Source organism: Crassostrea angulata, chromosome 2 (assembly GCF_025612915.1).
Source record: "Crassostrea angulata isolate pt1a10 chromosome 2, ASM2561291v2, whole genome shotgun sequence".
NCBI classification, from domain to species: domain Eukaryota; kingdom Metazoa; phylum Mollusca; class Bivalvia; order Ostreida; family Ostreidae; genus Magallana; species Magallana angulata.
This window is the reverse complement of record NC_069112.1, coordinates 6,123,705-6,267,883: the sequence shown is the minus strand read 5'-3', so window position 1 is coordinate 6,267,883 and position 144,179 is coordinate 6,123,705. Positions and strand designations below refer to the sequence as shown.

Below are 144,179 nucleotides of genomic sequence, written 5' to 3'. Positions count from 1 at the left end.
GAAGTGAACCTTTGACCAAATCACGTTGTCAAAGTTATTTCTACCGACACCGGCTACATCTCATTATTATAATAATACAAATTACTGGAAATTCTTGAGTTTAAAAACAGATGTTTAAAACTAAAGGGAAAAATGAGTGGTCATTTTGCTGGTATACAGAGATATAAAATATATGTTAGCAGTTGGCCACCTATCCTGTACAATACCTTATACAGAAACCCTCAGATTGAAGAAACCCGTTATAATACAATACAAGCCAGTCAGCTTTACATTTTTAAGACATTCAATGTTAAGTTTGTGATAAAATCGCTGACTGAGATTAGGAAACTGAAGAATGAGAAACTAAAGTCTGTTCCTGAGTTTTATCAATCTTTCACAGTGACAGGTGTTGATTGTTGTTATCGCATTTCATTTGTGTGACATCAGACCGGGTCTGGGTGAATGATGATGCAGACAATTTAAAAGTATGGAACAGAACAAATGAAACTCCATATCATCTGAAATAAAGGTTATAGAATAAAAAAATCAGTCGAATACAAACATAATGACGAACAGTAAAGATTGTAACTGTATGGTGAACCTATTTTTGTCAAACAAACAAGACAACGTAACGCAGTTGGCGGCTGTATAGACATCCTGTATATATCATAGACAGCCAATGGGGTGTTGTTGTGCCTTACTGTGAAAGTTAGTCTCAGAATATGTCTGGTGCTATAGTAGTGACAGAACGTGGAGGAAAACACCATTTCTTCCAGGGAGCTCATACAGTAGACCTAAAACCTAAAACAGATAGGCATAGTACCGATCAGATCAAACCTAGCAAAAAGTAAACCCCAACTAAACCCTGAGTTTACTTTCTTGGTTTACTCTAAGTTTACTAGAGTGGGCCCAGAGTAAACCCAAAGTGGAACCATAGAGTAAACCTAGTTAGAAGCATACCCCTTAAAACAGACGCTAACTGTGTATTAGGAATATACAAGTGGTACAGTACCGATCAGACCTAACCTAACAGAAAGTAAACCCTAACTAAAACCTAGGTTTGCTTTCTGGGTTAACTACTCTAAGAGTGGACCCAGAGTAAACACAGAGTAAACACCAAGTAATCCCATAGTGGACACAGAGAGCAAAACCCCGATCATAAGTATACCCTGAAATCAGCAGATGCTACATGTGTATTAGGAATATACAAGGGGCTAGAATCACAGACAGTAGGATGATAAGATAAAATACAGGTCTGCTTTCACACTTCAGTGCGTATAGTTGACTCAAAAAGCAATTCTCGAGTAAACCCAAAGTAAACCCCGAGTAGACCCAAATTTTCAAAATGTAAACCCAAAGTAAACCTAGAAAGTAAACCCCGGGTTTAGTTGGAGTTTATTCTGGTGTTAGGTTGGGTGTAATCGTTACTGTAGAAATTATAGGCAGTAGGATGGTAAGATAAAAGACAGGTCTCCTTTACACTTCAATGCGTATAGTTGACTCAAAAAGCAATATCCAAGTTAACCCAAAGTAAACCCCGAGTAAACCAAAAGCAAACCCTGAGTGACCCAAATTTTCAAAAAGTAAACCCAAAAAATAAACCAGGGGTTAAGTTAGGGTTTACTCTGGTGTTAGGTTGAGTCTGATCGATACTGTATCTATACTGACACTCTGTCAAACATTTCAGTGTGTGATGTTTTAACAGCACAGTACATAATCATATGAGACAAAGACGAACAGCTTCTGTCACTTTCTTTAAGGATTTGTTCACCAATCAGCCGTAGGTATGATATTAACACCTATCGTCACTTGGTGAGAGCAAAGTACAAAAACAAAGTGTGCATCTACAAATATCTTTCTTGACGTCTGCTTTGGCCGATACACTGATAAAAATCCATTATAATTTATGTCCCCATTTTGGTAAGTAGTATTATTTATTAAGCTTTTTTTATTGCAGGTGTTATATATCTATGCAACAGCAACCATTGTAGACAAGAAGTTATTAAAAAGAAATCATGGTAATATAATGTGCCTAATTTTAAACAATTCTGTTGTAAATAGTCCACTTATCACTATCACACCATATTTATTAGTCCCCTACCGGTTTCACCGGAGAGGACTATAGCTTTCCTCTGCGTCCGTTAGTCCGTCTGTCCGTCCGTCTGTCTGTCCGTCCGTCCGTCCGTCCGTCCGTCCGTCTGTCTGTCCCATTTCCACGCTTTTTTTCTTTATGCATTTGAGGAATAACATGAAATTTGCTGAACAGCTTCAAAATGTCAAACTACAGATCAAGTTTACATTTTTGTAGCGTCTGGTTGACATATTTTCGAGAAAATTAATTTTTTATATTCCAATTTTTTAATGTTCGGGTTCGGTATCGGGTTCGGTGTGTATTGAATAAACGAGTAAAGTATGTAGTCAGTAATAATATTGTGCATTACTTGGACCATTCCTTTTATTGTTTCTAACAAACAAATAAGTTCTAATTAATAGTTTCAAGCATTGTGTTGTTAATTTAATCGACAGGGTATTTTGTATAATCACAATCAGGTTCGTTATCTGGTTGGTCTGTTGGTCTGTTGATTCGGGGTACAGAAGACGGTAAGAATGATATTCTGCATAACAGTGCATTGTTTTCACAAATTTCTACAAACCGGTAGGGGACGTGTATTGCTTATGCAATACTCTCAGAATGCTTGTTATATTTAAACGGCTATTTATTGTACATTGCATATGTAAAAAAAAAAAAGAATATTGTATTTGGTTGAAAACGGAGACAAAAGTATAGGCAGTTTCTTTAAACAATATGACTCCATATGATATGACTCCAAACACTTGATGTTTGATATGTGAAGATATCTTACAATCCATGACTGATGTAATTGAGCCATTTTGTGAATTACCAAATTTAGAGGCAGAAACGACAGCAGGAAGAATGTGCGTGTCTGTTTAAACTGAACCCATCTCCAAAGTTACTTTCTGGTAGTGAAGGTTGTTTTGTCTCTGTGAACACATTTTCTATGGCAAAACACATTCATAATATAACGTAGAGGAGATAGATTAGACATTAAATGATTATATTATCATAAATCACAACGTCGGTTTTTTATTCGATTAGAGTAATAATCTTGTAAATCTATCCGTACCACTATGTGTAAACTGACAAGTTCATATCTGTAATATGATGGGTGGACAGAAATTTGTCAAGCGTTATCTGTTGTAGCTAGAAATTTGTCTGGCGTTATCTGCTGTTCTCTATCATTTGTTAAGAATGACACTCATTGCAATGACAGGCCGGGGTCGAACTTACACAGTTTAGGTCACGTTGTATTTATTTATCTATTTTGTGATTGATTGACTATGTATTCTGTGGAATCTACATTCGTATAGGCTTAGTTTAAATTAAGGAAAGAGTTCAAAATTTAAAGGGGCATGGTCACGATTTTGGTCAAATTATATTTTTTTGTTGTTATTATTTACAGTGCTTTAGAAATATATTTCTAGTGATCAAATGAAATTTAAGAGTTAGTAGTTATGTTAGAAGCAAGATATAGAGCTCACAATTCTTTTTCTTGTAATTAAGGCTCGTGCCCTGTTTTTGTTTACATAGGTTCAATATACCTGCAAAAAATCTTTCTTGAGCGGACTTGTCGATCTTCCTATTCATTTTATTAAGCATATATAAACAGTTCCTAACGTTTAAGTAATTAATTTAAGGTCTAACATTTGAATATTAACTTTAATATATTCAAAATGTAAACACAAGTTTTGTTTACATAGCGAAGAATTGTAACCCGCTTATAACTCAACGAATGACTCTCAAATTTTGGTTACCTATAAAAATGACTTACTGAAGCATTGTAAATATTAAAATTGGAAAAGAAACTGTTGACCAAAATCGTGACCATGCCCATTTAAGTACAGACAATTCATTATAAGTTAATAAATTTTAAGATGTTGAACCCCATGATTTAGGAAATCTACAACGTTTCAATGACTTACGCGTCGTCACTGATATCAGCCAGCTCAACACAAATATATGCCTATATAATTACATCGATCGAGCATTTGCTCAATTCAATCAAGTGGTCTTAAATTTTGAATTTGAGTTAAGTATAATTATGACTACATCATGCTGTTTGTAATTAGACAGGGTCACGTGACCCCGTCTATTGGTTTACTGTCAGCCAAAGTCTCAAACCGGAAGGCACACGTACAACACATGAAATGAGTCTACGCGTCAGAAAATAGTGCAGAAACTTTTCATGCATTTTAGTAAATATATATTATAAAAACACGCATTTATCGTTTTAAGTCCTCCATATCTATACCAAATTGTATGAAGAAAATAAACAAATATAGCTTTATTGATCAAAATATTCTTGCTCGGGTTCAATAGTTGTAGTGATTTGTGGAATGAGTTACGTAACTGAATTCACGACGCCGTCGATTATTCAGTTGGTGGACGAGCTCATTAATTAATAGAAAAGGTTGAATTAAAAGTAAAGTTCCCAAACGAAATTTGCAATTTTTGAAAAGTTGTGAATTTTATTTTAACAATCTATCACCTGAAAATACTGAACTCCATGCGCAATCCGAGGTTAAAATCTGGACGGGTTATACACAGATGTCCTTCATAGTTAATAGGTGTTTCATTGGCTTTGAGTCTACTTGCGGTATGACTGCTGTTCATCTCTTAAGGAATTTTGTACATAGAAAATAAAAACAAGTCTGAATTTGCCTTCTCGTTCATTGACTCTTTAGTTTATTAAACTGAATTTAAATTTTGAACAATGCATTGTAAGCAAAATCTATAGAGATTATACATTTTGGGTGACCAATAGATCAAATAATGTGTACAATATTATCGACTGAAGAACAAAATTAAATGTTCATGTTCATGTTGTTCAGCTTAGAGTTTTGATTTTCCCGGTTAGTTGTAGTTTTTAAAAATTATTTGGGGTCTTATTTCACATAAAATACCGTTGTGTCAATTTTCTACAATTATGAAGAACAGTCCCGGCCGGGATTTAGTAAAATTATAGAAAGTATCAAGCAATTGCAAAAAGCCAAATTTAAAAATACTAGATTGAAACAACAAATTCAAACTCAAAATTTTTGGAACATATTCAAGGAAAACGTGGACAATTACAAATTCAAACGTTTAAGATCCCGTTTTTCAGTACTCTCAGTACTTTTCTTAGGTTCTTACCAACTGTTAAGCTGTTAAGAAATAAATCGTTTAGATTTTAACCATCCAACTTTATATCACTTATGTTAAATGCCTGTGCAGTCAATAAACCTTAATTTAATTTTCTCCTTGGCGCAGGAAACAGCTAGCTCTGAGAAGGAAATAAAACACAGCGAGCTTTTCCCTGCATTAAAGGAGAATATTCTGTTCGATTGACTGCTTAGATATTAAATGAATGATTTATACTAAATTTGATTTTGTGTATTTTATGATCACAATTTTATATAGTTAAATGATCTATTCCTTTTTTAAGCTTAAATTATTTTTGGCATAGAATGATATTAACATGATAATTGTATAACGCTATTATTTTTTTGTCTATTGCATAGGTTGTAGGTTGTAATTTTGAGACCAAGTCATTCCACATCATGAATGCAAAAAACACCATATACAGAGTGCATATGTGTTCTAAGTGTCCAGGGGAAACAGAATACTATTGTGTATCGTGTCCATGTGATCTGTGTTCCCAGTGTAAAGATGACCATGTAAAGGATCTCAAAACAATAGACCATGATGTTGTGTCACACCGTGATAAAATCAACTACATCCCAACACAAGAGATCTGTGTGAGACATCCTAGCAAATTTTATGAAAAGTACTGTGAACCTTGTCAAGTTCCTCTTTGTTATCATTGCAGAAAACATAGAATGCATAAAACATTGGATATTAGAAAAGCATATCAAAACAAGCAACAACAACTCAGAGGTACTACTGTGGAATCATTGGATTTCGTGGTGGCTCAATTTTCGTGGAATTCGTGGGTACCTCTCATCCACGAATGAACATCCTCCATGAATTAATAAATTATGGTAATAAAGTCATATTTCTTTTGTAGGTTTAAGAGAATACACGAAATTACGTCCCCACGAACCTGTTAAATTTAAGCAATCCACGAAAATTGGCCTCCACGAAATTTAATGATTCAACAGTATTCACACCATCAGAAGTGAAGCTCTCTTTTACAGACCTGTTCTCCTGACAGTAACGAAAGCTGATGTCAAAACATGTCGCACAAATTTCTCCCTTTATCAATCAGATATGCTATCAAAGGCACATAGACTAGGATATCTAATTAATTATGTTATTGACGATCTTGTGATTAATGCATTTTGTGATTTTGAATTTAAACACAGATGTTCGAAACAGAAAATAGAAATGAGCCGACATATTGTCAGCCTACAGAGATATATAAATAGATATGAACAGTCAACAATCCGTCCAGTAAAATTTCTCTCAGCTATAAAGACTGCCCTCCGTTGGATACATTTTACACTCCACACCAGCTAACTCTACATGACTGAGTCACTCAACAAGGGAGATGTGATGGAGTCACTGAGTGCAATCCAAATCACAGAGAGAGAGGAAATCGACGCGTAGGAAACGAACATCTGCTGACATAGATGTCAGTTCCAGAGTTCCTGCTACCCCTCACATTGCCAGGTGTTGATTGTTGTAGTCACATAACCATTGTTAAGCCAAACCAGTTCTGGGTCACTGATGGTAAAAAAAAATCTGATTTTGTCAAATACAACAGGTGACATTCTTTATCATCTTCATGATTTAAGCGATGTATCAACGATGAATGGGTTACATACAGTGAACAGTCATGGTGAATTAATTTATATGAACTCGAAATTAAAAATTAATAAACTGTCAAACGATATGAAAACAATCACCTTGTTGATAGATACATCAGATTCTACATGGAAACCGCGGTGTATTTACTGGTCAAATTTTACTGGAGATCTACTGGTTGGAATGTATAAAAAGATCAAGTATACCGGAACAGGCAAGGTATCTAGGTACAACCAGATCGGACAAATGAAACAAACCATACAACATGACAAGACAGGAAAAATATTGTATGGTTGACCTAGATATATAACCGAGAACAACAATGGGGATGTAGTTGACTCTGTATTTTACAGTGTAAATGATAATCCTGACCTTTTCTTTGTGAATGATTATGGTGCTGTAGTGGTAACAGAACGAGGAGGAGGACATCGTTTCTCCTACGATGGACCCCCATCAGGAGCAGGACTAGAGCCACGTGGAATCTGTACTGACGCGCTGTCACACATCCTGGTGTGTGATGAAAAAACAAACACGGTACAGATGTTAGATAAAGACGGCCATTACTTGTCACATCTACTGATAAGACCAGAAGTAATGTTCAAACCATACAACCTGAGTTATGATGCCGACACTCATTGTCTCTGGGTCGGATCACAATATGACAATAAAAAGGTCTGCGTCTACCGATATATTAATAGACAGGGCACCATAAACAGTAAGTTCAATTTAACTTTTTCCAGGAATTTGTTGATGGTTTACTACTATTTTGACAAGCTTTCATGCAAATAATTAAGGTACCTTACCAGGCATTTCTGCAATATATTAGAGTATGCAATATCCTATATAATCTTCTAAAAAAAAACACTTGAATTGCTGATATAAAAATAAGTACTTATACAGCACAGCAAAATTCAATATATTGGAACCCCATCGCCGGGGCGGGGCTTTGAACTCACGACCATTAGAACCTATACGCTTCTGGCAGTGAGCCGCTACGGTTCTTTTTTTTTTATCTTTAAAGCCGCTACGGTTCTAACCACTTGGCCATCTAGACACATAACCACATCCAATTGAATTTTACTCATTTTTAAAATTATTATAAAATTAATATTTTTTATCGGAAATCTTTATTACGAGGAGATACAAAAAAGATTCTCGAGGAACTTGTCGTCTGACCTTTAATAAAAGAAACAGCCAAATATTTTAAGAACGCGCAAATGTACGCTTCTCAATTTGTATGTAAACATAGCTGCAGATGTGACAGTATGTTTTTCAAAAACAAGGATTCAGTGCTTAAATAACTCTTTCTGACTGATATATTTGGCGTTTTTAGATTTGAAACCAATCGCTTCTGAGGGGATGGAGCCACCAATTAGAATTCCAACCCCAAAGACAAGAAACCAACAGCAAGGAAACGAGTGCCGACTGAAAGTGATATCTCTCCCAGAGTTGATTAACTCTATTACACTCCCGGACGTATATGGGGGTGGTTGGTGTCTTCACATTTCCTGTGTGACACCAGACCGGGTTTGGGTCAGTGATAATGAGAACAACTTAATCTTAATGGACATAGAAGGACCATCTATGTATCTGTTTGATGACTTGTGTGACTGTAATGCTCTTACGGGTAATGGATCACACACAGTAAACGGTGAAAGTGAATTGATTTTTATTGATACGAAATATAACATTATTAAACTATCCAAAGATAAAACAACCACCACATTTCTAGAGAGAAAAGACTTTACGCGGACTCCACGGTGTGTGTACTGTTCCCCGTTCTCTGGGGATCTTCTGGTTGGAATGTATAACTATGATACACAGACAGGTATGGTAGCTCGATACAACCAGAATGGGCAACTGAAACAAACAGTACAACATGATGTCAAGGGATTTAGACAATATAATATGCCTAACTATATAACGGAGAATAATAATGGTGATGTTGTAGTGTCCGAGCTTAATTTTGATTTTGTGTCTGGTGTAGTAGTGGTGACAGATCGTGAAGGAAGACACCGTTTGTCCTACACAGGATCTTCATCAGGATCAGGACTACAGCCTCTAGGACTCTGTACTGACGCGCTGTCACACATCTTGGTGTGTGACGGTAAAACCGATACTGTACAGATGGTAGACAGAGACGGTCATTTCCTGTCACATCTACTGACTGGTTCAACATGTAAAGTATATAGCCTAAGTTATGATTTCAACAGACACCGACTATGGGTTGGAAAGGACTTAGACGTGTGTGTCTACAAGTACTTAGACCATGAGGACCCGCAAAAAGCACCTTACAGTGAAATCGCAAATAATTCGTAAATCTGTGATAATGACAAATCGTTAATGATAAGTTACGATCCGAGTCGGTTAATATAGATAAGATTTTTTTCAATGATGCTCACTTACAATAACTTTATTTGATATAGTGTACCGTAGCTTAAATTTTTAAATTACTCAATGCACAATCATGATTTAAACTGACTTTTTTTAAGAAATGAAGGAAATAAGTTGGGGAGTTTCGTACATATTTGATAATTAAATTAATCTAGAATGCCCTTGGTCTTCTTCAAAACGGCATTAAAAAGCTTTAACCTCTTTTTTAAAATAATACCAACTGTTTCTACATGTCGAGATACTTTTTTGATTGCTTGATACGTTCCCCAGGATTGAAATGTCGGGAAGCTGTTTCTTTTTAAACATAAAAATATTCAAACGGTAAAGTACGAATTATATATTTTTAAAAAAAATCAATTTTGACATAGTAATGGATCTAGCACAACACACACTTTGTAACTATTTACAAGACATAAACTGTAATTTATCGCATACTTTATTAAGCACCATTTCTATTGCAAGTCTGTTTCTTTACTCATTACTTACATATTAACAGCAGCAAAAGAGAAACCTTACGATTACTGTGCAACACAATGTTCAAAAAACAGTGTAAATCAGATGTGGATATTTAAAAATTCGAAGGAACTTGTTGATGATTGGAAATTACTAAATTTAACAAATATCAATAGCATATACGCTTACGACTGAACAAGATGAAACAGAAACGAACTTTATACAACCATTCCTCGCATGTTTTTTTCTGTACATAGCTGTAAGCGCCGATGTGACGTTGTCAACCTCGATACGTCATCAGACGAGGTTTGCATTTCATAGTTTCGCAAGATATAAAGACAAACTGGTGTTTATATTTCAGTACACCCTTCTTGGCACTGTCAAACCACATATCCAATCATATTAATTTGGTAGATGTTGGTACAATATCTCATTAACATCTCATGAATAAGGGCGAAGCTTATACTACAATGTAAGTGTGCCAAATCACAGGATCTAAAATTGTATTACCTTCATTAATGACAAATTTAATAAATACTTGTACCCTTCTTAACTTGATTGTTTTCATTACATTTCAATTTTTTTATTCAGTTGTATGAAGTTTACTTTTTCTTGAAAAGCTATTCAAAACGAATTATTTCAAAACAAATTAAATACAAATGGTATCTATTGTGTATTATGTCTTTATTTTCAGAGAGTGGTGATATGAATTTAAAAACTTAGAGCGTGGTATATCGTACAAGCGGATGGTACTCTTTGAAATTAACAGTATCAAGGGAGAAAAAGTTATGGGCAATATAATCAATCTTAACACGATATTATCTAATAAGAATGGCATCGCTTTAAAATTTATCCATTGTATTTGTAAGAATAAACACAAACTTTATTAATCAAAATTCATTTAGCAATAACATTTGAAATGTAATTTTTAATCTGAAAGACGCTGCCAATGACATTAACCCTGTGGAAAGATACGGAGAGACAATTTATATATTTATTGATTAGGTATACTTTGTCAGTCTTGATAAGGTAAAATCGACGCTTGAATTGAATCTTGTCAGTGGACTAACTAAATGAACACAAAGAAACCATCCTCGAGCTAGCCGTAATCACAACAAAAAATGACAAGTCATGGCACCAGTACAAACTGTAAACTAACATTTTTTTGAAATATAAATTAATACAGTACCAAAACGAAAGTTTAGGCAGGACAGTAATAAGTATAATAACTGTATGTAAACATTAAAAAAATAGTCAAATAAGTAACGATTGTACATGCATACTAACGTGCCTGCGTAGTGTCAGGTAAAATACGATAAAGCAACTAAATGTTTTTTAACCTATGAATATTGAAGAAAATGTGTGAAATTATTGATCAGCAAATGTAAAAAATAAAACATTATCCAATAGCAATTCATTAACAATACAACTTCAAAAACTACAAGGAGAAACGCGCAAAACATCATCACTACAAAAGTTATTGATTTACACAAAAGGAAGTCAAATTTTGATATAGGGGAATTTAAAAACGTTTGCATGCAACAACGTCTAACCTCAAAACTAATTTCGTGGGAACAATTTTTATGAATTACAAAATTTCTAATATGTCTTCGTCCGTCTGTACATTTCTCTCATTTTTAAAGGTGACATGTTGTTCTGTAAATATGAATAAACACTGGACTAAATAATATAACGTATCCTTTACTATCTTATTTTAAAAATTAATATTCTATATAGAAAATGATATATTTGTTATTTTGATGAATAATAAACAGAAAACAGTCTCATTGAAATTGCAACACATGAACATATTGTATGTGTTTCACTGAGCAAGCACGGTAAAAGACCTCGGTTGAATTGACATTTGGATGGTAAAAAGTTCCGTTTTTTAAGCAGTCTAGATTTCCAATAATCGATATGCGCCGCGTATATTACATGCAAGGTATGTAACTCTTGTTTGTTTACCTGACGACAAGTTGTTTACGTTCCGGATGTTTAATGGCGGGTTGTAATTATGATATATCAAATGATGTGTTTTAATGATACTGATTATCTTTATCTTGATTCCACAAGGTAAGTAGTTTTTTCATTAGTGCATGAAATATAGTCACAATATGTCCGAATATTTGGCGTTTAAACTATAAATTAAATTCAATAGAGGCCAAGTGAAAACATACATTTATCTCCTCCTCCCCTACAAAATATGAGTTGATTTTTTTAGATCTTATCTTCTTTAAATAAACTTTTTCGAAAAATCTAAGACCTATCCAAACAATATCTCGTTATCAAATCAAATTTTGACCGACATTGGGCATAAAGTTGACACACACAAGCACATACATTTTTGGGTATTAGAAACACCGTTTTATAAGCTATGTAGATTGTTCCCAGGGGCATTTAAGTTCATCACAGTCTGAAAATTGCAACGTCACGCAATATTCAGGTATGTTTGAACTATGAGCAAAATATTAAATCATCACATGTTCTCGTGCCCCTTTTCAACATAAATAGACATAAACTTCATATCCAATTTATGTATCTAAGTTTAGTTGAAGTCAATGTCTTGTTTACACGCCCAACTTTATGTTTTCTTCCAAATTTCTTATTATAAAGAAAGGCATCTAAAAATTGAACAAAGTATTAAAAGGAAAATCAACTGATTGCACTTCCTGTGTATTCTGGGTATTTTCCCCTCCTACCTTTTAGATATTAAAAACGTGTCATAATCAAAATACACATTAGACATTTACACACAGTATAGTTGAAAACTTGTTTTTTGCAAAATGAATACCACATGCACTGAATATCTTTTAAAATAAAATTTTAAATTCAATTTGTGTGAACCTGATTATACTCTATAACACTTATTTTTACAGGTTGTGACTTTGTGATCATAACCTTCTAGATCATGGCCACACCAAGCGCCATATATAGAGTACATCAGTGTTCTGATTGTCAAGGTGACACAGCGTACTATTGTGTATCGTGCCAATTTGATCTATGTCCCAGGTGTAAAGAGAAACATGAAAAAGATCTCCAAACAATAGACCATAATGTCATGACGTACGGTAAAGATATCAAGTACATCCCAACACAGGAAATCTGTGATAGACATTCCACCATGTTATATGAAATGTATTGCGAACATTGTTGGCTTCCAGTCTGTTATCATTGCATACAGCATAGAACGCACAGATGGATGGATATTCAAAGAGCGTATGAAACTAAACGTCAGCAATACCAAAGAAAAATTGATACTATCAGATACGATGCTCTCTTTTATAGACCTGTTCTCCTAACAGAAATCAAAGCTGATAAAATCACACACCGTTCCCGTTCCCATCTTCTAATAAAGATGTTTGTTAAGGCTCAAAGATTATATAATCTTACTGACAGGAGCTCACGTCATTTTGATTTCCGGCACAGATGTTTAGGACAGAAAATTAAAATACACAGCCATATTGATACCCTACAGACTTTTATACACGTGTATGAACAATCAATAAATAATCCGATACAATTCCTTTCACAGAAAAATTGCCTCTCCAAAGAGCAGGACTGTCTTGGTCTTAAAATCCACACAAGACAGTTTTTCATGACTAATTCACGCATGAAGGAGGATGTGATAGATTTACTTGGTAAAGTCCAAATCACAGAGAGAGGAAACCGACGCGTAAAAATCGAGTGTCTGCTAAAACTGATGGCTCTTCCTGTGTTACACCAATCTTTCACAGTAACAGGGGCCACTCATTGTGGCCACATTAGTTTCGTGACATCAGAGCAATTCTGGGTAAGTGATGTTGATAATGGTCTCATTTTGTCAAATACAGGAGGTGACACTCTTTATTATCTTGATGATTTAAATTGTGATGAAAACGGATCACACACAGTGAACAATGAGTTAGAATTAATATATATAAACAAGAAATATCAAATAAACAAACTGTCAAAGGATATGAAAAGAACTACCACATTCGTAGATATAACAGACTCCACATGGAGACCACGGTGTGTATACTGGTCCAAGTTAACTGGTGATATTTTGATTGGGATGGATAGCTTCTGGACATGTAAGGTAACTCGGTACAATAATTGTGGACAATTGACACAGACGATACCAGACTGCATAGGACTGAAACTGTATATATCCCCTAACTTTATAACAGAGAATAACAATGGGGATATCGTTGTGTCTGACTTTGCCTCTTTTTTTGAGTATGGAGCTTTAGTAGTGACAAATCGTGAAGGAAAATATCGTTTTTCTTACCCAGCAAATGGATCAGAACTAAGGCTAAAGCCGAATGGAATTTGTACTGACGCACTGTCACACATCTTGGTGTGTGATAAGATGACCAACACAGTACATATGTTAAATAAAGACGGTCGGTTCCTGTCACATCTACTAATTATACCCTCGGGAATAAACTATCCATATAACCTGAGTTATGACGTCAACACCCACCATCTGTGGGTTGGTTCACAGTACGGAGACAACAGGATATGCGTCTTTAGATATATCACCAAACAGGACACTCTAAAAGGTATTTTTGTCAATTCTTAATAATGATAATCAGAATTTTGTTATTTTTCTTTGTTGAGAAAGAAAACAAGGATATAAAATGCTCGTTATGTCACAAATGAGGCAATATCATTATTACGCCCCGAAACCTGCTCATTTACACAAGAAACATTTATATTACTTTCTAGAAAACAATTATATTTTTACGTAAAATGGTTAAATTGTCCTCCTTATACTGTAATATCATGCGCACGTGCAATTATTCTGCAAAATAATTACGCCAGGTTCAAAATTCAACAAGCCAGTTCCACGAAAATCATAATGTCAGGAATTTTAACAATTCGTCTCAAATTCAATGTCATTTAATTCTTTAACTTTGAACAATACAATCAGATATAATAATATTCAGATATATAAATCAGATAAAGCGTGAACGTGCTGAAAACAATAAACATTGTATTGATCTTTAATCGCCGAGGAAAAGAAAACAACATTCAAAAACTCAATGAAGCCAATCCCATTAATGCCTTTCAACAAGTGCAGCGCTAATGCACATTATCTTTTTTAATTCATTGAAACTAACGAGCACCGGTCGACCTTTTACAAAACAGTTTAAAATAAGAAATCATTATTTGAGTATTTGTATATTATGAGGTGATTTTATTTTATTTTTGGGGTCTGGACGTGATCGAATCCAATAATCCTGTATTTATTAGCAATTTTATGATTAGATATTTGAATGTTAATATGCAAACCGCGCTTGTGTCTTAATTATACGTCGTTTGATTTATTGAAATTCTTAGTATAAATCAATTTCTAGTGTTTTCATTGTTTTAAATATTGGAAAATACGGTCGTTAACCGCTGTTATTTGTTGAAAAATGCATTAGATATGTATAAAAATATATCATATAACACATGTCTTCTCGGGATTTCCTGTCACCTCGGAGTTAATATTATACATGTATTGTACATGATGGTGATGGAAATATGAAGATTTATTCCCATAAGTAAAATCATATTTCCCGATGGCTTATCTGGGGGAATAAATTTTCATAGTTCCCAAACATTCATGCAATAAAAGTACTAGTTTTATTTTACCGAACAGCTTATGATTATACAAAATACGTCGATCTCTAATTTTCTAATAATTTTGCGACTTGTCGAAGCAGGAACGTAGTGTTTGTTTGAGTTTATTGTCATTGTCTCTCTTTTCTTTCATAGCTTTGAATCATATATAGTAAAACTGGATTTTTGTGACACAAAGAGAATTCTAATGATTGCATATTTATGATTTGATCATATTTGTCAACTTCGTATGCTCAAATGGTTTTTTATACATTTGGAATGAAAAATCCCGAGACTTCCAAAGAGGTGAAACACGATTTTTATTCCCCGGGAGACACGACGTTTTGTTCCCCGGTCTCTTGACTCTCTAGACTAATCAGGTGACGCGCTATATAGAATATTCATATTGAGGTATAATAAACTTTGTTGTTGCGCCGACCATAAAGTACGAGAAATATTAACTATTATTATTTAAGCCTGTATCATTTTTTACTCAATCATTATCATTTTGGAATAAAAATTAAGGAAATTTTTATTTTATTTAAAAGTCATGCTGCTTTGAATTAATCAATAGTATGAATTTTTGAATACGTTAGATATTTAATAAAGGTCTTATAATATTAAACCGAAGCTATTTCTTTTATATTTGCTTTAATAAAAGATGAACTCATTAAAAAGTACCACAATTATCAAGTCATATTACGTGACTGACAATTCAGAGAACCACATAAAGTGTCAAACAAAATTGCATGTTGTTTTATTTGATATCAAATTTATATCATTTTAAAAAACATAACATATTTTTTTTGTAATATTAAATGCATCGTATTATGAGAGTTTTATTCCGTTGATATTTTCTTAGTTACTTTAACAGTGCTGCGATTAAACATAATTATTCAATATAAGACAAGTAAGTAAACATGCGTTGTGGAATGCTATCAAGTAATGTACAAGGTTTAATCTATTAAACTAATTCTGTCAAAAGATGAATCAATTTGAAATTATTTGTATGTAAAAATAACACGTCCCGACTTGCACTTTATGTTTGATTTTTGTAGATATCAAGCCGGCCATTACTGGTTTTACTAAATCATCACCTAGTGATATCAAAGCCACAGGGACTCAAAACCCACAGCAAGGAAATGGGTGTGTGCCGAAACTCATGTGTCTTCCCAAGTTCATATGCGCCTTTGAGATGACAAAAAACAATAAAGGTTTTCACATTAATTATGTAACAACAGAAGTGATCTGGATCAGTGATCGAAACACTGTCTACTCATACGACTTAGATGGTCGAGCTCTTAAATATCTGCCTGATTTATATGAGGGTGATACACTAACTGGTAGTGGGTCACACACGGTAAACAAAAAGGCTGAATTGATTTATATAGATACCAAATATAACATAAAGATACTGCCCATAACTATGGAAACACCAATAACATTTATAGAGTTTAAAGATTGTACACAAAAACCACGCTGTGTGTACGGTTCCTTTTACAGCGGGGATCTACTGGTTGGAATGTTTAACTATGACACACAGAGAGGAAGTGTCTTCCGGTACAACCAAAACGGACAACTAACACAGACAATACAACAGGACAGCACAGGAAGGGAACTTTATAATCAACCTAATTATTTAATAGAAAACAAAAGTGGGGATGTCGTGGTGTCTGACTGTAAGTTTGATATGTTTGGTGCTGTAGTGGTGACAGATCGTGAAGGAAGACATCGTTTCTCCTACACAGGGATTCCACCCGAATCACGATTAGAGCCACGTGGAATCTGTACTGACGCGCTCTCGCACATCCTTGTGTGTGATAATTGGACCAGAAAAATACTAATGTTAGATAAAGACGGTCAGTTTTTGTCACATTTATTGACAAATTCAAAAGAGATGTATTTTCCACACAGCCTAAGTTATGACGTATACAATCACAAGCTCTTGGTCGGATCATGGGTCGAAAGCACGGTGTATGTCTACAACTATCTAACGATATAGACGAACTTGGTGCTTTGACAAGTATGTTTAATGAATTCATCGATATAATGTCACAACAGTAACTCTCAGGTTCGATTGAAAATTATTGTTGGACGGATAGGAAAATAAAGAAATATAAAAGATACAGGCAGTGAATGTGCAAAGATGTCCAAAGTAATCAATAGTATGCGTGCATCTGTGTAGGCTTAGAGCTATATGGAATATGGAACAACATTTTTAAATCTTGAACACATATATCACTATAGCTATACTGTCAACCATTATTATAGGTGCAGTTGTATCAAATATGTATTTACATATTTGTATGACATGCCTAATTCACATTAATGAACTTAACATAGTAAAACCATCGATTAAGCATAGGTTTATCAATTGTAAACTGTAGTTTACACAGTAAATCAAATTAATGCGTTAATCTATATGTTGCATCTTTAAACCTTTGTCAACACAGTTGTCGTTTTAAAAGTGTTACTTTCAATAAAATTAACACTGAAACAACCATTTGCATTTGCAAAATATATTTTATCTAATAAATATAGTTTTATGATTTGTGAAGCTTTGATTTGTTACTCTATATTTCACATCTGTAAGCAATATCAACCACAAACATTATTTAAAAGAGAACAATTATACTTAACACTAACTAGAATAGTTAATTTTGTGATTGAAGAAGAGAGTTTATGATATGTGAAACTATAATTTTAATCAGCGTGTAGACAGAATCACGTAGATTAGATTTCGTAAGCTATAGCTTACAACGATTTTAACAGATAAAAATTACAGTTAATCAACCTTGTTGTAAAAAGTGAAAAAAAATGGTTTGCATTTTTATTAATAGTTCTATTTATACCCTTCTGCTATTAAATAGCAGAAAAGTATTAATATATAAGATGTTTATAAGTGCTCAAAAACCAAACAGTTTATAAAGTACATTTTTAGAGAAACATGCGCATATGATATGTTTATCTAAATACTCAGTTGACTTAAGATGTTGAAATATGTAAGCCTTGAATTTAGAAAATTGTAAGAATTAGCTTTTTTAAATGCATACATATCGCTAGACAGATGTATAATAATTTTATTGAATTGTTTGCAATTGTAATAATAAGTCGGAAAAAATATTTGTTGCAAATCACGGTCTTTTTATAATTATTGATCAGAAAAAAGTTTGTTGTCCTTATTTATAATCCAGTTTTTGTTCAATAACATCAGAAAATTGACTTGTTGTGCATGATGATACACATTGTCCCAATGGGGCTGCATTCCCTGCCAAGTCCAGTCAGGAACATGGGATATAAATTTTCCGGTAATTTCAACATGTGTAGCTAAGTTCACTTGTGTAAAATTCACACTAAATGCGGTATAGACTCCTGTTTTTTCACACTCTGTTGCAATTTTATGTGATCACATAAAGGTATACCTGCTTGCTATATTTGAAATGAAATTAAATAACAGGAAATTAAATAATAAAAAGAGTAATGTTAATATTTCAGGCATCATAAAGTTCTTGCATGTTTATAATGTTTATAAATATTTATTGCAAATTTGGTTTTGTTAGACAAACCGTTATTAGTAAAATAATTTAAGTAATTAATATCCATCGGGTTTTTTTTTCATTTGAAGAGCATCCATTATTGGAATTATGAATGATTAATGTTAAAAGTGGGTAAAGTAAACCCTACCCACATTAACTGATATTCACGCTTTTAAAACCATTCCCCCTACAATGAGTACAATAACTGCTAAATACCGGCAACTCTAAATACAGAATGGCCAAGGCTTTCATTATAATGATACAAAAACTAGATAATCAAATGACCGTTAAATATATCAGATGTAAACATACATTGATAATCTGCCATGCTATACATTCCATGTTTATGTTTAAGTTTGAATTACACGATTTCAACTATGTCTCAGTTTACATATAGTAAAGTAAAATCATGCACCGTAGCTAAAGTCTGGCCATTGGTTACGAAATGAACCCAACTAAAAATACTAACACCGCTGGGTTTGTTTGTTTGTTTGTTTGTATGGTTTTATTTTTAAAAAGTTTGTAAAACCGATTGGCATAAACATGATAATATAGGGTATATGCAACAAAAAATGTATCATATCTCAATACGAGGATGATACCTCAATTAAAATAAATTGAATTATTAAATAAATTATATTGATGCCATCCTCAGGGTTTTATACTCCTTTGCACGGCTTTTAGACATGAAACATTTTCACAAAAAAACATTAAAATCAAGAAAATGACCAACTATTGAACAAATTACAATCATTAAGACATCTATAAGACCAGCGTTAATTCTTTAACACTTACAATACTAAACACAGGCATTGAATATTGTAACAATACTTTTGAAAGTGAAAGTGATATTACTTTCAATCTCTACCATTATTTCAATAAAAGTTATCACAGTACCTAAAGCTACCTGGAGAAAAAGATGTCTTAGGGCTGATACAAAATAGATAAAGCTTCAAGAATCAATTTTGAAAATTTAATATTCCAGAAATATTGAGGAATTCCACAGATTTGTCATAAGGATTATGTAAACCTTTCGGGAATTCTGGGGAAAAAAGTGTTTTTCAGCTGGTTAAAAAAAAATGAGCTAAATGTGTTACGAAAACCCCTGATAATAAATGTACAATTGTGGTACAATCTCAAAATCACGGTTGATAATAATTTACTAGTTTTTTTTTAAAGTTTGCTAATAAAAAACGATTTGTTTTTATTGGTGATATATTCAATTTTGATAGAATTATAAACTTTAACGTTAAAACGGTTAATATTTTACAAGTAAACAATGCCTCTATATATCTTTCTCTCCCCATTTTCTCTCTCTCTCTCTCTCTCTCAAATTTCTCTCTCTCTCAAATTTACTACATAAGAATAGTACATTATAAAATATTCGACTAGTCAACACTTTTCTAATTTTATTATTATATTATTTAATTCATAAGAAAAGCAATGTATGAACATTTGTTTTAAAAAAGGAAAACTAAAAGAAAGTGTAATATAGGTATCAAACATTTTATTGCAATCACAGCAAATAGTCATTCAGCAACGCTTTAAAGTTTCCATGTATAACAGGACACCCCTATACTATTTCTTTCCTATAAAGCTGAAATACATTAATGTTATTCTAACAAGTTGTTGTCCTTTAAAAAAGGACTACAATACGTGGACCATTTGTATGTGTTTCCAACGACAACGTGAAAGCCTTAAGATTATCAGAGATTCCACCGACTCTAGCCCTCTGCTTTTAACCACTTAATTTGTACGTTGTATTACGTATACATGTATGTAAAGCCCTGACTTTTTATCTCAGAATTTAAAGGGTTCATACTTCTCAAATAATTATGATCTATCTATGAATGAAATTTGCATGAAAAGTATCAGGCATTCGGTGAATTCTACTATTTGTGCACACATTTAGATTCGCTCTACTTTGTTTGCTTTGTGTAAATTAAAAATTTCATATTTTGATGCATTTTTCTTGAGATTTAAACTTTTATACAGTGACATAATTATTCAATCATACTTAAATGCTGAAAAAAATTCAATCGGGAAGTTCTCTAGCCTCGCCTACTATTAAAGTAACGTTAAGCTACATGTGTATTCGGTTAAGAAGAAAACATTGCAAATTATGCTATATGATGCATGTTGTAGTTTCGGCATAACATTAACTTATTTCATAATACTGATAATTCATATCACAAGCCGATCATTTTTTTTAAACGAATACTTTGTTTCTGTATTGTTTACCGAAAACTTTACAATTAAAGCGCCTTTGAACTTATGTGTGCATATGGCACGGAATCCCGATCCCGATTCACATAAACGTGTGCTAACCTGGTTCCTTGAGCTACCCATTACGCACAGGAACCAGGCTAGCTCATGCGCAGGCTGAATTTTCCCCATAGCATCCGGTTTAACCTCGCTTATATATTTTCTGCGTGGACCTCTGGGTCCACGCAATGATAATCTATTTTATAAAGCATATCTATATTGTTTATGTCTTGAATTGTTAAGACCCGCATTGCCTTGATACTAAAAAAAGGAGATGGCAATTAAAACAAGAGGCCCATGGGCCACATCGCTCACCTGAGGAAAAATAGGCATGATAAAATCAGCTTAATGGAGTCATAATACAAACTGTCTGGACAATGTACCATAATACATGTAGATCCTGTATAAATAAAATCCACCCCCCCCCCCTGGATATTCTTATGTTTGTAGTCATTAGTCCTTTTACTAACAGGATGATTTTATAGTCATATCACATGTTGAGTATTACAGTTCTCAAAAAGATCCTTAACACTTGTTCATACATGGGATATAAACCTACATCAAACTCTGAACCTTCTTGTGAGGCCGAAGAATTGTCCTGGGGCCAAAGTCTTAACAATTATAAGAATCATCTGGCTGATTAGTTTCTGAGAAGAAGATTTTTAAAGATATACTCTACATATTCCTATGTAAAACTTTGGAACCCCCCCCCCCCCCCATTAATTGTGGCCTCAACCTACTCCCGGGATATCATTATTTTCACAACTTTGAATCTAAACCACCTGAAGATGCTTTCACACAAGTTTCAGCTTTCCTTGCTGATTAGTTTCTGAGAAGAATATTTTTAAAGATTTACACTACATTATTCGATGTAAATCTTCGACCCCCATTGTGGCCCCAACCCACCCTTGGGATCAAGATTTTCACAACTATGAATCTACACTACCTGAGGATGCTTCCACACAAGTTTCAGCTTTCCTGGCTCAATAGTTTCTGAGAAGATTTTTAAATTGTGGCCCCATCCTACCTTTGGGGATCATGATTTTCACAACTTTGAATTCACACTACCTGAGGATGCTTCCACACAAGTTTCAGCTTTCCTGGCTGATTAGTTTCTGAGAGGAAAATCAGTTTTTCTTTGTACACCCAGAGAACGTGTTGCAACAGATGTAAATAACATAATTAAAGGATCTAACTTGTCGATGATTGTTGATAATTTTTAAGTTCGTCAGAACTTGAATTATTAAATGAATATTTCTTGGAAATGTTGGATATCTGCAATTGAAAGTAATAACTGTTAGCAAACGTGTGAGCATAGGTGTATGTTTTGAAGCTAAAATAGGCAAAAAAATAAACAGTAAAAAACACCTTTGACTGTTTACAACAGCACTAGTTATTCCAGGTGTCAGTACATTGTACTTGTAAGAAGTTGTGTCAAATCTGGCATTTCAGACGTGTAACTTTTATATAAAAGCGATTAAACGCTGACAGAGGGAATGGCAGATCCCGTGGGATTGTTTAGAGTACAGCTGACCTTTAATACCTTATCCTTCTGCCAATGATATTGCGTAGATTGTATCTCCGAGTCTAATGATCACAAGAAGCTGTAGATAATTGAATTAAGTTCAGATAGATAATTGAATTAAGTTCAGATTAGACACAATAAGTCCTAAGATGCCTAGATAGTCATGTCTTATGATCACTAGTACATGTCCATAATGTGATTGAGTTGAGAGTAGATATAGTATTGACTGTTTATGATGTGTATTATATGTATCTTGTTATTACCTGCATGTTGTACAATAAAGTTGTGTATATCATTGTTACTCCAATTCTCTGGTTTGTTTTTTATCATGGGGTAGATAGATTGATATAGCTGTTTGGGCTAAGACATTACCATGCTAAAGATGATTGTCCATTAATCAGTTTACTAAATTGTTGATTTTGAGTTGAGATCTGTCTGATTCATCCAAAATATACTCTCTATTTTGGGCCCTCACACCATTAAATATGATCTTGTATTAATTGATATGCAATTACTGATAAAGTCGACAAATTATTTCTTGTTGAAATATCTTTGAATGTATTTGAACTCAGATATTGAATTTTAATTTTGAGAGTAATTTATGTTAATATAAATTACATTTTGATATATGAAGTAATCTCTTTAGGACTCAAATGTGTTTTATCTTTGTAAAAGATGATTTGCCTTACAGTTATAGGTAAAATTATGAATAAAAACTAACTAAAGATTTTACTAGAGGTATCGGACATTTATTGAACAATCCCTTATCATAGTAAGGCTGCCTTCCTGTGATAGACTTCTTTCTGAAAAAAAAACAATAAGCACATAATTAAAACTTGAACTCCAAGTAATCATTGATAAAGCATTAATGCAAACATTGATACAGCATTGATGCAAACATTGATATAGTATAGAATGTAAACATTGATAGAGTATAGATGTAAACATTGATATAGTATAGAATGTAAACATTGATACAGTATAGGTGTAAACATTGATACAGTATAGATATAAACATTTGATACCGTATAGATGTAAACATTGGTACAGTATAGATGTTAACATTGATACAGTATGGAATGTAAACATTGATACAATATAGATGTTAACATTGATATAGTATAGAATGTAAACATTGATAAAGTATAGGTGTTAACATTGATACAGTATAGATATAAACATTGATACAGTATAGATGTAAACATTGATATAGTATAGAATGTAAACATTGATACAGTATAGGTGTTAACATTGATACATTATAGATATAAACATTGATACAGTATAGATGTAAACATTGATACAGTATAGATGTAATCATTGATACAGTATGCAATGTAAAAAATGATACAATATAGATAAAAACATTGATACAGTATAGATGTAAACAGTGATACAATATAGATGTAAACATTGATACAGTATAGATGTAAACATTGATAGAGTATAGATGTAAACATTGATACAATATAGATGTAAACATTGATACAGTATAGATGTAAACATTGATACAGTATAGAATGTAAACATTGATACAGTATAGATATAAACATTAATACAGTATAGAATGTAAACATTGATACAGTATAGATGTAAACATTGATACAGTACAGATGTAAACATTGATACAGTATAGATGTAAACAATGATACAATATAGATGTAAACATTGATACAGTATAGATGTAAACATTGATACAGAATAGATGTAAAATTGATACCGTATAGTTGGAAAAATTGATTCATTAAAGATGTAAACATTGATACAGTATAGATGTTAACATTGATACAGTATAGATGTAAATATAAGTACAGTATAGATTTACCTGTCAACACAGACATCGTCTACAGTGACGGTCGTCATACTTCATACAAGAAGGGTGACTGTCATGTCTCATCGGGGGCTGTACTATAGAGAAAGGATATAGTGGACAAAAAAGCAGTGTAGGCTATGAAAATAATATAAGTAGTAGTGGACAAAAGAACAGTATTTAAAAAAAAGGTCGGTAAACTGTAGCACATGTAGAGAAAAAAAGACAGAGGTTAGATCATCAAAGTGACACAGAAATGAAGTCATTTGTAATAAAAGTCATGTTATTTGCAAACCTACAGAAATGACTCTACTCAATGGCAAGACTCACCACTCCCTGTGTCAGTAAGAACGAACCCGTTGCTGTAGACTGCCGATCCACCACTGATACCAAAGGGAGTTCCCCCGCCCCCGTGTGTCAAAGAGGTACCAGATCCGCTCCCGACAGTAGACCCAATGTTATAATAGGATCCGCCACCGCCCGTTAATCCTATAGAGTAACTTGATCCGCCCGTCAATACACCCAGGATTACACCACCGGAACCTTATGAATCGTAAAACGATGATATATTTTCCACCACAGATAAACGTCTTTTTGAAATTGTATGAGATAAATTATTGATAGACCCTTACTTATCAGTGCATCAAATGTTAAGAATCCCTTTTCTATTACGTCATTACCTGTGACGTATTGACTTGAGCCGCACGTGTTGCTGTAGTGACACTTGGTGTTGGTCTGAGTCTGAGTGACGACCACCGTTTGTTTCTGCGGAGGCGGTCTGTCCACGAAGAAAGGGATCCCCGTGTGTTCTGTATCCGGGACCTTGGAGCCGCAAGTGTTACTGTTGTGACAGCCCGAAATTTGTGTGACCAATACGGTTTGTGGGCGTGGCCGGTCTACATATGCCGGGATTCCGGTGTGTTCAGTCTCCGGTTTTTGTACATATACTGTCTGTGTGGAGGGTTTCTGTACGTAGTAGGTGTGAGGTTTTTCGCAGCCATTGCAGTCTGTGGACCCTGGCAAATATTGATTATAAAATAAAAATGTATATTAGTATTACAATAACTATCGTGTTCTTTACTGTAAGAAAAAAGAAAAAAATAGAAAATGAACAGTTATTTACAATACCAAATATGTCAGTAATTTAATTTAATAATGATAGCTAACAATACATATTTTTTGGATTTACCTTATAAGGTAATTTGATGGGACGTCAAGAGCATGACGAAAATAACCGATGTTGCACAGCTTTGGTTCATCGTGTTTTAACACGCATACAAAAATACAAAAAAGTAAACGTATTGAAAATACATAGGATGACTAGTTTTTATTAAGTCTTAATTAAGAATTAAAGCAAAAGTCAGATCTACCTGTGACGCATCCAGCCTCGGTCTGGGGCCGGGGTCTGACATAAGACACCAACTGGGGTTCCCCAGGGGGGCTCACAATTGTAACAGTCGTTCGGGTTTTTAACGTAAACAGTTTGAGTTTGTGGTCTAGGCTTGACATATGACACTATCTGAGGTATGACGTCACAACCATGGCACTTGCTCCCTCCCGTGACGTTAACAGTTTCTGTTTGTTTTGGTACTGTTTGTACGTACGTCACTGGTTCAGGTGTCTACTGTGAGGAAGTCAATGTACTCGCAATCAATGCATTCAGCAAGAACAACAATTAAGTATCATTTATTATTAATTGTTTTTAAACGTATTTAACCTGACGCTTTTTCTTCAATAAATTGCAATAAACGTTTACACACTTGCCCATGTGACTTACACGTGGTCTGGGGCTGTACGTATCCAACTAGACATTCACAGGTGGGACATCCGTCCACACCGCACTTGTACCCGACCTCACAGGAAGTAGGACAGCTGAATGACGTCACACAGTCAACCTTGTGTTGAATGACAACCTCGTGTGTGGAGTACCCTGTCCAATCAAAAATATAGATGCATAAAGATAAATACAAGATTAGATAGTGAACGAAATAATTGTAAAATGCTATAATCCTTCAATCTAAAAATAAATGAAAACTGTATCATTTTCTCATTTTCTATATATGTGTAGACTCATTTCAGAATTTATAACAAGACACGACTGATGTTAATGAAAACGGCGACCTTATAATATATTCTAGTAGATGGTGATTGTTTGGGAGGGTAACTGTTGAAATTGACACCCCTCGAAAACCATTGTCAACCGACAGGTCAGACAGCAGTCAGAGTGTAATCAAATGCCAGCACGGTTAACTTTTGCCAAGCTTTATTTAAGAGAGTTGTCATTTACCTGAGGGTATGGCACAGTCACACGTGGGACATCCGTCTGTCCCACACTTGTAGCCAACACTACACCCATAGCTACACACCAAACTAGGGCAGGTCAAGGCCACTATCTGCTGAACTACAAAGGTCAAATGCTAAGGTCAGACAGATCTCGTTATGATATAATTTTCGAACTACTAGAAACAATGATTTAAAGTCACCTGCTAGTAGTCATGACTGTGTAAGACTGATTTAAAGCACAACTAATTTGCAACAGATGCCCTTTTATGAAAGTCGTGAATAATTAGATATAATTGACTCTTGTTGCAGATCTGTAGCTACATTGAGAGGATTGGAGTCGACAGACCGTCTATTGATCTATATCTAATTTGACACCACGTGACTTACTGTATGTGACTACCGGTTTGACACAGATACACGTGTCACACCCGTCACGCCCCGCCTCCCCTATCTGGTAGTGAGTTCCGCACGTCTCCCGACACGTCTGTTCTAATCAGCAGTCCGTGGGCAAGGACACAAGGTATGTGTTGTGGGAAGATGTTGCCGTGGTAACTTGTGTTGACTGCCGGCCACCCGATACAGTTCCACCTCCCCCTGGCATGGTGCCATCCCCGACTCCGCCCCCTGAGATGTTGGAGCTGCCACCAGAGGCGGTGAACGGGATGAATCCGCCATTGACGGAGTTTGATCCATCCATATATCCACCTCCTCCACCGCCAATTGAAGATCCGCCCACTAAATTATCATTCACAAATCAATATCGTTTATAATGTATTTAAAATTCAGAAAGAAAAATCAGCATTATAAACCTAGCTAGACATGGAACAAAAAGGAAGAGATGCTGGTGATTAACAACTGCTCTAAAAGTCTTGACGTATTTGGTTGTATATATATTTGAAACAATGTTTGAGCTTATAAGAAATTACAAGGATTTATTTACAGCAAAGATGACGTTTGATTTGTTGACAACATGCCGAACAGAATCCCTACAACAAACCAGTAAGGACCATGTACTGGTTTACCTGATACCGGGCTGCAGTCACAGAACGGACATCCGTCTGATCCTAAAGGACCAATCCTGTACCTACCTTCACAGGTTGATTTGCATAGCTTCACCCCTAGACAGTCTGTCTTAGTTCCTGGTCCTTGATTGACGTGAGAGAAAGCGGCCCCGCCCATGGAAGGCATGCCGGATATGAACGAGCCGCCTTACATCGCCACCATTCCGCCGCCTAATTAAGACATTAATTGCACCGCCATAAATCCCCCCAAATCATAAATTTCTAGTAGGTATCAGGCATATATTGATCATACTCATCATACTCTTCATTCAATAATTGTGACAAAAACGATCTAAAATGATTCTTAAAGGTATTGATATAATTTACCTGGACCACACGGACAAGATTGACAGCCAAACTCATCAACCATTAGACACCATTGGGGACACCGTACACGTCTCAGACAGCGGGAGGGGTTAAAAACGGAGGAAGGGGCGTGTCCTCCCATCGCCCCGCCCATCGCCCCGCCCCCTGGGCGCGGACCTCGCATCCCGCCCCCTGGACCCATTGATGGGGCTGACATCGGCCCGTGGGACAAGACTCCTCCCATTGGGTTGCTGTTTGGCCCCCCTCCGTGGAAGGGACCACCCCTCCCATCATAGAGGGAGACCCCCGGGGTAAGTTGAATCGTTTGTGTTCGATGTTATGATGGCTGCTACTGAGGAGTTCTTTATCGGGTTCACCGAGTGTGGAGTGTAGGACTACAATGTAACTATAGTGTTTAATAAACTTGTCCTAACGATGGTGTTATTTCATGCATTTCTTAAACATATAAAATCAGAGATATAAAGTTCGCAAATACAATGTTAAATTCAAAATGTAATGTCTTAAATAAAAATAATTAGGGCCCCGCAAGGATTTGCGGGTGCCCTATAGTAATCACTCTGTCCGTCCTTCTGTCTGTCCGTCTGTCACTCTTCCGTCCACCAATTTTGTTTTTTTTCTAATAACTTTTTTTATGGTTGCCTAATCAAGTTCAAATTTGGTATGGTAGTTCAGTAGGCAGAAATACATACTTTGATGCTAAGTTTGGTTCTCTAGGTCTTCTGGTTTGGAGCTGGGGTGGTGGGGTAGATACCTTAACTATTCATAAGAATGAATGGGCAAAGAGAGATAACTGCTGAGAATGTTACCATTGTATACTTGGAAGGCTGTGCAATATTTGTCCTTTGGGATTAATTAACCTTCCACAGGAAGAAAATCCTAAGCTTTATCTTTATCTGTCACATTGAGATTAATTACTGCACTGCCTGTGTCTGCAAATGATGGAGTACAGGGCGATCGTAAACCCGGCGGGGGTGGTCAGGTTAGCGCGGTCCTCGGGAAGGGAACCTACAGGAATCTGAAGAATTCACACAACTAGAACAAGCACAGCAATTACTGTTACCTACAGAGATCTGATAAACTTAACTATCTACAGCACATACAGCATAAACTATAAACGTTAAGAACAGAAATCTAAAGAAAATAATTATCTAAAACAGACAGAGCTTTTATGTTTGCCCTTAGCTGCAAACTTTTTTATATTCCAGATTTTAGGCTCTTATTAATCAGAATAAATAATGTAATAATTGAATATAGGAAATGTAATATAATTAACCTTGTTGTTAGTAAAATGTCGGTACTTTTTACTCTTGGTTCCGTACTGAAGGAAGTCTTTGCAAACTGAAATGATATTAGTTCAATAAGATAAGTTTATTATATCATAAAATAAGATATGTTTCTCTGATCAGAATGACACGATTGCTATTTTATTGAACTGAACAGTTCTTTATACGTAACTCTATATTAGGCGTCATTGATTTCATAAAGAAAACACTGACAATTTTTACAATAACAGATAAATCTTAATGCATGTTAGTCTCTCACATACATTTTTCACTTTCATCATCCCCGTTGATAATGACATCCAGATCTTTGAAAAGTTCATATAAACAAAGGGGAAAACATCAAACGGAATTCCTTAATCGCATAAAGTTTTTTTTTCTTTTTGTATTTTTCTCTTAACATTGTTTTTTTCTTGGTTAAACACTTTCTGACATTAAGATTAACCAGTTATCAGATAAGTTTAACCAGTTACCAATTAGCCAGTTATTTGCAAAAAAAAAGTCATTTACAAAAAGTTAAGTAAATTCATATATAAGAGATGGTAAACTTATCATTTATCACAACTAATCATCTTGTCATTTATATCGCATGATAACCAATTAGCGTTGTTTACCCTATGTATGCAATTGATTGGTGGATTTAATCAACCAAGCATTTACAAGGAATCATTAACCAATCATTTACAAAAAAATCATTAACCAATCATTTACAAGGAATCATTAACAAGGAATCATTAACCAATCATTTACATGTATAAGGAATCATTAACCAATCATTTACAAGGAATCATTAACCAATCATTTACAAGGAATCATTTACCAATCATTTACAAGGAATCATTAACCAACCATTTACAAGGAATCATTAAGCATTCATTCACAAGGAATCTTTAACCAATCATTTACAAGATCCTTTTACCAATCATTCACAAGGAATCATTAACCAAAACATTTAGAAGGAATCATTAACCAACCATTTACAAGGAATCATTAACCAATCATTTACAAGGAATCATTATCAAATCATTAACATGTACAAGGAATCTTTAACCAATCATTTACAAGGAATCATTAACCAATTATTTACAAGGAATCATTAAGCATTCATTCACAAGGAATCTTTAACCAATCATTTACAAGGAATCATTTACCAATCATTTACAAGGAATCATTTACCAATCATTTACAAGGAATCTTTAACCAATCATTTACAAGGAATCATTTACCAATCATTTACAAGATATGTTAACCAATCATTTACAAGGAATCATTAACCAATCATTTACAAGGAATCATTAACCAATCATTTACAAGGAATCGTTAACCAATCATTTACAAGGAATCATTAACCAATCATTTACAAGGAATCATTAACCAATCATTTACAAGGAATCATTAACCAATCATTTACAAGGAATCATTAACCAATCAATGTTACGTACCAGACGCTGGTCAGTCATTGTGAGAAGGTCATTTTCTGTCAAACAAAAAAAAGTAAAAGTAGAAAGATACCGGTTTACTCTATCCATAAAGAACAATACACATTGAAAACATATTCACACAATTGATATTAAAGCACATCTACTTAATTCAATATTCATTGTCAAAGCTTAATTAACAGTAATCGGGCTCATTTATGTTGAAAATGTAAACATCACAAAATTAATTGAAGATTGCTTTATATATGCATATATTTGTTAACAACAACAACACAAGGAAGAGTTTACATTGTACATAAACTCGTATTATTTATTAATATCACAAGACATTTCTCTTTGTTAAAAGCATTGTGCACCGTTTTTATAACTTGTATCAAATTTAAACCTCAGATGGTTTGCTGTCTATTTTTGTTTTCATCAGATGATCAACTGTGATGTCCTGTAGTAGATTATTCACATCAAATTTATCGTGATTAAAACTCATGCTGTAGTTTCCTATCTATTTCTGTATTGATTTTTAGATGTTGTATACATTGTAAAAAAAACCCTATTTTTTCGATCTGTTTACGTATTGTACGCGTCCTTTGTGTCCTTTCTGATATCAAACATATATTAACAGTTCATTTAATGATGAATGCGCTGAATGTCCTTATTCTATAAGAGAAATAAATACCTATAACATAAAATGAGAGCTTTCTCTATTTTCTACATAAAAATATATACCAATAATATAGAACGTGAGCGCCCTCTCTATTCTGTCTATAGATAGTAACATACCCATGATATACGACGTAAGCGCCCTCTCAATTATGTCTATTTATAGTAACATGCCTATGATATATAACTCTATTCTGTCTATATATAGTAACATACCTATGATATATGACGTGAACACCCTCTCTATTCTATCCATATAAAGTATCATAGCTATGATATATGACGTGAGCACCCTCTCTATTCTGTCTATATATAGTAACACACCTATGATATACGACGTGAGCGCCCTCTCTATTCTATTGATATGTAGTATTACTATTATGATATACGACGTGAGCGCAGTCTCTATTTTGTCTATATATAGCAACATACCTATGATATATGACGTGAGCGCCCTCTCTTTCTCGGCACTGCCCAGCACTACCATGCCGCCACCCAGCCGTTCACAGATGGCGACACTGTCGTTCCTGGTGGCGAGGTCCGTGTGGATAGAGAAACACCACTGACCGATCCTTGTGAAACTGGGCTTACAGGGGTCACTCAAACCATGGACTATAAACAGTTATAGACTGGGTTAATACAAGGTCATGTAAGAGGTACCACATATCTATCCTAAAGAACCCGGGCTTACAGGGTTCGCTCAAACCAGGGACTGGGCTGGTACTGTGTCATTAGAGAAGCATCACAGACCTATCATAAGTACTTACAATCGATTTAACAGAAGTACCACTTATATATCCGTGTGTACAGAAATACCAGCAATCTATTCAGAAATTCAAACAATCTATCCGTGTATTCACAGAAATGTCAACATTTCATCAATTACCAACAATCTATCCGTGTGTACAGAATTATTTACAATCTATCCGTTGATACAGTATGGATGTAAACTATGATACATATGAACAATAATACAGTATATCTGTAAACATTGATACAGTATGGATGTTAACATAGATACAGTATGGATGTTAACATTGATACAGTATAGATATAAACATTGATACAGTATGGATGTAAACATAGATACTGTATGGATAAAAACATTGATACAGTATACATGTAAACATTGATACAGTATAGATACAAACATTGATACAGTATGGATGTAAACATTGATACAGTATGGATGTAAACATTGATACAGTATGGATGTAAACATAGATACAGTATGGATGTAAACATTGATACAGTATTGATGTAAACATTGATACAGTATGGATATTAACATTGGTAAAGTGTAAAGAACAAGGGACGTTGTTGGCTGAAATTTGCCGTGTTTCAAATATGCACAGCACCAAACATTTTAAAAAGCCTTGAATTTATCAAATCTAATGGCATATAACTTATATATGTGACTTAAACATGTATGTAATGAAATTTATGTTTAAAACTGTTCATTTTTAGCAAGACGTTGAAACTCTAAACGCGACGTCATGCATATTTACGGGAGAAGTAAGTCTATCTGTGTTGTAAAACATAACGGTATCTGTGCATGAGTTTCGGGCTTGTGACCCGCAAATAACAAGTTTAAATTTGCATGCGTTTCATTTCAATTTCATTGTACTTTTGAAATTATAAGTGTTTAAATAAAAAATTGTATATATTTTAACCTATATGACTCACATGTACATATACTTCTGATGCATTATGCCACATTGCATCTTTTCTAATCAAGAAAATTTCTGTTGATTTGAGACACTATTTCAAGGTGTAGTGAGTCAGTCATATGTAAATACAGGTACCGTACGGCTTCCATTGGTTATTCACTTAAGTACAGGAAGCAAATTAAAAGCTTTCATAATATTTCTGATAACAAGTCTTATTTTTAATGCATGAACAATGAACTCGAAGATGGTAGGGGAAAAGGGGAAGGGGGGGGGGGGGGGTCTTCGACTCTCTGAAAGTTTGATAAGCAATCTCAATTAAAAAATATCATTTGATGAAAAAGAAATGGAAATGGGAACGATTGGACTGCTTTGTTGGATTCTATTACAATGTGCATTACTTTAAACGATTACATATAAGTGAATTACAAATGAAATCTCTCTCTCTCTCTCTCTCTCTCTCTCTCTCTCTCTCTCTCTCTCTCTCTCTCTCTCTCTCTCTCAGTTTCTTCAAATGAATGATGTCTGAACAAAATATTTAAAGTGTCCGATAGAGATGAAGTCAAAAATTTTAAGACAAGATCACGGAAGAAACTTTATTTAAATGTTTAAATTGTCTGATAAAGATGAAGTCGAATATTTTAAGACAAGATCATGGAAGGAACTTTATCTACGTGTTTAAAATGTCTGATAAAGATTAAGTCAAAACCTTTAAGACAAGATCACGGAAGGAACTTTATATACCGATCCACTGATTCCTTCTATAAAAACGAATATACCACATGCACAGTGTAGGAACGGAAGTGTACAGTTATGGGCAGCGCTGTTTGTCGAGGCAAATAACAAATAGAAGAGGTAGATCTGCGAACAGTCGAAGATTTTAATCAAACGAATTGATAAATGGTTGTAAAAAAAACAACAACAAAACTTCCTTAACAATTCGATACGTTATGGTAATAAACTGGCACAAGTATAAACAGTTGTATTACTTTTGCAACATGATTTTCAATGAACTTTTTGACAATCAATATCCAAACATTCCAAAATTGAAATGATTATTTTGTACGAAATACAATCATTAATATATTACGACTGAATAGGGGACATGTGGAGGTAGATATATACTTTAAAAAAGAGAATAATCTGATAATTTGATATCATTGCAAATAAAAGGAGAAAAATAATCCTCAGAATATCATGAGTTATCATTATTTGATACTGTACGCGTAACGCAATTTTAAGCATATATTAAGAATTTTACTGTACGCGTAGTTCTATAATTAAGCGGCGCGTCTTTTAACCACAATGAACCGCAATGAACCACAATGAACCGCAATGAAACCACAATGAACCACAATGATACTACAATGAACTTTATTAAGGTGATAAATGTTTTTTAAAAGGTATAAAATTTCATTAAAGTTAATTTAAGGTCAGATGCGACTTATTATCAATTATTTTCAACTTTTTCCTATCTCCGCAATGTGAAGATTCCCATTTCTGTTATTCCAAATTCACATTTGATGTTATTTGATAATTTTCTGTATGAATATATAGTTTCTGTTGAAAATGTATACTTAGTACATTATCAACAAGCATTCAATTGCACTTTGCATGCTATTAAAAGACAAAATCAAAAAATCTTACTCTAAAAATGGCCTGTTATAATGCACTCTGAATTTTTAGCATTAACAGCTGGTTTAAATGCGAATAAGGAAGAAATGTTATATCAAGGAAAATTATCTTAAAATGAGGAACGTCGCGTGTTTCAATAATATACCTCAAAAATTTCTGACGGCATGTTATGTTACAGAATTAATGCATTCAGTCAATGATTTATATATATGTTCAGGTACACACGTCTTATTTCATTCATTCAGAATTCAATTATTTTAGTGCATGTAACGCTTAGATGGTGGTTTATTATAAATGTGTAAAGCATGAATAAAAAAAAATATTTATATGCATGTACATGTATAAGGTAAATTTTGATATAATTACAAATATAAAATGTTATTATTTAATTAAAGCTTAATATAATTAGCTAAGTTGTCGTATTGGTTTTTTTTTAATCAATTACATGACATTTGAAAACGTCTGATTAACTGTTTACATAAGATATTTTTTTGATTTGAACATATTTTTATTGTACAAAATACAATAGGGATTGGGCACAAGTTCTATAACTTAGACCGCCCTCTCCCAATACAAAGATATAATACAAAATACGTGTACACAACATAAATAAAGGTCAGTGGATAGAATGGACGTATACATAAATGCAATTGACATGTATATAGTAAACAACGGTGTACTAGTAGTTATAAGATCAGTTAAATCTTTCAGTATTTTTGATAAAATTGTAAACTAATGTAAATAAATGCTTGTTTTCATTGTCACTTATTGAACTGTCACCCCAAAGTAAAGCATGAGTATTGACAATGTTAAGATTTACAATTTGAAAAACGTCATTAAATAGAACATTTCTAGCATCTTTATATTTATTACATGTGAAAAAATAATGGTAAGTATCTTCGAGCTTACCACACGAACAGAGTGGACTGTTGATAATATTACATTTTTTTTTTTAAATTGCCAATATTGTCATCTTTGGATTAAATTTGCGTGCTTAATGTGCAGTGCAATGATACTAATAAACGCATTCTAATTTATCGAGAAAAAAACCCAAACGAACAGAAGGGATCAACTCTCAATATTACCAATATCCATAGAATCTAGATCAGAAAAGGGAATAAAAGTACGAAATTCCCAAAAAATTGTCATCTAGATTTGTTTGATAACTAAAGATTGTGCCATCCATTTTTTTATAGTTGTAAACTATAGGGACTTTCAAATAACGCTATCATAGCGAGGGTTCTACTGGAATTTGTAAACTTTTTTTTCTTCATATAAAACAATCCACTCCAGATTTTATAGTATATGGTTAACTTCAGGTACGTAGCATGGGGTGGGGTGGGGGGATTGGGTGCCTCCCCCCTCCTACTTATACTCGCATCAAACATTTTTTTTAATATTCATATAAAAAAAATTAATTGTCATGGCGTTGGCCTACCCCCCCCCCCCCTCCCCTTCACTTTTGAGGGGAACTTGTAAGAAATTGAGGAAATGAAAAAGGAACACTACGCTATCCCCCCTTTTTACGGTTTTAAGATATATAGGAAAACTGCCTTTTTTTTTCTTTTTATTTACTTGTTAAGATTTTTTGGATGAATCTGCCGCCCCCCCCCCCCCTTCCCCAGTTTTAAAACGATCATACGTGCCTGAACTTTGAATTTATTCTTTAATTAACGATTCAAATCCAAACACGTATACTAACATACTCGTCCAATTTATAGGTGGAGAGGAATAGAAAATTCCAAACTAATGTACAGACTAGATAATATTGTTATACAATTTGAAAATTGAACTTGCAATAAATGTAATAGGCGAAGAATAGATTAGATGCCTTAAAATTTTTACAAATGTTTTTATTCATAATTACGCCTAAATTTGTGAATGTTTTCCAATTATTGATCAAAGGTATGGTAAGAATCCCTTCACAATAATTATGACATCCCCTGTGTGTATTGTTGTTAGTATACACACGCCAACAGTAGCTCTCGTGTATACACGGCCAGTTAAATGACAGCAGGTGTAATAAAACCTCCCAATATGTATTAGAGGGGTATCCCAAATTAGAGAAGGGACGGGATATACGATACACCTTGTTGTTAATTGGGGATCTCTCTCTCTCTCTCTCTCTCTCTCTCTCTCTCTCTCTCTCTCTTAAATTACAGTTTATATTCACACATATAGACACAGATTGCTGACATTTGAAACTTGAGAAATACAGCAGATATTTTTTTTATTTCGGTTTTTAGATGGATAGTATGTATAGTCATATCTGTGAGGTATTCCTATAGCTTGAATGTGTTGTCCTTATATTAAAGAAACTCTTTAAAAATACTCGTCATCTCTATATAAGGAAACACTCAATAGTTTGTTAGTCAGATATCTACTGAATTTTGTCATCCACTGCGTTCTTTAATGTAACCATCCGACCCACCTCCTTCCTCCCAACAATAAACATCGCATCATATATGGCTTGGGAGAGGGTTAACTGCTTTTCGGTGAACATGATGGGCAAATACAGATGGAACTTCAGAAAACTTGCCCCTTTGCCAACTATAGCCCCCATCCAATATACTTATATCCCTCCCCATCCCAAACAACATCGCCTCCTCTAAATTTTTAAATACATGCATCAAGTAACGGAAACTAATGTCAATTGGTCACAATCAAAATGTACCTATTTATATTTGCGGATTAGTTAAAATATTTGCGAAACAGCACCACATTTTTTTCAAAAACGTTTAAATTTTATGTTGATATACGTGGTGCGCTTGTTAAGGTAGAAATGCTAAAACGTTTTAATTCAAGAACGTCTGCTTTTCCTGAGCGGAATGCACGAGCGTTTATCTATAAATACGAATTCTCTACATTTAGCTATAATTTCTGTAACTCACAATAAGAAAATCAGTTCAATAATCAGACGATCATAAAAAACGACAATTGCACATGTTAGATTGAAGATAACCAAATCTATATATAGAGTTTTTATATACATACAAGATCTCTCATGATATTTGTGACAGAATACAAATTTTATCTAATGACCTCTAATCCCATCTTTAATTTTATCTTAATGGATTAAAAAAAGACATATTAGCTCGTATGTCAGTCGTACTTTTAAAGAAGAACAAAAAATGACTTTAGATTACTAAAATTCGTTAAGTCAAGTCACTTTCGACTCTGGTTTGAAATCATTGTATACCACATGGTCTCGTGACATTTAAAAAAATCAGTTATTTTATTCAAAATAACAAGCACAATCGTCATTAAATCATGTTTACTAGCAAATTAAATTATGAATTAAATAAATGAATTATGAATAATGCAATTTATATTTATCTATGATTGTAAAATGGCAGCTTTGAATTTGCAAACACTGTGAATCAAATGCATGTAAAACACATTAATTTCACACAAAAAATTCCCCTAGAGCCCCACCCCACCCCCTCCCCCCACCCCCGGCTAGTATGTGATGAAATAGTCTGTCTTTGAATTAAGGGACTGTTACATGGGTAAACCTTATGACACCACAACTTTATAGTATATGGCGATCCTCTTCCGGGTATATCGAAGCAGTAACTTTTTTAAAAAGTGGCAAAACAGGCACTGCGAAAAAAATGATCTTATTAACTGATTAGTTCATATTATCCCCCTCTAGTCTTCAGAAACTAAAAGTAAATCATTATTTGAATCCATAATATATATTCACCCTATGCAATGCGTGCGTACGCTCTCTGTAGAAACATGGAGGGAAACATTTATAAACCAGTAATAATCAACACAAACAAATTGCGAATTTAATATCTAGGTAGCGTTGTAATACCATTGCATTGCATAACCAAAAAACAATTTAACAAAAAAAATATTAAACGCATTTTTATACAGAAGCAGTCATAGTATTCACACGTGATTCTAAATTCCCCATTCTGAAGGGGGGGGGGGGTTACAAAATGCAGCCATATTGTCCACATTTTTATAAATGCTGTAAAATTTACCCTTTTTTCATCAGGTGATCAAATAATCTAGAGTTTATGGGAAACAACTGATTACTTTAAAATTAAACAGATAATCCATTACGAGAGCCGTTTTAATCATATATAAGCTCGAAATTACAATAAGGACATGATTATATTAAATATCAAAATTTACCTTGTATTTATTCATTTTTTTCTTTTAAACATCTATCTACATGTGTATAAAAGTTGTTTTGTACAATTGAATGAGATAAATAAAATATTGAGGTATAAGGTTTGTGCATGTGCCAAATAAAGAATACAATTTTTTACAGCATTTTAAAATTCTTTTACATATAATCTGCCGTCAAATAGGTAGAATCAAAATTGAAAGGAATCATTTACATTTCAAAGACCAATTCTCACCCCAGTTAAGTTAATTTAGGTTCATTTTTGTTTCATTGTGGTTCATTGTGGTTTCATTGTGGTTTCATTGTGGTTCATTGTGGTTCATTGCGGTTCATTGTGGTTCATTGTAGTTAAAAGACGCGCCCCTGATTTTGAACCTCAAATACCAGTGAACTGGTCTTGAGTAAATAAAGAATTGAACATTGAAATGACCCCCTCGCGCAGACATCCGTTCCAACGAAAGATACTATTATAAGTTGTATAACTTGTTATCAATCGTTTTAAAATAAAAAAAAAAAGGTTCAATTAGTTTAAGGAAAACATGCTTATGTAAAAATCGTGTGTATTTAAAAACTGACTTTCCTATCCGATCTAGCAAAAGTATGATGTTTAGTGGGTTGCCCAATATTTATGTTGGTCGTTCAAAACCCGGGATTTAAATTATGAATATTCATATATTCTGGAGTATCCATCACACGTTAAGATTTCGCAGTGTCAGTTCACCAACAGAGAAAGGTGAATTGCGTAACATTCGATATACAGTATGTGTATACAGAATTTGGGTGGTTGCCGTCGGGGTGGGTGACCTGCAGCAATTAGTGTGACTTGGGGTCCGCTAAATAGAAGTATATAGTTTGTTCTTATAAACAGCCAAACTAATTTAATTTCAAAGAAATGAAAATTTGTTTTTCAAATTAAATTCAAAGAAATTATTATGCGTAATCATACCACAATGTTTACAGAATACATCCATAAAATTACCTTTTAATGATATACTTTACACTCCGTCTCGATTGAAATACAATTAACAAACTGACTATAGCCAGGGTTAATCAGGAATGGAGATAGTAATTGAGAACACGGCTAAAGTAAATGATTTAATATACACATCTAGTATTTGTACTTTTAAAATGGTAAGATCTTATTGTTTAAATGAATGTAAATTTTATAAAATCATTATAGGAATCATATGAACATAAGATGTGTGTTTGTGTGATTAAGTGGAAAAAAACTTCTTCACGCGATATGTGGTATACTATTAATTCCTTTAATAATAATAAAGAAAGTTTTATTTTTCAAATTAATTTTATTTATTTTGATTTTGAAGAGAGAGAGAGAGGGGGGTGTCTCAACGTTCGATAAGATTTCTCACGGCACGTGGTCAGAGCACGGGTGCTGTCACAGACAGGAAGTGTTATGTTATAGTTATACACACCTGTAAACACAGGGGTAGCTTTTGTACTTGTGATTTTCTATATACCTGTCTGAATCATGCATTATTTTATCTTAATGCAGTATAGACAGAAAGCACGTATGATTATGGACTTTTATATTTACGTCCCTGGTATGATATATATATCTGAAAACGCCCGTTACAAAAACCAAAAACATTTGCTCTTATGTGCATTTCAATCAGAATGCCGTTATTGCAACATGTTCTACTATAACAGTTGATAATTTGGAGAGAGAGAGAGAGAGAGAGAGAGAGAGAGAGAGAGAGAGAAAGAGAGTCAACATTTGATAAGATTTCTCACGGCACGTGGTCGGAGTACGGGTGCTGTCACAGACATGTAATGAACAATCAAACCAGATCATGAATAAAAACAGTGAAATCCAAGACACAGTCCGAACACTCAACGGGGAGCTAAAGGAACTAAAAGAGCGCCACATAGACCTCCAAACAAGATCGATGTGGGATAATCTCATTTTCGACGGAATTCAGGAGGAAACAGAGGAACACACGGAGGAAGTTCTGAAAACCTTCATTCAAAAGGAGATGAATATAAGTGATGATTTACCATTCCACAGGGTCCACCGTATGGGGAAAAGGATTCCAGGGAAGCATAGACCTATAGTTGCCAAGTTTGTTCTCTTCAAGGATCGAAAAAAAGTACGACGAGCGGCACCATCGACTTTAAGAAACAAACCTTACGGAGTGAATGAGCAGTTTCCGAGAGAGATCCACGAAAGAAGAAAGCAACTGTATCCGCACTTTAAAACGGCCAAACAGCAGGGGAAAAGGGCATCAATGGTGGCGGATTAATTATTCGTCGATGGGAGACAAGTTCATGTACAATTTACGGAACCTTAAGGCACCTGAAACAAGAAGACACGATCCGAACGCCGCGCAGCCCCGCGCCAGAGAGCAAAAATCTAGAAATGCGACAGCACAACGCTAGGATTACCTAGGAGGGCCTGCACCGGAAGTTCATGTGGTAAATGTAAACAACCAACGTAACTCTCTCCATGTGTCCGATATTAAAATCGTAAGTTTAAATGTTTGCGGCTTATGTTCTAAATTACGAACTCCAGATTTTCTAGAATTTATCAACGAACATGACATTGTGTGTTAAACGGAAACCAAAACCGATTGTGCTGATGTTATCAGTCTGGGCGGACTCCGAAAACGGAGTAAACGGAAGTGATTTCTCAAAAGAAAAAATACTCCGAAAAAGGAGTTCGGCGTATGCGCAGTTAATCAAAATATCCCATTTTTACGTGAAAACAGGGCACTTAGGCAAATTAATAGTGCAAAGCGGATTATTCATATGCAGGTCTGAAAATACGTTTAAATGCTTTATAAGACATGTTTTAACAGAATGTATTTGGCAAAAATATACGTTCGTTGGGCAAATCAAATTTTATTTGTTGTCAAAGTTGGTCAATTCTGTTTCCGATGACGAAGCCAATAAAGTGAATTAATTAATGTTTTTTTCCATGATTTCACTATTATTAAAGATAATTTATGTGCTTGGGTGTGAAATACACTATTACTGTAGTTTTTTTAAACCGTTTGTAGTCATTACACCGTTCTTTTGATCACGGGCTGACTCGCCAAGTCGGCACTTCTTAAAACCTTGTATACATCGTAATTTTGTCGTACTTTAAAAAAAACATCATCTATATTAAAGGCTTGAATACTTACATTAGTGCAACATTTAATTTTCAATTTCCATACTTCCAAGTCTTTATTTGAAGTCTGATTTTCTTATCTTATAACTCCTGGTCGACCACGTATGAGTTTTAATATTTCTATGTATTTTTCCTGTTGTTTACCGAAACATTTCCACAGTTTTTTCTGGTATAATTTTAAGATTAATCATTTCTGAGTCGTTTCCATATTTTGTTCACGCTTCTGAAGGATTTTAATCTATTTTTCAATCACGTTTTTACGGGAAAGGGAGGCAACTCTCCATTATTTACATTAGCTACAAAACGGAAGTTGAGAAAATCGCAATGCATGACGGTGCCAAATACTCCGTTTTCGGAGTTTACTCCTTTTTCGGAGTCCGCCCAGACTGGTTATAGACGTGGAAAATTACACCGTCATCAGTAAACACAGGTCAAACCTATCATCTCATAAATCGGGTGGAATTGTTGTTTATGTACGTAACACTTTAAGTAAGTTTGTCTCTTTAATTACCAATGAATGTGACCATGTTTTATGGATTAGAGTTAAAAAAGATGTAGTTCATTTATATGAAGACTTGATTATAGGAACTATTTATATACCACCTGTAAACTCTCGTTATTCATCTCTAGAAATTTTTGACGAACTTGAAAGAGAAATTGTAACATTTTCAACTGTTACTGAATGTATATGTCTAATTGGTGATTTTAACAGTAGAGTAGCGTGTGAGAAAGACTATTTCGATCTCGTAGATTTTGAAAATCCGGTATTAGATGACAACATTTTACGAAATGCATGTAGTTCTAATGATTTTATGGAACTACAAAAATATGGATTTTTTGTAGACAGAGAATCAAATGATAAAACCATTAATCAATATGGAAAGAAGCTTATCAACATATGTAAAAACTGTAATATTTTTATTCTGAATGGTCGATCCAAACATGATAAAAATGGTGCATACACCTGTAAATCTTCCAGTGTAGTAGACTATTGTATTGCAAGTGTAAGTTTTATCAAGCATGTATCAGAAATGAGGGTACTTCCTTTTTCACAGCTATTGTCAGATGTGCACAATCCAATTCAAGTTATAATGTCTTCCATTAAAAGTATAAACACAGGTTTATGCACTTCAACAAACGATTATCATGATTATGAATTGTCAAACAAATGTATGAATATAGATGTTGCAAAAAGATGGGTTATTGATGACAAAGTTACCTACCACAATGTTGTAGATAGTAAAATATCTCTTATCAATAGTCTGGAGGATAGTCTTATATGTTGCACAACTGAACATGTATCTTTAGATTATATTAATAGTATTGTAGAAGAAACTGATAATATACTTGTACAAAGTGCAAAAGAAGTTTTTGGTACACAAAAACCATATTCATGCGATAAAAAACCCAAGGCTTTTAAGAAACCATGGTTTACAAGAGAATGCAAATCTGCAAGACAAAATTTTAGAAAAGCAAAAAGATTATATAAAAAATATGGTGGGGAAATATTTAGAAATAATTTGTATGTAAAAGAAAGATTATACAAGAAGAAACTAAAACATGCAGTCGGTCACCATAGAACAATTATGAAAGATAGATTAAAGTTTTTGCGAACAACAGACCCGAAGGAATATTGGAAAATTCTCAATACCAATTGTGGTAATAAGTCAACATGTAATGCTGATTTGAAGGATTTTTTTGATTTTTATAACAAATGCTGTAATACTGAAAATGATGGACCTTGTGAACATGTATTATCTGAAGATGAATTAAAATTGTTATCTGATGGGGAATTTAATAATTTTATTTATCAGCCAATTACAAGTAATGAAATTATAAAATGTATTAAAACACTGAAAAATAATAAGTCATGTGGAACTGACAGGATTTTTAATGAATATATTAAAAATACATGTGACATTATGTTAAATCTTTATGTGAAGTTATTTAACAAGATTTTTGAAACTGGAATTATACCTTCACAGTGGATACATGGAAACATTATCCCAATTTATAAAAATAAAGGTAACAATACTGATCCATCAAACTATAGACCAATCACACTTATAAGCTGTCTTGGGAAATTATTTACTTCTATCATCAATGAAAGATTGACTGAGTATGCAAATAGAGTAGAACTTATTTTAGAAAATCAAGCTGGGTTTCGTAAAGATTACTCGACTATTGATCACATTTTTTCGTTATATTCTCTGATAGAATTATCAAAGACATTTCAAATAAAATTATTTTGTGCTTTTATAGATTTTGAAAAGGCTTTTGATTCTGTTTGGCGAGTTGGTCTATGGAACAAAATTTTGTTGAACAATATTGATGGCAAGTGTTTTAATGTTATTACAAATATGTATAAGGGAATTAAATCTTGTGTAACTGTCAAGGGTTTAACCTCTGATATGTTTCCATGTACAGTGGGTGTTAGACAAGGTGAAAATTTGTCACCTTTTTTATTTGCACTCTATCTTAACGATTTAGAAGAATTTTTATCAACATATGATGTAGAGGGTTTGACATCACTATCATACCAATTAGAAAACAAATGTAATTTATATCTTAGACTTTTTGTATTATTATATGCAGATGATACAATACTATTATCTGAATCTCCTGATGATCTTCAACATCAACTTGATGTTTTTCAAAGATATTGTAAAAACTGGCATCTCAAAGTTAATAGTGATAAAACAAAAATTGTCATTTTTTATAAAGGCAGATCACGTATAGATTATTCATTTAAGTATGGAGACATTAGTTTAGAAATTGTAGATAATTTTAAATACCTTGGAGTACATTTTTGTAAAAATGGATCATTTAATCTCAATGTGAAAGAACTTTGTGAAAAAGCTACTAGAGCTATGTATAGTGTAATAGCCAAATGTAGAAAACACAATATGTCAATCGATTGTAAATTAGATATGTTTGACAAAATTGTGAAACCTATTTTACTATATGGATGTGAAGTTTGGGGATTTGGTAATATAGCACTTGTTGAAAAGTTACATCTGAAATTTTGTAAACATATCTTAAACCTAAAGTCTTCAACACCAAATTATATGGTTTATGGGGAACTTGGACGATACCCACTAATAATTAATGTTAAAGTCCGCATGATAGCATTTTGGAGTAAACTTGTCTTTTTACAAAATAATAAAGTTGCGTCAAAACTACAATATGCAATGGGTAAAATGAACAGACCCTGGTTTAAATTTATTGTTAAAATATTGAATGATTGTGGTCTATCTATTATTTTGTATCAACAAAATGTAAATATCCAGTGGCTTAAGAAAACAGTTTTTCATATACTTCTAGACCAATTCAAGCAGTCATGGAATAGTGAAATGTATAATTCATCAAAAGTTATTAACTATAGAATTTTTAAAACTACATTATCTTTGGAAAAATACTTATTAGATCTGCTATACAAATATCAGAAATCTTTTTGTATGTTTAGAACAAGTAATGCTAAATTGCCTATAGAACGAGGTAGATGGTATGATATACCTCGTGAAAACCGTATATGTACCATATGTAACTGTATTGAGATAGGTACGAAAGCCGAGAAGGATCATTCGAGATTCGAGATTCGAAATACGAGATTCGAAATACGAGATTCGAGATTCGAAATTCGAGATTCAATATCTAAATTAACCAATCAAATCAGGGATCTGAAACCTGTATCCTAGCAACATCAAACTGTTCTAAATAAAGATCATTCGTACATGCTCTTTCCTACAAATAAATGTCTTAATAGCTCTTATATAGTGGTTATAAAATGGTTAAAGTAACATTGGTGAATTAACCCCACACAGTATAAACAATTAAATTAGAAATAACACTGGGTGCGTTCAGAGTATTTCCAGTGGTACCAATACCAGTTTGCCAATGGTAAAAATTTGTGCCATTGGTGCAATTGGACCCATATATACTCTGAACGAGTTTTAGGGTACAGATAGTAGGAAATTTACCAATGTTAACAATGGTACCTTTGGTGTACCATTGGTAACACTGGCTGATTATTTAGCGGAAAATGTCAAACCAAGATGCAATATTTTTGCCTTGTTGATCATTTTGCACCAAAAGGATACATTCAAAATTATAATTTGTGTACAATAAAGAATTTTTTCTTACAGTTTTTCTTCTCCCATAAAACGTGTATATCTTTGGAAAAACATGGCTAGAGCGAGTCATAACTATGCGATTACTTTCTTCTATACCATAATATAGACACCGATGATTTTGATACCCTTTGTCCAGGGACACATTTGAAAGTCAATGCTATGGTTAATACCAACAACAATCTAATTGGCCCCACCCCTAATATTGAAAAGGAATTATTGGTGTTTTGTGGAAACAACGTTTGAGAACTTTCGATGCATGGCTGAACGGTTTTAGAACATTTAGATAGCCTTCATCACAATTAAGCAAATAATTGGAGAAAACTTTCAATTTCAAAATGTTTTGGTGCTTTGGATGGCAGTCATATTCCAACCAATGTCCCCCAAACACCTGCAACATGCCTACATATACGGAAAGAATTTTTTTCAGTTGTATTTTTGGAATGTTACAATGCTTAAAGGAATTGTTCAGCTACAACAAGGTTTAAGGTGGAAAAGCTGTGAAATTAACTGTTGCCTTCAGTGCATACAAAATATCCGCCATTTTTGTGACGTCATAAAAAACTTTTAAAAAGTTACCATCACTAACAGAGCTCTAGATCGTCTGCAGAAATGTCTACCTATGGTAAATTTTATCGGCAAACATTGGTACCGTTGGTATACCAATGGTAAAAGAAATTGCCAATGGTAACTTTTGTATGCCAACGGCAGTACTCTGAACGCACCCACTGTTGGCTTTGCGAATCTAAGTGGTTTTGTTTGCCCTGTATGTATTTCCCCCCGAACAATTTTAACCCGAAGTGTATTCGCCCCAACTGTGTAAAAATCGGCTCGCGAAGAAAGATCTGTTTAATCTAAATGTTTTAGCTATGTACCGAAACTCAAAAAAATAATCGACATGTCAAAATATAGGTTATGATAAAGTTTTAAACCATAGAAGATATAATGATTTACAACCTCAGATAATTGCGAAACAGTGAGTATAGGGTGCATGTCTTTAAAAATCTTCTTCTCAAGAACCAGTGCACCAGAAATGCCAATATTTACACAAAAGCTTGTATATATAGTGAAGATTCTAAATTGTAAAAATCGTGACCCTCGGACCAAAACTGGGGCCCCAGGCGGGGTTCAAAGTTTAACATAGAAATACATAGGAAAAATGTTTAAAAAATCTTCTTCTCAAGAACCACTGCACCAGAAATGCCAATATTTACACAAAAGCTTGTATATATAGTGAAGATTCTAAATTGTAAAAATCGTGACCCTCGGACCAAAACTGTGGCCCCAGGCGGGGTTCAAAGTTTAACATAGAAATACATAGGAAAATGTTTAAAAAATCTTCTTCTCAAGAACCACTGCACCAGAAATGCCAATATTTACACAAAAGCTTGTATATATAGTGAAGATTCTAAATTGTAAAAATCGTGACACTCGGACCAAAACTGGGGCCCCAGGCGGGGTTCAAAGTTTAACATAGAAATACATAGGAAAATGTTTAAAAAATCTTCTTCTCAAGAACCACTGCACCAGAAATGCCAATATTTACACAAAAGCTTGTACATATAGTGAAGATTCTAAATTGTAAAAATCGTGACCCTCGGACCAAAACTGGGGCCCCAGGCGGGGTTCAAAGTTTAACATAGAAATACATAGGAAAAATGTTTAAAAAATCTTCTTCTCAAGAACCACTGCACCAGAAATGCCAATATTTACACAAAAGCTTGTATATATAGTGAAGATTCTAAATTGTAAAAATCGTGACCCTCGGACCAAAACTGTGGCCTCAGGCGGGGTTCAAAGTTTAACATAGAAATACATAGGAAAATGTTTAAAAAATCTTCTTCTCAAGAACCACTGCACCAGAAATGCCAATATTTACACAAAAGCTTGTATATATAGTGAAGATTCTAAATTGTAAAAATTGTGACACTCGGACCAAAACTGTGGCCCCAGGCGGGGTTCAAAGTTTAACATAGAAATACATAGGAAAATGTTTAAAAAATCTTCTTCTCAAGAACCACTGCACCAGAAATGCCAATATTTACACAAAAGCTTGTATATATAGTGAAGATTCTAAATTGTAAAAATCGTGACCCTCGGACCAAAACTGGGGCCCCAGGCGGGGTTCAAAGTTTAACATATATAGAAATACATAGGAAAATGTTTAAAAAATCTTCTTCTCAAGAACCACTGCACCAGAAATGCCAATATTTACACAAAAGCTTGTATACATAGTGAAGATTCTAAATTGTAAAAATCGTGACCTTCGGACCAAAACTGGGGCCCCAGGCGGGGTTCAAAGTTTAACATAGAAATACATAGGAACATGTTTAAAAAATTTTCTTTTAAGAACCACTGCACCAGGAATGCCAATATTTACACAAAAGCTTGCATACAAAGTGAAGATTCTAAATTGTAAAAATCGTGACACTCGGACCAAAACTGGGGCCCCAGGCGGGGTTCAAAGTTTAACATATATAGAAATACATAGGAAAATGTTTAAAAGATCTTCTTCTCAAGAACCACTGCACCAGAAATGCCAATATTTACACAAAAGCTTGTATACATAGTGAAGATTCTAAATTGTAAAAATCGTGACCCTCGGACCAAAACTGGGGCCCCAGGCGGGGTTCAAAGTTTAACATAGAAATACATAGGAAAATGTTTAAAAAATCTTCTTCTCAAGAACCACTGCACCAGAAATGCCAATATTTACACAAAAGCTTGTATATATAGTGAAGATTCTAAATTGTAAAAATTGTGACACTCGGACCAAAACTGTGGCCCCAGGCGGGGTTCAAAGTTTAACATAGAAATACATAGGAAAATGTTTAAAAAATCTTCTTCTCAAGAACCACTGCACCAGAAATGCCAATATTTACACAAAAGCTTGTATATATAGTGAAGATTCTAAATTGTAAAAATCGTGACCCTCGGACCAAAACTGGGGCCCCAGGCGGGGTTCAAAGTTTAACATATATAGAAATACATAGGAAAATGTTTAAAAAATCTTCTTCTCAAGACCCACTGCACCAGAAATGCCAATATTTACACAAAAGCTTGTATACATAGTGAAGATTCTAAATTGTAAAAATCGTGACCTTCGGACCAAAACTGGGGCCCCAGGCGGGGTTCAAAGTTTAACATAGAAATACATAGGAACATGTTTAAAAATTTTCTTTTAAGAACCACTGCACCAGGAATGCCAATATTTACACAAAAGCTTGCATACAAAGTGAAGATTCTAAATTGTAAAAATCGTGACACTCGGACCTAAACTGGGGCCCCAGGCGGGGTTCAAAGTTTAACATATATAGAAATACATAGGAAAATGTTTAAAAGATCTTCTTCTCAAGAACCACTGCACCAGAAATGCCAATATTTACACAAAAGCTTGTATACATAGTGAAGATTCTAAATTGTAAAAATCGTGACCCATGGACCAAAACTGGGGCCCCAGGCGGGGTTCAAAGTTTAACATAGAAATACATAGGAAAATGTTTAAAAATCTTCTTCTCAAGAACCACTGCACCAGAAATGCCAATATTTACACAAAAGCTTGTATATATAGTGAAGATTCTAAATTGTAAAAATTGTGACCCTCGGACCAAAACTGGGGCCCCAGGCGGGGTTCAAAGTTTAACATAGAAATACATAGGAAAAATGTTTAAAAATTTTCTTCTCAAGAACCACTTCACCAAAAATGCCAATACATACACAAAAGGTTGTATATATAGTGAAGATTGTAAAAATCGTGACCCCCGAACAAAACTGTGGCCCCAGGAGGGGTTTAGATTTTAACATATATAGGAAAGTGTTTTAAAATCTTCTCAAGAACCATCGTGCAACTGTTTGGTATATTACTATGCATACATGTACATCCTTAAATAATGTAGATTCAAAAAATTGTAACTCCCGGACAATTGATGGGCACCAAGAGGGGTTCAAAATTTAAACATTTTAAAAAACAAAGGAAAAGTTTAAAAATTTTCTTCTCAAGAACTACAATGTTTTAGTTAGTGGAATATCTATGCATGCATCCTTCGCTTATGTAGATTCCTAATTCGTAAAATCGTGACCCCCGGACCAATAATGGGGCCCCAAGATGGGGTCAAAGTTTATTATAGAAATATAAAGGTAACAGGTTAAAAAATCTTCTTCTCGAGAACTACAATGCTTCAATTTGTGAGATTTCTATCATGCATACAACCTTGGATAATGAAGGTTCGACAGTTTTAAAATAGTGACCCCTGGACTAATACTAGGGACCCAAGATGGGTTTAAAGTTAAATGTAGAAGTACCGGTATATATGGAAAATGTTTAAAAATCTTCTTTTCGAGAACTACAATGCATCAATTTGTCAGATAACTACGTAAGCACCCTCGAATAGTGTAGATTCGAAATTATAAAAGCCGTGACCTCAATCTAATACTGGGGCCCCAAGAGGTGTTCAAAGGTTAGCATAGAAATATAGAGGGAAAATGTTGAAAAGTCTTTTTCTAGGGAACTATAATGCTTCAGCTTGTGAGATAACTATGCAAGCATCCTTAAATAATGTAGATTCCAAATAATTAAAACTTTAGCACTGGACTAATACTGTGGCCCCAAAAGGGGTTCAAAGTTTAACATAGAAAGATATATTGAAAATGTTTTTAAAAAGTTCTTCTCGAGAACTATAATGCTACAGTTTGTGAGATTACTATGCAAGGATCCTCAAATTGTGTAAACTCTAATGTAGTGGAACCAAGAGTTATCTTTCTTAATGTTCTGTACAGTCTGAGAGTTATTCCTCTTGAAGTGGAACTCTTCTACGTTCAGTTTTTCAGGTTGTGTACGTGCGGTCCCACCGCAGTGCTACACATTTTCATTCCTATGTTACTATTTATGTTGTTCAAGCCAACCATAAACCTCGGACCATTACTGGGTCCCCAGAAAGGGGTTCAATGTTTAAAATAGAAAAAGCATATGCTACGAAATGTAATGTTACAAGGAACTGCTGTTCAGGTGAGCGATGTGGCCCATGGGCCTCTTGTTTTTATTTGGCTCGGCAAATTAATATAAAACTTTCTGTGTAGCTCCATAACGATGCACTGTAGATAAATTATGAGAAGTTTTACTTTTGATAAACAGGTACATATCCGTACTTGATTTTTAATTTGACTCTTATAATCGGTATTAATATTCCAATAATTATAGGGTAGGAAAGAGTAGACGGGACTCATTTGCGCATATCCTACTGTACCATTCATTCAACACAGGTATTAGCACTCATCGAGTTCGACTTGCTTTCCTTTTCTTTCATCCACTGGATTTAAAGCTATTAATTTTTGAAAATATTTTGAATTTATGGCCTGATTATATATAAATTAGAGCTGTGCTGGTGCATATATTTACCCAAATGGACCAAAATATAACCAAATGAATCTAAAAGTTTTGACAAAATTAGTTTTAAACGTACGACTCTTTTTTCAATTCTAATCGGGTATGTCCTTTAGAAAAATCTTGAACCACACACATTTTAGCAAATAAAACGACAATTGTTTAATTTTTTTATGGGGAGGGAGGTGGTGCCGGTAAAGGACATGTATTGCTTGTGGCAGTTGTGCTATACTCTCATTTGTTATAATAGGTACATGTAATACTACATATTGATATAAAATGAAAGTTTCCAATTACACTGTACATAGCTTCTATCACGCATTTTGACCCGTGCGATAGTTTAAAACAATTTTCAAAGCATTTAATGTAATTCAACCGATCATTTTTGAAATTTAATTTTCTGGATCCCCGCCTGATACGTCCGCCTTCTTGTATATTAGAATTACATGTACGTTGACCATATGTACACATTAACTTAATCGGCTATGTTATGGGACGATAACATTTTTTATCAATGTTTTTGCAGGATATGTAACAAATAACAGCCTATTTGTGGGTTTTTGCACTGATTATTTGAGATAATAAATTTGCCGCCATCTTTTATGCATTCCACACACCACTCACAGTTTCTTTATTTGGTGTTCTGTGTGTATGGCGACAAATTGGTAAATTTGCACCACTCACCCCTTGTAGCTTCATCCTGATTACCTTTTATCTGGCTAAGTGTAATGTAGTAGTATATTAAATACACACATCTTTGTTTCCAGTGCTTATTTACATCTTTAGAGATTAACTTACAAAAAAAGTAAACATTTGTATGACTTATATGTAATTATTGTCAATTTTGGTGCGGTGGGGGGTAGGGGGGTAGGAAACTACAGAGAAACTTAACTTGGCTGTGAAACATATGCTTTTATTCTTTCTTGTTGATATATCAATGAATGAATTATAACAAAATATATGTACAACAATTAATTTTGAAATATTCATGCACAATCATATAAAGGGTTTTACTGTTCCCTGCACAAGAAATCGGCAATGTGAACAAATTGGCACCCTATCATCCTTACCTTTAATTGTAGAGAGTAGGTATCCTTCTATATTGAAAACAATTCCAAAAGTAAGACTCATAATAAGTTGTTTACTGAGGAAAAGGAAAAATAAATTGTATTTATCAATAATTCCGTATGATGTGATAATATCTCAATGATTTGTTTATAACCATAGTACTAGTGTATCACTGTATGCATACATAAAAACGATAAGTAATGCTTATATTTATTAGTGAAACAGGACAGATTATTTATATTTAGATTATTTAGATACATGTACTAATCTTCATGCGGGGATCTAGAAAGGAGGGGGTCAGGGGATCTGGACCCCCTCCTCGGGAAAATTGGAGCTTATTAAATTTACATAGTAAAATTTTTTAAAATTGGCCTAGGACCCCCTACAGAAAAAATTAGCTACGCTTATGAAGTTCTCTACCATAACGGCATTTTTACACAAAAGGGGTGAATAAACCCGGGTTTTAAACTATTACTGGTGGTGAAATACCTTAGGGTTCAAACGCATCAGGTGGAAATGCACCAGGGCAAACAAAATCACTTAGATCGGCGAAGCACACTGCATTATTACAAGTCTACTTAGATATTCTGTGTAAAAGTAAATACAAATAATTATTTAGTTAGGTAGGGAGAAGTGAACATAGCATTTATTTGTATATAAGAGCATGTACGTATGATTTTTATTTAGAACAGTTTGATGTCGCTAGGATACATATTTTCAGATCCTTGATTTGATTGGTTAATTTAGATATTGAATCTCGAATTTCGAATCTCGAATCTCGTATTTCGAATCTCGTATTTCGAATCTCGAATCTCGAATGATCCTTCTCGGCTTTCGTAGATAGGAGATGAATTTCATTATTTATTTCATTGTACAGATGTAACAATTAAAGATAAGAGATTTTTATACATACCTTCATACTTCTACACACAACCAAATGTTTACAAATTTCAACAACTCTTTAATACTAGTAATAAAAAATTGATGATTAATCTGTGTAAATTCATTAAAGTTATAATTGAGAGAGTTAGCTCTCTAGGTTAATTGTTTATCATACTTTTTTCCCTTTTTCATTTTTTTTATTACTTTTGTATTGTCACTTCAATGCATGCAATGTATGTATTATAATTTTTATATTATTGTTCAAATTTTTTTGTGATTTTTCTCAACACTGTAATTTATGCAGTTCAGAGAATAAAGAAATTGTCATTGTCATGGAAGTGTTATGTAATAGTTACACACCCGTAAACACAGGGATGACTGGATTTCAATATACCTGTTTGAATTATGCATTTTCTGTGTTCGAATATAGGCGGTCTACCTAAAGCGCGTATGATATCTATTGTCGCCTTCATATACATTGTATATAATAATGCGTTATTAATTGCATGCCATATACCAAAATCCTTAATCAATAATATTTTACTTTTTTCCGAGAACGGCTACATGAATAAATATGTTACAAGTAACCCTTGATGACTCGAACTTCGATCGTTCGAAGTGAGTATCTGGTCTAAAATTTCCCCCAATATTACTAAGGAAATCTACTCTCTTGATCTCTCAAAACACTTGATCCCTCAAAGTCAAACTGCAGTCCCGTTATTCATTATCTATTGTTTTTTTTTTATTTTACTCTCGATACCCCGAAGTGGCCGGTATATGCAAGTGTTACCTAATTTTAACACCTACATGTACTTGGTCATTTAAATGGCCCAAGGCGTTAGACGCGGGAACTGTGTAACGGGATGTTTCTCCAGGTGACACTTGTCCAGTAAGGTGATAATTGTTCCATGATTGACCATACCGTTGTCTAAACTATAATTAACACCGATCGTTTTAAGATAATTTACATAAATGTACATGAAATCTTATTTATTCAAACAAAGAGAGAGAGAGAGAGAGAGAATTGAGGTAAAAACATACAAGTTGAGTTGATGCCTACGGTAGCGACCTTATACATGTAATAGTATATCGCGGAATATTTGTATTCTCTAAATCTGTGGCATATTTTCAACTCATCACATGCAAAAAATAATACTTTTCAATATTACTAATTTTAAGTACACGTTTATGCATGATTTGTGTAATGCATTGCTATGTTTTGGACTCTTATACAATATTAACAAAATACATGCAGCAATAGATTTCTAGAACTTTAATTTGTGTTAAAAACAATTCAAAGAAAATGGTAGAGGGCTTTAAAAACTCTAATAAGGTTGTCTGAGCATCCATATGCTGAAAGCATTTTCCATAGGCTCTCACAATACACACTATCAAACGCTTTTTCAAAGTCGATAAAGTTCAGGTTCAATTTGATGTGCCATTCGATGCATTGCCTCATGATGTTGCGCAGAGTAAAGATATGGTCTATGCACCCTATACTTGGTCTGAAGCGTGCCTTGCTGTTTCCTTAGTTTGCTATCGATATCTCCACTTAGCCGCATGCAGATTATTTTGCAAAAGACTTTACTAGGAATCGATGGGAGTGTTATACCACGCCAGTTTGAAAAGTCCATTCTATCACCCTTTTTTGGCAACTTAACAATAAATCCCTTACACCAATCTTTTGAAGCACCTCTAGCTCCCATATTTTAGTGAACAAGACATGTAGTTGGGATCTGCTATAACCAGTTCACTCTCTAAACTGTGTATGCCTTGAACTTTGTTGTTTCTAAGTTTCTTGATTATTCTTTCTTAATTTCCTCCTGCGTGTGTAGGTCAGGTTCTATAACTAATTGTTCATCAACTTTCTCATCAACAGTAGCAGTTTCTGTTGGTTCGAGGCGATTGGGTACTTGATTGAAATGTTATGCCCAACGTTCAAGTTTAAGGTTTTCTGATGTTATTTTATTTCCGTTTTTATCTTGATTTTGGTCAACGGTTCGTTATTTATATATTTGAATAGGTACTTAATATCTAAGACGAGTGATTTCACGAAATCACATGTAACATAGATTCCAAATGCTTCCTTAACCCCCCCCCCCCCCCCACACACACACACACACACATACAAATGTCGTTTTGTATTCATAATAATCTAATGCCCAACAATAAATTGAAATGTGATTTCCCTCTAAGTATTCTGAGTTCGTTGAAACATTTTATAATGGCTGCGTGGATCAGATCCGAGCAATGTCATAAAAACTGTTTTTCTATTGTTTGAGGTTTTTCCATAAGCATGTGATAAAATCGGTGTGTTCCCGTTTTGCACACATTTGATATTTGGGTATAGAACAATAGGTGTGAATTGTGTTGTGATAGCAATTATAGTCAGACTCTGCTTTCAGTCAAAGATTTTACCTGGATTTTTACTTGTGTTTTATCATTCATTCATCAGCGCCATGAAACAAGAAGAATATAGATATTTTGTTGTGTTTTAGACTAATAACTATCACAATTTTTTTTTCATTTGATAAAATAAAGATCAACTTAAAAATTTTAGTCTTAAATTTCCGCTCACTGATAAGAAAAATAAGGATTAGATGATTTGACTTTTACATTTTTGCACATTTACTTTAAATATAAACTCGATGAATTGAGGAAAAATTGCTGGTCCCGGGCCAATTGGAAGCTGATTCAGTGGATAATTATATGATAAAGGGGAAAACTACACGGACAGTCATATGGGGTAGTCCGTGTCTCTTTTTACAACTTATATTGTAGATGCAAAATATGTAAATCGCATGTTTATAATTGGTTGTTTGGTATCAACAGAAAGATTATTATGAAAAGAAACAGACCTTTATCACAAAATATTTCAATCTTCGAAGTAGCAGCCTTGACAGTACGTAGATCTTATGATCGACATCACCGCTTTTGTATATTACGGGTCACTTTTCTGGATTTTCAAATCAGCAGCTCAATAAATTCCGACAAAAATAATAATTTAAATATTGATTCGATATACCTCAAACTGAAGAAGGTTGAAAATGTATGAATTAGGTCTACATTTGATAGGTTTTGTGAAAAAATATTTTCAGTTTTTGAAGCATATAAAACTGCCTACTTATCATCATATCGTCATACATTAATTTGTCTAATAGTATTCTCTTCGATTATTCAAGCCACAGCATAAATGAGAAATAATTAGCAGCGTATTCACTAGATACATTTCCTCCATTTATGTAAGCAAAAGCAATAAATAAATACTAATATATGATATTTTCTCTTCAAACTTGTAGCGTGTAAATGTACTTCCTAAAGGCAGGAAGTTAAACAAAAGCACTACATACACAACATTTTTGCAATAATCTTTTTTGTTTAAAGAAATTAATGAAATTGTTGTTGACCAAATCGATGTTTAAAATTAAATTCCAGAACATGGATGTCAATTATTATGTAAATGTGCTTCTATGCAAGTTTTATTGTAACATAAAATAAATGTAAATATCAATTGCGAGTAGATATGTTTTATTTATTTCATTGTCAATTGCCCTTGCAGGAACTGTGATATAGACTATAGCAATTAAGCAATTATGACACCTGGTCAAATTCCCGTTTCGCACACATTTTTTCGATACCTAATTTTCAAATGTGTGCAAAACGGGAACAAACCGATAAAATCAATTGTTGTCACATGATTGTGTTATAAATTCTGTCATTATCATCGCTATACAAAAAAAACAGATACTAACATCGATATCCCCTTTTCCGCAGCCAGGCACTTATCACATATACCATTACACCGCCATCACATATCTTTTCCCTACAGCCACGCATTTATATGCATATGCATTAATCTAACAGTCACGGCATTTGGCACATATACCATTGAATCTAATCAGGTTATTTTAACGTTTATACCAGAAACCCACAAAAACGCTCCTCAAGTCATATACCGTTACCCCTACAATCCTGCATTTTGACTCTTACATTTTAACCTCACTGTCACGCACTTTAAAACATTTACAGTTACCATACATTCATCCATTTTAACGCATATGATGTTATTTTTGAAGCAGATACCGTGTATCTTACAATCAACCTCTTTGATGGTTTAACCTTAACCCCGCAATTTCGCACTTTACACATACCGTTCATCCAAAATCACGCATCTTTATAGTTATACCATTACTTTACAGTCACGGAATATTAACACACATATCTTTACTCGACATTCTACTACAATTATTGCCGAGATCAAAGAGATGCCGCAGACATTATCCTCCAATATACTACGAACGTCATCAATAATAATCAGATCAGAAATACCTATTTGTGTCGCAATGATCATGAAAGTACAAGTTCAAACCGTAAAAAGTTTTAAAACCGTGTCAATTTCACGTGTTGGTTCCAGTCAAAAGATGTGTAATGCCTCAAATTGTTAATTTTAAGAGATCAATGCAGCTGTTCCTAGGACCTCCTAGCACATTTTCACAGCGCGTTTTACATAAAATATATAACGTATAGTAGTAATAATCGTTTTAAATTGCCCTTAAAATATTAGGAATATAAACTTAAAGATATTTTTATTAATAAGTAAAGAGTATTAAAAATACAAAGAAAAAATTATGTCGTCTGCATGTGATTCCTTTGATCAATACACATGTAAACATTACTAACAAAGCCGTTGGGGTTACACTGAACAGCCGTCAAAATGACCTCAATCATTTCTCTATAGGAGAAACAATCTGTAGAAATACTGGGCTGTTAGTAGCAGGCACGTAGCATCAGGGGGGGGGGGGGGGGCATATTTTTTTTATATAAATATAAAAAATATAAAAAAATGAATTATAACGGAGTTGGCACCCCCCCCCCCCCCCCCCAACTTTTTTGGAAGTAAATAAAAAATTGATATGAAAATAAGGAAATGAGGAGTCAAATTGAAGTTTCTTCCCCCCTCCCCCCCCCCTCCCCCCACGGATTAGGAATTTCATGATTTGGAGGGAGAAAATTTTTGGTAGGGAAGAAGTTTTTTTTTTTTTTGAACCCCCCCCCCCGGATTAGGATTTTGAAGATTTTTGGGAACTTTAAATTTCCTTTTTTTTTTTTTTTTTTTTTTTGCTTGTCAAGATTTTTTGGATGGGTCTGCCCCCCCCCCCCCCCCACTTTCAAAAACGATGCTACGTGCCTGAGTAGGATAGAAAAAAGTTCTTGTTTTCGTGAATGTTGCTGGATAACCTCCTCGGTCTCGAAATGTTGTTTGAAATATAAAAGTCTCGGCTACACCTCGGCTTTTATATTTCGAAACAACATTTCTCAATCTCGGAGGTTATTCTGCAACATTCACGATAACTCGTACTTTATACTTTACAGGTACGTTAACCTTCAATCATGCATTTTAACACCTTTACCGTTACCCTGCATTCTTGCAATTTTATACATGTTCCGTTATCCCGCATTCTCGCACTTTGCACATACCGTTATCCCACAATCGTGCATTTTTAAAATTCAAACCTTTATTCTGCAATCTTGCATTTTTTTATATTCCGTAAACCCATATTAACGCATTTTAACACTTCAACAGTTACATGTACTTTGCAATGTACCCGACGTTAACCATGTTTGATTCTAATTTTGTTTGCGACATTAAACGCTGGGTTTTTTTTATTAAGGATAAGTCTGGAGATCTATTTTTTGTCTGATTGAATTGATCTGTGTGTGTCTGTGTGTGAGATAATTGTTGTCATACCTCATATCAGCATCAATTTATCAATGCCCATGGTACGTGCATTGTTGAGCTACCTTTAAATCACCAGTCATTATATACTCTTTTAGACTGTTTAAATCCCTATAAAACAATGACGGTTCGCTCTGAATAAAATGGCTCGCAAGATATGTAAAAGGCATATTGAAGAAAATCACATTATGTTCTCGGCTTTATTTGGTAACAACACGTTTTATACCATACTTTTAAAACAGTTTTATAATTCAATACTGGATATCAAGAGATGAAATGGTTTTAGGAATACTATAAAAAAGGTAAGACATGTACAATTTCTTATTCTTACATACATTTGCTTATAAGACCATAGGAAATAGTTTAAACAATAACTGAGAGTGTTTATTTTTTACTCAGTTAAAACTCTCTACAACAATTCAGTACGTGTAGAGTCACGTTATGTCCGCCGTCACGATATGTCGGACACTTTTTTGAAAAACTCGTCACGTTATGTCCGCCGTCACGATATGTCGGACACTTTTTTGAAAAAATCGTCACGTTATGTCCGCCATCACGAAATGTCCGCCACTTTTTTTAAAAAATCGTCACGTTATGTCCGCCATTACGAAATGTCCGCCACCTTTTTTGAAAAAATCGTCACGTTATGTCCGCCATCACGAAATGTGCGCCACTTTTTTTCGAACAAATCATCACGTTATGTCCGCCTTTACAAAAATTCCGTATATTCCCCCAAAAGTCATTACCATATGTCCGCCGCCTTCAAATTTCAGAGAAATTGTATTAAATGCATGCACGTCGCTAAAAATGTCAGCATTGTTTTTGGAAAATGTATGGGCTAATGTCCGCCACCAGCTTTGAACACACTACTCTCTCTATTATTTCTAAATATAATATTTGCTATCCCATTGTGTAATATTATGTTTGCCATTTATTGAAATTGTTTTCAGAATGAGAATTATATGCATGTATACACTTTCTTTTGTAATTTACATTGATCGTATTAAACAATATACATAAATGTATACACTATCTCCAAACGTTGAAACGTATGTCCGTCAAAAATTCTGAAAGATCGTATCATGTCCGACGCGAAAATTTATTGCATAATGTCTGCACATATGAATGCACGTTCAAATCGTAAGTCGGAACATTATGTACGCCGCATTATATAGACTATTAGTTCGTTTAACGCACACGATGCACACGCTAAAATTTGTAAAAAATCTGGACAAAATGTCCGCAAACAGGAATGCATGTTTAAATCTTAAGTCCGATATCATTTAGTGCACTCCAATTTTCTAAATGTCGTTTTATAATGTCCGCCGCTTTAACTTTTGGAGAAAACGTATTCTGTCCACGCTAAAATCTGTGAACAATTATGCATAATGTCTGCAAACAGGAAATGTGTCGCTTCATTATGTCTGTCATTAAAAAAATGATCACTTATTTCTTTAAAAAGTCGTAAATTTTTGTTTGTTGCCTATAAATTGAAAAAAAATCGTTTGTATGCCCACGTTATAAATTGTGGTATAATGTCCGCCATCATGAATGCATGTTTAAACCGTAAGTCGTTATTTCCGACATAAAAAAGTGTTATCCTTTTTTAAAGTTACACCGCATTAACTTTTGAAGAAATCATATCAGTATTTGAAAGGTGAGATTGAAAATTTTGAAGAGTTTAAATGAGTTAAATTGGACGAGATGTTAGGCATATTGTACATGGCTGTGCCATGATCATCGCTATTTGTGAATAAATATGTCTCTTAATAGTCCTCGGGAAAACAAAACACTTATTAGGTTAGTTACTGACTCACCAAGGATATATATTGGGTTGATCAATCTCATAGACGGCGAGGCGAATATGAGATTGATCAACCCAATATTTTTCCGTAGTGAGTCAGTATCTAACCTAATAAGTAATAATAGTCTGATTCACTATTGATGCTATTACTAGGTCAGGTGCGGATCGAAAATTAATCCTCAGGGGGGATCTCTACAAGCATGTTAATTGTTGCAACAGCAGACAAAAACTATTTTTTGTATTGTCGCATTTATTTTTAGAACACATTTTATCCACCAATTAATAAAGATAAATTTTTACAGGAATCGGAAATAATGGGGAGGGAAATTTTGTTACTTAAAGAAAAGCATCAAACTATGCATGACTGCATGTACAACTCTTTTTTACATTCTAGTACGATGATCCGCAGGTCTCTTGTATATCTTTTTTTACACTGTAAACATGAGTACTATTAAGATTGGTTGTCTGAATTGTCGGGGTTTGGCGTCAGATCATATAAAACGACGAGATATTTTTGAAAAATGTCGAAATAAATATGATATTACTTTTCTTGTCGATACTCACAGTTCACCAGAAGTCGAACAATCTTGGGGCAATGAGTGGGGCTATAAAGCATTTTTTAACTCCTACTCGAGCAGTAGCAGGGGTGTTGCTATTATGTTAAAAAATTCTTTTCAATTTGAGGTTCTAGATGTTTTGAAAGATGAATCGGGTAATTTTTTAATTCTTAATATAAAATATTTCAATATCAAGCACTCATTAGTTGTGCTATATGGTCCAAATGAAGACACACCTGGATTTTTTGAGATTATTTCCAAACACATTGAAACGCTCGGGAATGAGTCTGTAGTTATTGGGGGAGATTTTAATGTACCGCTCGACTACTCCCGTGATACAAAACTATATAGGAGAAAGAATAATCAAAAAGCAAGAGAGAGGGTACTACAGATGATTTCTGAGCACGATCTTGTAGATGTGTGGAGAGAGCGTAATCCTTCCGTTTCGCGCTTCACCTGGCATGGCCCTCAGAGTAAACAGGCCCGACTTGACTACTTCCTTGTCTCCTCGTCCCTTCAGCTTTTTACTGTTAATGCAGATATTGGGTATGCGTACCGATCTGATCACTCCCCTGTAGAAGTTTCTTTTAAGTATGTAGATCAACCACGCGGAAAAGGTAGTTGGAAATTTAACAGCAGTTTATTGTATGATAGAGAGTATGTGCAACTTATAAAGCAATGTATAAATGACACTCTATCTATCTATGAAATTTTCTCAAACAGTGAAACGATACAATACTCTGTTAACGACCAACTACTCTGGGAAACATTAAAACTTGCTATAAGGGGCCAAACTATATCGTATGCATCCTATCGAAAAAGGGAAAGTGAAAAACAGGAAAAAGTTTTGGAAACTCAATTAATTGCATTGTATAGGGATGTAGACAAAGTTGAAAATGAACTGAAAAATATACGAAATAAAAAAATACAGGGAATGATTATAAGGGCAAAAGCCAGGTGGAATGTGGAAGGGGAGCGATCAACGAACTTCTTTTGTAATTTAGAAAAAAGAAACTATATAGAAAAAATGATAACTAAATTAATAGATCATGGTCAAGAATTCACGAACATTGAAAACATAATGAATATCCAAAAATCGTTTTACGAAAATCTCTACACATCACGAGACTGCGACATACTCGATCAACACGTGTGCAATTTTTTCGACAAACAAAACCCGTATATAAATACACTAGACAAAGACGAGGCAGACTCTCTCGAGGGAATAATCACGAAAGATGAATGCTTATCAGCGCTTCGAAATCTCAAAAACGGAAAATCGCCAGGACTTGATGGGTACACCGCGGAGTTTTATAAATTTTTTTGGTCAGACTTGCACCCGTTTTTACTTAACTCTCTAAATTTTGCATATCAGTCTGGATCTTTCTCGATTACCCAGAGACAAGGTGTAATAACATGCTTACCGAAAGAGGGAAAACAAAAAGAGTTTATAAAAAATTGGCGTCCGATTTCACTTTTAAATGTCGATTATAAAATTGCATCTGCGTGTTTAGCAAATAGAATGAAACACATTCTAGATAAACTTATAAGCGATACGCAAACCGGTTTTTTAAAAGGCCGTTCTATAGGAGAAAACACCAGATTTATTTACGATTTAATTGAACGAGCGAACGCCGATAATATACCCGGATTACTTATTCTCTTAGACTTTGAGAAAGCGTTCGATTCTTTAGAGTGGAATTTCATCGTAAATACATTAGAATTTTTTGGATTTGGTCCATCATTTATTCATTGGTTCACTATATTATACACGGATATATCATCCACAGTCTTAAATAATGGCTTTTTTACTGATTTTTTTAAGATTAGCAGAGGAGTTCGCCAAGGGGACCCACTTTCGCCCTATATTTTTATTTTAACGGTGGAACTCCTCAGCGCTTCAATTAAAAACAACACTAACATAAAAGGGATAAATATAAATAACACCGAATATTTAATAAGCCAATACGCAGATGACTCAGCATTAACGTTGGCTGATGATCCAGATAGTTTAAATGCCGCTCTTGACTGTATAGATTCTTTTGCGCAATGTTCAGGTCTTAGAGCAAATTTTAATAAAACACAAGCATTATGGATTGGGGTAAAAAGGGGCTGTGGAGAGGAATACCAAACTAACCATCAGCTATATTGGAATCACGAAGGAAAATTTAAGCTGCTAGGTATCATATATGATTTACGAAAAGTTGATTTTACTGAAGATAATCTTACAGAAAAAATCAGCTCTATGAAAAAGCTGCTGCATGACTGGGCTTTTAGAAACCTAACAATTTTTGGTAAGATTACTGTTGTCAAAACACTTGCATTACCGATATTAGTACAGTGTTTATCTGTCCTACCGGACCCAAAATCAAAACAATTTGAAGAAATCCAAAAAATTATTTTTAATTTTATCTGGGACGGTAAAATTGATAAAATCCGCCGAAATATTATGATTAGTGACAAACATAAGGGGGGGTTGAAAGTTCCACATATTCTTTCTTTCGCAAAAAGTCTTAAACTTACGTGGGTCAAAAAATGCTTGGATCCACAATGTAAATCCTCGTGGAAAATTTTAATAGCGGATAAACTTGAGAAGTGGGGATACTCAAATATATGGCAACTTCGGAGAGAAGGCTTGTCGACTGCTATGCAAGTTTTTAATAATTTTTGGCAAAGCGTAATGCAAGCCTGGAGCGAAATTATGCAGCATCCTACCACAGCCCCATCAGAAATACTACGCCAGCCACTATGGCACAATAATGAAATATTAATTAATAAACAACGTGTTTGTAAATCTCACTGGATCAAAAAGGGGATATTCTTTATCAATGATCTTATCAATGACAACGGCAGTTTTCTTTCTCTCGAAAACTTTCAAGACAAATTCAATGTTCATACTAATTTTTTAACTTATAATGGGTTAATATCAGCCATCCCAAAACATTGGAAAGAATTGATAAAGAATGTCCCGAGAGAAGAAATATCTGATTGCAATATAGAAAAATTAAGAAAGGCGCAAAAGGTATCAAAACTTTTTTACCCTATATTTTTATCATCTGTCGCCGAAACCCCTGTAAATGTAAAACACAAATGGGAAGAAAGAATGTCTATAGATATTGTAGAAAACGAATGGGAGCAATATTTTATGATTCCTCATAATGTCACAATGAACACAAAATTGATAAGTTTCCAATTCCAAATTTTACATAGAATTCTGTGCACTAACTCTCGTTTATTTATATTCAAAATATTAGATACCGAAATGTGTTCATTTTGCCATGAAACTAAGGAGTCAATAAGTCATCTTTTTTATGGTTGTCTGCATGCACGAAACATTTGGATTACAATACAGGAAAAACTAAAGAACCTGTGCAATATCGATGTGTGTTTTAATGAACAAACAGTAATTTTTGGATGTAAACATGCCATACCTGTATTGTATAGAGCACTTAATCTATTGATATTGTTAGCAAAAAGGTTTATTTATATTAACAGATGTAAATATATTTTACCCTCTACAAAATCACTGTTCGAATATATTAAATGTTTTAGATATGTTGACATCTACTCTTCCCATTCATTGAACATACGAAAAGAAAATGAGGTCAAGGATAGTTGGCGGATCATCTCAAAAATATTAGTTACTTGAGTTTCAAATTTCATTCATCTTTTTGTTACGATTGTACATGCATAGTTTGTGAATAAATTATAAAAAACAAAAAAAAAGATAAATTTTTAAAATCAATAAAATTCTAGATTTTATATTTGACTACAAGTACCTAGATTCTATGAAAAAGACTATAAACACGAGATATGATTTTTACTGCGAAACTGAAAGGGTCAAAACAACAATTATGTTAATAATTGTATTTATGTGATGAAAGCTATAATTTTATATGCTTATTTATTGTATTTTTCATGTTTATGTTTGTCAACGATAAGATATGTTGCATTTTCCCCCAGGCCTTGTAGAGGTCGTTGGCCATATTATGTAATTTCCCTTCAGTGGTTACTGTCCATGTCTATTTTTAGCCCAAATCCCTAGTCTAAAAACCCCCCAGTGACCTATTATTTAATTGTAAAAAATTCCATGGTGTAATTCTCCCCAAATTAAATTTAATAGCCAATCAAATTAAACGATATGGTCACGTGGTTTGATGCGGTCAGTATCTGACCAGTGAGAGTAGGGTCATTCTGTGACAGTGACAATACAGAGTTTCAAATTAACATTATATAAATAGTGCCTGTTTTGGAGAATAACAGTTGAAATTGACACCCTGAGTGAGAAAATCATTGTTAACCGACCCGAAGCGGAGGTTGACAATGGTTTTCGAGTGGTGTCAATTTCAACTGTTACCGTCCTGAACAGGCACTATTTATTTTATTATAGGGCCTACTGAATGTCTTAATGCTAGAGAAAATGTTACTCTAAAGTCTTTTATATAGAAATGACGTGAATTCTACGACGAACTGTACGCGCATATTTCATGTGCATGTTACAATTCGTTGTGTTACCCGTTGCCAAGTGTGTTGCTAACGCTGAGGGTATTAGAACGGATTATGAACTGCGTTTAAACCAATCAGATTTCAGTATTAAACGTTTAAGACTAACCAAAAGTCGTTACATAATGTCCACCGCCGTATGAAGAAACTTTATTATGACCGTGCTTTACGTACTGTAAAGAAGTTATTCCCTATGTGTAATGTACTGTCCCCTATTGGCAGGTAGTGTACAGCCTCTATTGGCCGGTAGTGTACAGCATCTATTGACTGGTAGTGTACAGTCCCTATTGGCCGATAATGTACAGTCCGTATTGACCGGTAATGTACAGCCTCTATTGACCGGTAATGTACAGTCCCTATTGGCCGGTAGTGTACAGCCTCTATTGGCCGGTAATGTACAGCCTTTATTGACCGGTAATGTACAGTCCCTATTGGCCGGTAACGTACAGTCCTTAGTGGCAGGTAATGTACATCCCCTATTGACCGGTAATACACAGTCCCTATTGACCGGTAATGTACAGTCCCTACTGGCCGGTAATGTACAGTCCCTACTGGCCGGTAATGTACAGTCCCTACTGGCCGGTAATATACAGTCCCTATTCGCCGGTAATACACAGTCCCTATTTACCGGTAATGTACAGTCCCTACTGGCCGGTAATGTACAGCCTCTATTGGAGTCCTTCTTAACCAGTAATGGTAAAAGAAATAGTTAATACGCGCTGCACTCTTTTAAGCAAAGAACACATTACAATGCATTGGAGTTATTATTTTTAAATTAATGTTATTAACTACAACTAAAGCACATTGGATAATTTAAATTGTTGCGACAACTAATACAATAAAGTCAATGAGGTGTGTCACTTAAACATAGCAATATCTAAATTGTAATATTATCCTTTATTACCAAGCTCGTCGTCACAAAATCGCAAAATCATTTTAAAAAACCAGCTTATTACAAAGACAGCTCTTGTTCCTATCACACAATCGTTCGTGTCGGCCAGCCATTGTTAATTGTCATTGTCAGAGAGATCGTAGACTTAGGTGTGTTTGATTCTACTCATTGCACCCATTGATGTTAAAAGTCCTCTGTATTGTGATTAAATGTACCACACTGGTTAAAAATTGTGACCAACATTGACAAGTGACGATTCTTATGATAGAGTGTGTATTAAAAAGACGAACATTGGCGGCCTTGGACTTCTGCCATTGTTCTCTGTCTACGGTTGGTTACATGTATGTAGGAGCTATCAATTACATTCCTAATAAATACAGCACATTAAAACATTGTTGTGTCGTCATTTTTAGACGGAATCACGTGACCCGTCTATTTATTTACTGTCAGCCGAATACTATTTTATAGTACCGCGGCGCGTGCGCGGCTTTCTTAGAGATGTCGCGAGAGATTACGATATTTTGTTTACTGGGTGCAAGATGTCCGGCAACCTATAAGGTCATTATCAGTATGGGTGCAAATGGCCATTGTTGTGTGGTTCACTGCAGTAACAGGAGATCGACTTTGCCAAAAGGGTACGCTTTTCATCAGGTACTGGCAGCACCGATTTCGCGTCGCAATGCGTGGATCAGAGCGACAGGCAGGAAGCTTGGGAAGAAACGAGGATAATTGACGATTACACAGAATACGAAGGTGTGTGGTTTACATTTCGTGTCGGAAAGAAAAAGCAACGATCCCACTAATTGATTATATTCCCACTCAACACTTACCTCTTCAACATAGCACACCTACTTTAAAACGGCGAACAATAAATAGTGAACGTGCTGAAAATTACTCCATGGCACTATCGAAAGCGACTTCTAACAAAAGAAAAACGATACAAAGATCAGGAAACCTTCTATTTCCACTCGACTTAAATGATATCCAATATGAAATTGTAGTATCTGATGATAGTGAAAGTGAAAGTACAGGTAATTCAGACATGCCTCTGTATTCTGGTTCTACACCTGATCATACCTACCGTGAATTATGGGTGACACCAACCGATCTCATTGTAGACAACGCAAGCTCTTGTACCGATAATTCATCGCAAACAGTGTGTGATACCAAAAGCACCTCAGTACAAACAGATACTACAAGTGTGTATAGTTCAATTTCTACTGGTGTTCATGTGGACACTTTTGAGGGACATACCACAAATCTTGCCAATATTCAGCTTAAACAGCATCAAAAGCTTATTAGTGAACTAAACTCAAAAGTTAAAGTACATATGATTTCTTTCGTTTGAGGGACGAATTAGACAGAAATCAATTTCTACTTGGTATAATAATGAATTAATTATCCGGATATATAAGGTTGTCATTCGAATACCTGTTTGTGTCACCTGGTTCTTAAGAACCGGTTTATTAGCAAGGCTATATAAAAAATTGCTCAGGTGTTAAATACCATGCAGTTTAGGACGACTCGTAAAGCGGAAAGTTTAAATTTTCAGAATTGTTTTATTAAAATAAATAAATCATGTGATCCAACTTTATGCCATAATTATGTGTGTGTACATTTAATATGCCAAATATTAAATAGCTGCAGCGTGTCGTTGTTAATTCCACACAATGTGTTGTTATTTACTAGTATCATAGTATTCAGCTTTCATTTGGAAAGTAATGAATGGATTTAAAGGAGAATTGCTAAGGAAATTGCATGTTTGAATCGAAGGCCTTATGACTGCCCGTACGAAAATGTTGGCCGTTTTCCGGCTGGACTCAGGGTGAACTTAGACGTATCTATACTACTATATTAAAATAATAGACTCGAATTTTTAGTCTTTAATACCGAGAAATCGGAAGAATACTGTCTTTTGTTTTATATATTTTAAACATCTTTGGTACTTGAAGTTAAGATTACCAATTTGTTTTTATTTTTTCTCAGTTAAGCTTCGCTAATTAATAATCAACGAAAATTCCTCAAAAAATCCCGGAAATCACCTGGATTTTTTGGATTTTACAATCTTGCACTTGCGCAATACATTCACACTAACGGGATCTTTAGTTTATATTTGTTTCCACAATATCACATCTGCCTGAATAAACTCAGAAATGATAATACAAATACGGGTAAATTTTCATTGGACTTTTGCTATATATTTTGTTCATATAAATTAATGATTTCTTATGAGAGAAAGTATAAAATAACAAATATACATTTCAACTAAGCACTTACTTTCATCTTCGTGATGACAAAAAATATTTGATTACATGCAAAAATGTTACATTATATTTGTTAGGAGAGTGAAGATAGAATATGTTTTATCGTAAAAATGAATAATGTCCTACAGACCCAGTTTTACAAAGAATATACGATTACGTGTACGTTGGTGAAAAGGTGTTGAGTTCTTCCATTCTATGGATTAAAATTTTTAGTTGAAAGGTATTTGCAGTCTCAAAAAGGTTTGTTGTGATGTATTTGACTGTTATTTTCAAGGCAACATCATTCATTAACTTTCTCCAAAATCGTTCCAGAGCGATTCTGCAATTTTCTTCTACTTTACGGGTATAAGTAAGGGAGGGGCTTTTCCCGAGACACAGTTAGGTTATTCAAACTAAGGAAAGTGTAGTGAAATTAATAGCATTATTGTAGGCTTATAGCTTTGTTATGTAAATGTCAATAATAAGGTGTATCGATGTACCTATTTCTAAATGTTCGATATGCAATGTCAACCCGTGCACGCACGGGTCAAAGTCTAGTTCCGGTTAAAATGTAGCCGTCCTTAGGAGTATCAAAGGCGTACCTGGAAAACGCTTTGAATGTTAGACGGATTCCATCTTATTCATAACCGGACCTAGCCTCAAACATTAGCCGTATTTTCAGCATCTAGCTATAGCCGTTTTCTGTCGAAGTTAACCGTAGTATTTCTCACTGCCCGTTTCCCCCCTTACCATCATTAAATATTCCGCCTTAACCTAGCTAATTGGCAATTCTTTGCAAGTTATAATATAAAATTTACGGCTAAAACTTGGCCAAATCGTGTTAAAGGCGCACAACAGTTCATTTTCTGTTCTATAAATAGCTCATTCTTATATACTGTCTGTTGCTTTCACTCAATAAACTTTAATTCTTTCTTCAAATTGTTTAATTTTGTAACCTTAGATTCAAATTGATAATCTGATGACACTATCAAACAGGTTATATATGTATGTTCTACACACAGGCTGGTTAATTTTATCTTGACCTCAATACACAGGCTGCCATTTGTTAACAGGCAAGAGCCGCAGCCTCTCCCTGTATTGCAGAGGGGCGTCAACAGGGAAAATCTTTTTTTTCTATCATAATTTTAAACATGTACATACTATTTTAGCCGCAATGTTTAATTAATATAAAAACAGGAATGAGGTATGAACACGCTAGCATATTTATTGTACTTTTAAACTGCTTCTAAAAATTGTTTTACTATGGCCATCAAGCACTTGTAAACATAAAATCAGCGTTACCCCTTATCATATATCTGGCCTCAGAGGCTCGCGCTTTGTGAGTTTTGAATTTGGCAACAACGGCCATGCCTAACATTCCGGATCATCATTGTGTTACAAAATTTAGACATGTGTAAACTGTTATGAGGATTATTTTGGGGGGAAAATACAGTGAAACTTATTTACAGCTAATTGATGTAAACCAAGTCTTATGGAGTAAAGCAAAGTACGTGTGCGCGTTATGTGGACTAAGGGCATGAACACAGAAACCTTAATTTTAATATCGGAAGTAAGTCAATATAAATTTTAATTATGATCATGACTTTATCAATAATAGTTCTAAAGTACAGTTAAAATTGTGCTAATTGTATGTGAAGAAACAATAGGTTTAAACTATTTTTCATTTAAAAGATATTAGACAGTGCGTAAATGTCACACAATGTATAAACTATAGAAATCCCTTCAATTCCTTTAGATTTGAAAGCTGTTGAAAACAACTGACATTATGCTAAAAAATTAAAAAACAAGGAAAGCAACAATATCAACAAGTCATTGGGAGGGTAACAAGCTGCCTTCTTATATGTTAGCTGTCCTAGTATGAGCATTGAGAAACAGCCTAATAAAAATAAAAACTAGCTCAAAAGCAGAATGCCAATGGACATGGGAGACTAAAAAGTAGAATGTCAGGATTTAGTCACCGGATTCAAAAGCATAAATCAAAAGAAGTTTTTCTGTCCGTTGTAAAAGGTGTTCATCTTTACCCTAAGGCGGATTCGGACGCAACCTTTTATTAAGGCGGATTCCACCTTATACTAAGGCGGATTCCACTTTATATTTAGGTGGATTCCACTTTATTTTAGGGCGGAATCTTGCGTATTCCACCTTATATTAAGGCGGATTCCAATTTATCATAAGGTGGATTCCACCTAAGATTAAGGCGGATTTCTTTTTTGTTTTAAGGCGGATTTTTATTACCCGGAATACGCTTAATCTCATTTAAATATTTCGAGCCATATACCGCCTGGAATCCACCCAGACTCCACCCTGAATCTGTGATATTAGTTATACATTCAGAGGAATGAAAGACGGAATCTGCCTTTCAAATTTCGCCTACATTTCGCCTTAAGTCAGGGTGGAATTTTTCGTACGGTTGTGACGAAAATGCTCAGTTTTACACAGGTTTACCAAATATAGCAACATTTAAAGCCCCGTTTTCCTATTTTGAACCAAAAGCATCAGAAATGACATATTGGCAGAGAAATGAAACTACTGTTAGAATTCACAATACAAAGGCCCTTCTAGGAAACTGAGTCTTGAAAATGAATTCTTTGCAGTGTTAGTTCGCTTAAAACTGGGGCTTTTGGTTGAAGACATTGCCAACCGCTTTGACATCTCTGTATCACTATTTTCAAAAATATTTAACACATGGATTCGTTTTCTGTGTCTTGAGTTAGAGTTGCTTTTTCAATTTCCTTGTAGAGAAAAGGTGCAAAGTTTAATGCCAGATTCTTTTAGCAAATTTCCAAACACTCGAATAATATTGGACTGTACTGAAATTCCTATCCATAAACCTTCAGCTCTAAAAGCTCAACGAGAAACATGGAGTTCTTATAAACATCGGAACACCTACAAAGCACTGGTTGGAATTACTCCTGATGGCACTGTGTCCTACGTATCATATATTTTGGACAAAACTATGCCACTAAGTTTGCATATTGTTGCAGATTATATTTTCAAAACTTGTGCACTGTTAATCAGCTTTCAAACACCTATAATAAAAATGAAATGTGTAGTTCTTGAGGTGATGTTACCGGTAAGTTAAGATCCTGAGTAGTACATCCTTGACTGCAGTTTGGAGAGAGTCTGAATTTAGTACATGTACATGTATCTACTTTATTCAGAGTGTGCTTTCTCTAAAGGCAAAACAAAATTAAGTGTTTCCAGTACCGGGTAACCTGACTGGCTCTTCTTTTTTTCTGATTAATTAATATTGCAAATGAAACTTTTAGGTTTGTTGTTTACCAATATCAAAATTGTCGAAATGCAGAACAATACATTTTTGGAGTTGCATGATCTAAAAGAAAAAAAAAACTTTCATAAAACTACACAATTTAGGTTATAGAAAGTAATTTGTCATTGTAATCTGTTTTGAAAAAGCTAATCTAAAATTTAAAAAAAAATGGCTATAATATTTGGCATGGCATGATACAGAAAACATGTAATTTTGTGTGGCCATACAATAAACAATTTTATCTGGAATTCCTTTTTGATGATGCATATTTGGAATGAAGACCTGCAATATACAAGTACTACACATAACTTTGTTTGATGTACCCAATCAATGTCATCATCACCTGAAATCAATTTTGGGGGATTTTTTTTCTTTACCTTGAATGAGAATCACTGAGAATGAAAGATAATTTGGGGGGTTGGGGATGCTTATATCCATCTTAAAATTTTCGGGCTTAGCTGGAGTACATCAATCAACTGTTTTTTTTTAAGACGAGACAATCATTGGACTCTATCCTCAGTTCATAGTATCAACAGTTAAAAATGGCCACTTGTATATTATTAAGAGGGAATGCCACGAACCATCAAGCTTCATCCCTAAAATTAATTGAAACTACATTTTTTGCAAAACCAATTTTTACTCCAGTTGTGGGTCAAGTAAAACAATGCTTATATATCAGACCATTTTTTTTTTGGCAATATTGCGCTCCATTCCCATGAAAACCAATAGGGAAAAAAGGGGGTTGAAATTTGGTGAAATGTGAAAATTTCTCAAATTTAAGATGTTGCATAATGAAAAGTATGAAAAAATCAATAGATATACAACTGTTTGCCTCAATTCATTAATTTTCACCATTTTTACCATATTTTTTTTTATTGACTATCAGTTTCAAACGCTATGATAACGAATTTTTTTATCTCAATTTTCCCCAATTTCAATGCTATTTTTGTTAAATCTGCAACAACATAATTGATCAAACAGAATATATCCAGAAAGTGCCACACCTAAACAATATAAATCAAAAGAAATATTGAGAAGCCTTTGGACAGAGGCCACGGTGACAGTGATTCTCTGCATGAACTTTCTCAATTTTTCTTCAAAATTGTGCCATAGAATTATCTCCCTTGAATGAGCTCTTTAATAGTAAGTGCACAAAAGATAGTACATGTCAACTTCCAGTAGCAGAAGACACTTGTCAACAAATCAATGATATGCAGTATCTTCTTTGATGTTGTTTTAGTGTTTTCATGATGTTATAGATGGAGTGCTCTTTTCCCCAGTATTCAAGGATTACTTGTAAGTTGTCTCATTGGCACTAACACCACATCTTCCTAATCTAAGAACCAAATGAACCTGTGACAAGCCTACATCTATTGGTAACACATTGCATGTACATAATCAAACCACAATTGGTCCAAATGGCCCCAAAATATTTTGTAAAAATGTAGTTTAATTTGTATGAAATATATAGAGAAAATCTCAAGTGACAAATACGTATAATGCAATGGCATGACAATATATGTATGTCAGTATGCATCTATAAATGATATGAAAACACTGAAAATACAACACATAGGGGGTTCAAAAAGGGGGGCTGGGGTTCTGGGTCCCCCCTTTGAAGGGAAGAAATTTGGTTGATTATATGGGGAATCACTGAAGCATGACTGGAGCAGCCCCCCTTATGAAAAGTTCTGGATCCCCCACTGGTAAAGAACTATTTTCATGGAAACAGTCCCTAATCAGCTCAAGTGGCAGTATATTAGGTTCAAGTTTGGAATTTGAAATTTTCCAAGTCTTCGTTTGGAATTGGCCTTTTCAGAATCTAAAGGACTCATTGTTCGTACACCAAAATAAAAATAATGTCATGAATGTTACGTCATTGGTTGCATTTATTATTGTTTATCACGTTTCAAACCAATCACAGCGTTTGGGGTACACTTTTCGAAATATTACCTAGAATGAATTAGATTCTGAAACCATGAAGTAAAAAAAATCAACATGCATGCATGTCAAGTTAATATTTGGTCAGTTTGGCGTCCATAGTTAAAGTCAAATCGAAATATACACGTATATATATACATGTATATATATATATCTATGACTATAAATAATGAAATATACATGTACAGTAACAACTCGATTGAAAATATTTAAAAAAAAAAAAAACGGAACAAACGAAGACCCTTATTGCATTTTTTACCTTCGAAACATAATGATAATTATGGTGCTAAATGACTGATGAGTGCTGTCCCCTGTCTTAATACCCACGCTCTACATGTACATTGACCAGATTTGAGACATATTTATCAGTCTACCAAAATAAGTATCCCTGGGGCGGGCTTTAAACCAGGTCGACCAAGTGCCGAATTGACTATTCCTTTTTAATATAGTTGTTAAGGAACTAATTTGGTTGCTAAGGCATACAACTGTATAGATAGTTGCGAGGGAGAAATTATTTTTTAATTAAATCATTTATCATGTTTGTTTTTGTTGTAAATTTTTTTTGCATTTTTATTGAAAAGGGGGGGGGGTTGCTATGGTGTAAAACTGGTTGCTAAGGACTTTTTCAGCTATAATGTCTTTTTTTATGCAAGTTATTTTCTTTCTAGTATGACTCATCCTCTAAAAAGATCATTCTGCAAATGAATTTAGCTCTTTCATTCAAAATTTGAAAAAAATGAATATTAAGCAAAAATGTGATTTTTTAACACAATTTTCCCGATATTTTTATAAAAAGGCTTCTCTATTTTATTTATGATTTTGATAAAGATGCTCTTGGTCATTTGTATGCAACATACATTTTTTGCCTATTTTGTTGCAGAGTTGAAATATTCAATTTTATGTTAGAGGGCTATTTTAGAATTTGGTTATTTTCAAAAATGTCTCAAATATTGGTTACCATAGCAACCCAATAACCATAACTATTTTCTCTAAAGTATGTTAGTTTAGAAACTTTGTTTATGTAACATTAATCTACTTATAAATTGAAAAGTGTTTAACAGTAGAAAATGCCAATAAAATATACATGAAAATCATAGAAAATGAGTTTATTTTGGTATTATAAGCCGTTTCCATGGAAACTTCTGAAATCATTAATAAAGGTGACTTTAAATTATTCATATCCAAAAAAACGATTAGTACAATTAAGATGGTCAATTAAGAAAAGTAAAACGGGGGAATTTTTTTTTCAAGTTTCATAGCCAAGCTTGATGATTTGTGACATTCCCTCTTAATAAGTAAAAGTCAAGTTTAAACCACTGACTTGCTGGTGCCCGTTTGCGATTGTGATAATTGATAACCTATTTGTGGTACATGAACATGTATTGGTACATGTACATATGAGTGCATGTGCTTAAAATAGAACATTGTTTTCCTTTGAACATCATTCATATTTAAAATGCCGATATAGACATTTTATATGTGTTTTCCAAGTCTGCAGAAAGAATTGTTTTCAAAGATGCATGAACTATTTCATAATTTAACTGAACATGATTAAATTTTCCATTTTCTCAAAATACTTCAGTGTTGGCTACTAAATATTTTCTGTGAAAGATTAGTTAGTGATGGACAAAGATTGGTGGATTGTATTGAATTAAAACTTAGTGCATTATACTCTGTCCCGAGTTTTTGCTTCCACCTTTTTTTGCCTGATATTTCAATAATAGTAAATACCTTTGTGCTCAAACTACGTTCACCCACTAATATGAAAAATGTCCAGATTATCTGTTTTGAATCGCCCCCTCTACCGCTTCAGGTTTCAATACACATCCAAAAATTGAAAGTCTACAGAGATTTTGCATTGCATCAGCCATTCATAAGCCCGGATGATAATGTTAAAAAATTGCGCGATGTATTCCGAGTGTATTCCGAATTGAGAAAAGATGTAAACATTTCCCATTACAAATCTCCGTAAGAAAATTCTTTTCGTTCCTGGGAAATTTTATGAGTGAAAAGGGATAATTGTTCAATGAAGATATCTTGGATATATTCCCTTTCATCGATTTCAATTGTATTTCATTCACAGGTATGTGTATTTTTTTTAAAAATCATCAAAAATTGATGGAAGCAATAACTTGGGACGGACTATAGTTTATATAATTTCCAGAGCCCACATAATAAAATAGAATTGGATTAAGATAAAGGTACATGTAAGATCATGCTCATCCGGTAGAATCTGTTCAACTTCAAAGGTAAAAAATAAGCCAGAATTTTTTTTTCCTAAATGGAATTATAAATTTTATCTACACTACAGTTTACGAAAATAATCATGGTTATTTCAAAAGAATTAAAAATAAATCAGGTTAGCTCGAATTTTCAGGTCCATTCAAATTTTCAGTTCTTTCATATTTTTGCGTAAATAATTGATATGGATGTCATTTCATGATAATGTTCTACCACAAAGTACATGGCAATATAATAAATTCACACACAAAATCATTTTTTACGCAACAGATAGAAATTCAAATACATCAAAAACACTAAAATACATTATATAAAATTTACTGTCATTCAGGTCTTTAGTATTTCAGGTCTTTATATTATAGTCTCCATAAAACGCGTCTAACACGACAGTCTATGACAAAATTTTCATTTACGAGTAAAACACAAAAATATGTAATCTATACTACTATATGAAAATAATAGACTCGAATGTTTTAGCTTTAATACCGATAAATCAGAAGAGTACTGTCTTTTGTTTTATATATTTTGAATATTTTCGGTACTTGAAGATTACCAATTTGTTTTTATTTTTTCTCAATCAAGCTTCGTGAAATTAATTATCAATGAAAATTCCTCCTAAAATTCCGGAAAATATCTGAATTTTTGGGATTTTACAATCTTGCGCATGCGCATTTCATTCACGCTAAATCACGGGAGGCTTTTTATTTTATGTTTCCACAATATCATATTTGCATGGATAAACTTGGAAACGATAAAACAAATGCGTGTTAATTTTCATTTTTTTTGTTCACCAAAGAAAATACGGGAGATAACTCTAACACAGCGCATTCACTATAAAAAAAATCCCGAGAGTTTCGAATGTCAACATGGTGTGTAAAAAACGTTGTTGAAATACATGTTTGTTGAATTCTGCGATTATAGAATTAAACTTTTCGAAGAAAGGTACATGTATTTACAGCTTTAAAATGGTTTGTTGTGAACAATTTGACTGTTATTTTCAATGCAGCTTTATTATTTTTCTCCAAAATCGTTTTGGAGCTATTCTGCAATTTTCTGCTACATTACGGGTAAATATGGGAGGCATTTTAACTGTGGTGAAGGCCTTTCCCTAGACACAGTTAGATTATTCCAACTCAGCAGAGTGCAGTGAAATTAATAGCATTATTGCAGGCTTGAAGTTTGGTTATGCAAATGGCAACAATATACGGTGTTTTGATGTATCTATTTTGTAAATGCCTGATATCGTATGCAGTGTCAACCCATGCAGGCACGGGTCAAAGTCTAGTAATTTTTAAAAAGCATAAAACATATTTCTACGTGCAAATTTACTTTTAATTGATAAAAATGAGCATAATATTCCTGGCGGCCCGTATTGAAATATGACATGAATTAAGAAAACAAAGCACAGATGTACACATGTGTAAGGATACGACAGAATATAAAACGGACTAAACTCATCGTCTTCTGACTTGACAGGAATCCTATAGGTAGATAATTGCCGCCAAAAATACAGTCTAAATTGTATTTTGCCGTCAAAAAGACAATTTTGAATCTTTTATTTCACAAACGCATAATGAAATTTGACACGAATTAATATAAAAGAAAGGTTTTTCTTAAATTTACATACAAAAATTTGAATTAACATGTTGCCCTCCTCCTCCCACCCCCCCCCCCAACAAACACTTTAAAGGGACCATATAAAAAATTAAACTGAAAATAAGGAAATAATCAGTGAAACTGAAGTTAAAAGTACCCCCCCCCCCCCCTACGGATTAGGAATATCAGGGTTTTGGAAAGTAACCTATAAATTTCTTTCTTTCTTTTTTCTTGCCAAGACTTTTTGGATTAGTCTGCCCCCCCCTTCACGTTAAAAAACAATGCTACGTGCCTGTTTCCTCAATGTTGACATTTTTTTCAATTAAAGATCTAAGTCGTTTGTTCAGACACAGACCCCCCCCCCCCCCTTTTAAAAACATATGTTTACTTTGAGTATATATACGTTAAGTAATATAAAGATTAATTAAGTAATAATGAAAACTAAGTTGACCGATTAATACATTAAAAACTAAATATTCGTTTTCCATTTTTTTGAAAACCGGTATATTCATCATCTGGGACTGAAACGACTTGGGGTCGAAATTGTTGGGTGGCGAAACGTCTAAGCATCGCTGTGACATATGTCGACCAGACGATAGACAGATTTGGGAAGAGGAAAGGAAAGTTTATTTCTATTCGTTAAGATAATTGTTCCGATATTTTTAAAAAATCAACTAGGCCTATGTAACCTTACATATTGAAATAAAATGGCTACCCAGAAATCGTCTCCTTCATGTATATGTAAAGTTTTCAAGAAAAAACTGGTGTAACTTAGTTCGGGTAAGGGAGGAGGGGGTAAGTTGTTTCAATCCAAAAGCTGTAAGTACCAGTAGATATAATAAGTGATTAATGATTTCAATAAGAAATATAACGTTACCACGATCTCGATGACTAACATTTTTTTTCTCTAAACTTTTATACCACACCCCAGAAAATTCCCATTACTTAATTCTATTACATCTGAGAGTTTTCGTACCCTTAGTCCCAAATTTTGAAATGCCCCCAGTAAAGAAAGGAAGTCGGTGATAATATAATTTTTTTTATTGATTTTCATTCCTCATTAACTGATTAAATTAACATTATATAAAAATGTAAATAAAAAATCTACTGTGGAAATGAATTGCGTCGCCGTCCTTAAACATGTATAACATGTAAGAAATGGGGTCAGTGGTTATCAATGTCTTAATCACTTACCTGAATTACAAAAAAAAATATAGAAAAAAGTTGACATGTTGTCAATAAACTGAAAAATGCCTGCACCACAGTAACTGCTCACACCTTTGGTATTTCAACAAGTGTGATATGATGTCCATCAACTATAATTGATTACATTTTTATACCATGAAAGATTAGTAGTAAACCTTTTACAGTAATTTGTAAACAATGAACAAATTGTGTTCTACCTCTATATGAATAAATCATGTATACATCAAATAGGGAGGTTGAATGGGGGATGACCCCCCCCCCCCCCTCCCCAATTATTTTTTTTCAAAATCGTCTTTTATCTGAAATATTTATTTGGAACAGTTTTAATAATTATAGTGAAATTTGACCTAAAGAACAATCAGTTTCAGCGAGCAGTAATACGGAATCGGAAAAAACCACAGTGTGGTGATCTGGAAACCCAGATCAAACTCTGTTCAATTGTCAGTTACAAGAAAGAAAAATTGATGGGTATATAATTTAATTCTGGTTGTAATGCGCTTTCTGATTGGCTAAAAAATTGTTTAATATCATATAAAGAATGTTGCCTACGTCATGTTAAGACTAACGTCAAACATTTATCAATACACGGTCACCTGACGTTACGTTTGAATTTTGTACAATTTTATGTCATTTTAAGGGTCAAATGACCCCCGTCCGAAATTATCACCTCATAATATTCAAAGAATGATTCCTTATTACTTATATTTATATAATTTTAAGCCATCGTACAATTAAATCTTTAACTATAAATAAGCAAACCCCGCCGGCGCCTCAATTTGGCGTCGTTTGTATTATGGGTTATATAGTACAAATTCGATACGTAATGTTATCACAGACAAAGACACTGGTTGATGTAAATATATGTATATATCAACCATTTTAGTTTATATTTTTCATCCCCGGCCCGCTTCTCTAACATCCACCCATGCAGTTAGATTTTTATTTTAATTTTAAAGAAAAGGTTAAGAAACATGAAAAGTAATTAAGAAAAAATCGGACACAATATATGCAATAACGAACCCAAAAATATTTTTTAAAATATTAAGCATTGTATCATATAAATGTGTATACATGTATATGATGTTAAATCCAGTGCTTGCGTGGGATATCATCAAATACTAGTGTGTAACAGTTGATGGTCTCTTTACAGGTTCTCTGTGTCTGACTGTTGACTGATAGGTTATACCAGTCTGTAGTATGTAACAGTTGATGATCTCTTTACAGGTTCCCTGTGTCTGACTGTGCTGTGTTCTGAGAGGTCAAAGAGAGAATATATGTGGTATAGTATTCATGTAATATCACCATGTTCATGTAGCTATACTATGTATTTTTAGGTCACCTGAGTCACTCAGGATATTGTTCAATTATCTGCCCGGGGGACAGTCAAAAATCAACCAGGGTTAAGGGAATAGCAAAGCATGGGCCAAAAGCCAGCAATTAACATGTATACATTGGTGGGTTCCCATTTTGCACACATTTGATGATAGGTGTGAATTGTATTTTGATAGCAAGTACAGAATGTTCTCCACATGGGGCAATAACACAACTACAATTTACCCATGTTTTATAACCCCATTTTAAAAAATTACATTCTGTATTTCATAGGAGAATTGTAAATAAGAACATACTGAAGATATGTGTCACATTTGAAAAACAGTTTTTCAATAGAATCCGACAGAAGTCAAATCCTGTGTGAGCTCTCATTTCTCTAAATTATGATGATGTGTGTGTTTGTGGAGAGAGCGACAGAGAGACAGAGAGAATAAAATCTAATGAGTAATATTAGATGTACATGTTCAGTAGAAAAAACAAAGAAAGTATGAGAGAAGGCAAATCTTGTGTCAGCCCTCATTTCTATAACTAAGTTATGGTGATGTGTATGTAGAGAGAGAGAGAGAGAGAGAGAGAGAGAGAGAGAGAGAGAGAGAGAGAGAGAGAAAGAGAGATTACATGTCTAAGAGAAATAGAAAGATGCATATGTTTAACAGAGTTAGTCAGAGAGAGAGAGAAGGCAAATCTTGTGTCAGCCCCCATTTCTATAACTAAATTATGTAAATGTGTGTGGGGGGTAAGATCTAAAGAGTAATATTGCATGTACATGTTTAGAGAAAGTCTGTTTAAGAGAGGGGGTAAGAATGAGAGAAAGAAGAGAGAGAATGAGGGAAAGAGAGAAAAAAGATAGAAAAGAGGGATGATAGAAAGCAATATTACATATAAGAAGAGAGAGAGAGAAAGATTACATGTCTGAGAGAGTAAGATGCACATGTTTACATGTACAGCAGTAAGGAGAGAGAGAGAGAGAGAGAGAGAGAGAGAGAGAGAGAGAGAGAGAGAGAGAGAGAGAGAGAGAGGGGGGGACTATATGTCTGAGGGAATAAGTAAGATGCACATCTTTACATATACATTGTATAAGAGTAAGGAGAGAGAGAGAGAGAGGGTTTAGCAGTGAAGTGTATAGCATTGAATGATTTATTTTTGACGTTTGCCGTTAGCAGACAAATTGAATAAAGTGTGTTAGCGCATTATGATAATTTGTCTGCTCATCTGACGGCAGTTATTGACACGACGACGTCTAAAATAAATCATTCAATGCTTATATTTATATTCCCTTACTGATGAAATCAATTGTTTACTTAAATAAATCAATATAAATTGCAGATCACGGAGGGAGTAAATTAGTAACAGCAAGAACAGCTGTTATATAAAACAGGTTTAAACTGGTTATCACGTTGACTGTTGAGTTGAGACCGACGAGCATGAAAATATAATCCATGAAAAATAACTCTTGAAATTTTGCTTTTAATTATAAAGTCATCTTTTTTGTTGAATAATTGTAAAACATAATGTTTGGCAACATTCATGAAATATATTTTTTTAACCGATGACAAAGAAATCTTTGCTTGAGAACTACTTATGTAAATAACATGTAAATTCATACGCAGTGATTAGGTGTTGCATTTAGAGGTATTTAAAGATCATAAATTTTAATGGAAAAACACAGTTGAATGTAAATATTGAGGGATAAAGAGAACAGATGGAAAGCAAAAACCTATTTATCAGGAAATTATAAGAGACAGGGGCTTTGAGAAAGAATGAGAGATAAGAAGTACTTGTTTAGCTGTAAAATTAGAGATATTGAATGAAGGAGTAATAATGTGAGAGAGAGAAAGAGAGATTACATGGCTAAGAGAAATAGAAAGATGCATATGTTTAACAAAGTAAATCAGAGAGAGAGAAAGGAGATAGAGAGAGAGAAATAGATTACAATAGTATAATGTACATGTTTATAAGAGTAGGTCAGAGAGAGATACAGAGAGACAGACAGACAGCCAGCCATGCAGACAGATAGAAAGAGATGTTTATAAAAGTTGGTCAGAGAGAGAGAGAGATTACATCTTTAAGAGTAAGATATATTTAGTACATGTACATGTTTGATGGAGTTTGTCTGAAAGACAGAAATAGAGAAAAAGAGAGAGCAAAAATACATGTTCAGAAGAGAAATCTGAGGAGATAGAGAAAAAGCATTTGTTTGAAAAAGTCTGAGAGAAAGGAGGAATAAGATCTCTAGAGCAATTGTACATGAGAGAGAGAGAAAGAGAGAGAGAGAGAGAGAAAGAGCAAGAATGCATGTTTAGTATTAAAATTATGAAAAACAGAGATTGAGAGAAAGAAATAAAAAGAGCATGCAGGAATACATGTTAGGTAAATTGAGACAGTAAATACCCGGTAATTGAATTCAACTAAATTGAGACGTGTAATCAACATCTTATTTTATTTTTTTCTCTCTGACTTTCTCTGCTAGATAATCATATAGTACACTTGCTCATTTATGTACACATTCAAGAGAGAGAAACAGAGAGAAAGAAATGTAGAGATAAAGAGAGAGAGAGAGAGAGAGAGAGAGAGAGAGAGAGAGAGAGAGAGAGAGAGAGAGAGAGAGAGAGAGAGAGCACCTCTTTCTCACTCAGCAATCTTGTGTTGTATTTTTCTTCTGGTTGAGTGTCTCTATAATCAGAACCAGAATGATGGACCGTCAATTATCTTAGTAGGGAAAATATAGTATTTCTTTAATAAAAACATCTGCTTTAAACTAAAATATTTCTTATATAACTTGACATTGAAACTATAAAACAATGATAATTCTAAAACTCTTTATTTTCATTCAACAGGTTATGACCCAGACCCCCCACATCATGGACACAGCACGCTCCCAATACATCACAGCAAGCTCCCCATACCGAGTACATCTGTGTTCTAAGTGTCCGGGGGACACAGCGTACCATTGTGTATCGTGTCCATGTGATCTGTGTCCCCAGTGTAAAGAGAACCATGTAAAAGATCTCAAAACAATAGACCATGATGTTGTGTCACACCGTGATAAAATCAGCTACATCCCAACACAAGAGATCTGTGTGAGACATCCTAGCCATGTTTATACAAAGTACTGTGAACCCTGTCAAGTTCCTGTGTGTGATTCTTGTTCCGAGGACCAATTGCACCGATTCAGAAGTTTTCTCTATGGCCAAGGACATCATGAAATACTGGATATACAAACAGCCTATAAAACAAAGCGACAACAACACAGAGGAACCATTCACACCATCAGAAGTGATGCTCTTTTTTACAGACCTGTTCTCCTGACAGGAATCAAAGCTGATGTCAAAACCTGTCACACAGAATTCTCCCCCCTTCAATCAGTGATGTTAACAAAGGCCCAGAACCTGAAGGATCTCATTGACAAAGTGGTAAATGATCTATTGAACTATGTGTTTTGTGACTTTGATTTCAAACACAGATGTAAAAAACAGAAGATAAAAATGATCAGACATATTGGTAGACTAAGGAGATATGAACACAGATATGTACAGCCAGCATTCACATTCAGTGCAATACAATTCCTCTCATTCACAAAGACAGCCCTCCGTAAAGACATAAAGACAACCCTCCCCCAGAAACATCTTACACTCCACACCAGTCAGCTCTCCATGACTGAGTCAATCAACAAGGAGGATGTGATGGAGTCACTGAGTGCAATCCAAATCACAGAGAGAGGAAACCGACGCGTAGGAAACCAATGTCTGCTGAAACTGACGTCTGGTGCTGAGCTCCATCAATCTCTCACAGTGACAGATGTTCATCGTTGTTTTCACATTTCCTGTGTGACATCAGACCGGGTCTGGGTCAGTGATTGGAATACCAAATTCATATTGACAGACACAACAGGTGTCCCTCTACATCGTGTGCAGGATTCATGTATTGATTATGATAGAGGATTACACACAGTGAACAGTGAGAGTGAACTGATTTATATAGATTGGGAATATAACATCAACAAACTGTCAAAGGATATGAAAACAACCACCACATTTATAGAGAGACCAGACTCTTCATGGGACCCATGGTGTGTGTACTGGTCCCCGTCCACTGGGGATCTACTGGTCGGGATGTTTAACTATGATACACACACAGGCAAGGTAACCCGGTACAACCAGAGTGGACAACTCACACAAACCATACTGTACCACGACACAGGACGGGGGCTGTATAGTAAACCTCTCTATATAACAGAGAACAACAATGGGGATGTCGTGGTGTCTGACACTTGGTCTGATGCTGTAGTGGTGACAGAGCGTGGAGGAAGACATCGTTTCTCCTACACAGGACATCCATCAGGATCACAACTAGATCCACGTGGAATCTGTACTGACGCGCTGTCACACATCCTGGTGTGTGATGGTACAACCGAAACAGTACAGATGTTAGATAAGGACGGTCGGTTCCTGTCACATCTACTGACAAAATCACAAGAGATGCGTAGACCATGTAGCCTGAGGTATGATGTCAACACTCACCGTCTCTGGGTCGGATCATTGTCGGAAAACAAGGTGTGTGTCTACAGGTATATCACCAGACAGGACGCTCTGACAGGTAAGTCTGAGTCATTATCATTCACATTAATTAGATATAGATAACTAATAAGATACATGTAAGACATGTTTATCTGTGTGATTGTTTGTCAATATAAACAACTCATTGTTACAGGGTTAGCTGTATCTACCAGACATTGGGATTCAGTGTTTATCTAAAATAAACAGAAATTAGATACATTATTTTATTAATTAAATGTACAGTTACATGTCATTGTATTTAGTGAATAGAAATAGCAGGTTGTTGTATTTAATTATGAAATATATAGAGTGACTCATGTATATGTAATCGATTATTTTGTGACATGCTAATTGACTTAATTTAATTAATTAGATAAATATTCAAGCAAGTGTCATGGTAATCAGGTTAAAGTTTTACTTTGTAGATCTAGCTCTATCATTACATATTCTGTATGTATTATTTACAGCTAATTAATGCCTTTTTGTAGATAAACAGTGACAGTACATGTGTTAAAGTGTGTGACGTTGTGTAATGGTATATGTGTTAAAGTGTGTGATTTTGTGTGATGGTATATATTTTAAAGTGTGTGACTGTGACTGTGTGTAATGATATATGTGTTAAAGTGTCTGATTGTGTGACTGTATAGGTGTTAAAGTGTGTGATTGTGTGTGACAGTATATGTGTTAAAGTGTGTGATTGTGTGTGACTGTATCTGTGTTCAAGTGTGTGATTGAGTGTGACAGTACATGTGTTAAAATGTGTCACTGTGTGTGACGGTATATGTGTTAAAGTGTGTGATTGTGTGTGACGGTATATGTGTTAAAGTGTGTGATTGTGTGCGACCGTCACACACTATTAGACACTGTAACACATATACCGTCACACACAATCACACATATATCATTACACACAATCATGCATGTTAACACTTATCGCTTTACACACACTCACACACTTTAACACATATACCGTTACACATTATCACAAACTTTAACAGATATACTGTCACACACAATCACACACTTTAAAACAAATAGCATCACACTTAATCACACACTTTAACACATACACTTTCACACACAATCACTCACTTTAACACATATACCGGCACATCCAATCACACACTTTAACACATATACCGTTTCACACAATCACACACTTTAACACATGTACCGTCACACACAATCAGACACTTTAACAAATATACCGTCACACACTATCAGACACTTTAACACATGTACCGTCACACACAATCAGACACTTTAACAAATATACCGTCACACACTATCAGACACTTTAACACATATACCATCACACACAATCATACATTTTAACACTTATCGCTTTACAAACACTCACACACTTTAACACATATACCGTTACACATTATCACAAACTTTAACACATATAGTTCACGCAATCATGCCCTCGAACGCATGAACTGTACCACACAACCAATCACACACTTTAAGACATATACCATTACACACAGTCACACACTTTAACACATATACTGTCACACACAATCGCACATTTTAACACATATACCCTCACACACAGTCACACACTTTAACACATATACTGTCACACACAATCACACACTTTAACACATATACTGTCACACACAATCTCACATTTTAACACATATACCATTACACACAGTCACATACTTTTACACATATACTGTCACACACAATCACACACTAACACATATACCATTACACACAGTCACACATTTAACACATATATCGTCACACACAGTCACACATTTTAACACATATACTGTCACACACAGTCACACATTTTAACACATATACCGTCACACAGAGTCACACACTTTAACATATATACCGTCACACACAGTCACACACTTTAACACATATACTGTCACACACAATCACACACTTTAACACATATACTGTCACACACAATCACACACTTTAACACATATACTGTTACACACAATCACACTCTTTTACACATATACCATTACACACAGTCACACCCTTTAATACATATACTGTCACACACAATCGCACACTTTAACATATATACTGTCACACACAATCACACACTTTAACACATATACCGTGACACACAACCACACACTTTAAGACATATACCATTACACACAATCACACACTTTAACACATATACTGTCACACACAATTGCACATTTTAACACATATACCGTCACACACAGTCACACACTTTATTACATATACTGTCACCCACAATCAAACATATTTCGTCACACAGAATCACACACTTTTACACATATACCGTCACAAACAGTCACACACTTGAACACATATACTGTCACACACAATCACACACGTTAACACATATACTGTCACACACTATCATACTCTTTTACACATATACCATTACACACAGTCACACACTTTAATACATGAACTGTCACACAGAATTACACACTTTAACACATATACTGTCACACACAATCACACACTTTTACACATATACCGTGACACACAATCACACACTTTAACATATATACTGTCACACACAATCACACACTTTAACACATATACTATTACACACAATCACACACTTTAACACATATACTGTCACACACAATCACACACTTTAACACATATACCGTTACACACAGTCACACACTTTAACACATCATATACTCCCACACACAATGACACACTTTTACACATATAACATTATATAAATAGTGCCTGTTTGGGAGGGTAACAGTTGAGATTAACACCCCGAGAAAACCATTGTCAACCGACGCGAAGCGTCAATTTCAACTGTTACCCTCCCAAACAGGCACTATTTATATAATGTTACCCGTTGCTAAGTGCGTTGCTAACGCTGAAGGTAATAGAACGGATTATGAACTGCGTCTTAACCAATCAGATTTCAGCATTTAACATGAAAGTATAACAATACACACAGTCACACACTTTAACACATATACTGTCACACACAATCACACACTTTAACACATATACAATTACACACAGTCACACACTTTAACACATATACTGTCACACACAATCACACACTTGAACACATATACTGTCACACAGTCACTCACTTTAACACATATACTGTTACAAACAATCACACACTTTAACACATATACTGTCACAAACAATCACACACTTTAACACATATATTGTCACACACAATCCCACACTTGAACACATATACTGTCCCACAGTCACTCACTTTAACACATATACTGTCACAAACAATCACACACTTTAACACATATACTGTCAAACACAATCACACACTTTAACACATATACTGTCACACACTATCAGACACTTTAACATATATACCGTTACACATTTTAACGTATAAACTGTACCACACAATCAATCACACACTTTAACACACATATCATTATACACAATCATGCAATTTAAGACATATACCATTACACAAAACCAAGCACTTTAAACATATACCGTTATCCACAATCCTGCACTTCAACACATATACCGTTACACACAATCACACACTTTAACACACATACTCTACGGCCAACTCGCTTTGCGTATTTACCGCGAGTCCTCGTTGTGTGAAATTCATCACGGTTTAGCAAAGGTAACTCAGGTAAAACCCCGCATCCTCGCAGTACAGCTTTTCACCTTGTCCACACCGTCGCGGTACTGTGAAACCAGTCCCGGGTGAAAACAGTTCTTGTTTTTAACGCGAGTTACCTCCCCCAATTTCTTCTCATACAGGAAATATTCTTTATTTTATAAATGGAGTTCATTGTTACAATTTATAATTATTATTTTTAGCTCACCTGAGCTGAAAGCTCAAGTGAGCTATTCTGATCACATTTTGTCCGTCGCCCGTCTGTCCGTCCGTCCGTGTTTACGAGAGTGCATATATTGGGTTCTTTTTATACTTAATTGGTACTAATTGGGTACTTTTATCTTATTGGGTATACCCAAGAGGAAGTGTCGCTTAATCTACTCAAAATGCCTTAATTGGGTACATGAAAGTTTGTACCCAACAAAACTTAGACACTGCGACTTGTCCAATAAAGTGTCTGAAAAAGTTGCTTCTATGGACGCACCATGTATTCGCTTCTATATCATATTTTCGGAACACTCAATTTAGCTAAGCTGCGGTCATAGTAACTCCCGAGTGTTCCGAAAAGCAACTTCCGTTGATCTTGTTCTTTCAAGCGTTTGATTTCACACACAACAACAAGAGTGTGACTAAAATGGGTAGCGAAACCCGGGCCGGGCCGGGATTTTCGAAAATGTTAACCGGGTTTTTGTTGATTTCTTAAAAAATACTTATTTGTTCTGCACGAAATTTGCAGGAATACTTTATTACAACTTGTTTTGTCTTCGCTGAAATTTTTTATTATTACAGAATGATTTTTGCAATATTTTATACCCATTTTCATTTTTCAGGTGACTTAAATGGGTAGCGAGCCCGGGCTACACATTTTGGCGATATAAAGCGAATTACATTGTCGAATTTGGAAACTTGTGTATTTTATCATTGCTATATAAGTTTAAATACTTAGATAATTCAATATTTCCGTCAAAAAATGCCATTTAATGAAATTATGGCCAAATATTATAAACTGGGACGGAACAAAACCGGACACGTTTACCCGGGACAAACCTTTTATTTCCGAAAAAGCGACGATATATGTTATATGATTTCTTCACCCTTTGTATGTGTTAACTCTTAGCCGGGCAGTGGCGTAGCTGCCGTTAGGCATAGGCACGTGTCTACGCATTATTTGAAGACCAAAAGTAATGTCACATTTTAAAAATAAATACAAAAGAGGAGGAGAGAAGTACGATACTGTCATTCGTTCATGCATTCACTGACTGGGATACAGAATTTCATTTGTTGAGACAGGTAAAATGACAGAATGGCAGGCTGAAATGTGTTTGAGAACGTAACAGATGTACTCAGATTCTTCAGTTCTCCTTGTGAGAGTGTGACAGAACATATAATTAATAAACTAGAACAATTTGTAGTCATTATGTACTTCTAGCACTTCCAATAGAGTAAATGACACGCGCCTTGGCCTCGTTGCTCGTAAGCAGCTTCCATACAATGGCATCCCTCGATCCCTCAAGAGCTGCTCTTGCAGAGCATATTAAGAGATCTGTATTGCAAGCTAAACATACATTGGGTCACTTACTATGTTAGTAAAAAACCACAACATCCCCTTCCAGATAAGGTTGAGATAAAATTGCGGTTTATCGGTTTCACACTGGACAAACTGCAACGTCACAAGCAAAAATTAAGGTTCCCATTTGAGGCTGTTACAGTGGCTCTACCAGTAATATAAACTTACCCTTATGAAAAAATAGGAATTTTAATGTATAAATCACATTTGCAGATGAGGTTTAGACGTTTAAAAAAATGTAAATATAAGCATAAAATCCTTATTTTTTTAAAGATACAGTCTGATAACTGCAGCGGTGTGTGCATAAAAATTGAGTAACGCGCGTTACAAGCAATGCTATATATTCAGTCTTTGTCTGTGATAACATTACGAATCATTTTGGAACCCCAAAACCCAATTACGTCATAAAACATGAGTGACACAAAATGGGCTAGTCTTATAGCGTAATTGGAAAACTGTATTTGCGGCGCAGCATAGTGATACATAGCATGTGCTATATAAAAATAGTGGTGTACAAAGAAACAATATAAATATCAGTAATAAGGTATTGGCTTTGAATATTATGAGGTGATAATTTTGGTTGGAGCATGGTCTGTTGAGTCACGTCAACATCAACAGACTGTCAATAAACTGTCCAATGGTATGAAAACAACCACCAAAATCACAGAGAGAACAGATTTTTTACGGAGACCACGAAATGTATACTGTTCCTTGTCTACTGGTCGGGATGTACAACTATGACACACAAACAGGCAAGGTACTCCGATAAAAACTAGAACGGAAACCTGATACAAACAATACAATACAACAGCAAGGGACTGAATTTGTATAACCCACTTATCTAAATAACAGAGAACAACAATGGTAATGTGGTAGTGTCCGACTGTAGGATGTGTTTGCTAGCGCTGTAGAGGTGACTTGGCATGGAGGAAAATATCCCTTCTCCTACATAGCCATTCTACCATGTTAAATGAAATGTATTGCGAACATTGTGAGCTTCCAGTCTGTTAATATTGTATACAACATAGAACGCACAGATGGATGGATATTCGGAAAGCGTATCAAGCTAAAAAAAATTACCAAAGAACAATCCATACCATCAGCTATGATGTTCTCTTTTTAAAACCTGTTTTCCTGACAGAACCAAAGCTGCTATAAAACACAAAGGGCTCCCTTCTTCATATAAAGATGTTCGTAAAGGCTTAAAAATTGAAGAATCTTATTAACCAGAGCTTACGTCAGGTTGATTTCCAACATATTTGTTTGAAAAAGAAGAATAAAAGAAGGTTGACATATTGATACACTACAGAATTGTGTAAACAAGCAAATAAACCGATACAGCGATTTTGGTTCAGTGATGTTGATAATGGTCTCATTTTGTCAAATACAAGAGGTGACATTCTTTATTATCTGGATGATTGTGATGGAAAGGGATCACACACAGTGTACAATAAATTTGAATTAATACATATAAACAGGAAATCTCTTATTAACAAAACTGTTAAAAAAAAATGAAAACTACCACCATATCAGAAAATACAGATATACAGAAAACGGATTCTGCATTAACACCACGATGTGTGAACTGGAATTTTGCAGAAATACTACAACAGAAAATTTTTTTAACCGTATGTCATTTTCACCAACGTTGGTTTATTTGCAAAGTTTCAAGAAAATCGACCATCTGGTTCTTTTTATGGACCATCTCAAATATTGGTACACATACTATAGGAATCTATAGGAAACCGTCATGTTCCACTCTTCGAAGCAGATTTTAAAATACTACTATATTTTTTCTCCAATGTAATATGTGATACGTAATATCATTTTCTACCGTATATGTAAAAAATAATAAATTCTATCGTCTGTTCCTTAGTGGAGGTCATCTCAAAATATTAATATGCGTCAAAATGGGCTATATATTTGGAGCATTACAAATGTACAAATGTAGATTTATATTAAGGATTCATTCAAAAGTAATAAAGTTGTCATCGGGGTTAGCATTATTCTGTGTATAACTTTCAACGGTATGCGATATTTACTTTTTCTTTTATGGTATTTCTTATAAGTACTCCTACATCATTCTTCATTTTATCATAACGTCAGGAAAAAACACAGTGGCAACGCTTAATTACCATACAACGGAAACATCGTTTAAAAATAACAATTGTCCTTAAAAAATCTACATGATTTTATATATATTATGTTTATCGTGTTTAATTCTATAAACGATATTGAAAAAAAATCATAAGAAGTATGAATACACTGTATTATACTAGAATAAGCAAAAACATGCGCAATGGAAACTTCTGTCGGCCTCCTTAACTGTAATCTTATCCACACCTGCAATTATTTTGCATAATAATACGTCGGGTTCGAAATTCAACAAGCCATGTTGCTAAACAAACGTAAACGTAAAAAGTTCCGCGAAAATCAAAATATCAGTACGATTCGTTTAAAATCCTGAGGTCATTCAGTTGTTTATTTGATGAGAAATTTTGGTCAATACAACTTCAGTTCAGCCAGTCCTAGGGAATAATTTTACAAGAGCATGTTAATACACATTATCAGTATCTAATTTATTTAAACTAACCAGAAATGATCGTCTTTTTACAAAGAGTTTACATTGATTTGTAAAATATGAACAGTTTTCAACAAAATACAATTGTTAATAAGGAATAAGGAATCATTATTTGAGTATTATGATGTGATAAATCTGGTCGAGGCGTGATCAAATAATAATTAAAGATAAACAAATTAAAACAGAATATGAACCTGTCCAGACAAAGAAATCAGATAACAACAAGGTACAGAAGAATAATACTGAATCTATCGTTAACAAATTTGATCAAACACAAATGACATTTTACAAACTGATCAATTCTTTCCAAAAGTAAAAAACAGTTTTAGGGGGAAGCGCAAGTCTACTAGTATGTATTTTGTATGATTTTTCTTTTATACGATTTTCTCTTTCTCTCTCTCTCTCTCTCTCTCTCTCTCTCACACACACACACAAACACACACACACACATTTAACGTTAAATTTATTCGCAAACAAATGAAAATCAACAGATTTGACAAAACGTGGCTCTTTGTGTAACTCTTTGTGTGCTATTTATAGTATCATTGGTGTTTTACCTGCCTACAGCCAGGCTCTGCTTTCAGCAAAGCCCGGCTAAAAATCGCTCAAGTTTACAATGATGTTAGGTATGTGTAAAATGTTCGTCCCGCAATCGCCACAACAGTAGCACCGTAAAACATATTAGAAAAAAATAAACAACACAATAACAGTAAATAACGGAATCCCTTTATAATATACAGTGTAAACAATAAGCGGGGGGAGGGGTATTCTTAAATTATTGACATGAACAATTAAACGCTTAACGAGGCCGAGTACAGAACGAGTACGCACGCTTTCGCGTAGCGTTTCATTTGTATTGTGACGTCATCTTTTTGCTTTGTTGACGCCATGGCGTGATAGTTTCAACTGCAGATATTCAGCGAAATTTGTTAAAAATAGCTCGTTTTATGCGTAACATTGATATTATATTGTGGAATAAACATAAATATCTCGAAGTATAGGCTATATTTGTGCTCGGGTCGAAAACGTGAAGAGGGTTCAGCATGCCTAGCCCTCTGTCATGCTTTCTTAACCCGCCTAAATATCGCTTAATTCATTTATTTCAAGACATTAACCATGTATTTTATATTAATGACCCTTAATATGTGATGTTATATATTTGTTTATTACTTAGATATGTCTGAATGTTTTAATAATACTATAAAGATTACCATTTCCGTCTTTGTCAATTAAAAAATAGCCATTATCTGACAAACTGGGAAATTGGGTATACAAAAATTGACTTTGATAAGACCTTTGGAACAAACCAGGAGGTAAACGGTTTTTTTATTTGACCATTTAATGACTTTTAGCAATAACTTTAATATGTAGAACAGAAAAAGAAATCCCTAGGGCAGAAGTTTAAAAAAATGTGCAAAAATGGTACATTTCAAGCAAAATCCCATAGGGTCCTATGTTAAAAATTAACAAACTTTGAGATGACCCCATAAACAAACGGTGTGGTAAATGTCTTATTTTTTTATCTTAAAAAAATAATTATATCAGTAGAAATTCTTGTAAAAAATTTCATTCAAAAATCTAGGGCAGAACAAATTAGATCCGGCCTCGTTAAGTATCAATTAAACCATTAAATCATATAGTCCATATGGAACCTTAAACATTTAAAAAATCTTTATTAATTAAATCTCTATCTATACTCATCATATTTTGACAGCGATCAGAGGAACAGTCAGTTTTTGCTTCAGTTCAATTCATTATAAGATGTGACCTTTTACTATATAGATTACTTTCACAAAATCGTTAAATATAAAATTTATGAAATGCAAAAAAGGAAACTATTATTTTCGGTAGAAAATATGATGATTAATGGTTAGCAAAACTTTTGTGAAATATTGTAGGTGATTATTAGATGTGAACTGTCCATTATGATCAGTCAGAAAGAGAACGTTATCTTATCGCTGTTGATGAATGTTCAAGCACTGTTAAAACAGCGTAATATGGAAATTTTGATAACTCCCAACAAAATAAACAGAAGTTCTCTTAATGATTTGTTTGGTTTGAATTGAATACTAAAAACGACTTAAAGGAATTCTATAAATGCTTAAATATAACAATAGCTGCTTAAATATAATGTACACACGACGACGGGTAAGATTTGTTCACAGATAAAAAAGAAAATAATTGTTCTTTAACATGAATAGTTTAAATGTCCTACATCCAATGCCCTACATTCAAACCGGCAAGCCATACCGACAATCGAGGATCATCAAAAGTTTTGTTACAGAAACTTGTGACTCATTGTTCTCATTACATAAAACTAATTGTTAAAACTGAAGGCATAAACGTATTGTAAATGTGTTTGGATGAAAAAAGCACAGTAAATGACCCCTGCTTAAATTGGCATCTGTGTTATAATGTGTTTAGTTCGTCAAGTATTCAAAATGTCCATGGATCGATATGCGCGAAACCAACATAGTGCAGTGTCAAAGGGAAGTAACTCTTGTTTGTTTACCTGACGACGAGTTGTTTACATTACGGCTGTTTTGTATCTGGTCGTAATTATGATTTTTAATGCTGCGTTACTGGTTTTTTATATCTAGATTTCACATGGTAAGTAGTTTTCACTATTAGTATCTCAATATGTTAGACAATTAGCCGTTTAAACTATGAAAAAAATTATCTTATCTTCTTTCCATAAAGTTTTCAAATGTACTTACTGCTCTACGAACTATATGTATAATATTTGTTCATTTCTGTTTGAACTTAAAACGATGAAAAGTCATACATACTTATATATAGACACCATTTAAGTACAGCACAGACTTGGAATGCCAAAGCCATGTACTCCTTTCGTTCATAACAGTGAAGGATATGCCAAGCTGCATTTCCACATTTGACTCAGAAGCCATCATCAACAATTGCTGTTGCACACTGTACAAAATAATAAATCACCACATGTTCTCAAAAATGATAATTTTATGGGTAAATAATATTTTTTTTAACTTCTTGCATTGTCTTAAATGTGATTTATACCGCACAATTCGGAAGAGCCACCATAATAGCCACAGACATGATCTTGATTTGTTGCACGTTTAGAGCATTCAACGTGGGTCACGTGATAATAAAACTAATCAATTTACTTGTTGAGTATCCCGTCTGTGATATGGTGCTTTATCTGCAGTAGCTTTACACATATTTTACATACAAACACCATTTGAAATGTAAAAATCTAAAAAAAAAAAAAATGTTCCACTGAGCAAAAGAATAAATAATCATATGTTCTCTTAATCCATTTTCTATATAACAATTCAAACAAACAAAAATACTTAAACAAATAAACAAAACCATTTAAAGTTCATACTCACTTTCTCTTATAAAATAGATATAAGCTAAGTATTCCTGCATCAGCTAAAAGCTCATCTATTTTAAATAGTTTTACTGTTATTGTCTTGTTTTTCTGAAAGCAGCTTTATTTACATTATCTAAACTTACTTGCAATAGTAAATTAATAAGTTCTTCTAAATAATTAGAACTGAATGCGCTACATCTGTTGATAAAGTTTTTAAGGTATTTTCCTATAATGTTATAATTTAATGAAAAATTGTTACCAAGAGAGAGAATTAACATACCCGGTAGATGCAAAGTACATGTTTGAGAGTAAGCAGTATTCGATATAGTATATGTAGATTTTTACGAGCTTGAAAAAGGTTAAGAAATGAATTAATAAAAGAACCAGACACTATATATACATAAATAAACCAAAAAATATGGATCAACATATTAAACATTGTATCATTTAAATGTGTATATTATTAAATCCCGCACTTGCTCGGGATATCATCAAGTACTAGTATGTAATAGTTCATAGGTTATACCAGTCTGTAGTATGTAACAGTTGATGGTCTCTTTACAGGTTCCCTGTGTCTGACTGTGCTGTGTACTGAGAGGTCAAAGAGAGAATATATGTGGTATAGTATTCATGTAATATCACCATGTTCATGTAGCTATACTCTGTATTTTTAGGTCACCTGAGTCACTCAGGAGACCCATTGCTATCTCACGTTTGTCGTCATGTGTCATTCATAGACATTATAGTATACATCTCTTAAATGGGTATGAGGGTAGTAGTCATTGTGTTAGTCCTGGGGTAAGAACTGTTGCCCGAGAGCATAGGGCGAGGTCAACATCAATTTCTTACCCAGGAACTGACAATATAACTATTACCCACATTCCCATTCGATGATTGATGTGTTAGACGAGGAGAAACATATCCTTGTGGTAATGTCTGGGCTGGGATATTGTCCAATTATCTGCCCGGGGTACAGTCAAAAATCAACCAGGGTTAAGGGAATAGCAAAGCATGGGCCATAAGCCAGTATTTAACATGTATACATTGGTGGGTTCCCATTTTGCACACATTTGTGGATTAGATGTGAATGTTATTTTGATAGCAAGTACAGAATGTTCTCTACATGGGGCAATAACACAACTACATTTTACCTATGTTTTATAACCCCATTTTAAAAAATTACATTCTGTATTTCATAGGTAAATAAGAACATACTGAAGATATGTGTCACATTAAAAAAAAAACATTGGTTCAATAGAATCATACATAATCCTGTGTCAGCCCTCATTTCTATAAGTTATGGTGATCTGTGTGTGAAGAGAGAGAGAGAGAGAGAGAGAGAGAGAGAGAGAGAGAGAGAGATTACATGTCTAAACGAAATATAAAGATGCATATGTTTAACAGAGTAGTTTTACTAAAGGTCGTAAATTTTGTCGTAGACGTAACCGTAGGCTTTCCGTCCGAATGTACGTGTGCGTAGATTGCGTTTACTAAAGGTCGTTACTACACACGTAAACTTAGAAACACACGTAGACTGTGTCAAAGTTTACGTCTGGAACTCTTTCGAAGGAGGTACAAAACCTATCCGAACAACGAATGCTACGCATGCGTATTGCATACTTTCGCTTAGTCCATTATCGTCTGCTAGATCTATAACATGACAGATAAAAAGCCACAAAAACCCAATTGGTCGGAGGGAGAAATGTGTGTCTTAGCTGACGCGTGTTTGTCAGCCCTCATTTCTATAACTAAGTTATGGTGATGTGTGTGTGTGTGTGTGTGTGGGGTGGGGGGGGTAAGATCTAAAGAGTAATAATATTACATGTACATGTCTAGAGAAAGTCTGTTTGAGAGAAAGGGAGAAAGAATGAGAGAAAGAGGAGAGAGAATGAGGGAAAGAGAGAAAAAAGATAAAAGAGAGGGATGATATAAAGCAATATTACATATAAGAAGAGAGAGAGAGAGAAAGATTACATGTCTGAGAGAATAAGTAAGATGCACATGTTTACATAACAGATAAAAAGTGTTTACATGTTTATCAGTTCTGAAATTATGTGGGACAGAGGCTTGGAGAAAAAATGAGAGATAAGGAGTACTTGTTTAGCAGCAAAATTAGAGATAATGAATGAAGGAGTAATAATGTGAGGGAGAAAGAGAAAGAAAGAGAGAGAGATTACATGGCTAAGAGAAAATCTGAAATAGAAAGATGCATATGTTAAACAAAGAGTAAATCAGAGAAAGAAAAAGAGAGAAAGAGAGAAAGAGAGGAGAGAGAGAGAGAGAAATAGATTACAATAGTATAATGCACATGTTAATAAGAGTAGGTCAGAGAGAGAGAGAGAGAGAGAGAGAGAGAGAGAGAGAGAGAGAAAGAGAAAGAGAGAGAGATTATATGGCTAATAGAAATAGAAAGATGCATATGTTTAACAGAGTAAATCAGAGAAAGAAAAAAGAGATAAAGAGAGAGAAATAGATTACAATAGTATAATGCACATGTTTATAAGAGTAGGTTAGAGAGAGAGAGAAAGAGAGAGAGATTACATGGTTAAGAGAAATAGAAAGATGCATATGTTTAACAGAGTAAATCAGAGAGAGAGAGAAAAGAGATAGAGAGAGAGAAATAGATTACAATAGTATAATGCACATGTTTATAAGAGTAGGTTAGAGAGAGAGAGAGAGAGAGAGAGAGAGAGAGATTACGAGATTACGGTACATCTTTTAGAGTAAGATATATTTAGTGCATGTACATGTTTGATGGAGTTTGTCTGAAAGACAGAAATAGAGAAAAAGAGAGAGCAAAAATACGTGTTCAGAAGAGAAATCCGAGGAGACAGAGAAATAGCATGTGTTTGAAAAAAGTCTGACAGAAAGGAGGAATAAGATCTATAGAGCAATTGTACGAGAGAGAGAGAGAGAAAGAGAGAGAGAGAGAGAGAGAGAGAGAGAGAGAGAGAGGGGGGGGGAGAGCAAGAGTTCATGTTTAGTATTAAAATTATGAAAAACAGAGATTGAGAAAAAATAAAAAGAGAAGGAATACATGTTAGGTAAATTGAGACAGTAAATACCCGGTAATTGAATTTAACTAAATTGGGACATGTACTCTACATCTTATTTTATTTTTTTCTCTCTGACTTTTTCTGCTAGATAATCATATAGTACACTTTCTCAATTATGTACACATCCAAGAGAGAGAAACAGAGAGAATTAAATGTAGGGATAAAACAATGGCAAGAGAGAGAGAGAGAGCACCTCTTTCTCACTCAAGAATCTTGTGTTGTATTTTTCTACTGGTTGAGTGTCTCTATAATCAGAACCAGAATGATGGACCATCAATTATCTAAGTAGGGAAAATATATTATTTCTTTAATAAAAACATCTGCTTTAAACTAAAATATTTCTTATATCATTTGACATTGAAACTATAAAACAATGATAATTCTAAAACTCTTTATTTTCATTCAACAGGTTATGACCCAGACCCCCACATCATGAACACAGCAAGCTCCCGATACCGTGTACATCTGTGTTCTAAGTGTCCGGGGGACACAGCGTACTATTGTGTATCGTGTCCATGTGATCTGTGTCCCCAGTGTAAAGAGAACCATGTAAAAGATCTCAAAACAATAGACCATGATGTTGTGTCACATCGTGATAAAATCAACTACATCCCAACACAAGAAATCTGTGTGAGACATCCTAGCCATTTTTATACAAAGTACTGTGAACCTTGTCAAGTTCCTGTGTGTGATTCTTGGTTTGGACATAAACCACACAAACCCCCTGTCAGAAGTTTTCTCTTTGGAAAAAAAGGGCACAAAATTCAGGATCTGCAAAAAGCTTATAAATCAAAGCGACAACAACACATAGGAACCATTCACACCATCAGAAGTGAGGCTCTCTTTTACAGACCTGTTCTCCTGACAGGAATCAAAGCTGATGTCAAAACCTGTCACACAGAATTATCCCGCATTCAATCAGAGATGTTTAAAAAGGCCCAGAAACTGAAGGATCTCATTGATGTGGTATATGATCTATTGAACAATGTGTTTTGTTACTTTGATTTCAAACACAGATGTAAAAAACAGAAGATAGAAATGATCAGACATATTGGCAGACTAAGGAGATATGAACACAGATATGTACAGCCAGCATTCACATTCAGTGCTCTACAATTCCTCTCATTCACAAAGACAGCCCTCCCCCAGATACATCTTACACTCCACACCAGCCAGCTCTCCATGACTGAGTCACTCAACAAGGAGGATGTGATGGAGTCACTGAGTGCAATCCAAATCACAGAGAGAGGAAACCGACGCGTAGGAAACCAGTGTCTGCTGAAACTGACGTCTGGTGCTGAGCTCCATCAATCTCTCACAGTGACAGGTGTTGATGATTGTTATCACATTTCCTGTGTGACATCAGAGCGAGTCTGGGTCAGTGATTGGAACAGTATCATCTTGACAGACACAACAGGTGTCCCTCTACACTGTGTGGAGGATTCATGTAGTGATTATTTATATGGATTACACACAGTGAACAGTGAGAGTGAACTGATTTATATAGATTGGAATTATAACATCAACAAACTGTCAAAGGATATGAAAACAACCACCACATTTATAGAGAGAACAGACTCTATATGGGAACCACGGTGTGTGTACTGGTCCCCGTCCACTGGGGATCTACTGGTCGCGATGTATAACTATGATACAAACACAAGCAAGGTAACCCGGTACAACCAGAGTGGACAACTCACACAAACCATACAGTACCACAACACAGGACGGGGACTGTATATACAACCTCTCTATATAACAGAGAACAACAATGGGGATGTCGTGGTGTCTGACGTTATAGACCATGTGTCTGGTACTGTAGTGGTGACAGAGCGTGGAGGAAGACATCGTTTCTCCTACACAGGACATCCATCAGAATCAGGACTATGGCCACGTGGAATCTGTACTGACGCGCTGTTACACATCCTGGTGTGTGATGGTACAACCGACACAGTACAGATGTTGAATAAGGACGGTCAGTTCCTGTCACATCTACTGACAAAATCACAAGAGATGGGTAGACCATGGAGCCTGAGTTATGATGTCAACACTCACTGTCTTTGGGTCGGATCACGGTACAACAACAAGGTGTGTGTCTACAGGTATATCACCAGACAGGACGCTCTGACAGGTAAGTCTGAGTCATTATCATTCACATTAATTAGATATAGATAACTAAGACACACAGTCCGTGTTAATTATCAATTAATGGTGCTTCGAGTTCTTGAAACTCATCTCCATTGCACAACAAAATCGACACAGTTAGTTCTTTCATTTCAAATCCAATGGCAGATCCCTTTACTACCGTCATTGGGACATCACATTCCTGCAATTAGATAACAGAGTTATTGAAAATATATTTTTCAAAAATTATCAAAATACAGCATAAACAAAATTTAGTTTACAACAGCAAATTCAATTTTTTATCATCAAGATTTTTAACAGTCTTAGGATGAAAACTTGTTTATTTCAAATAATTTACCTTCAAATCAGTCTTGGAGGTTGAAGATATTGAGATTTCATCATTAAATGCAGTCACAACCACATTTGTCATCTGGAGAAACTTTCCAACAAATGATGGTTCTGCCAAATCCCTCCAGAGCGAGACTTTAATGGTGTCTGTATTATCTTTAAGGCTAACAGTCTTGACAGTGACATCCTGTCCATGTACTTTCACAGTTTTTGCCATGTCCTCCTACAATCATTCAAAAGTCAAAAATAAAAATCATTAAATCATTAAATATTGGTAACATTGTCAAATTTGTCAGCATTTTGCAAACACAAATAATAGTAATAAAAGCAAATGCTTGCACAAATGCATGTATTGTTTTTCAGTGAAACTGACGTCTGGTGCTGAGCTCCATCAATCTCTCACAGTGACAGGTGTTGATGATTGTTATCACATTTCCTGTGTGACATCAGAGCGAGTCTGGGTCAGTGATTGGAACAGTATCATCTTGACAGACACAACAGGTGTCCCTCTACACTGTGTGGAGGATTCATGTAGTGATTATTTATATGGATTACACACAGTGAACAGTGAGAGTGAACTGATTTATATAGATTGGAATTATAACATCAACAAACTGTCAAAGGATATGAAAACAACCACCACATTTATAGAGAGAACAGACTCTATATGGGAACCACGGTGTGTGTACTGGTCCCCGTCCACTGGGGATCTACTGGTCGCGATGTATAACTATGATACAAACACAAGCAAGGTAACCCGGTACAACCAGAGTGGACAACTCACACAAACCATACAGTACCACAACACAGGACGGGGACTGTATATACAACCTCTCTATATAACAGAGAACAACAATGGGGATGTCGTGGTGTCTGACGTTATAGACCATGTGTCTGGTACTGTAGTGGTGACAGAGCGTGGAGGAAGACATCGTTTCTCCTACACAGGACATCCATCAGAATCAGGACTATGGCCACGTGGAATCTGTACTGACGCGCTGTTACACATCCTGGTGTGTGATGGTACAACCGACACAGTACAGATGTTGAATAAGGACGGTCAGTTCCTGTCACATCTACTGACAAAATCACAAGAGATGGGTAGACCATGGAGCCTGAGTTATGATGTCAACACTCACTGTCTTTGGGTCGGATCACGGTACAACAACAAGGTGTGTGTCTACAGGTATATCACCAGACAGGACGCGCTCTGACAGGTAGGTCTGAGTCATTATCATTCACATTAATTAGATATAGATAACTAAGACACACAGTCCGTGTTAATTATCAGTCAATAAGATACATGTAAGACATGTTTATCTGTGTGATTGTTTGTCAATATAAACAGCTCATTGTTACAGGGTTAGCTGTATCTACCAGTCATTGGGATTCAGTGTTTATCTAAAATAAACAGAAATTAGATACATTATTTTATTAATTAAATGTACAGTTACATGTTATTGTATTTAGTGAATAGAAATAGCAGGTTGCTGTATTTAATTATAAAATATAAAGAGTGACTCATGTATATGTAATCAGTTATTTTGTTACATGTTAATTGACTTAACTTAATTAATTAGATAAATATATTTTAATTTGTAGATGTAGCTCTTTCATTATATATACTGTATGTATTAATTAACAGCTAATTAATGCCTTGTTGTAGATGAACACAGACCCCGTCCTGATGAGGACACCCGATACACAACACCTCGTCGAAAAAATAAAAAGAGAAGGAATACATGTTAGGTAAATTGAGACAGTAAATACCCGGTAATTGAATTTAACTAAATTGGGACATGTACTCTACATCTTATTTTATTTTTTTCTCTCTGACTTTTTCTGCTAGATAATCATATAGTACACTTTCTCAATTATGTACACATCCAAGAGAGAGAAACAGAGAGAATTAAATGTAGGGATAAAACAATGGCAAGAGAGAGAGAGAGCACCTCTCTCTCACTCAGCAATCTTGTGTTGTATTTTTCTACTGGTTGAGTGTCTCTATAATCAGAACCAGAATGATGGACCTTCAATTATCTAAGTAGGGAAAATATATTATTTCTCTAATAAAAACATCTGCTTTAAACTAAAATATTTCTTATATCATTTGACATTGAAACTATAAAACAATGATAATTCTAAAACTCTTTATTTTCATTCAACAGGTTATGACCCAGACCCCCACATCATGGGCACAGCAAGCTCCCGATACCGTGTACATCTGTGTTCTAAGTGTCCGGGGGACACAGCGTACTATTGTGTATCGTGTCCATGTGATCTGTGTCCCCAGTGTAAAGAGAACCATGTAAAAGATCTCAAAACAATAGACCATGATGTTGTGTCACACCGTGATAAAATCAACTACATCCCAACACAAGAGATCTGTGTGAGACATCCTAGCCATGTTTATACAAAGTACTGTGAACCTTGTCAAGTTCCTGTGTGTGATTCTTGGTTTGGACATAAACCACACAAACCCCCTGTCAGAAGTTTTCTCTGTGGAAAAAAAGGGCACAACATTCAGGATTTGCAAAAAGCTTATAAATCAAAGCGACAACAACACATAGGAACCATTCACACCATCAGAAGTGAGGCTCTCTTTTACAGACCTGTTCTCCTGACAGGAATCAAAGCTGATGTCAAAACCTGTCACACAGAATTATCCCGCCTTCAATCAGAGATGTTTAAAAAGGCCCAGAAACTGAAGGATCTCATTGATGTGGTATATGATCTATTGAACAATGTGTTTTGTTACTTTGCTTTCAAACACAGATGTAAATCAAAGTACTGAAAGTACTGAAACGAGGTGACGTTTAACGCAATGAGATTGTAAATGCAATTCAATTATACACCAACTCATTCAACAAAGTCCAGACCAGATGTCTGAGATAGATTTATGAATAATGTGTGTTGATTAGTACTTTTATCTCATTTTATTTTTTTTTAAATGAAATTTGTCATAATTTTGTAAAATGCCTATAGTACACATTGAATAAATTTTAAGTCAAAGTTAATGTTTGGAGTACAGACATCTTAAAATGAGAACATTCACTTAGACTGAGGACCCAAGACCCTTAAAGACATTGAGTAATGCAATACATAACAGATTGCTGAAAGTCGCTATAATTTGATTTTGCCATGGTCCTATAAATGCTTTAATAATTGAAATAAATAACTTTTGAGTCTAATGATATTCAAATAAGAGAACCAATTATAATGTTCAAATATCTATAAAATGCAATTTTCTGTCAACTCTAAAATTCACCAGATAAAATTGAATGCCTTATTACTTACTCTAACAGTCAGCCTGGTGTTCCATACATTTTGTACTGAAAAGTTAAGTTTTTATTGCTTGGAACAAAAAGCACATTCATTTAAGATAATTTTTCCCCTCTGATACAAAGGAACAACAATGATAACATGGTTTTTATGCTGTATTTAATGCTAAAGATCAAATTATGCATTGCAAAATGTACAAGCTGAGGTAAAATGGTCATTAGACATCAGGTTGTTTATATTATTAGACATCAGGTTGTTTATATTATATCAAAATAAAGCAGTCTTACGTGTAGAGAATCTTACTGGATTTAATTAAATTTTTAATAAACAGGTTTCCAAAATGAGTCAATTTTTTTTTTAGAAAGTCTGATCTTTAGCTCTGAAACACTAAGTTATCAAATATTTTGGTTGTCAACACTAGAAAAAGTGCTGTTGCAGATGGATAACACAATAAAAGTATACTGTTATGTATTTGAGCATAAACGAAAAATCTAATTTACCATAGTTCTAAATGATTGCAGACGACCAAACATGCGACAAGAAAATCTACAAACTACAGTCATTTCAATACCAGAAGTGGAAACTATCATTTTATGTACAAATTACAGTCTTTCAATACTAAGAAAAGAAGTAATCATCAGAAGTACATTGTTCACAACCACAAATTACAAAAGTTTCTATTTGGTATGTAATTATAAAAGCAAAACATATAAACATAAGCAAGAATGGAAATATAAAAAAATGTAAAAACAAGGAAAATCTATAAAGCTATTTACATAAGAGACAATGTTTTGTTATGAAAAGGTCATTGGAGTTAAATACCAAAACATTTAAAGTGCAAAAAAAGTATGACACATTTTATGGGGTTGTCATCAAAATTGGATTTCAGGTCAATAGAAGGCAAAGGGGGACAATCAAAAAAAAAAGGGTAGTATAAAGGCTTGTGAATTTAATTGTTGCATTAAAAATACAAGAGACAGACAACATGTCTGTTTATGTACAAACCTTTTCAATAAGGCTAAAAGCAGCATTGCTCATGATAGACAGAAAAAATGAGAATTTTAAGTTCTCTAAAATAAACATAATGAGGGTATAAATGTTTTGTAAAGATTAAGAAAAGCAAAATAATACAGCATTTTGGAAAGGAATCTTAAATTCGGACAAGTTCTGCCAAGTCTTGGGTTGAATACATGTAACTTATATAATGCAGAAATAGTTCTATGTACATTTACGTTTTACAAAAGGAAAGGAAGGAAGCATGTCATAACACAGACATGTTATCCCTGAAATGTTGGCACTGTGTATATATTCATTAGAACACATTTTGGCACAAAGATAGGATTATATGTTGCTTATAAACATATAAAGAATGGCAGTGAAGAATATGACACAAAATTCTTCTAAAGTTGTAGAAAAAATACAATTATAGCCAAAAAAAAATGGCAATAAGAAAAATACTGATACGTAAGACTTGACAATTAAAAAATCTCATAAACATGTGTTTCTTAACTTTTTATAAAATATGTATAGGTCTATTTACAACACCAAATAGTTAAATTGATGAAATGAGTTTAAATCAAAGATGGTAAATAGTACAAAACCAATATACCGGTAAGTCAGAAAACAAACATAATTTCATAATGTGGTTTGAATTACACATCAAGAAATAATTTGGTGTATTTCAAAACATCATAATTTTGCATTGGTTGAATGAACTTTATATCTTCGTTCAGTCCTCTTTCTCCATTTGATCAATAATATGAATGGTGGTGTCTTTGATCTTAAACACACATTTCATAGGTATTCTGTTCTGCAAATTTTCTTCAATATCCTCAAGTTGGCAACTCAGAGTGTCTGCAATCATCTGAACTGGTGCTTCGAGTTCTTGAAACTCATCTCCATTGCACAACAAAATCGACACAGTTAGTTCTTTCATTTCAAATCCAATGGCAGATCCCTTTACTACCGTCATTGGGACATCACATTCCTGCAATTAGATAACAGAGTTATTGAAAATATATTTTTCAAAAATTATCAAAATACAGCATAAACAAAATTTAGTTTACAACAGCAAATTCAATTTTCTATCTGAAAAAATAATAATAGAGATTGAATTATCAAGATTTTTAACAGTCTTAGGATGAAAACTTGTTTATTTCAAATAATTTACCTTCAAATCAGTCTTGGAGGTTGAAGATATTGAGATTTCATCATTAAATGCAGTCACAACCACATTTGTCATCTGGAGAAACTTTCCAACAAATGATGGTTCTGCCAAATCCCTCCAGAGCGAGACTTTAATGGTGTCTGTATTATCTTTAAGGCTAACAGTCTTGACAGTGACATCCTGTCCATGTACTTTCACAGTTTTTGCCATGTCCTCCTACAATCATTCAAAAGTCAAAAATAAAAATCATTAAATCATTAAATATTGGTAACATTGTCAAATTTGTCAGCATTTTGCAAACACAAATAATAGTAATAAAAGCAAATGCTTGCACAAATGCATGTATTGTTTTTCAGTGAAACTGCAATTTTGATATTAAGAATTATTTATAACAAAGTCGAATTATTTTCTGATTTAAAATGTACTAATATCCCTAAAGATTAAATCAATCAGAAACTTCTTTTTTTCATTTTCTCAGAACTATACCAATATGCATTATGTACAGTGTATCAGAATGCAAGATATACTTAATAATGATTAACAATATTTTTTAATTGATGAATAATGCATAATCATGCAAAGACTAAGCATAAATATATAACTGTAGTATATTTAAATATAATTAAGCTTACCGAAATGATTCTCCCCTTCACAGAGACTAGTGTCTTGACAGGGGATCTCTTAACATCTCTGAGGGCAAGAGTTGCTGCAGGGGGTGGGTTTGCGATGGCTGCCCCCTTCTCTATCAGATGTTCTGGCACATCTATCTGCGCCGTTTTCAAGACTTTTGTGGTCTTTGTAATTACAACCGTTCCTTCATTTTCATTCTTGAATATGTAATTCATTAGAATGATGGTGGCTGATGCTTGCATGTTGTTTAGTTTCGAAGAGTCATACACCATTCCCTTGATGGCATCAGTTGTGTCAGCTAATCCGACGACTGTGTATTCCTTTTTCTCTTCATCTGTTACATACTTTTGAGTAGTACCAATGGCACACACTTTAAGTTTTAGTGGAAGCGAGTAGGGTTTTGCTCCTTTGTTTCCCTTTAATTTTGTTACCGTCATCATCTAAAAATATATAAAGGATATCAATTTTTGATTAAAAACAATAACCACATATTGATGCATATAAAATGTTTTGATATATACTTTTTTGTACTGGGTTTTAAATCTCAATGAATTATATTTAACAAGAGTAAAATCATTTTAATGTAATATACAGAGGTTTATGATCCGAATAATAAGATTCTAGTGTACCCCACCCTTCAATGTCAGACTGGGCAAAACTGGTGTAAAAGTGGTCTAAAGCTGAACCATAATCAGTTGTAGAATTAGTAGGCAAGTGTTGAAGTTTCAAATTATCTGACATAAACTGAACAAAGGTTTCTGAATTGGTCGAAAGATTGTCGATATTGAAATCTCCTGTCACTATGATAGGATTTAAGTACATTCTAAGATATTGTTCGAATACGCTTGAAAGGACATTCTTTAACACCGTAAAATTCTCTTTAGGTGGAATGTGCATGAAAATTAACTTCACTGATTTTCCATTGCACAATATCACATCAATCAAGAAGACTTGGATGTTATCAAACATTTCTCTTCTGCAATCAAGAATTTCAAGTTGGTCCTTAATATAGAGAGCAAGGCCATATGAGGATCTTTGTTCACTGTTGCATGGATGATCAAATCTGTACAAAGTATACCCTGGTAGTGAAAAACTTTCATCTCTATCTGATTCTACGAGACGGGTTTCTGATAAAGCTAAAACATCCGAAGTAAGGAGATTGAAATCTTTTTTCAAATCATCTATGTGTTTATGAAGTGATCTTATATTGAAAAGGAAAACACAGTGGCTTCTGCATTTCGTTCTACCAAGTTTTGCACACAATATTTTATTGTAGCTTGTTTTCGAAGCCTGGTCATTTCTTCCAAAACACAAGATGACAGTTTTATTTTATTTTCATTAAGTTGGATAATGTGCAGGTTTTCAATATGAGTCACCCTACTTAATCCAACATAATGCATGTGATCATTTTTTCTGGTACCAAAATGCACAACAGCAGCTTTAAGAGTTGATCCTTGAGCCTTGTGAATTGTTTTTGCTGCACCTAATCTTAGTGGAAATTGTTTTCTTTTTATTTGATAAGTGCCATAGTATTGAATTTTGAATAACCTTGTAATTTCCAAAATTGGAGTCCAATTTTTCTCTATGCCACTTTTATACAATCTTTTATACTGTGTTCGGATCTCTCTACCAATCTTTTCATCATCAAATTGAACCCAAATTATGCTACATCTAGTCGATCCTTCAACACGGTAGTCAAATTGTTTAATGACACAGGATGCTCCATTTGTGATTCCATCTTGAACATTTACATTGCTCGTTATTTCTGCAGCAATTCCAATGACTAAGAACAATTCTGCAGACAAGCCCATAGTCTTGGCATAATCATCTGGAATTCTAGACAAGACGTTTGCTTTCACATTTTCATCACATGAACTAATGACCCAATCAATAGCTTTGATGCACACTTTTTCAGAATTATCAGCTTTATTGTAAATGTCATAGTTGTACTGTGTGACTTCATTTCTTGTGGTAATCAAGTGAGGTACATTTGAGATCTCTTGACATTCTTCCTTAACACAAGTTTTTAATAAACTCAGATCTTCCTCAGTTTGATTTCCCTCTCGTATTCTATTGAGAAGTTCTGCAAAAATTTTGTCATCTCTTTGACGCATTTACAGTTAATTCAAACAACTTGAAGTTGTCTCTCCATAAATTTGAAGCCAGTGGTCCATACCCTTTGTTTGATTGAGTAAATATCCAGTTGTCCATAACAGGTCTTAACTGAAATAGATCACCAACAGTAACAATACTTGTTCCACCAAATGGTAAAGTACAACCTTTTATTTCTTGTAGTCTGAGATTGATGAAATTGAACATATTATGTCCAACCATTGAAATTTCATCAATGAAAATTACCTTTAGAGATATGAACTTTGTACGCAAAGTATTTAACTGTTGCATGTCTAAAGGTTTGTATGCAAATCCTCTACCAACTGGAATGCAGAAAGCAGAGTAGATTGTTGTTCCATTGATGTTATGGGCAGCTTTTCCTGTTGGTGCACAAAGCATAACATGTATATTGTCTGGATTTTCATGAATACGATGAGAATAATATTTCAACAAAGCCTGATAAAGAGCTCTTGTGAGAACACTTTTCCCGACACCTGCCCCTCCAGATAAGAAAGCATATAAGGGTTCTGTTTTTGTCTTCAGCCAGTGTAATACATGGTTAAAAAACTCTTTCTGTTGTTCATTTAGGTCCCTTATCATTTCTCTATATGAAAAATCAATCATTTCACCCAATTGTGTGATATCCTCTTCATCAATTTGTTTTCTCTGAACTCCAAATTCTAGTCCTATATCATACAACGGTGCCTGTTTTCCTGGGTCAAAACAGCCCCATTGTTCTGAGAGTGTTGTTTCCTTTTCCCTATCTAGTTCTTCTTCATGTTCATTATTTGGTGCAACAAAATCTACACACAAATCTTCTGCATCAATACCATGAAGAGCCCTTTCCACATCAGCCACAATTTGTCCCCCATGCTGATATTTTTGAAGTTTTTTTATCTATGTCTGCTTTACACTCTATGTATCTTTCTTCAAAGGATCGCGTTACATTGACCAAATCTTTTTTCTTCATTTCGCCAAGGTGTGAACAGCATCAATAACTCTTGGTAGTGCTTTTCTGAGTCTGTCTCCCTATCAAAGTTAACCCACCTTAATACATGAAGTTTGCTTCTTTTAACAATTTCTGTTCCATTTCTAAATAAATAACTTTGAGCAAATTCACACGACTCTGTTGAAATAGTGATTGAATCATCTGAACAAATATCATTTGCTACATCCTCAGGCAATTCATCACAAGTACTTGCAGTGTTCCTTTCATTCTCTTTTTTATACTTTACTTGAAACCATGCTACAAAGTCTGCAAGACAAATTCCTTCTAATATCTTTGGTCTTTGTTGGTACAATTTTACGATGTTACCAGATTCAACATCAGTACTATCATCTTTCAGCTCGTCTAATGCATGCATTGATTTCAATAACACAACACGGTCCTCAATAGGAGTTGTATTAATGAAAGTGACTGATCTTGATGTATGACGTAATGGTATTTGAAGGACTAGGTATGCTGCCTCTTGAGCTCCAATTTCAACATGTGACAGGAATTTGTTGCCGATACGTCTAACCTGTTGACGAATATTTGAATCATTTTGTCTAGCCTCTTCACAAGCTTGACGCAACAGATTTGACATTCCTCTTTGACCCTTTGAAACGTATGACACTATGTATGTACCACAAGCATATCCATCTGTAATAAACTGAATATCTAAATTTGCTTGCCAGCTTTTTAAGAGTTCACTGTTGAACGCATTTATTCTTACCTCATTTGGTTTTCTTTTTAGAAAAATTTTCTCTTGATTAAGAGAAGACCTCAAGGCATGGATGTATCTTTCTAAATTTATTTGCAACTGTGACAAAATACTCTCAAATGATAGTTCAGCCTGATATTCTTTGAAACTAGAAGAATAGAGATATTCTACAACTTTCTGGTAGTCTGTAGCTGCTTGAGTGTAATGTTCATCCTCCTCCTCTAAAGGTGATAAAACAACAGTGTAAGGCATTGGTGGTATTGGAAAATTGAATCTGCAAATTGGTTTGTTCTTCTTCATGCAAGTTCTTGCATGGCGATGAGTTTGATAATTTATCAGGTGAGGATCTGCACTTTGTGCATCACAAGTTATATACTTGTCAACAAATTCTGCAACTTCTTATGTGTTCTCTTGAACTGTAGGGGCATCTTTTATCCACACCAACATATGAACATGAGGTGATCCTCGTTGCTGAAACTCAATCCTATAGAAATAGACCTCAATAATACCAATAGGATGTGTTTGGTGACATACGCGGGCATGTTAAGGCTTCCCGATGCGATATGTAGAAAGTCACTTGTCTGTAATTCATACGATATGACGTCATAATTAACTTTGACGTCACGATCTGCATTCCTGTCGATAGTTCTCAGGGAATGTATCTTAACGTTAAAAGTGAATTATATCAAACCAGTATAAAACCGCATGTTTCCTTTATATAGATGCTGCAGTTAATTATAGACGTACATAATTCATTCATATTAAAAACCAGTATCAAATAATCGGCAGTTTTAAAGCTTCGTTTGAAGTAAAAGACTATTTATAAACTAGTGGTTTGGAGACTCTCCCTGCTACGTGTAAACAACTGAATGAAGAAATTTTAATGCATGTAAAACCAGCTTGGCGCAGGTGAAAGATCAACACAATTTTAGAATATTTTACGTAAAATTGGTAGAGAATATAAATACCAATGTGAATCGTGCTGCGGAAACCTACGGATTTACCCCAATTTTTTGTAAATCGCTTTTGATTAGAAAAATGTGCATTATTTTGATGATTTTGTGGAATGTTTCAACAATATCTTCTATAAACGAAATATCTATTTCTTTCCCAAGCAAGAACTTCAAAGTTTATGACTTAACAAAGGATTTTTCTTAAAAATATGTATGATTTAATGTCATTAATCACCTGCGCCGATGCGTTTTAACTAGATCATTTGCAATATTAGGATTCGCCTGTCACGTGATTACGAAGTACATATGACGTCACAAAAATGCATCAAATATAATGTTTAACATCGATGTCAATAAATGTAACATAGATTTAAAGAAATACTCCCGGTAAAATTATTTTTGCCATGATTCAAATAATATCGTTTTCCAGCCGTATTTTAGCATCGGGACGCCTTAACAATCTGCGTAAAACCTCAGCAAAAAATTTTTGAAATCTAAAATCAAAGTATCTTGCACATGAGACTGGGTCAGATTTAATTAATTTACTTTTCTGTTCCCAACTCATGCTACTTATTTCCTCATCTGTGTAAGACATATTTTCAACTAACTGACCTAAAGTTTTCAAAAGGGGAATCCATTTAGTTTCTGCTGCAGAAAAGGAACAACACCATGTGGGTATTCCAAGTTGGCGAATCATGGCAAAAATATCTTTTTTAGCTTTTTCCCAATAGGGTGGTGAGCCACGCAAAGATCGAAGGACATGAAATCCTTCATTCAAACGAACTATTGAATCTGCTGTTTGGGAGTCAAGTATTTGAGCAGCTGTATATTTCCTCCCTTGAAGTTTACATTTTCTCATTGCAAGCATCACTTTGTCCTGAATTTGTTTAAGCTGTAGTTTTTTCAGCTTAAAAAACAAATTAGGAATACATTTTGCACACCGTCTATCCACATTTCTCAATTCCCATTTGCAAATACTACTGTAATGCACTGGAACTCTTCTGGTATTATTATCTGCTCTTGCTTCGCCACAATATGTGAAGGAAATGCTAAAAATTCTGCATTTTTGTCCTGAAATATACTTAATGGGCTATTACATTCACCAGGTGCAACACTTAAAATCTGATTAAATCCTCTGAAGTCTACACTTTGCATAACAGTATCCATATTGCCTGTTGGTCGGTCATCTACATTCACTTCTTCGGTCCAGTCATCTTCAATACTGTCCCTTGCATCAGTGCTACAAATATCTTCACTGTCATCTTCTGTATCAGAACACTGCAATTCCCAGTCTTCATTCAGTTCAATTCCCTCTGCTTGAAATAAACTACTATTTTGTAATAACCACTTAGTTGCATTTAATACTTTATTAGGACGTACATTTTCAAACGATATTGAATGCTTAAACATCAAATTTCGCTTGAACTTCAAAGGTATTGTTTCATCTTCACTTTGAAGCCTTGGGAGTTTCTGAATTGTTATGGCAACATCAGCAGGAACATTTACAACATTGCCAGTTATGCTTAACTGTCCTCCTCTGGGTTTTTCTCTCAACTGCATAAAGGGTATTCTCGGAGAAACAAGTCGTTCTTCTAATGGAGTCAGGTCCAACTCAGGTGGTCTTTTAGGAAAACTAAATCCATTCATTAAAGAACATGGTGGGACTTTCCCTTCTTTCAAATATTTATGACAAGTGTTGCAAATTATATCACACTTTTGAATGTCATATTGACAGAGAACATGCTCGGGTATTCCAGTAGCTTTTCTAACTGAATGTTTGAACCAAGTTTGACAACAGGTTTTACAAACACAACTTGGACCAGTATTCACAGAGGCATGACATTTGCTTATCATTTTGTCGTAATTGCAATGTTTTGGTAAACCACAAATATTTGAGAGGTTGTTATCACATAATGAACTGTTACATTCGGGTTCATCTCTTGTGATGTTACATGTTTCACACATTTCAGCATCCAAATTCAACAATTTCTCTCTTTTGCTTTTTTTTTACCTTGCTTTATTATAACCCTGTGCAGCTCAAAAGGTGAGCTTCCATTAATCTGGTATACCTTTTTCAATAGCTTTTGAAAGTTTGAAAATCCACATACTGTCAATAAAACAGCGCTACAGTCTGGATTAGCATTGCCTTCACTATCACGTGCATGAGGATCAAACAGATAAAACTTTGAATTCATTGTATATATTGCAACTGCACTGCCTTTGCATGTGAAAATTGCACTACCTCCCATCTGTTGATTTGCAAAACAGAGATTCAAGGCAGAAGCAAGTGAAAGGTAAGGACCATTGTCTTGAAAACCATCAATCATATCTCCAGAATAAACATTTGTCATCGATACATGTGTTATTTTTTCCTGGAGGAGAAAAATATTAGGCAAATCTTGTGGATGGAGATATGAATGATTACATGAAATTCTGACATGTCTGTACATCAAGTCACCCTTTTGTAGCACAAAATGAGTATCCTCTGGACTCCACACTTCTAATGATTTGTTATTTATTTCTTTATGAACAATACAAAGAAGTGAATTTGCTACACATTGCCTACCTCTGCTTTCCTCAGAAAAACAATTTGATTCTTGATGAAAGTTAGCCGTAACACATTTCTCTATTATTATCTCACTTTTCCTTATTCTTTTTCTTGATATATGTTGTTCCTTATTGTTTTTTCTCTTGAAATTTTCCATCTTGATCTGAGAAATTTCTTTAAAAACCTTGCGACACCTTATTTATCATATCATTAAAAAGTTATTAATTGCAATATTGTTGCCAGCTTTTGAGTTTTTCCCCCATCATGTACTAATTTAAAACAGGTTGCCATTAAATTTAAACATACTAGCAAATAACATTCCCTAGTGATTTACCGAGTAAAACAATGCAATAATAGACAACATAATATATACTACTACATGTATAACTCTCAAAATAAAATTATTCCTTGAAAGATCATTGATTGTTTCAACTTTTCTATGATAATCATTGTTGATTTCTTAGCAAATCATACAATATGTCAACTCTTGTTTCCACTGAATTTTTCAACTTTTGCATGATAGATGTTCAGTATGTACAATGTGTTTTCTATTCAACTCTTGTTAATTCATCTCCTGATTTTGTTCAGCTCTTGAAATATACTTTTGATACAGTCTTGTTTTCATACAATATGTCAACTCTTGCTTCCACTGAATTGCTCAACTCTTGCAAAGATCAACTCTTGTTAATTCATCTCCTGATTTTGTTCAGCTCTTGTAATATATTTTTGACACAATCTTTTTTTCATACAATATGTCAACTCTTGCTTCCACTGAATTGCTCAACTCTTGCAAAGATATTCAGTAAACAATGTTTTCTATTCAACTCTTGTTAATTCATCTCTTGAATTTGTTCATCTCTTGAAATAAATGACACAATATTCTTGATTTTTTTTAAATTTTGTATTATCCAAAGTCTTTGAATTCTACTAATGAAAAGCTCTAAATAATTTAACGTTATATCTGAAAATCAAGGGGAAAAACTCAACCCAGCATATCGATATATCTATTCCTTTAAAAAAAATTCTGAACAACAAAATATCGTATATTTCCAAATATCGAAGTAAGTATTACATACAACGTGTGCAAGACAATATACTTATTCTTATTTAGAATAATAATTATTCCATAATTCAAAACCCTACATAACAAATAATTATGACTTTAACGAACGCGTCTCAAACCAAAACATGTCAATAGGGCAGCGAAAGTTAACACGATTTTCATTCAGCCCCCCATTCAGCCTTCAAATAAATAATATACATATTAGATCGTTCTTTCTATATCTTTTGATATTGGAATTAAAGCTAAATATACCTTGGATGGGCTTGGATGATATGTGGAAGGGCACAATGCTGAAAACTTCGGTTGTATTCCTCGGTTGTAAATCTATGATGGCGTGGTTCTGTTTTGTCAACAACTCGGCGTGGCGCGCATGATTATTTAAAAGTAGAGCGAATATCAGCAATGCAGTTCTATATTATCTAAACACAGACACTTTTTACTTATCTGTATTTGTTGCTTTTGAATTTCCTACGAAACTAATTAATTTAAGTAAATATCGCTCTTTTGTGTACACAACAATAATGGACTAATTTGTTTGGGGAAGTTATTCGGCTAATTAGCATATTTTCCAGACAGAAGCGCGGGAAACGACGTTTCTTCCCAGAATCCACTACGATACACTGTAAACAAATACTGGATCGTGCAATCATGCTGTCCGATTAATACTTTTATTGGATATGCGGTGTCATAATAATTGCGCACATGGATTGACTATTATAAATCATGACATTTAAGAACATGTTCATTTAGTAACAAATAATCCCTTTTTCAACGGCAATTTTTACATTTCCTCGCGGACTCTTTTTTATAACGAAAGGATAAAAGTAAACAAATTAAAATTCAATCATTTACTGCTTTTTCTGAATCAGAACGATAACAAGTTTTCATATCAGTTTTGAAAAGGATCAAATTTTCTTTCACTATCTAGCAACAGATGTATGTAAAATTCGTCAAATGAAAAATATTTAACCAAAATGAATATACCAGTAAATTAGCGGAAAGACATTTGGAATTGAACGCTGACTAAACGAGGTTGACTACGTCACCTCGTAAAAACAGAAGATAGAAATGATCAGACATATTGGCAGACTAAGGAGATATGAACACAGATATGTACAGCCAGCATTCACATTCAGTGCTCTACAATTCCTCTAATTCACAAAGACAGCCCTCCCCCAGATACATCTTACACTCCACACCAGCCAGCTCTCCATGACTGAGTCACTCAACAAGGAGGATGTGATGGAGTCACTGAGTGCAATCCAAATCACAGAGAGAGGAAACCGACGCGTAGGAAACCAGTGTCTGCTGAAACTGACGTCTGGTGCTGAGCTCCATCAATCTCTCACAGTGACAGGTGTTGATGATTGTTATCACATTTCCTGTGTGACATCAGAGCGAGTCTGGGTCAGTGATTGGAACAGTATCATCTTGACAGACACAACAGGTGTCCCTCTACACTGTGTGGAGGATTCATGTAGTGATTATTTATATGGATTACACACAGTGAACAGTGAGAGTGAACTGATTTATATAGATTGGAATTATAACATCAACAAACTGTCAAAGGATATGAAAACAACCACCACATTTATAGAGAGAACAGACTCTATATGGGAACCACGGTGTGTGTACTGGTCCCCGTCCACTGGGGATCTACTGGTCGCGATGTATAACTATGATACAAACACAAGCAAGGTTACCCGGTACAACCAGAGTGGACAACTCACACAAACCATACAGTACCACAACACAGGACGGGGACTGTATATACAACCTCTCTATATAACAGAGAACAACAATGGGGATGTCGTGGTGTCTGACGTTATAGACCATGTGTCTGGTACTGTAGTGGTGACAGAGCGTGGAGGAAGACATCGTTTCTCCTACACAGGACATCCATCAGAATCAGGACTATGGCCACGTGGAATCTGTACTGACGCGCTGTCACACATCCTGGTGTGTGATGGTACAACCGACACAGTACAGATGTTGAATAAGGACGGTCAGTTCCTCTGACATCTACTGACAAAATCACAAGAGATGGGTAGACCATGGAGCCTGAGTTATGATGTCAACACTCACCGTCTTTGGGTCGGATCACGGTACAACAACAAGGTGTGTGTCTACAGGTATATCACCAGACAGGACGCTCTGACAGGTAAGTCTGAGTCATTATCATTCACATTAATTAGATATAGATAACTAAGACACACAGTCCGTGTTAATTATCAGTCAATAAGATACATGTAAGACATGTTTATCTGTGTGATTGTTTGTCAATATAAACAGCTCACTGTTACAGGGTTAGCTGTATCTACCAGTCATTGGGATTCAGTGTTTATCTAAAATAAACAGAAATTAGATACATTATTTTATTAATTAAATGTACAGTTACATGTCATTGTATTTAGTGAATAGAAATAGCAGGTTGCTGTATTTAATTATGAAATATATAGAGTGACTCATGTTTATGTAATCAGTTATTTTGTGACATGTTAATTGACTTAACTTAATTAATTAGATAAATATATTTTAATTTGTAGATGTAGCTCTATCATTATATATACTGTATGTATTAATTAACAGCTAATTAATGCCTTGTTGTAGATAAACACAGACCCCGTCCTGATGAGGACACCCCATACACAACACCTCGTCACAACAACTTATCAACTAAACGAAAGTAAAACTCACTGACGCATGTATTTGTAATCAGTTGTTTTGTTACATGTTAATTGACTTAATTTAATTAATTCGACAAATAATAAAGCAAGTGTCATGGTAATCAGTTAAAAGTTTTAATTGTAGATGTAGCTCTATCATTACATATACTGTATGTATTAATTAACAGGTAATTAATGTCATGTTGTAGATGTTTGTCCTAATGAGGACGCCATATTCAGCTCAACACAAGCCGTATAATGGAGATAGCTGGGATATTGACAGGTTGTAAATGTTTCTGTACAAATCTAGTCTGCTCTCAAAACCACACATGTTGTTTGTCACTTTGTTCAACATCTGCAGCTGAAATTGAGCTGTGTATAATTCACATGGACTGTAATACTGACTCCTGTTTATTTCACACTTTGTGATCATCCAAACATGGCTGTCTGTTGCTGAGTGAGAAACATCATGTTATTACAGGTTTTATTTTCTGAATGTGGAATATTATAAAAGAGTCTTTAATAACTAAACAATTAAACATTGTAAATGTTGGATCTTTATTAATTCCCAAATGTATCTTGTTTTGCTAATTGTGCCATTATTTTACCCCATGCAATGGAATTGTTAGAGAATAATGATTTCGACCTATCCGCCTGACAGTCCTGGTTTTTAAGCAAAACTTATATTAAACAGCTGCACAGAAATTTATGAAACTTTTAAGGTATTTAGGACACAATGTGTAGATGTGCTAATTACAAGGAAGTTCCGATTCATTTATCTTTCTGGGAATTTTAGCCCCATTGAACTTGAATTTTGGCAAAATGTTGAATTTAGCAATGATTTTTTTGTAAGCGTGACTCTTCTCAAACAGCTGTATTGAATTTCGTAAAACTTTTTACGTAGTTGGGGCACAATGTGTTGATTTGCATGTTTCTAGGAAATTTAATTACAATGTTTTGTCTTGAATTTTTTAACCATTAGAATTAATTAGTATATTGTTGTGTAAGACAAATGATTAGATATGTGCATAATTGCAGAAAGTTTTGATCTGATGATGTTTTGCAAGAAATGACCTTTATCATTTTTAGCTTACCTGAGCTGAAAGCTCAAGTGACCTTTTCTGATCACATTTTGTCTGTCGTCTGTCTGTCTGTTTGTTTGTCTGTCCTCTGTCCATAAATTTTTCAGATTTTCAACATCTTCTCCTAAACTACTAGGCAATTTCAAAGAAAACTTGGCACAAAGCACCCTTAGGCAGAGGGGATTCAAAGTCGTGACAATTAAGCACCATGCCCTTTTTTAAGGTGAGATAATTAGAAAAGATTTTTTTTCAAAAATCTTTTTCTCAAGAATTATTTGGCCAGGAAAGCTGAAACTTATGTGAAAGCATCCTCAGGTAGTGTAGATTCAAAGTTGTGAAAATCTTGACCACTGTGGGTTAGGGTGGGGCCACAATGGGAGGTCGAACTTTTAAATACGTATCTTTAGAGTAAATCTTTAAAAAAAAATCTTTTTAGAAACTAATCTGGCAGCCAGGAAAGCTGAAATTTTTGTGGAAGACACCTCAGGTAGTGTAGATTTAAAGTTGCAAACATCTAGACCCCCCCCAAAGGGTGGGGCCACTATTTAGTCAATGGGGGGTCAAATTTTTACATATGAATGTACTAATGTAGAGTTAATGTTTAAAAATCTTCTTCCCAGCAACTATTCAGCCAGGAAAGCTGAAACATAAGTAAAAGCATCCCCAGGTCAAAGTTGTGGAAATCATGACCCCGGGGTGTAGGGTAGGGCCACAATGGGGGAAGGGGGACGAACTCAAGTTTGTTCAAATCATTATCCCCTGGGTTAAGATGGGGTGACAATTTGGGGGGTGAGATCAAATTTTTCCATAGGAATAAATAGGGAAACATCTTTACTTTTTTTTTTATCGCAGATGCTTGAAATTTTAACACACCTTTTGTTTTTGCATGTCATGTCGTGGGATATATTTTTGTATCAATCAGACGTCAACCTCCTGTTTAATGAGTACTTTGTTTATTTTTAGCAAAAATTTTCAAACAAATTTTCGTCAAAGATTTCTTGTACCAATTGGACGTCAACTTCCTGTTAAATGAGTACTTTGTTTATTTTAGCCAAAAATTTTTAAAAGATTTTCCTCAAAGATTTCTCAGCAGCTATTTATCGCAGATGCTTGAAATTTAACACACCATTTGTTTAGGCATGCAATATTTTGGGATATATTTCTGTATCAATCGGATGCTTTCTGTTAAATGTCGACTTTGCTTATTTTGCATATTCACATCAGAGTGGGGGTATCACTAGTGAGCATTGGCTCACAGATATCTTTTTCTTTCTTTTAATACAGTTATAAACTAATTGTTTTTGTTTCTTGCAGACAAGCTGCTTTTAGAACGCCTTCAGGCCAGTTCAGGTGGAGACAGTAGAAAACCTTCCTAGATTACCCATAATTCCAATGGAAATAATGCGTCGTCAATGGACTCTGTTTTACTGAATGTGAACTTTATAAAAATAATGCGTCGTCAATGGACTCTGTTTTTCTGAATGTGAACTTTATATAAATAATGCGTCGTCAATGGACTCTGTTTTTCTGAATGTGAACTTTATATAAATAATGCGTCGTCAATGGACTCTGTTTTTCTGAATGTGAACTCAACATAAATAATGCATCATCAATGGACTCTGTTTCTGTGTACATGGATTTAACATTTATGTGTTCGTCATCCTTTTTATTAATTTTACATTTGTACTATATGTGTGTTTTACATAATAAGCTCCTGAGATCTCTTATAAATCTCTGCTGTACTTTGGTGCTGGGACAGAGATATCCCTTAGAAATGTGACGAATGTGTGATGAATTTTTAGTTTTGATTTGCACACAAGAAATTGATTAAACAACACATGCAAAGGGGGATAACTCCAATTGGTATTCTTCAATTTGAAATGAAAGAAAGTTATCCCCCTTCTACTCATGTTTTCTAGAGATATCTGTATTTTATGTTGTTGATCCCTGACATTTTTTTGTAGGAGAGTTTATTGAGTACAGTGGCGTCGGAAGCACATTTCTCCCTCATAAAAAATGTTATATTGATCAGGTAGATGGAAAATTCATGTTAATGTAAATAGTTTTGGAGGAATATTGTGACCAGGTTTAAATTTACTGATTTTTGTTTGTATTTACGCTTACCATGAAATACATACTACTTATATACAAATGATGTTTAGTGAGTCGTAGCAATCTGTAGATAGAACTCAATAAATGTGATTTTTCTTTTTAGTTTTGGCTTTTTTCTTAGAAAGACACTACTGTTGTATTTGGTACAAAAAAGTGAAATATGATGCTGTAACTTTATATACAATAACAAGACAATTATGTATAGGGACGAACCAAATCTGACAAACCAATCTCCTTTTGGATTCACTAAAGTTAGATGTTAATAGAGACTAGTCAACAATTAATTACAAAATGAATTTTACATCCAAGTACTCAAAGTTGTTTCAAGAATTTCATTATAACTGATAGGTTTAATTCTGAGTATTATTATAAAAACTGTTATGTTGATATCATATCTGTCCTAAGCTTATTGGTTGGTCGATAGTTGTAACATGATCATGCGATAAATTCAGTTATATAAATCTCACTCAAAAAATACCGGTACAAACCTTAATACATGTATCTTCTTCCGGCAATCACACACTTTGATAGATGAACTGTTACTGCAGTTGTATTTACTTTACGTGAATAATGTTACCTCGCAGTCATGCTCATTTACACATATAATGTTACACGGAATGAGGAACTGATACGTTTTCACCGTCACAGGCAATCACCCACTTTAATGCATACACGCAATCAGGTGCTTTTACGCTTATAGTAATACTGTTACATGCAATCACCCACTTGCATCTCATCTATTGTTACACGCAATCAAACACTTTAAAACATACACCGCTACATACAATCACACACTTTAACACATATACTGTTACATGCAATCACACATTTTAACACATATACCATTACTCGCAATAACACACTTTTACACATACTGTTTCACATAATCACATTTTAACACATATACCATTATTTGCAATCACAAACTTTAACACATATACCGCTACAAGCAATCAGGCAGTTTAACACATACACCGTCTATCACAATAACACACTTTAACACACATACTGTCACACAGTTACTCACTTTAACACATACTGTCACACACAATCACACACTTTAACACATATACGATTACACACTTTAACACTTATACCGTTACACACAATCACACTCTTTAACACATATACTGTCATACACAATCACACATTTTAACACATATACCGTTACACACAGTCACACACTTTAACACATATACTGTCACACACAATCACACACTTTAACACATATACCGCAATACACAATCACACACTTTAACACATATACTGTCACACACAATCACACACTTTAACACATATACTGTCACACATAGTCACACACTTTAACGCATATACCGTCATACACAATCACACACATTAACACATATACCGTTACACACAGTCACACACTTTAACACATATACTGTCACACATAGTCACACACTTAAACGCATATACCGTCATACACAATCACACACATTAACACATATACTGTCACACACAGTCACACACTTTAACACATATACTGTTAAACACAATCAGACACTTTAACACATATACTGTCAAACACAATCAGACACTTTAACACATATACCGTCACACACAATCACACACTTTTACACAAATATCATTACACATAGTCACACACTTTAACACATATACTGTTACACAGAATCACACACTTTAACAGATATACTGTCACACATAGTCATACACTTTAACACATATACTGTCACACACAATCAGACACTTTAACACATATACCGTCACACACAATCACACACTCTAACACATATACCGTTACACATAATCATGCATTTTAACACATATTGCATTACACACACTTTAACACATATACCGTTACACATTATCACACACTTTAATACATATATAGCACACACAATCACACACTTTAACACATATACTGTCACACACAATCACACACTTTTGCACATATACTGTCACACACAATCACACACTTTAACACATATACTGTCACACACAATCACACACCATAACACATATCCTGTCACACACAATCACACACTTTAATACATATACCATTACACAGTCACACACTTTAACACATATACCCACACACACACAATCGACACTTTAACACATATACCGTCACTCACTATCAGACACTTTAACACATATACTGTTACACACAATAACACACTCTAACACATATACCATTACTTATAGTCACACGTTAACACATATACCCACATACACAGTCAGACACTTTAACACATATACCGTTACACATTATCACACATTTTAACACATATACCGTCACACACAGTCAGACACTTTAATTAACACATATACCGTTACACATTATCAGACACTTTAACACATATACTGTCACACACAATCACACACTCTAACACATATACCATTACACATAATTATGCATTTTAACACATATTGCATTACACACACTTTAACACATATACCGTTACACATTATCACACACTTTAACACATATATAGCACACACAATCACACACACAGGCAAAAAAACATAAACATTTCAAGACCGAGTTAACAAAAAAATCCGAATGTGTTTAAGTACGACTTAAGAAATTTGACTTCATTTTAGGTAAAAGTTAACTTTACCTGGAACTAACATCTAATTTCTTAACCCAGAATGCAAAATTAAAATTTCCATAAAAAATCAATTTTGTTTAAAACATAAATCTGAGCAACATTTCCTCTACACTGCTTTTCAAAGGGTTGACCTTTCGTACTATGTGCTTGTTGCATCATCAATTGTCAGAAACTTATCGATGTATAGTTTACTTAATTTTATTATTCCTCTGTGAATATTTTTATTTGAAATTACTATGAACCAGACAACATTGAAATGGTGAACATTTCAAAGGGCCCCGCTGATGTTATTTAAGAGAATTTTGCTTTGACCTTGACCTATAACTTGAAATTTTTCCAGCTGGCATAGAACTTCTAATTCAATTTCATTGCCCCTAACATACAGGCATTTTTGTTCAATGTGACCAAGATTAAGCATATCCAGGATAATCTTCTGTCTAAAACTAATTTTATTAAGATCTGCTATGACCTTCACATTGACATGGTTCAAGGTCACTGCATGCCATTAACCAATAAGCTCTGTTTAGGCAAAATATTAGCCAATTAGGGGCTAAAAGGAGAGTATATATATGCTCTTAAAATATGGATTTTTGAGTGATCTGATATGACCTTGACACTTGATCTACAAATATCATTCGAGGTCATTGCATATCCTTTGATCAAAGGCATCATGTGGGTGAAGTATGAGCCTGTTTGGAGCAAAGGGAGATAAGAAGATGTACTCCAGACAAGGATTTTTTAAATATAATTCTGCTATGACCTTCACAGTTTACCTTGAAAATAGGTTCAAGGTCACTACACACCCTTTACTCAAAAGCTCTGCTTATGTGAAGTCTGAGCCAAATAGGGGTTAGTAGAAAGTATATATGCTTTGAAAAAAGGATTTTTGCATGATCCGATATGATATTTCACCCTTTACCTAGAAATGTCATGCAAGGTCACTGCTCATCGATTAACGATAGAGACAATCTGTGAGTATTAGCCAGATTGGACCAAAGGGAGAGAAGATATGCCCCAGACAAGGATTTTATATATGTAATTCTACTATGACCTTAACCTTATACCTAACAACATGGTTCAAGGTCACTGCACATCCTTAACCCAAAGGAACCCTGTGGATGAGGTATGAGCCAGATTGGGCCAAGGGGATAGAAGCTATGCTCCGGTCAAGCGATCTCGGATGGACAGACGGACAAACTGATCACTAGAAGGCGCCCACACAAACTAATGCTTTTCTATCTAATTTGAAATAGTATCCATGCTATCTGCCCATGGCGAATAGTCATCAAAACCATTCATCAGCAGAATTTGATTTCCCTCCTTTTTAAACTCGGAACACCTTTGACCTAATCAGATCACCGCATTAAATACAAAGTTTGATAACTCTAATTTGTTTATCATCAAGAAATTCTGCATCGCTGACAAATAAAGTTTTATTCGGAATAATAATATACCAATTAACTGACTATTTGGACAATAGTAAGTTTATTGTCCCACCCCACAGCAACTATTTCCCCTGGCTTTGCCTCATGAAATAGTTGCTGTCTTGGGGGACAATAAACTTCCTATTGTCCTCATACCCAGTAGATACTAAATAGGCATATAATATCCCATCCACCTCCATTTCATGTTATATAACCTCCCATTTGTAACCTTCAATTTCACTGTGTAAAGTCAACACAACAGTCAAAGCCGCAAGTTTCACAATTTATTACTGCTTCTCATGTACTTAAAATTAGGGGCCTTAATATTGCTTAGGCCCCCCAAAAAACATTATGTGTTTCAGGTAACCCGACCTAACCTACAAAAATGGCCCGATCCTACCATTTTTAGATGCCTGATTTTATCCGACTGTGAATCTTATCTTATTTCCAGTAAAAAATACGTTTTTAAATATGAAACAAACAAACATTCTTAGGATTCAGGCAAAAAAAATAGATAAAATAAAAAAAAAATCTCCACCTACCTAACCTAATTTTTTCATCAGTGTTACCCTAAACACACTATTTTTTTTCAGGCCTTACCAATTCCAACAAGAGACATCCCATTAACTATTGATAAACATCAAAATTCATTTCATGAATCTACGCAACACTGGTAAATCTTCAAGTACAGTCACTATCAATTTTACAAAAATATTGACGGTTCTTTATCCGAAACTGTTACTTGTACCTTTAACTTAGTACACTAACATTTTATGAAAAGACGGTTTGTCTTAGAATAAGAAAGCTAATGCAATTCTGAGAAAAAAAATACCACATATTGCAAATTCCATTGAGGTTTAATAAAAATATGGCCATTTAAGTGAACCCCCCATTTCCAATTTCCATTAGTAAACATCGATTTACAGGGTTCTCCATAGTAAAACATCTTTACCTGACCTTTTAGAGGTCAATTGTTGTTCAACCACCTTTAAAAAGAAACCTTATTCAATACAACATGCATCTACATTATATAATCATGAAAAAAGCTTCACACCACTTAGACATATCCTTACATGTATACCCCCCCCCCCATCTTTTGATTTTCATAAAAAGTCATGGTTAAAAATGTTTTACCTAATTTTATGAAACTTATGGCAATTTCCTTGAGTCATTTCTCACACATATTTGAAAACAATCATCAATGATTCTAAAATTTGATCTTAATTATTTGTTTATTTTATGATTTACACCATTTTAATTAACAAATAGACAGCTGTCCTGCTTGTGATTTCTTGTTTTTATGAAAAAAAGTAAGCTAACAATCATATTTAGTGAATATCTAATCTATTTTGATTTCTAGTCTCCTTCTATCCATGCTAAAACAGTAAGATACAACCTACAAGTTAGACATCTGCCTTAAATTAAAATAAAATTCAAACACCCAGGCAGCTAGAGACAGAGTTGATTTCCATGAAAAATGTTCAAAATTTGACATGTTTTTCTCCTTTTTTTATGCATATATACCTTAGAAAGGTAGAAATAGGTTGTTTCTTGTTCATTTCAAAAGTAATTATCATAGCAGATGTTATTTCAAAGTCAAATGTACATTTACATATCCTACATGTAATCTTAATGCAGACAATTGGATGGGGGGGGGGTTCAATTATGTAAACACATCTAAATACCTTTATAAAATAAAAAATAAAGGAAACATAATTGCATACTTTTATTGAAAAACAAATTTTCACAACAATTATGAATTTCTTTAAATAGCCTTAATTTTGTTTTTCATAATTTCTTATCAAACACAAACCACAACATGCGATGATGCTTTCTTCAAGTTCCATTATTGTTCATGCATTATCCGATTTAATTTGAATTACCGGTAAAAAGTCTGTAGAACACAAGGAATATGCATGTGGATAGAGGTGACAGGTTAATCTCAAGAGCTGACCCACAAGAATCAACAGGTAAAAGCCATGTGGTGCCATGTCAGAACAAGAGTCCGTTTTTAGCTGAAATAAAAAAAAAATAATTAGCTGTGTTTACATACATGTACTAGTAATAGCTGTGTTTACATTAACATATGCATATTATTTCTGGAAAAAATACACTGACCATGCAGTGTAATAAGTATTACATATTCCAATACATGACATAACTTTTAGGCAGTACAAGATCAAAAATTTGCATATCAAGTCATAATATAATATTTAAAAAAATTCTTAGGTATAGACACTTATCAGATTGAGAGAGAGTTTGAGAGAGAAAGAGAGCTTGAGTTTATTTCTTGTAGTGCAACAGTCAAAAATTTCAATTCGAAAATTACAAAGGAATATTACCCATCTGAACAGCGTCAAAGTACATGTATTTCCTTCTGGTATGCCCGCATGTTTTATCAATTCTACCGGGGGTTTTTTTGGCAAATAAATTTGGCAAGGGTTTTGGTTTCTTTTCTTTTAAATTACATGTTTTAAAAACAATACTATGTGTAATAAGCATAAAACATGTATGAGTAAACTTAATGAAGAATTTTTAATAGATTATTTTTCACAGAATGTGTTACATTACATGTATGTCAATCTCTATAAAAGTAGCGTATATTTCGTGCGTCATAAATTGGAAGTTTTAGTAAATATCATTTACTTGCATGGTTGCTATATATATGTCTAACCCAAATTTTCTTCATAAAGCTACAGCTGTATGTACCACATAATTATATGTTTTGTCACAAGTATACATTTTTAAAAAATATCCAAATTCCAACAGTTGAAAGTAACTCGATGAATTTTTCATTCTCTGATAAGTTCATTGTATTTTGTGCGTGCATATATTATAAGTCTGCTGCAACAGCAACCAATCAGCGGTATAAGCTGAATCCACTAATAAGAAAGTTTGTGGTTTAGGAGCGGGTAAAATTGTTTATGCATAATGTAGCTGACACTGACTTGAATGCGATGCTGTCAAGAACACCACACCAAATAATATCAAGAGACATAAATATTCACTTAAATGTATTGTGTTGTAAAGTAAAGGTTTTAATACAATTATTGCATCTTGCAAAACATGTGATGACTCTTATAATCATCTGTAATATATCTGATATATATGTACAAGATGGGAGAAATAATGACAGAACAGACTGGGATTCGAACCTTGCCCTCTGAATCTCTAGTCAAGTGCTCTACCAACTGAGCTACATGTATCTGGCACCGGTATTCAAACCAGTCTGACCGTCACATTCCCCCCCCCCCCCTTAAATGATCTTCACCCTCAAAGATCACCCCTGGCTCTTCCCCTGGCAGGAGTAAACCTGTCAGTTCCAGGGGTTGGTTACAATACCAATATTGTATAGGGATGGAACGATCCAACGATGCACCACGGTATTTCTTTTGACGATATTTGGATCGTTACATTTACCATTAATACGTTACGATACCTAAGCGAACTTTTTTTTATTTTCCAAAAATATCTTAGCTTCATATATATCGGCTATTTTTAGTCTGCGCGCCTAATATGAAAGTACAAAGATGGCCAAAAACCTCGTAAAGTTGTCAAACCTGTTAGGAAGCTAAATCTGGAGTGTGGACAACTTTTGGATTACTTGTTAATGAAAAAGTAGTGTATATGAGACTTAAGTAATTTGTAAATTGTGCAACGCTCATTTTAAATATATCAAAATAACTTTGGTCATGCGGTAATACATCGACAGATTGAATAAATTTTTAACCCTTATTCATGTTTTCATTTGGCTGCAATGTATCGTGATATAAACTCCAAATGTAGACATAAATACCCTGTAGACATACATGTAACATCAAGTAAATAAAATTGTATATACTTCAGACTTCAGAGTTAAAACATGACTAAAAAGTCTTTAATATTTTTATGATGCAGATCAATGTATCATTAGAGAGGTTTAGCAGACCAACGGGTACCCGGTACATGTACTTGTACATGTAGGTTACAAGTTAGAACTATGCGTACCACTCTACCAGTTCACATAATTTTTCTTATTTAGCAGTTTTGATGTGTACTTAAATTGTCCTTGTTAATGTTTTAAATGTAATTTTTATATTCTCTTTTTTTAATCTGACTACTGGCAGTACTGGCATGCCAGCAGTTCTTGTCGAGGACCATTTCTCGCTGGTGCAATGTTACATCATATTTTCGTATATAATTATATGTGTTGATAAAATGACGTAACAATGCACTGATGAAAAATGGTTCTCAATGATAACTGATCGCACGCCAATATTGATTAATTACAGACAAAAAATGAAGGTTGCAAGTGTTATTTTTTATTGAACACCATTGTTTAAAATAACTTTTTATATATGTGACGGTCAGACCGGTTTAAATACCAGTGTTCAGTTGGTAGAGCACCTGACTAGAGATTCAGGGGGCCCAGGTTTAATTCCTGGTTTGGTCCTTCATTATTTCTCCCATCCTGTGACAATATTAAGGCTTGGACGATTCTGTACTTAGCCGATTCGGTACATATCACGATACATGAGATGCGATACGATTCATATCGTAGAATTATGGCAATTACTAGTAGATTTCGGTTTAAGAAATATTTAAATGCAAAAATGTGGGTTTTTTAAAAACTAAAACTAATATTTCTAATATAGAAAATAAATGTATCAAAAAGATAATAACGATGACAATCAGATTAAGACATCTATTGAAAATGAAGTAATTATGAGCATTCGTATTCATGAATTTGAACTTTTCAGATTCATAATACAAGAATGATTATATGATTTTATGTTTTTGCTTTTTAAATAGTAAATAGCTTTAATTTACACGTGACAAAACGTAACATTGGAATATGTACAAAATCATTTATCATTTTATCCTATTACGTAGCATGGTATGCTTTTTTAACAAAGCACTACTATAGATATTCTTTAATTTTGTTTCTGTCTCATTAAGTGGATTTAAGATTGCAAGCACACCAACTCCTACTTACGTATGTCGGTTTGACATTTTGATTTGTGCACGACATTAAACCTATCTAGTGTCATGTAGAGACTTCTCATCCATCATTGTTTTACGAAAACTGTGAAATATTTATCGTATCTTAAAATATCAATGAATGTAAGGAAGATGTTTCAACTGATAAGTTATCTAAAGCAATTTACTTTTCGTCGTTATTAACTAAACATCATCCTAATGTATATAGGATGCCGAAATTTGATACCAATGTTTTATCAAAATTTGATTGTATGATTTTTTTCTAAATTAATTATTGATTTTTTTGTGATACAAGATATACAGAACTCGACTATAACAATACGGTTAAGTAGTCCCATATTCTTCATTCTTCACTATATCAATGCGGTAAAAGTAGTCGTATACTCTTCACTATAACAATACGGTAAAGCAGTTCTATACTCTTCACTACATGTATAACAATACGGTAATAAAGTCCTTTACTCTTCACTATAACAATACTGTAAAGTAGTCCTATACTTTTCACTATAACAACACGGTAAAGAAGTCCTTTACTCTTCACTATAACCATACGGTAAAGTAGTTCCATACTCTTCACTATAACAATACGGTAAAGTAGTCCTATATTCTTCACTATAACAATACAGTGAGGTAGTCCTATACTCTTCACTATAACAATACGGTAAAGAAGTCCTTTACTCTTCACTATAACAACATGGTAAAGTAGTCCTATACTGTTCACTATAACAATACGGTAAAGTAGTCCTGAACTCTTCACTATAGCAATTCGGTAAAGTAGTCATATACTGTTCACTATAACAATACGGTAAAGTAGTCCTATACTCTTCACTATAGCAATTCGGTAAAGTAGTCCTATACTTTTCACTATAACAATACGGTAAAGTAGTCTTATAGTGATCATTATAACAATACGGTAAAGTAGTCCTATACTTTTCACTATAACAATACAGTAAAGCAGTCCTACTCTCTTCATTATAACAATACGGTAAAGTAGTCCTATACTGTTCACTATAACAATACAGTAAAGTAGTCCTACACTCTTCACTATAACAATACGGTAAAGTACTCCCATATTCTTCATTCTTCACTATAACAATACGGTAATAAAGTCCTTTACTCTTCACTATAACAATACTGTAAAGTAGTCCTATACTTTTCACTATAACAATACTGTAAAGTAGTCCCATATTCTTCATTCTTCACTATATCAATGCGGTAAAGTAGTCCTATATTCTTCACTATTACAATACGGTAAAGTAGTCCTATGCTCTTCATTCTTCACTATATCAATGCGGTAAAGTAGTCCTATACTCTTCACTATAACAATACGGTAAAGAAGTCCTTTACTTTTTGCTATAACAATACAGTAAAGTAGTCCTCTACTCTTCACTATAACAATACTGTAAAGAAGTCCTTTACTCTTTGCTATAACAATACGGTAAAGTATATATTTTTCACTTTAACAACACGGTAAAGTAGTCCTATACTTTTCACTTTAACAATTGGGTAAAGTAGTCCAATACCCTTCACTATAACAATACCGTAAAGTAGTCCTATACTTTTTACTTTAACAATACGGTAAAGTAGTCCTATATTATTCACTACAAAAATACGGTAAAGTAGTCCAATACTCTTCACTATAACAATACGGTAAAGTAGTCCTATATTATTCACTATAACAATACAGTACAGTAGTCATATACTTTTCAATATAACAATACGGTAAAGTAGTCCTATACTGTTCACTATAACAATACGGTAAAGTAGTCCTATACTCTTCTCTATAACAATACGGTAAAGTAGTCCTATACTCTTTACTATAACAATACGGTAAAGTAGTCCTATACTGTTCACTATGACAATACGGTAAAGTAGTCCTATACTGTTCACTATAACAATACGGTAAAGTAGTCCTATACTCTTCTCTATAACAATACGGTAAAGTAGTCCTATACTCTTTACTATAACAATACGGTAAAGTAGTCCTATACTCTTTACTATAACAATACGGTAAAGTAGTCCTACATTTTTCATTATAACAATAGGGTAAAGTAGTCCTATACTTTTCACTATAACAATACGATAAAGTAGTCCTATACTCTTCACTATAACAATACAGTAAAGTAGTCATATACTCTTCACTATAACAATACGGTAAAGAAGTCCTATACTCTTCACTATAACAATACAGTAAAGTAGTCCTATACTCTTCACTATAACAACACGGTAAAGTAGTCCTATATTATTCACTATAACAATACGGTAAAGTAGTATTACAGTGATCACTTTAACAATACGATAAAGTAGTCCTATACTGTTCACTATAACAACACGGTAAAGTAGTCCTATACTTTTCACTATAACAATAGGGTAAAGTAGTCCTATATTATTCACTATAACAATACGGTAAAGTAGTATTACAGTGATCACTTTAACAATACGATAAAGTAGTCCTATACTGTTCACTATAACAACACGGTAAAGTAGTCCTATACTTTTCACTATAACAATACGATAAAGTAGTCCTATACTCTTCACTATAACAATACAGTAAAGTAGTCATATACTCTTCACTATAACAATACGGTAAAGAAGTCCTATACTCTTCACTATAACAATACAGTAAAGTAGTCCTATACTCTTCACTATAACAATACAGTAAAGTAGTCCTATACTTTTCACTTTAACAATACGGTAAAGTAGTCCTATACTCTTCACTATAACAATACGGTAAAGCAGTCCTCTACTCTTCACTATAACAATACAGTAAAGTAGTCCCATATTCTTCACTATAACATTACGGTAAAGAAGTCCTATACTCTTCACTATAACAATACGGTAAAGTAGTCCTATACTCTCTACTATAACAATAAGGTAAAGAAGTCCTTTACTCTTTGCTATAACAATACAGTAAAGTAGTCCTCTACTCTTCACTATAACAATACGGTAAAGAAGTCCTTTACTCTTCACTATAACAATACTGTAAAGTAGTCCTATATTCTTCACTATAACAATACGGTAAAGAAGTCCTTTACTCTTCACTATAACAATACGGTAAAGTAGTCCTATACTCTTCACTATAACAATACGGTAAAGTAGTCCTATACTTTTCACTATAACAATACAGTAAAGTAGTCCTATACTGTTCACTATAACAATACGGTAAAGTAGTCCTATACTCTTCACTATAACAATACGGTAAAGAAGTCCTTTACTCTTCACTATAACAATACGGTAAAGTAGTCCTATTCTCTTCAATATAACAATACGGTAAAGAAGTCCTTTACTCTTCACTATAACAATACGGTAAAGAAGTCCTTTACTCTTCACTATAACAATACTGTAAAGTAGTCCTATATTCTTCACTATAACAATACGGTAAAGTAGTCCTATACTCTTCACTATAACAATACGGTAAAGTAGACCTATGCTCTTCACTATAACAATACGGTAAAGTAGTCCTATACTCTTCACTATAACAATGCGGTAAAGTAGTCCTATACTGTTCACTATAACAATACAGTAAAGTAGTCCTATACTCTTCCCTATAACAATACAGTAAAGTAGTCCTATACTCTTTACTATAACAATACGGTAAAGTAGTCCTATACTTTTCACTATAACAATAGGGTAAAGTAGTCCTATACTTTTCACTATAACAATAGGGTAAAGTAGTCCTATTCTCTTCACTATAACAATACGGTTAAGTAGTCCTATATTCTTCACTATAACAATACGGTAAAGAAGTCCTTTACTCTTCACTATAACAATACGGTAAAGTAGTCCTATACTCTTCACTATAACAATACGGTAAAGTAGTCCTATACTTTTCACTATAACAATACGGTAAAGTAGTCCTATACTGTTCACTATAACAATACAGTAAAGTAGTCCTATACTCTTCCCTATAACAATACAGTAAAGTAGTCCTATACTCTTTACTATAACAATACGGTAAAGTAGTCCTATACTTTTCACTATAACAATAGGGTAAAGTAGTCCTATACTTTTCACTATAACAATAGGGTAAAGTAGTCCTATTCTCTTCACTATAACAATAAGGTAAAGTTGTCCTATAGTATTCACTATAACAATACGGTGAAGTAGTCCTATACTGTTCACTATAACAATTCGGTGAAGTAGTCCTATACTTTTCAATATAACAATAGGGTAAAGTAGTCCTATACTTTTCACTATAACAATAGGGTAAAGTAGTCCTATACTTTTCACTATAACAATAAGGTAAAGTAGTCCTATATTTATTCACTATAACAACACGGTAAAGTAGTCATATACTCTTCACTATAACAATACAGTAAAGTAGTCATATACTTTTCACTATAACAATACAGTAAAGTAGACCTATGCTCTTCACTATAACAATACGGTAAAGTAGTCCAATACTCTTCACTATAACAATACAGTAAAGTAGTCATATACTCTTCACTATAACAATACGGTAAAGTAGTCCTACACTCTTCACTATAACAATGCGGTAAAGTAGTCCTATACTCTTCATTATAACAATACGGTAAAGTAGTCTTATACTAAACACATCACAAAAAATTTTGATAAGCTATATTTTTTCGATGAACACGTTTTTTAACTCTTTATAAAAAAAAAATTTAAAATGTATGTTAACTGAATAACGTTAAAGAATTTTCCAAAAATATGCAATTTTGTGATTTCTGGGGGAAGGTCGTGGCAAAACAAAATGTTTTATCTTTTCATATTTTCTGTAGAAAATCAATAAGAGTTTTATGAGTTAATGATAACCAACTGATTTGCTTAAATTATTACCTAACATGATATATTTTAGCGCATATTTTAACAAACAATTATGAGATCATGCTTCGTGTTCTTAAATTTTGGCTAATGTATTTTTGGACTTTTTGAGCTGAAGCCACTATAGGAAAACAAATGGGTATAAATATTTTGACCTCTATAATAAGTTTATTAGTTGTATTAACTGTTCAAATTAAAACGATTGTTTGGTTTGACACAGTTACCTTAATGGCTAATATGATATGCAACAAAAATATATAAATATAATGATTTTGTATTTGGTTTGTGGGCTTTTGTATTTTGAGAATGGAGTTATTAAACAATGTAATGCAAGACTTTTTTATGATACGTTATAAGTTGCAAATTGCTATGTATGAGGGTTTGTGAACAAGGCTTTGATAATTATTTAAATTGGATTTTAGCTCAGGTTAACCTTAGGTTCAAGTTAGCTTTCCTGATCACCTGTTGTCCATCGTCTCTGTCCGTCTGTCGGTCGGTCTGTAAACTGTTTACATTTTTAACTTCTTCTCAAAAACCAATGGGTCAATTAAACCAAAATTGGTACAAAGCATCATTATAGGAAAGGGGTTTTAAATTGTAAAATAAAGGGCACAGCTCTTTTTTAAAAGGGAGATAATTGCGAAACTTTGACAATTGGATGGGTGTCTTAAAGATCTTCTCAAAAACCACTACACCAGAAATGCCAATATTTACAAAAAAAATACACATATAGTGGAGACTAACAATGATTAAAATCGTGATTCCCGGACCAATACTGGGACCCACAAGGGGTTCAAAGTTGAAATTTAATAGAAATATAATGGGAAAATGTTTAAACATCTTTTTCTCAAGGACTACAATACTACAATTAGTGAGTACTGAGATAACTATGCAAGTACCATGCAATAAATTCGAAATTGCGAAAACCATGATCCTGAAATTTAATAATTGGGGCCCAAAAGATGTTCAAAGTTTATAACATAGACATAAATAAGGAAATGATTAAGATATTCTTCCTCATAACAATGTTACAATTTTTTTGGATTATTATGCAATCATTCTAAAAAAGTAATGATTCTGGATTGAAAAATATTTTTTTTATTCAACGAAGTCTCCAGAATAATTAATAAGAGGGAAATTTTAGTGATCAGCTAATCATAGTTAAATTAACTGAACTAAGTCTATCGACTAGTTTTTTTTATGTCGATCCCGACATCGATTAGTAACACTTTTCGAGGTCAAAGTAATCGGGATCAAAGATCACTAAATTCGAACAACTTCAATGGTGTGGGTATTAGTTCTTACGAAGTTTTGATCTACAAACACACAGTAGGGAAAGACAAAGGAACAAAAAATAGTAAATGTAATGAAAAGAAAAGTAGGAATCATTGATAGACCATATCAACTATATATAGACTTCCGATGTTCAGTAGTTCATAACACAGATAAGAATGCAACAGCTAGGCCAATGTCAACACAACAGATATTCAATTCTGCAATACAAAACACAGAACTATATCGACTTTCAATTATTTTATAAATTGTCTTCTTCTATTTTTTCACTGAGAAAAATTGTTTTGACTGCAAATTGAGTATTTTAAAATTTAAAATGTAGTCTCATTTGATATGTAATAAAATTATGAATACAAACATGCCCAATTATATTTTTTATGTGAAAAATGTATCTGATTTATATTGTTATTCTTTTTAAATTTTAAATCTGTGAATAAAATCCAAAAAATAACAAATAGTCACTTGAAGCACTAATCAGCAATACTACTTTTAAATAATTAAAACAAAAATGCAAAACTTTAGAAGAAAGGCAGTTTATCAAATTTGAAGTGATCATGGGGGAAAATGATCCTGATCAGATTTTCAGAATACTAAAAGTTTATAAACAGATATAGAGAAAATGTTTTAAAATATTGTTTTTAAGCAATATACATGTACAATGCTACCCTTAGTTATTTTATTTTGTAAGCATCCTCACATATCTCCTTTTGAGGGTCACGGTGACCTTCTTTCACTTTATATTTTTATATTTCAATACCTAATTGTGTTAACTTTCTGATTTGATGCCTAGGATATTTTAAAATTGGCCAGTTGAAGCATCTTTAAAGATCTTCAGAGGTCCCAAAAAGAAGGTTCCCTTTTTAAGTAATGTTTAACGCATGGCAAGATTTTGAAAAATAAGAGAGTTTTACAATATTTTTCAATTCATAATATTTACTTTTTTCAGTGTCTTTAGTGTCTTCTGTGATTAAACTGCGTATCAATTTTGTACTTTACATTCCAACAAATTTAAATGACGTATAATCGGGGCGCATTTTATATTCACATATTAAATCATACCATTGCTGAAAATTATGTATATATAAGAAATGAGGGATCATTCTTTGAATATTATGAGGTAATAAGTTCGGTCTGGGTGGGATCATTTCTATCATTAAATCTTTTGGGCTTCACAGGATATGATCACGCCCGGACCAAAATTATCACATCATAATACTCAAAGAATGAGTCCTTATTCCTTAAATAAACCCTTACGAAATAGAATGAAACAATAATTATTGTTCAGATGAGCGATATGTGGATCATGGGCTTCTTATTTTTGTTTTGTTTTTTTGGGGTTGGTTTTTTTTTTTTGGGGGGGGGGTTGTTGTTGTTTTGTTTCTTTTTGTTTGTTTTTTTTTTGCGGGGGGGGGGTGTCTTTTACCTTTATTGATTTAAAAGAGTATCGATGCTAAAATGCTTGATAAGATATTTCAAAACCAAAAAAAGTAAAATGAGAGATTTTGTGTTTTTTCTTTCTGATTGAAATGTCTTCTAATACCTTTCTCTTTCTCTGTCTATATGTGTCACATTGGGGTTTTTTTATCAATAAATGTATATATTCATCGCATATTTTCCCATATGTTTGCATTGGGAATTTGCGACGTTGAATTTCCTATAAAGACACTTAATCTTTATAATGAAGTTACAAACGTTCATGGTTGTAGCTGTTACAGTGCCTCTTCCATTTATTTGAACTCACCCTTAGGATAAAACAGTTATTTTGAGGTATAAATCACATCTGCAGACAAAGCAAGAATTTACAAAGAATATTAATATAAGCATTAAATGATTATTTGGGTGTCGTCGGTCCTTTAACACACCAGTTCAAGTAGACAAATGATCAATTTGTGTGTGTTATAGGACCGAAGACATCCCATAATAAGCATTCAATTCTTAAATATATAGGACTTGAGAATTTGGACCGATTTTTATGTTGACTGAGACGTCTTGAACCTATTTTATCCATACCACAGACATGTAACTGTTTTGAATCAAGAACCAAAAATGACTATACCATTATATGATACAAATAACTTCTATCATTTAAAGAAGTATTTTGTGAATCATGTTCTAAAGAAATTTAATACATTTCAAGCAAAATAATCTAACTTAACAACTAGAATATAAAATGAAATAAAACAGAGCTGTGTAGATTGCAATGACACAATGGTCAATAAAGTGACAATTAAATAGAAGAGTTATACGAAAGGCATCCAAAAGTACTGTGAGCAGTGTCATCCATGTTCTAGACATGCAACGGCCATACTTCATATATTTTTCTTAAGACTAAGCACGCATGATATTTTTAACACAGCGTATAAGATTTTAAAAAAATCATTTATTACCAAAAACCATTTAAGATTTGAGAAGTGATATTTGTTTTTATAAAATATGTTCTTTTTGAAGAAATTATAACTGATATAAAAATGTCAGGCAAACTTTTTCACTTTTCAGTCAGAATGCGAATATGAATGAATAAAATAACTTAAGTGTTTATTTTATTAACTGTGACTAGCGATTAAAATACTAAAAACATATGTTTAAAACAAAAAGGAGTTTTTATGTGTTGGTGGATGGGTTTTTTTTAATGCCAAAGTGTTTTACAGACACTGTCGCTAGTATTTCAAAAGTGTAAAAAAAAAATGATGGAAATTAACATAAACAGCTATCACAGGATGAATGACCATCTTTAAATCCTCCTTAAAGATCGCTTAAAGGTGTTTAAAGGTAGCTTAAAGACGATCTTTAAGCCACCTTTAAGCTATATGTGTTGCTTAAAGGTGGCTTAAAGAAAGCGTAAAGATGGCTTAAAGGCAGCTTAAAGACTATCTTTAAGCCACCTTTAAGCCACCTTTAAGGACAACTTATAGGTCCTTAATGTCCAAACTTCTTTAAGCCACCTTTAAGCTACCTTTAAGCCACCTTTAAGCCATTAAAAAAAAAATTTTTTTCAATATTGTGCTTAATTTCCAACAAAATGTATTAACTTTATGAAAGAAAAGGTATTAAAACGGCTTTTGTTCTAGAAAGAAAAATGAAAAAAAAAACCCCGGCCACGGCGAGAATTGAACCCGGGACCCTTCGTTTACTAGCATCACCACACTTCCACTGCGCCACGACAACTTACATATATATGACCGTTATTATATCCCACATATCAGTGGATATTGAATCACTGTATTGAATGTGTTTACTTGAAAAGATTTTGACAAACCATTCAGTTTGTAACAATCAATTATATCTAATTTATAAATTACATGCATGCATGTATTAAGAATGAAATACGGAACTTGGTCTTCAGTGAACAAAAATATATTATTCCTAAATGGAAACCGTTAGGTTCACTATAGTAGGCTTTCTTAGTTAATAAATTTAAACCAAGTAGATATACGTTCATCTAATTTATAGCTAAAAAAAATGTAAGAAAGAAAATGAAATCATTTCTTTTATTAAATGCATTGATACTATTAGGGTATTTGTTCAATTTCCCGCAATATCCCGGTTTTCATGATCGCGGCGCCGTTTCAATATGTTTAAATATTTACATGTAATTGTATGTACATGATTTTTTAACTATCAATTCTATAACAAACAAAATTACCAATTACCGGTGACGTATTTACTGCATGTGGCAATTGCAAATGACTTGTACATACAATTGTATGTTGTGCCAGGCCGGGTATATTTAACATATTTACCCTTATACATATATTTAAATAATCAACCCCTATTTATGATCACCAGTACATTAATTAATTAGCCTCAAGATTTTACTCTTACATACATGTATCGTTAATTTGTAGACGTAACATTTTTGAAAACCAGAGCTAGGAAATAATACTTTGAAAATGAATTACAAATGTAAATTAACTTTTATTCACTAGACTTATCGTATACTCGCACATACTAAGATTCAACGCCTTTAGAAACCCCGACGTGCACCTGGGCACACGACACACCTGTTGTGTATATCTTGTATATTCTGTGTTTGTTCCAGGGGTTTTCTTAAGTTGGACAAACAATAGACTCTAATTAGATATACACAAACATGCACCTGGGCACACGACACAACTGTTGTGTATATCTTGTATATTCTGTGTTAGTTCCAGGGGTTTTCTTAAGTTGGACAAACAATAGACTCTAATTAGATATACACAAACGAACAAAACTATGTCTAGACAAACAAAGCAGTAATATCCTGCCCAATATAACAAAGGCAGTTGAGAGTCTTTTCATCTTTAACATATATCTAGCAGATCTGGAGTTAGAAATAATGAAAATTGAAAAAAAAATACAAACCTTAAACCGATTAACAAATTAAATCATGCATTTTTTGGTTCATTATCTTTATTTTGTTTAATAACCGGATGAACTGAGAGAGAGAGAGAGAGAGAGAGAGAGAGAGAGAGAGAGAGAGAGAGATTTTTCACCGATTAATTTATAATAGGAAACAAACATACTTTAATTAGTTTTATGCACATATTAAGATACAGAGACTGCGCTCATCCCTACAATAATTTTGAACCCCTCCTCCCAAAATTATAAAGAATTTTATAACGGCAATCTGTGTCCATCGGAGCGGTGCTGATGATAGCGATCTGTGTTTAATGGAGCGACGATTAAAACCGCCTGGAACACCCCCCCTTCCTCGGAAATTATATTATCCCTCGGATGACCCCCTTCCATCCCTATAAAAGAGCTTTAAATTTGTATTTAATATATGTTTTTATTGTTCAGCTTGATCAATATTGACTTAAAGGCCACTTAAAGACAGTGTAAATGCAGTGTAAAAAGAGAGCGTAAATGCCACTTAAAGATGCTTAAAGGTGGCTTAAAGAAGTTTGGACATTAAGGACCTATAAGCACTTGCTTAAAGGTGACTTAAAGGCGGCTTAAAGGTTGTATAGCCTTTAAGCTCCTTTAAGTCACCTTTAAGCCACCTTTAAGGACTTGTTACAGATGGTTTTTCGCCCTGTGTATCTTTTGAATCACATTTTACCGTAAGCTCACATTATGTGGCATTTATTGTCGAAAAAATAATGGAGGTCTCAATTTTTTCACAGCAAATACTTCTAGATAGATTTTCCTACGTCAGAATTATGCTATCCTCAGGGGTATTTTTCTTGATATTAAGTGAATCCATTGTAACAATCTACCTTTGTAATACTCCAAAGATATAGCAAAATTTGGTGATGTTATGAAGCTACTCCCTATTAAAAATTAGGCGGTAGAATTTAGAATTTTTTTATATTAAAGGTAGAAAATTATATTCCTGTTAACATATCACAATATTAACATTCAAAAAACTGAATACAACTTTTTACTATATATATATACCTAAAGCAAATCCACACTTTTTTTTAAAATGCTCTCTTAAAAGTATCAGGTGGTAGATTTTTTTGAAAATTCTCAAGTATAACAGAGTTCGTGCAAAATGATAAATGATTAATAAAAGATTTGTTATTGTAATGTTTATGTCAGATAACCTAAATTGGCCTCTTTAAGATTACCCAGAATGAAAAAAAATATTGTTTGTTATAGACCGTTGATTTAGGATTGATTTTATTTTTAAAAAGTTGGTCAATGGACAAAGGTCGGATTGATGAGGGGTATTGGGGGAGGGGGTGTTAAATTTTTAAAAATAAGCAATTTTTCTAAATAGTTTGCCATTTTGATTCAATTTCCTTATCAAAAATATTAAAAACTGGTGCCCTGTTTTTCATTAAAACATACATTGTCTACGTAAAAGATTATCTTCAGAAGCTTAACTACCTTTCCGTAAAACAATTTTAAATCTAGTGCCCTGTTATATTTTGAAACCTGCATTATTTACGATCAAGTTTTTAACAATCTAACTTTGTTTTTTGTTTACTTAAAAATTATTCCATGCACGTACAAAAAGGGGGCTGTAAGCTTGGATTTAAACTATTATTGAAAAGCGAAATTTCACATTTAGAAAAAGGCATTTTGAAAGAAGTAATTCTCCACTTTTGGCAGGGTGCATAAATATCTAGGAAACCAAACATTACAGGAAACTGAATACATAGATAAAAAAAATGACAATAACAAACCGTCAAAATTCCATAAAATGAAATTCAAATTCAAAGCAGAGCATCACTGACCTCCAAAAAGATAGAGGTAGGATCAGGTGCCTAGAATGAGTGAGAATCCTCTGATGACCGATCACACCCGCCGTGTGCTTTTTCTCGTAATTGGGAAAAAAAATCGGAAAAGTCCGTAGACAATTAGGTGATTAATTATGGTCTAACAAATAGTATGAAAAACGTCAGTCAGCATGCGACTCAGTGGAGGATTGTATTTGCTGACAAGGTCGTTGTATCGACCATAACACTTACAAAAAGATGACTTCAAGCGACACTGTTGATAGCCCTGTTTAATCAGCTCGTTTGTCAGTAGCTTGCCTCGCCTAAAAATATGTTCATACCAAGAGCATGCCCTTGCGTATCAAATTAACTGAGAGACAAAAACTCAATATGCAGGTGATGAAGATAAATTGCTATATAAGAAAGGAAAGTTGACTATAGAAAAATTGAAGTCATCGCGTTAATCATGAAGTTTTGTTGTTAGGTTACCATCAATTTCCATTTCCAGTAAAATATCCAAACATGAAACAGATAACGCAGACTTTCTGTAGTATCTTTTATTTCAAGTTCTATGGGATAAATCGTGTCGACGTAAGTAAGGAAATAACAATTGTTAATTGATAATACGTCGTCGATATACCTGAAAGTTGAGTTGAAAGCAACAGCGA

At 34.0% G+C, this 144,179-nt stretch overlaps 5 protein-coding genes, 1 long non-coding RNA gene and 3 pseudogenes across 6 annotated transcripts; 6 read left to right on the top strand and 3 right to left on the bottom strand.

The window, feature by feature from the left end:
- The first annotated feature begins 701 nt into the window (after positions 1–701).
- Positions 702–9,124, top strand: LOC128172040 (uncharacterized; annotated as a pseudogene).
- Positions 9,125–11,647: 2,523 nt separating this feature from the next.
- Positions 11,648–17,631, top strand: LOC128173516 (uncharacterized). Its single transcript, XM_052839216.1, has 3 exons — positions 11,648–11,725; positions 12,529–14,193; positions 16,297–17,631. The coding sequence occupies exons 2-3, from the start codon at positions 12,561–12,563 to the stop codon at positions 17,238–17,240; spliced, it is 2,577 nt and encodes an 858-aa protein (XP_052695176.1). The 5' UTR covers positions 11,648–11,725; positions 12,529–12,560; the 3' UTR covers positions 17,241–17,631.
- A 6,761-nt stretch (positions 17,632–24,392) lies between these two features.
- On the bottom strand, positions 24,393–28,441 carry LOC128173488 (uncharacterized; annotated as a pseudogene).
- A 372-nt stretch (positions 28,442–28,813) lies between these two features.
- On the bottom strand, positions 28,814–31,920 carry LOC128170980 (uncharacterized). The gene is made up of 4 exons (XR_008241969.1): positions 31,854–31,920; positions 30,768–30,802; positions 29,319–29,383; positions 28,814–29,060 (listed from the first exon to the last, which is right to left on the bottom strand). It is a non-coding gene; the product is annotated as an uncharacterized LOC128170980 (long non-coding RNA).
- An 8,755-nt stretch (positions 31,921–40,675) lies between these two features.
- Positions 40,676–41,125, top strand: LOC128172039 (uncharacterized). The gene has a single exon (XM_052837810.1). The coding sequence runs from the start codon at positions 40,676–40,678 to the stop codon at positions 41,123–41,125; it is 450 nt and encodes a 149-aa protein (XP_052693770.1).
- An 18,188-nt stretch (positions 41,126–59,313) lies between these two features.
- On the top strand, positions 59,314–85,402 carry LOC128173154 (uncharacterized; the record flags this gene model as incomplete). The annotated part of the gene is made up of 3 exons (XM_052838874.1): positions 59,314–59,493; positions 80,691–80,745; positions 83,636–85,402. A coding segment is annotated over exon 3 (1,764 nt), but the record flags the coding sequence as incomplete, so codon positions are not given.
- Positions 85,403–99,924: 14,522 nt separating this feature from the next.
- LOC128173153 (uncharacterized) lies at positions 99,925–105,534 on the top strand. Its single transcript, XM_052838873.1, has 4 exons — positions 99,925–101,630; positions 102,335–103,188; positions 103,638–103,720; positions 104,140–105,534. The coding sequence occupies exons 1-2, from the start codon at positions 99,932–99,934 to the stop codon at positions 103,183–103,185; spliced, it is 2,550 nt and encodes an 849-aa protein (XP_052694833.1). The 5' UTR covers positions 99,925–99,931; the 3' UTR covers positions 103,186–103,188; positions 103,638–103,720; positions 104,140–105,534.
- A 165-nt stretch (positions 105,535–105,699) lies between these two features.
- Positions 105,700–108,490, bottom strand: LOC128173155 (uncharacterized). Its single transcript, XM_052838875.1, has 3 exons — positions 108,053–108,490; positions 107,424–107,636; positions 105,700–107,240 (listed from the first exon to the last, which is right to left on the bottom strand). The coding sequence occupies exons 1-3, from the start codon at positions 108,488–108,490 to the stop codon at positions 106,983–106,985; spliced, it is 909 nt and encodes a 302-aa protein (XP_052694835.1). The 3' UTR covers positions 105,700–106,982.
- A 9,104-nt stretch (positions 108,491–117,594) lies between these two features.
- Positions 117,595–119,315, top strand: LOC128173156 (uncharacterized; annotated as a pseudogene).
- Positions 119,316–144,179: the final 24,864 nt, after the last annotated feature.

Bases quoted from the DNA above. Each gene is read 5' to 3' on its own strand.
- LOC128172039 (XM_052837810.1), top strand. From the start codon at position 40,676: ATGAATAAAAACAGTGAAATCCAAGACACAGTCCGAACACTCAACGGG.
- LOC128173155 (XM_052838875.1), bottom strand. From the start codon at position 108,490: ATGATGACGGTAACAAAATTAAAGGGAAACAAAGGAGCAAAACCCTAC. The intron at 107,637-108,052 runs GTAAGCTTAATT...GAATGATTGTAG, and splicing joins TGAAGGGGAGAATCATTTCG to GAGGACATGGCAAAAACTGT. The intron at 107,241-107,423 runs GTAAATTATTTG...ATCTAATTGCAG, and splicing joins CCTCCAAGACTGATTTGAAG to GAATGTGATGTCCCAATGAC.
- LOC128173153 (XM_052838873.1), top strand. From the start codon at position 99,932: ATGAACACAGCAAGCTCCCGATACCGTGTACATCTGTGTTCTAAGTGT. The intron at 101,631-102,334 runs GTAAGTCTGAGT...ATTGTTTTTCAG, and splicing joins CAGACAGGACGCTCTGACAG to TGAAACTGACGTCTGGTGCT.
- LOC128173516 (XM_052839216.1), top strand. From the start codon at position 12,561: ATGGCCACACCAAGCGCCATATATAGAGTACATCAGTGTTCTGATTGT. The intron at 14,194-16,296 runs GTATTTTTGTCA...TGATTTTTGTAG, and splicing joins CAAACAGGACACTCTAAAAG to ATATCAAGCCGGCCATTACT.